The sequence below is a fragment of the Bos indicus x Bos taurus genome, chromosome 8 (genome assembly GCF_003369695.1).
Source record: "Bos indicus x Bos taurus breed Angus x Brahman F1 hybrid chromosome 8, Bos_hybrid_MaternalHap_v2.0, whole genome shotgun sequence".
NCBI classification, from domain to species: Eukaryota; Metazoa; Chordata; class Mammalia; order Artiodactyla; family Bovidae; genus Bos; species Bos indicus x Bos taurus.
Window position 1 is genome coordinate 85,598,365 of NC_040083.1, and position 144,179 is coordinate 85,742,543.

At 40.3% G+C, this 144,179-nt stretch overlaps 1 protein-coding gene across 1 annotated transcript; it reads right to left on the reverse strand.

Moving 5' to 3' along the window:
- Positions 1-43,729: 43,729 nt before the first annotated feature.
- Positions 43,730-96,539, reverse strand: LOC113897870 (serine/threonine-protein kinase MRCK alpha-like). The gene is made up of 11 exons (XM_027550815.1): positions 96,469-96,539; positions 88,613-88,706; positions 88,109-88,239; positions 86,043-86,107; positions 81,364-81,440; positions 68,688-68,798; positions 55,090-55,173; positions 53,645-53,750; positions 51,753-51,889; positions 50,951-51,087; positions 43,730-43,787 (listed from the first exon to the last, which is right to left on the reverse strand). The coding sequence occupies exons 1-11, from the start codon at positions 96,537-96,539 to the stop codon at positions 43,730-43,732; spliced, it is 1,071 nt and encodes a 356-aa protein (XP_027406616.1).
- Between the last annotated feature and the right edge of the window lie 47,640 nt (positions 96,540-144,179).

The following is a 144,179-nucleotide window of genomic DNA, read 5'->3' on the forward strand; positions in this document are numbered from 1 at the left end:
TGAGTTCTTCACTTTCTGCTGAAAGGATGGTGTTCTGCATATCTGAGGTTATTGCTGTTTCTCTCGGCAATCTTGAATCCAAGATGTGCTTCATCTAGCCTGGCATTTTGCAGGAGAGCCTTGACGTACTTCTTTCCCAATTTGGAACCAGTCCATTGTTCCATGTCTGGTTCTGTTGCTTCTTGACCTGCATACAGGTTTTCTCAGGGGGCAAACCACTTCAGCATTCTTAAGAACCCCATGAACATAATGCTTACCAGTAATCTATTCCAAAGATGGGTCTAGTGTGGATTTTCAATGCCTATGTTAATATTTAAATTAATCTCTAATTAAGAATAAACAGTTTGGGGGACTTCCCTGGTGGTCCAGTGATTAAGACTCCCACTTCCACCTGCAGGGGGCACAGTGTCAACCCCTGATTGGGAAATGAAGACCCCTTATGCTGTGTGGTAAAGCTGAAAAAAAAAATAAGAAATGAAAAAATAAATGGTTGGGAATAATGACCTTTTTAACTAAGTCAGTAACACTGCCTTTACATAGAATTAATGATTTATCCTACTACGTGATCTGAAACTAGTAATTCGTCTCCTGTCCAATGTGTCTTAAATCCAGCCTGTCACTTAACATTTTCTAAGAGCATTGTGAAAATCCACGGCTACATATTTTGGTAGCATCTCTAGATGATTTTGGTTTTTATCCTTTTCTGTTGGTCATAAATTATTTGTTATGACTAATTAAATAGTCTTATGTTAAGATTTGCTGTCATGTGTCTTGCTTATATCCTTATTTAGATTGATTAATTTTTTTGATGTTTGCATTTTACATCTATCTTCTACTTTAAAGAGGTCTTCACTAGTGGTGAAGGAGCAAAAAATCCACCTCCCAAAGCAGGAGACCCAAGAGAGGCGTGTTCAGTCACTGGTTCAAGATGATCCGCTGGAGAAGGAAATGGCAACCCACTCCAGTATTCTTGCCTGGAAAATTCCATGGACAGAGGAGCATAGCAGGCTAGTGTCTATGAGTTCACAGAGTTGGATGTAATTGAGCATGTGAGGATCATACTTTCTATATTGTAGCATCATTGATGAACAGGATGCCCGGGACGTGATCTTAGGAAAAAACCAAAGAAGTGGAGTTTTTAAGAAATTCCAGCTTGGTTTTAGAAGCAGGAGTGAGTTTCAATTACATACCAGGAAGGCTCATAGAATTAAAAAAAAAAAAAAAAGAAACTTAAAATCAGTGATAATAAAGTTGCTGAATAATACTAGTTTATATAGATCTAAACCTAAAGAATGCTTTTTCATAAGAGATCAGCTGTGACTTTTTTGGGTGAGGAGGCAGCTATCATAGTTATAAAGGGTGAAAATGTGACTATTCAGGTATAAGTGTACTAAGGAGGTTCAGTCATGTCCGACTCTTTGCGACCCTATAGACTGTTGCCTGCCAGGCTTCTCTGTCCATGGGGTTCTTCAGGAAAGAATACTGGAATGAGCTGCCATGGCCTCCTCCAGGGGATCTTTCTGACTTAGGAACGGAACCCACATCTCTTATGTCTTTTGGATTGGCAGGCGGTTTCTTTACCACTAGTGCCACCTGGAAAGCCTGAGACTATTCACATGAATCTTAAATTCCATTTCCAAATTGAATCAGAAATAACATATTAATTTGTTTTTCTATTCACTCTTCATGAAAAGTAATAGTCCACAGAATCTCCTAAGTTTTTCTATATGTGATTTAAATTTTTGTAAATAGAAGATGGAAATCAAAACCTACTTATATTGTAGAAAATGCCAGGGGCAATGGAGTGATAGAAACTGGATATGTCAGCTATGCTTACGTTGGAGTCCTCTTTGTACTTGGGTGAATTTCCTGAAAGGTCCTCCCAGAGGCTGCTCCAGTCACTCTTAACTGGTGAGACTGACTGATGCCATTTTTAAAAATTGATTTATGATCTGCTTGCAAAGTACTTTTTAAAAAAGAGAATAAATTTTCTCAATGTAATGAAAATATGAAAGCCATTATTTACTATTTACATATGTATTTTCAACAGGCTTTAGCTGATTCCAGTCCATCTATAAAGTGGTATCAATAAAACAGAAAACTGAAGCATCTGTGAATGAAGTTTCTGTTACATTTTGACTTATTTGCAAATTTTCCTTGATTCACAGGCACCCAAAATCCTCTAGTAAGAGATACATGGTATATGTAGAAAAGAAATTTTTGAATGTAAATAGAATAAGGCAAACTCAAAATGCAGCCTATTTCCCATAGCTCTTTAATGTCTAAACAGTCTACTAAGATTGGTTTCCACACATTTTTAGTTACAAATTGTGAATTGTATGTGGCAATATGGGTGTGCTTTAAAGGGTGCCTCTCTCCATTCTGTTTGTTAGTTAGTGAAGCAGTTTGTTTCATTCTTACCACAAACTGAGTGAATCATACCTCAATAATTTGGATGAGAACATGATAATGAGGCTTGCGTGTGTGCTAAGTTGCATCATTCGTGTCCTACTCTTTATGACCCACTGGACCATAGCCCACCAGGCTCCTCTGTCCATGGAATTTCCAGGCAAGAATACAGGAGTGGGTTTCCATGCCTTTCTCCAGGGATCGTCCCTACTAGGGATCGAACCCAGGTCTCTTACATCTCCTGCATTGGCAGGCAGGTTCTTTACCACTAGTTCAGTTCAGTTCAGTTCAGTCACTCAGTAGTGTCCAACTCTGCAACCCCATGAACTGCAGCATGCCAGGCCTCCCTGTCCATCACCAACTCCCGGAGTCCACTGAAACCCATGTCCATCGAGTTGGTGATGCCACTCAACTATCTCATCCTCTGTCGTCCCCTTCTCCTCCTGCCCCCAATCTTTCCCAGCATCAGGGTCTTTTCAAATGAGTCAGCTCTTCGCATCAGGTGGCCAAGGTATTGGAGTTTCAGCTTGAACATCAGTCCTTCCAATGAACACCCAGGACTGATCTTTAGGATGGACTGGTTGGGTCTCCTTGCAGTCCAAGGGACTCTCAAGAGTCTTCTCCAACACCACAGTTCAAAAGCATCAATTCTTTGGCACTCAGCTTTCTTCACAGTCCAACTCTCACATCCATACATGACGACTGGAAAAACCATAGTCTTGACTAGACGGATCTTTGTTGGCAAAGTAAGAGAGTAGACAATAAACACAGCTGGTGAGCACATCAGTGCAGATGTTGTTTGGTTGTTCAGTCATTCAGTCATGTCCAATTCTTTGCAAGCTCAGGACAGGTTTCCCTGTCTTTCACTATCTCTTTGAGTTTGCTCAAACCCATGGCCATCGAGTCGGTGATGCCGTCCAGCCATCTCATCCTCTGTTACCCTCTTATCCTGCTGCCCTCAATGTTTTCCAGCATCAGAAACTTTTCCAGTGAGTCGGCTGTTCACATCAGGTAGCCAAAGTATTGGAGCTTCAGCGTCATCATCCATCCTTCCAATGAATATTCAGGACTGATTTCCTTTAGAATTGACTGGTTGGATCTCTTTGCAGTCCAAGGGGCTCTCAAGAGTCTTCTCCAACACCACAGCTCAAAATATCAATTCTTTGGTGCTCAGCTTTCTTTATAGTCCAACTGTCACATCCATACATGACTACTGGAAAAACCATAGGTTTGACTAGATGGACCTTTGTTGGCAAATTAATGTCTCTGCTTTTTAATATGCTGTCTAAGTTGGTCTTAACTCTTCTTCCAAGGAGCAAGCGTCTTTTAATTTCATGGCAGCAGTCTCCATCTGCAGTGATTTTAGAGCCCAAGAAAGTACATTCTGTCACTGTTTCCATTGTTTCCCCTCTATTTGCCATGAAGTGATGGAACTGGATGCCATTTTGAATGTTATGTTTTAAGCCAACTTTTTCACTTTCCTCTTTCACTTTCATCAAGAGGCTCTTTAGTTCTTCTTCGCTTTCTGCCATAAGGGTGATGTCATCTCAGTATCTGAAGTTATTGGTATTTCTCCTAGCAATCTTAATTCCAGCTTGTGCTTCACCTAGCCTTGTATTTCACATGATGTACTCTACATATAAGTTAAAGAAGCAGGGTGACAGTATACAGCTTTGATGTACCCCTTTTCCAGTTTGGAACCACTCTGTTGTTCTATGTCCAGTTCTGACTGTTGCTTTTTGACCTGCATACAGATATCTCAGGAGGCAGGTAAGGTCATCTGGTATTCCCATCTCTTTTATCCTTGGATGTGGGGAATCTTTTTCTGGTGGGTTCCAACATCCTCCTGTCGATGGTTGTTCAGCAGCTCATTGTGGCAAGATGGTGGAGTAGAAGCACATGTGTGTATGTTTTCCTGCAAGAACACCAAAATTGCAACTAGCTGCCGAACAATCATCGAAAGGAGGATGTTGGAACCCAGTGCAGGTGAGGTGGTATACTACTGGAGAGTAAAAAGAAATGTTTCCGACATCGTCTGGCCCTAAAAGAGTGTTTTAGTGAGATGAGGAGAAATATAAACCTCAGGCGAATTTCATGCCTAAAGCCTCATTCACGTAAGTGTAATCATTAACATTTGGATCGACTTTCATGCAAGGACTGAATTACTTAAAGGAAAAAGTTTTTTATGTTACAGATTATCCAGATATGAGACCAGTTTAATTTTTGTGAACATTTTGCTCATTGTTAAAGGATATGACATTCCTCAGTGTGTGAGTGATGCAGTGTAAAGAGCTACCAAAAATGTCTGTGTAATCTTCCAGAATAAACTTGTTAAGTCAACTTATGCTTGTCCACATACACTCCAGCTATTGTGGCTGCCACCCAATGGACAGGCCACTGGGTTTTTTGACACTGAATGGGGTTTGCTTTCATATCCCACAGAACTGTAGCTGACAAAGGTGCAGTTCTTCATGGGCATAGCAGCAGCGCCTCCTACCACCTCACAACTATACAAGCAGGAAAGGAATAGGCAAAATGTCAACTTTCCATTTTATCCCTGTAAGGAGCTTGACTACATATTTTCCCAGCTTCCATTTAACCCAATTCCAGGTGGGGACTGTGATCCCACCCTTTGGGACACTGATGGGCACTTGAATGTCCTCAATGACTGAGAGGTACCAAGGGCAAAGAGTGTGGCTGGATGTTTTGGGAGGGACCACAGTCCAGCCTCCTCCCCTATTCCTCCCTCCCCACCCTCAGGACCCCTCTCTGACCAGACCACAGCTCTGTGATGGGATCTAGGGCTTTAGCTCCCAGGGCACACCTTTTGCTCAGTTTCCTGAAGGCAGCAGTGTGCGTCAGATGACGGAGAATCCTCTCTGTGCTCTGAAAAGCACTTCTGATACTTGGCTGAAGTTCGATACTTGGCCCCAGTTCCATTTTGGAGGTGATTAATGATTGATCAGGAAGGTAAGGGACCCTTGGTCCAGACTCACAAGCACAAGATGCTCTCTTCTTTACTATTATTATTTCCAAATTTCTGAATCGACTAGAAAGACTCCTGGGACGGTAAAGAACAGGACATCTATTCTCAAGGAAGAATAGAGCATCATCCCTTTAGGTACAAACCAGGATGGGAGGGCATACCGTGAACACTGCGATTTCAATCCAAAGATCTCAAACTAGTTTCCAGGGGTGGTGGAGGCCTCCCAGGCAAGTCCCCAGATACAGGGTCTGAGGACTGGACACTGAGTTCAGCCTTAGCATAGGACAGACTTTGATACCAGTTCTCCAGATGTGAACAGGTGTCTCTGACCAGGACTAATCTGAGGTCACTGCTGAGGTGCCGAGAGCCTCAGAGCAGGGATTGGAGGGGCCCTGGTCTCAGGAAGCAGAGACCTAACTGACAGCGCTCACACTCACCCTTAGGTCTGAGAACGTGTGCATTTCTTAAGCTGAGGAACAGTGATGAAAGAAGTTCAGCGTGAATCTCATGTTGAAAATCCTTCTTTATGTTCTTCACAGAAGGAAAACAAAATATTTGTATCTGCTTTAAAAATGAGTGAAAGGAAAGAAAACCGACAGAGCTCTGTTAAACATAGAAAATCATATTATGAGTGGCCACTGAGTGTCTGATGCTTGTCTAGAGAAGGGAGAGAGAAAATGGATCCCCTGTCCTTTTTTTCTTTTCTCTCAGCATCAAATGGAGCTGAGGGAGAGAAGCAGGAGCAGGAAGAGAAATGAAGCTTTAAAAGGTGAGTTCTCACCTTCGGCCCTGTGTGCTTTAAGCATTATTCTCCACCTCTCTGGCCCTGGAAAAGATCAGTTTTCATTCCAATCCCAAAGAAAGGCATTGCCAAAGTATATTCCAACTACCGCACAATTGCACTCATCTCACACGCTAGCAAAGTGAAAGTTGATCAGTTGTGTCTGACTCTTTGTGACCCCATGAACTACACAGTCCATGGAATGCTCCAGGCCAGAATACAGGAGTTGGTAGCCTTTCCCTTCTCCAGGGGATCTTCCCAACCCATGGATAAAACCCAGGTCTGCATTGCAGGCAAATTCTTTACTGACAGAGCCAGCAAAGTAATGCTCAAAATTCTCCAAGCCAGGCTTCAGCAATATGTGAACCGTGAACTTCCAGATGTTCAAGCTGGTTTTAGAAAAGGCAGAGGAACCAGAGATCAAATTGCCAACATTGATTGATCATCGAAAAAGCGAGAGAGTTCCAGAAAAACATCTGTTTCTGCATTATTGACTATGCCAAAACCTTTGACTGTGGGATTCACAAGAAACTGTGGAAAATTCTGAAAGAGATGGGAATACCAGAGCATCTGACCTGCCTTCTGAGAAATCTATATACAGGTCAAGAAGCAACAGTCAGAAGTGGACATGAAACAACAGGCTGGTACCAAATAGCAAAAGGAGTAAGTCAAGGCTGTATATTGTCACCCTGCTTATTTAACTTATATGCAGAGTACATCATGTGAAATGCCGGGCTGGATGATGCACAAGCTGGAATCAAGATTGCTGCAAGGAATATCAATAACCTTAGATATGCAGATGACAGCACCCTTATGGCAAAAAGTGAAGAAGAACTAAAGAGCCTCTTGATGAAAGTGAAAGAGGAGAGCAAAAAAGTTGGCTTAAAACTCAACATTCAGAAAACTAAGATCATGGCATACAGTCCCATCATTTCATGGCAAATAGATTGGGGAAGAGTGGAAACAGAGACTTTATTTTGGGGGGCTCCAAAATCACTGCAGATCATGAATGCTGCCATGAAATTAAGACGCTTGCTCCTTGGAAAAAAACTATGCCCAACATAGATAGCATATTAAAAAGCAGAGACATTACTTTGCCAACAAAGGTTCGTCTGGTCAAAGCTATGGTTTTTCCATGAGTCATGTATGGATGTGAGAGTTGCACTATAAAGAAAGGTGAGCACTGAAGAATGGATGCTTTTGAAGTGTGGTGTTGGAGAAGACTCTGAGAGACCCGTGGACTGTAAGGAGATCCAACTAGTCAATCCTAATGGAAACCAGTCCTGAATATTCATTGGAAGGACTGATGCTGAAGCTGAAACTCCAATACTTTGGCCACCTTATGCAAAGAACCAGTTCCTTTGAAAAGACCCTGATGCTGGGGAAGATTGAAGGCGGGATGAGAAGGGGACAACAGAGGATGAGACGGTTGGATGGCAGCACCGACGCAATGGACATGAGTTTGAGCAAGCTCTGGGAGTTGGTGATGGACAAGGAGGCCTGGCATGCTGCAGTCCATGGGGTCACAAAAAGTCAGACACAGTTGAGTGACTGAACTGAACTGACTGTGGCCCTGAGGGCCCAGGTCCATGGTCTCTGAGAACACAGGTAGCAGGGCCTGTCACTCAGGAAATAGAACCGCCAGGGATGCTTCTGGGTAGGAGAGCAGAACCCAAATACTTCCCAGATTCCATGTGTAGGATGAAGCTGTGAGGGAGCTGGAAAAGGGTGTGGCCCAGCAGGTGCATGTGGAACGCATTGCACCAGTAACCCTGGTTTGGGAGGTGAGACTGCGGGGTTCGACCAGGACAAGTTGTTCAACTTTGCTCAGATTCGTCTGTGCAGTGCCCCTGGTCCATTCTCCTGCACAGCAGGGGTTGCGAGATCAGCAAGGGGTGAAGGATGAGGAAGCACTTTGTAAATCATACATGCTTTCATGAGTTTCATCATTACTCTTAGGGATCCTGTGGCCTTAGATGCTGGTGCTTGGGTTCCAGTATCCCCCCACTTAAAGGGACAGGGCACTCAGCCTCCTATAAGACCCCTAGGCTGCAGCCTTCACAACCATGCCCCAATCTGCCAATTTCCAGGTTGCCAAAATGGTCTGGAAGAACTGGAATGAGTCCGGGGCCTGATTTCACTTCTGCAAATGTAAAGAATCTTCCCCTTGTCTCCTGGGTTCTTCTTCCCAGAGTTTCCGCTATGAGCACAGGGCTGCCGGGAGCCTGGGGCTGAGCTGGGAGGGGGAGTCTTGGAGGCTGGGTATGGTAAAAGCCCGGGTGTGACGGACAGCAGAAATATTGTGATGGCAGCTTGGGGGCTGTGGAGAGCCATGGGATGCAGGTGCCCACCCCTGCCTGGCCTGCCCGGCTCATCTGGCCCGGACAGCTCCTGGCTACAACTTGTTCCTTATGTCTCCTTCAGCCACCTGGAGAGGATTGCTGATCGTACAGCTTTCATCAGGTGTCCTGTGAAGACATTTGGTTAGATGTGCAAAGCAGTATCTGCTGGAGCCCATCAACAATGCAGGGAAGAGGTTCGTCCAACATGTCCCCAACTCCTCTGGCCAAGCGGCCACTACCTTGGGCTTCTACCATTTCTCCAGGCTCAGTGATTGCATTCTTCCATTCATTCAAATTCATCCCTTAGTGCCTCTCCAACACTAGAGAGTTTCTTCTTCCTGGACAGCTTTCACCATGGTCACTTGCTCTTTCCCCTCCCCACCCCATGTAGGGCCCTGCCCTCCACCTCTGACAGCCTTCTCTGCCTCACCTCCATCAGGTGCCATGCTGAATCTCACTCAGGGTGACCTGGTGGCACTGCCACTGAGCGCCATGCCACACAGGTCATCACTTTCCTCTTGGAGACCAGTCATCTCAGCACATGTCCATTCAAGTTGTCCCTTTTCAACCCTCTCTTGCTGGTAGCCCCGAGTGCCTGGAGCTTCTCCACCTTGACACACTTTGAATTCAGGCAAGAACACCTTCCCCTCCACCCATCAGTTGCTTCATTTGGGGAAGACCCCACAAACAGGCAGGCAGATACCATGTCAACGTGGATGTCCAGAAACTGCTGGAGATACTAATCACAAGAGAGTAAAACTGAAGATTTGGAAAGAGAATGAAAAAGAGGAGGAGTCAGGCTACTACCTGAATACTTTGGAAAAGAAGATTCAGTCACCAGATGACATGAAGGACACCTTGGGTGCCAACACTTCTGGAGCTAAAAGGCAAACCTGAACAGTTGCTTGGTCCTGAGAAGCCCCCATATTCTGACATTTTGGGGGACAATCTACAGAAGACAGGCAGCTAGCTCTTCTGGGGTCTACCTTTTCTGCACAGTTTCTGGTGGCTACTGTCACAGTACCTGGGTCCCCTCTAGAGTTATACCCTATCCTATTTAATGAGTGCTCTAAGGCTGAGCTATTTCAAATTCAAGCTAAATTTACCTTCAAAACTCGTCAATGGTCAAGCCTTTCGTCACCCTGTGGTCCAGGCTCAAACTCAGTCCTTGACTCCAATCACGCCCCATTGCAACCATCACCTCTAGGTCATATGGATACTCAGGGCTGACCCCTACCCTTGCCTCCAACCATGCCCAATGTCAGCCATCATCTGAGGCTTCCATGGAGACCCAGGCCCACCCACACCTCATGGCTCCAACCATGCTTCAGTGTCAACAACCACCAACTTAGGCTCAGATGGAGACTCAGGTTTGACCTGTACCCTTGGCTCCTCACCATGCCCTGATGTCAACCACGACCTCAAGTTCAGTTAGAGAGCACTGCCCATCTCTCACCTGTCTCCCAGTCCAACTATCTTCTTTACAATACCAGATTAGGACCTGTGAAATATCTTGCAGTCCAAAAAAATAAGGCACAATCTTTCATCTCAAATGCAGCTCAAAGCCTGGAATGTCACTTTTTTATAAAAGCAACTAGAGAGTGGAAGAAATTTACCTGATTTGATCAAAAGATTTCAGCTGGCGTTTAGCCAGGTCACTCCCAACCTTTCCCAGGAGAACAGGTCTTCCCAGGCCCACAGTTCTGTCTCCATCCTTCCTGAGGATTTGACTAGCCCTAATTTTTTGGAGGAACTGGAGCACCATCTTTCCAAAAGGTTCATATAGGAACAGAGTGGTGTGCCCTGAAAAGTCCAAGCACCTCAGAAGCTGATACAGCCTCAGGATCAATTCCCAAGACCTTGGCAGGCACAGGGCAAGAAGGAGCCCTCAAGGCCCTCGGCAGGTTCAGGAAAAAGTAGGCAAGACATACAGAAGATGAGGTTGAAGGTGCCCAGCACAGATGCCACCAGGGATAGACTGTGCCATGATGTAGGGCAGAGCATGGGGGAGGATCCTAAGAGATCTGTACATGATCTCAGTCAACTCCCAGTGAAGGATTCAAGAGTGAAACCTGAGTCAGGAAGAGAGTTGAGCCCAGGCACGAGGCATCCAGAAGTCTCAGGAGTCCTTATAGAGAGGATGTCAGAGCAAATCTGTGAGAGTGAGATACCTGTGAATGTCCATTGTTCGAGGCTTGCTGCCAAGCTTGTTTTAGACATTCTTGGAGAGACACATGCTCCCACGGAGACAGAAAATCCCAGACTCCTCCTAGGATGGGGAAGCCTCCATGAACTCCTCCCATGAGTTACTGTTCTCAGTCCTTATGTTCAACAGGAGCTGGAAGCACATAAAATAACGTTTTAGGTGAGGCACAGGCGGGACCTATCCTCCAAGGTCCTCCAGTTCATACTTAGCTGGAAGTTAAAAAAGGCTCAAGGGTCCATGTTGAAGGCCACCTGTGAATCTGGGACCACTCAAAAGCCCAGTTAACTGAGGGCTTGGGGAAATCTGCTCAGCTCCATTCAGGAGAGAAAGTGATAAGAGTGCCCCCACGTCGATTCTGAGAGTCCCCTCTGAGCTCACTCACAGGTGAGTGAGGAAACCCAGGGGCCTCTGGGAGGACCCCCACCTGGTGACATGCGTAAGCACTCAGAGGTCCCTCTAACTGGATGGGAAGACAAGCCACATTCGTAGGCTTCCATATACAACTTTGTGGGCAGAATTTGGTATGTGAATCTGTTGTGGGGACTGACAAAGGCAGCCTGGAGCCCAGTTCAAATCCAGCAAGGGTCAGGAATGAACAACAGGCAGAATCTGAGAGGTGAGCCTCCCCAGAATCTTGCTCTAGTGTGACAGTCATGGGACTTGATGAGTATTCCCATCCTTCCACAGAACAAGAGGTTGTGGAGGGGGACTGTGCTTGGAAAGGTACTTTGGGACCTAGTGTGCTGATCAAATCCCTAATCATTAATATGGATTTGAGGAGATCACGGTCTCCAAGTTCAATACAAAGTCCATGGCCTCAAATCCAGAAGACTTACGCTTTGAGGCAGTGTCGTTCCAAGGGTTCACAGACCAGCAGAAACAGGCTCAAGGCTGTGCCATTGCTGTGCTCCTTCCAGACTGTGCAACTGATACGTTTCTCCAAGACTGTCACTGGAATATGTTCCTTGCCACAAACATCATTCCTCTGTCCTGTTCCCAGACCTTGTCCAGTGGAGATGTGTCCAATTCCCAGAAAGACTAAGATGTTGCATCGAGTGGAGGGAGCAGCCAGGGAAGCAGGTGGCCCTGAGATGGCAGTCCCAAATATAAGAGCCTGAGCAAGAAGTTTGTCCCCACTGATGGGCGAGAGATTTAGAGGAGGCACAAACTAGGACAGCATACAGAAGGACTAGCAGAACGGAGCACCTACCAGACCCATAGGATGAGCCACCCTGGCCAGAAACAGGAATCATCTGAGTCCCTAAGAAGCAAGTTGTGACAGTTAATCCAGAAGAAGGGACAGGTTCTTTCAGAAAGCCACTTAAAAAAATAATTAAGCAGCTTCTGCAGTGGATTTTCTCCAATAAATGCAAAGGATCAGAAGAGCCCCTGCAAAAAGGCAAGCCTGCAGCAGCCACTGCCCAGAGCCAGGAACCAGCAAAAGTAGATTGATTATGGACAGCAGGACTGCTGAGGCTCAGACTCTCCTGACAGCTGTTGGACGAATCCTAAAGAAGACAGTGTTTCACCATGGACCTCACGCCTTGGAGTTGAATTGGTGAAAAGCAGAACTGACTAAGTCCACATTGCTGCCAACATAGGTTGCTCTGCTTCCAGGAGCAAAGGATAGTGAGAAATACAGCCGGTGATCACCAAGCCGGTGATCACCAAGCTACCCTCATTGGCCACATCTGTCCAAAAAGGAATAAGTGGGCCAGTCCCAGGGACAGCAAGTGGCCGTCCCACCCAAAGAGCCAGGTTCCCCCACCAGGCAGAGCCTGCCAGCATGGATCAGAGTGACAAGTCTCCCAAGCTGTCCCCTCCACTCTCCAAGGAAATGTCTCTTTCAGAAATCCACCTCTTCTGGTCAATCAGACATGCTTGTCAAAGTATTCCTGGTAGGAATCTTCTTCTCCAAGAGAAAAAGCATGTCTTGAAGAAAAAAAACATTTTTTTTCCTCTCATGTTAGCCTGCCCTCTGTGTGCTAATGGCTTCTTCCTACCAAAAGTTTTATTCTCTTCTGCAATCAGTGTTTTCCCTCATGAGAAATGGTGGTCTGTAGTGTCCTGCTGGGCGGAAGTGATGAGGAGCCTTTCTTCCCAGGTGCCTGCTGTGATTTCCAGATGGACAGGGCCATGGAGGGAGGTGGGCCTCAGTAGGATGCTCACCCTCACCCCGGTTCTCTCACTGCACCTTCAGTGTCCACAACACCAGCGTTACAGAAACAAGAAACGGCATTCAGGACACGCCAAGGTGAACGAAACCTAAAGACCTCCTCCTCCTCAGGATCCAGCTCAGTCCTCTCCATCTCTCTGTCTACCTTGAACTTGTGTGGCTGTGGGGAAGAGCTTTGCAGAGGCTGAAATTCCCTGCATGCTCAGAAAGTATTAGAGACAAGTTCACATGTTGGAATAAGAAGGGGAGCTTGGGGGTAGTGCTGGCCCGAGTCCAGAGGACAGAGAAATCTTTTTCCCATGTCAAGGTGGGATTACATGACGCTGCCCTCGAAGCCCCTTCTCTCCTAGAAGGAGCTGGGATTGAGATGGGCCAGGAGCGTCACCCTCCCTTTGTCTTTCTCATGCTCTGGAGCAGAGCCGAGGATGAGGACCACAGTCTCAGCTCTGAGGGTATGCAGTGTGGAGCATGGAGGCCCCCGAGGGCCAGTACATCTCTGTCCTGGAGGAGAGGACAGCCCTGCTCACAGCGCCCACCTCCCCTGGGGTAAGAGCAGGGGCATGACTGTGCGCAGTCACCTCATTATCTGAGAGTGGGACGCTGTGCCCCTAGGGTGGGATGCAGGGGAAGGAGGCAGGTGGCATAGATGTCCACAGATGTTGCAGTGACCAAGGAGCCCCTGGCATCCCACCACAACTACAGGCCCAGAGGAAGGAAATTAGGGGCCCGGCGGCTCCTGGTGGCCCCATCCCAGAGTCTCCCCCCTACTCCAGCTCTCAGAGTCCAGATTGTGTGAAGCCACCTGGAGCTCCTCCCCAGAGGGTCAGGCTCCCAGAGGAGTGGAGCCTCCGAGAAGGGAAGCCTCACTTCTCCACAGTGTAAATAATCAGCTTTCACAAAACTGGGAGCTTTGGACTGACTCGTAGTCTGTGACCTCTCCCTACGTGTGTGGCCCAAGGAGGCTCCCAGGGAAAAGGTGAGGCTCGACAGGTCCAGGAACTGTGCAGGGGTCATAGCAAGTCTCGCCTGCCCTCAGCCTTGCTCACTCCAGAGCCCAGGGTAGAAGAGGCTAGCAGATAGTGTCGCCCAGTGGGTGGGAAGTGACCTATCGGTGGAAGGTGCCATCAGCTTTCCTCCCCAGGCCTGCTGACATGGGAAAGTGGGCAGATGGGAGCAATTCCCTAGAGCAATTCAGGGCTCTGTGTCACAGACATTCCCATGGTGGGGAATCCTGCTCCAGGAGGTGCCCCTGGTCCTGGATACAGAAGGACTGGTTCTGCCCTCATGCTCGCCAGGATGCCAACATGTGGGACCAGGACCAGGGTGGGGTGGGGCAGCGGGGATAGGCCTGCTTATGTTGTGGTTTTTCCCTGACTCTGTGTCTAATTCTCCAGGGCAGACACACAGTTGGGCCCCATTTGGGGCCTGTAGAGTGGGGGGATGGAGACCTAGGCCACAGAGTGATTTCCAGAGCTCAGGAGAGGGGGGCACAGAGGAGGAACCTTGAGCCTGGCTGCTGCCCGGTCCTCTCAGAGGCATTGAGAGCTGAGTGCTGAAGTGGGGGGGATCTGGACCCCCTAGACACCTGTCCAGAGAAGTGACACAGAGGGACACCTACAGAGCAGCAAGAAACCAGAAGGAGAAAGTCTCTGAGCCCTTCTCCTGCTTTCATGGGCAGAAAAGTCAGTAATCGGGTATCTCCCACTAGGAGTCCCCACACAGACCCACACTGGCCCCACTTGGGGACCTCCCATACACCCACTCTGAGAAATCTCACCCAGAGACCTTTCAGGGCATCCCACAGAGACCTCTCTCTGGGCCTTCCCACACACACCTCACAGGTGTTCTTTATGATCTGAGTATCCACCCACTGACAGGTCCTTCAAGGTGGGTCTGATGTCACTTAACAAACTGGCAGCACAGGGGAAAGACCAGTGACAGCACTCCGTCCCCACACCCCCAGAATGCCACGGCACCCAGATATTGTCAGCGTTGCCCCAGACTGGGTTCTCTGCTTGTAGAAATGGCCACACTTTTCTGTCCTTTTGTAACCATTGCCTCTGAACAGAATAATCAAAAGGTTTCAGGTCATGTAGACCTGCAAAATCTTTTGCTGCTTAGGCCACTCAGGGCCACGCTTGCATTCTCATCATCCCTTTTAGGACCAAAGTGGAAAGAATATACTTCAAAATGAAAGAGGAACAGGCATTGTGGAGAGACAGCCAATTAGCCAAGGTGGCCTGTTCATGTTTTGTAAATAAGGACCTTGTAACAAAGGTCTGGCTCCCTGGTGGCTCAGACAGTAAAGTGTCTGCCTACAATGCGGAGACCCAGGTTCGATCCCTGGATTGGAAAGATCCCCTGGAGAAGGAAATGGCAACCCACTCCAGTTCTCTCGTCTGGAAAATCCCATGGACGGAGGAGCCTGGTAGGCTACAGTTCATGGGGTCGCAAAGAGTTGGACATGATTGAATGACTTCACACACACGACAAAGGTCCTTCTAGTCAAAGCTATGGTTTTTCCAGTGGTCATGTATGGATGTGAGAGTTGGACTATAAAGAAAGCTGAGCACCAAAGAACTGATGCTTTTGAACTGTGGTGTTGAGAAGACTCTTGAGAGTCCCTTGGACTGCAAGGAGATCCAACCAGTCCATTCTAAAGGAGATCAGCCTTGGGTGTTCATTGAAAGGACTGATGTAGAAGCTGAAACTCCGATACTTTGGCCACCTAATGGGAAGAACTGATTCATTTGAAAAGACCTTGATGCTGGGAAAGATTGAAGGCTGGAGGAGAGGACAGAGGATGAGATGGTTGGATGGCATCACTCAATGGACATGAGTTTGAGTAAACTCCAGGAGTTGGTGAAGGACAGGGAGGCCTGGCGTGCTGCAGTCCATGGGGTCGCAAAGAGTCAGACATGACTGAGCGAGGAACTGAACAGAACTGAACCTTGTAACAGCTGAGATCATTATAGCACTGTGCATGCCCATCAGGAGGCGCTCACTCGGTCTTGGGTTACAGTGTGCAGTACACCTGTATGGATTCCACCCATGTAGTCGTGGGCACTACTGCTGCTGTGACCAGGCTGTGTCTGCTGCGTCTGCCTCCAGAGGCGAGGGGAGAATTGCCTGGAGCCACCACAGGAGATCCCACCCATGACAAGGTCATGTGGAAGAGCCATGACGAGCAAGGTGGATCATGGCCCAAGGGACCCCCTGAATCTGCTTGAGCATCTACCCCCAAACCAGAATCTGTCTGTCTTACTATTTTGTGCCTTTCACCAACTCTTCTGACATTAACAGGGGGCTACCCCCGACCAGCTTTCTCTGGAAAAAGTCAACTTAGGGCTTTAGTTAATAAGTCTCCTGGGCATGAAAGGAATATTTCTATTTTAACCCCTCTGTTGGCATTTTAGCTTGCCTGACAGGTTTATTCATACTCTTGCAATTAACACACATGATTGTTCACAACTCCCTAACCTTGAAAGGCACGGGAAGCCAAAACATTCTAAAAGTCCTAATGAGTATAGAGTCCTTTAAGGGATGAAAAATTATTAGAATAGATAGTATAAAGGTAAAGGGCTGGTAAAGGGCTTCATTACTAGGCCAATGCTTGCTGCCGAGTTCCCATATCCCTTATCCATTGTGCACCTGGGAGTGCATTGGTTAACATAGTTGGAATGTAAGAAAAACAAGTAGCAGCCTTGGAATTAACCACATCAGACCTTTGAGCTGATTGGTTCTTTCTTTGTTGTAACTCACTGCACCTTTGCTCCAGGAGAATGTAACTCTGTTTAGCACTTTCTGAAGCCGACATAGATTAGAAGTATAAAGAAAAAACACTTCAAGGGAAAATAAGTTTTCTGGTTGAGAAACCTTTATCAAAAAAAGGGTCATAAAATGTCCATAGGCCTCCAAGGCCAGAAGATAATGTACACAACATTGTTTATGGGAAAGGTATGCAGAAAAAAATCCTGGTTTTGATAAAGACAAAACAGATGTAATGTTTGCGCTGACTCTGTATGACTTTGCATCTTTCATTTCCCTCTATGTACAAGTCAAGGTATAAAAGTTCCTTTTGAAGATAAAGTTATGGGCCTCGCTCACCGAAGCTTGGTTTCCCCACGTCATTCTTTTTTCCTTTTCTCTCCTTTTCTCTCTCTGTTCTTCTTTCAGGATGACTCCTTGGAACACAGGAGCTTTATTGGCTTTCTGTGTTAATCAAGGAAGATCAAACCTCTGTTCTCTTTGCTTTGCTATCCTTTTGCCTATGCCGTCATCCTGAGGGTACCCCTGGATCCTGCTGGGGCTGGGCCCCAGCAGAGAATATAGCGTGTCTACAGTTGAGGCTGCTGCGTCAGCCAGGAGAGAGGTTGTGTTGTGTTAGGTTATGCCATGACTGTTGCCAGAAGAGAATAAATGTGTCTGGAGTTTCTCTGCCTCCTCGAACCTCCTTTCAGCCTCTTAGCTCGTGCTTTGCTTACCCTGGGTTCAACGAACAGCAAGAGGATTGGCACTGTGAGCAGGATGATACAGGCAGTGAGGTGTGAAGCAGGGCTGAGGTCCTCACTGTGTCAAATGCTGTGATCTGATCCTCTTCCTGGCATTACCTTTTTAGAAACCTCTTTACTGTTTGCGAGAAAATGAAAGATAATAGGCTTGTCATGTGCTTCTGATTATCTAGTGACCAGTCCCCCTAATATCAGGAAGGATAATATTACCAAGATGAGATATTAGCACACACACAAAAAAGAAAGAGCGTGAACCCATAGCAAATATTGAAAACACAAAACTAAACTTTAGGAAGAATGGTGCAGGGAGAAACTGTTTCATTCTCAAGTTTTCTTTCAAAATAAACTTGATTGGCCAACATATCTCTAACTTTTACTACCATTTAGATGCTTTATAAGCATAAACTTCACATTTGTTGTTAGTCACTAAATTATGTTTGACTATTTTGCAGCTCCATCATGTACTGTAGCCTGCCAGGCTCCTCTGTCATGGGATTTTCCAGGCAAGGAGCCATTTCCTTCTCCAGGGGATCTTCCCGGGGATCAAACCCATATCTCCTGGATTGGCAGTTGGATTCTTTTCCACAGAGCTACTGTAGAAACCTCCAAAGTACACACACTATATGTCAAAGACATAAGACACTGAACAGAAGATTAAATGTCTTGTTAGTATATAAGATAACTCGTAAGAATAATATTTGAATATATTGGGTTAAATAAAATGTATTATCAAAATTATATACACATTATCAAAATTAATTTCACTTGTTTATTTTTTAAAAATATGCCCACTAAGAAATTTAGAATTATGTATGTATTCACATTCTAGGCTTGCGCTGTGGTTTTTCTGCACAGCTCTAGTCTAAATGGAGACCCCAAACCCTCCCAGCTCTGCCACCCTATGGTTCTATTGTGCTATTGTGATAAGACGTGTATCAGTCTGCTGAGGCTCCATAACAAAGCATCACAGACAGAGGGGCTTAAATAACAAAATTTCACTGTCTCACAGTTCTGGAGGCCAGAAGTCCAAAGTCAAGGTGTAGACAGAATTGATTCCTTCTAGGGACAGTGACTGGAGAAGGCAATGGCACCCCACTCCAGTACTCTTGGCTGGAAAATCCCATGGACGGAGGAGCCTGGTAGGCTGCAGTCCATGGGGTCGCACGGAGTCGGACATGACTGAAGTGACTTAGCAGCAGCAGCAGCAGCAGGGACAGTGACAGAAGGATGTGTTTCAGGCTTCCCTTCTTGGCTTGTAGATGGCCATCTTCTTCCTGGGTCTTCATATTTTTTTCCCTCTAGGTGTGTGTGCACGTGTCAAGTGTCCAAATTTCCCCTTTTTATAAAGACACCAGTCATATCGGAGTAAGGCCCACTATAATGACTTGAGTTTAACTTGGTAATCTCTGTAAAGAACTTTCTTCCCTATGAGGTCACATTCTGAGTTCCTGGGGGTTATGACTTCAACATATTAATATCAGCAGGGACATAATCCATGTCCATAACAGGATATGACAGGAGAATTCCCTTCTGGATGCTTAGTACAATTTGTCAAGTTAGTAGGAATAACAGGATTCTAGCACATTCCTTATAGGATAGCATCTTCTGCCAAATCTCGTACATTTATAGATCCAGCTGGTTTACACAGCTCTCCAATGACAATGACAGGGAATTCTATTCTGATGTCATTCAAAGGTTCAACTTGTTTCAGATCTTCCTCCAAAGACTCAAAACTTCGCTTTTTCTGAACTATTTTGATTTTTCTGGTAAAGGAAACAGCTATATCAATGCATGACTGATTATTGGTGTCACTGTTGAAGTGTCTAAGCTTAAAATGACACTAAGATTGGAAAAAGATTTTTTAATAATATTTATTTATTCAGCTCTCCCAGGTCTTAATTGTGGGCATGCAAGACATATCCTCCTTGAGTATGTGGGATCTTTTCAGGATGTGAACTCTTAGTTATGGCGGGTGAGATTTGTTATAGTTCCCTGACCAGGGATTGAACTTGGGCAGCCTACATTGGAAGTGTGGAGTCCTAGCCACTGGACCACCAGGGAAGCCCAGCAAAATTCATTTTATTACACCTGCTACAATTTATTTTCATTCCTATCTCAGTTAAAAAAAAGTTTCTGAATTTTAAAACCCAATTTAAACATTTGCATATTTGTCTGTTTGAAAAAATTGGCATCACTGTAAATGTGCAAAAGTAGACCAGTTCAGATTTGGGGGCTTATACAAATGCAAATTGCAGAAGGGCACACATATCTTTTTAAAAATATAAAGAAAGACAAGAAGGGTTAAAAAAGTACTTTAGCAAGACCTGGCTTTTGATGGTTTGCTATGGAGGCAGGATTGAAGGAATTTGTAGTATGGAGATGCTTTTGCAAATAATTACAAGAATTTGCTTTCTGAGTTGATTTGAAGTCACATCTGACCCAAGTCAACCCCATTTAGAGCTGACCTAGGTGTGGGTAACTACAGGAACACTTGAAATCTCAGGAATTCCTAAGGGACTGAAACCGGCTCAAAACTATGGAGCCACAACTAAGCGGCTGAATGTCTGGGTGCCCACACTGAAGCTCCCTGAGAACAGAACTTGCTCACCTTGGCCTCGTGCATCATGTTGGGGACAGTTTCAGCATCACGACTACTGAATGTGTGTTTACAGGTGACTGGGTCCAAAGACGGCAAAAAGCAGCTCCACAGCAGTGGCTTGCAGTGAGATTGGGTTGATTCTTCCTCATCTGAGACACTGAGAAAATAAGAGGGACAGTGCGTGGGACTCACTCCACATGGGGGGTGCACTCAGGGGACATGGCAGGCAGATTCGAGCACAGGTGCATGGATCTTTCAGCACTAAGATCCTGTGATCTTACCACATCTTGTCATGAAATCCCCAAGTGTGGTCTCACCACGTCTTGTCTTGCAATCCCCCAGATTTAACTTTTGGTTATTTTAACCACACTATCTAATAAACAATAACTAGTTTAACTTTGAAATGGCTGACTACCTCTTATTATTAAGACTTAATATTAAGGGGCTATTTAAGTGATTTTTCACAGAGGAAGGTAGAGGAGATGGGTAAAAGTCATCTCTGCCCAGAAATACTTTTCCATTCTTTTTCTGTTTAATACAATGTTCTACCCATATTACTATCCTAACTAATGTTCTTTTGTTTGAGAGCAATGAACATTTACTCACAGTGATTTAATCCAAAAAGGGAGAGATTTTTCTGATGGCATCATTGTAATGGCATGGAAGCTTCCAGAAGAACCAGAACCAGAAGCTGGAAGAGCTCAGGATCTGACCCAGCTGCTCTAAGTAATTCTCCCCTGGGGCCTCTGCCCTATCCTCCCAGGTCCTCTCCCAATGTGGCTTTTCTTTTCTTTATAGACTCAATCTATCCGTTTTTCTATGTATTTGGCCAATATGGCAACTGAGAGGTCCCCAATTTAAATATTCTAAAATAATCTACAAGGACAGACCAGCATCTCCCAATCCCAATTCCCAAGTTCTGGAGAGAGAACGTGGTTGCCCCAGTTAGAGACAGTTCCTCTTTGACCCCACCTCTGGCTGACACAGGATCAAGCCATACAAATGTAGGCAACCTGGAGGTGGGGGTGGAGCAGGCTTCAGAGTTAGAGAATTGGAACAGAGCAGGCTTCCCTAGTGGCTCAAACAGTGAAGAACATGCCTGCAATGAGGAGGACCTGGGTTCGATCCCTGGGTTGGGAAGATCCACTGGAGAGGGGAATGGCTACTCACCCCAGTATTCTGGCCTGAAGAATTCCATGAACAGAGGATCCTGGTGGGCTACAGTACATGGGATCACAAAGAGTCGAACAGGACTAAACCACTTTCACTTTCTTACTTTTAGACACACCAGAAGTATTTACTACAGTTATCTCATTCCACTACAGCCCTTTTTTGGGAGGGAGGGGCTGGTTTGTAGTAAGATCAACTCACTGAAAAATGTAAAAAGCTCATATCTCTTAGACCCAGGGAAGGAAAATTAACCATCGTCTCACGTCTGTGGTCCTCACAGTCCTTCCTTTTAAGTTAATTAAAAAGTTCATCCTTTCATGAACTTTAGAATTAAATAAGTAAATGTGTCTAGGAATAGTGTACAAACAGTTAATGATCCATCTGCCAAAGCAGGGGAGGGAATAAGTGGGCAGGATCACTACCAAGCTAGTCCCTAGACCTCCCCCATCTAGTCAGGGGTCCCAACACACTCGCTTCTTGAAGGTAAAATTTTTCTGCTCTTCCTTTTCCCATCCTCAGTCTTTTCTTTGACTCAGGACCCTCTGTCTCTTCCTCAGTTTGATGGAGAGAGTTAAGACTTAAGGGTTTCCAAAATTAGTGAAAAAGACTCAAATTTAAAGCCTAGATAGAAACCGCATCTTTTGAAATTCAACACTAAATTCACAATCTGCATCAGCCACATGATTTATACCTGAAAAGTGAACCATAATATTATTTCCCTTGAAGGGAAAAATACAAACCATTTCTAAAGAAATGAGAGAGTGTGTGCTGTGAAAGAGAAAACAAAGATTCCTGATAACCACGGATCTTGGGACAAGGTTTGTTCTCTACAGGGCTTTCTGCTCTTATCATCCCTAACCTTGTTGAGTTTTGAATCTCAGACCTAACAATGGAAACAATATGTCAGGAACTCGAGCTTGAAAACGGATACAAAACAGAGATCTGGCATTTTGTGTTCACAAAGGTGAGAGCAGAAGACAGTCATTCTTGTAACACTTTCATGTTAAGACTATGGGACCTCTGATCTTCACCACATTTTCTGAGTTATTAAAAATGGAAGTGGGAAGAAAGCCAGCTGTTGTATGCAGGGTGTTGGCAAACAAATGCAAAAAATGCAAAAAACAAATACAAAAATCTTTTTATTAATGAGTCAGGATTAAGGAATGGCAAAAGTAAAATAGGGGATAATGAAATAAATGCCACAATATCTAGTAACAGAGTTATAGTGGACTGATTTTGTTTGGAGAAAATTATGAAAAGCTGCAGGTCATCATTGATGACAATAGCTTATTAAATGGATAACAAAGTAATTGTGTTTTTCCTTCCTGAAGATTATGTTTGATTCTGCATAAACTAATTCCCTGATTCTATTTAGTTCCTTTATTTCTTGGTGTCACAGATAATTTTCAGAAAAACAATGCCATTGGAATTCAATATTTCTTTTCCTGAAATTGATATATTACAGGCCTGGCAACTGTAGGGATGTTCCTGAATTTCCAAAGAATAGATACATCAGTGAACATGGACTATTTTGAATATGGATGACAGATGCAATTCAAACCTGCTTTAGCAGGAGGGGCATCTCACCTAGGGTAACCGATATGCTCAGTATTTAGCTTCAGGTACAGCTGTATTCAGGGGAAAAACAATAGCTCGTATCAGGTCTTACCTTCTCTATCCCTGCCTTCCTTGAGTTGGGTTCATTTTCATCTTTTTTTTTGCAATGACTCTTATTTTCTTTGTGTTGGTATTTCATAGTACATATTCATTTTGTAGACAAGAACATGGGGAGCACCATGACTGGGAACTAGCATCTCTCTCCTGAGCCCAGGTGAAAATTCCTGGAAGTGAATGTGGATTTGGACAACAGGATCCTAGCTCCAGGTGTTATGTGGAGTTTTCCATTAGAGTGAGGGAAGATGGCCTTCTTTTTTTCCGAGTGTGTAAGCTCTTTGACTTTGCAGATGTCATAAGGTACCTGCAGTTACTTTCCTTTTCCAACCTGAGTCACCTTCTTGCTGCAGCACCCATCTCTCTCCCACTATGCACAGTTAAAAAGTCTTCCCCATCTTCCACTCACCACTCCACCCACTCACAATGCATATATACCCCCTCCACTGAACAGCCCTTATGACGGTGCCCTAGCCTCATATGCCATTCCTAGTAGGTAGATTCCAGGCACCTCGTGCTTGACATCTCAGCAGCAGGAACACTTGTGATGGCTCACTCATTCTTAAGGCAGGAATATTTCACCTCCCACAGACCACGGAGCCTAAGTTCCCTCCAGAGTTCAGTCCTGGGCTCACCCTCCATCCACACCCTTGCTTGGTCCCCTCCTCTGTAAGCAGAAGACACAGAACACACAGGCACTCTGTAAATGTGAGTCGGAGGGACAGCTGGACGAATGGATAAGGAACGGATGACCAAGGTTCTAAGCACACCAGGACTCTGGGCAGCTCTTCCAAGCCTGATGGGCATTGACCTCTGCAGGACCACTCAGGAGACCCCACCCCAGCTCTGCTGGGCATAGCATTGTCCCTCTGGGCCTGGGAAACCAGTTCCCAAAGTTTTTCTGAATCTGCACATCATCGCAGAGTGGTTGGTGAAGAAAAGTTCATTCCCGTCTCGTGTGCTTCCCGGGTACTTGCAGAGAACCATTCTTCCACTGTCGACCCACTGGCAGAGAGAGAATAACTTTGTTTGAGAAATGAAGCCATCTCATTCCTTCCCACATAAGTATTGGAGCTCTCCATGCTGGCCCCAGATGCTATCAGAGCAATGTTATCAGTGGTTGCCACAGCCAGAGAAGGACAGCACCCATCATTCATTCCCTATTCAGGGAAATGGCACCTACGAACCTGATTTTCACTGACTAATAACTGCTCTGAATTCCCACAGACATATCATAGGTAGCATTGTCCTTTAAAATAAACACATAAAAAGTGTTTGATTTGGTGGATTATATTTAAAATAAATATACAAGAAAATAGATACCAATAAAATCTATTGAGAGCAAAGGCTTTTTAAGTCTTGCATGACAAAAGAGTTATATTAAGACAGAACTTTCAAAAGCCATTTTGACTGGCAATTTAATCTTTCTTGACAGTCCAAGTTATCAATTTTGTAATTAGCAACTCTGTAGACAAAATAAATAAGTAAATAAACTTCATTGATACTTTTTTGGTATCTGAGGAAAAGAGAGAAATATGTGTGGAAAAGTCAAGTGCTGTTTTATAACAGAGGTCATTTTTTCCTGCTGGAACTACTACAGTAAAATTTATCTAGTTATGGGTGTATACATATATGTATGTCCTTTGATTCTGGATAGTTATGAAATCTTTTAATATTTTTAATATATTGTACAAATACATGGAATTTAAAACTAAAAATATTAAACATTAACAAAGAACAGTGAATAACTCCTATTGGAGTAATTTATTTTTATTTTATATCTTGAGTGTTTTGATCATATTTACTGCTGCAGAGCTTTAACATGGACATATTCAAAAGTGGTCACTTCCATAGCATCCCAATTTGATTTCAGTGTTACCAGACTCTGGACCAGGTCTGCATTGTATAACACCGCCCCCTAGTGTCTGAATGCTTCATCACACAGCAACCCTAAAAAGCTGTTTAGTAGCTAAGTGGTCCACTGGAGAAGGGAATGGCAAACCACTTGGCATTCTTGCCTTGAGAACCCCACGAACAGTATGAAAAGGCAAAAATATATGACACTGAAAGGTGAACTCCCCAGATTAGTAGGTATCCAATATGCTGCTGGAGAAGAGTGAAGAAAGAGCTCCAGAAGGAATGAAGTTATGAAGAAGCTAAGCCAAAGCAGAAACATGTCGCAGAAAGTAATACAACACTGTAAATCAAATAATTTCCTGATGCTGGGAAAGATTGAGGGCAGGAGGAGAAGAGGATGACAGAGGATGAGATGGTTGGATGGCATCACTGACTTGGTGGACATGAATTTGATTATAAACTCCGGGAGTTGGTGATGGACAGGGAAGCCTGGCATGCTGCGGTTCATGAGGTCGCAGAGTCAGACACGCAACTGAAGTGAACTGAAATCAAATATATACCAGTAAAAATTAATTTTAAGAAATTTTAAAGAAATAACTATATAAAATACATGCCTGGAAACAAAGGCATATTTCAGTCCTTGGGCATGCAAACAGGCTAGGGTGGGGCTGCCCTCCCCAGAGCCTCTTCTCTTTGGTGATGGAAAAGGCAAAGAACAGACGGCAGTCAAATTAGATGAATACTTCATGAATTCCCATGTTTAAATCAGAAGATTTTCAACTTCATTTTGGAAAATCTTACTTTATTAAAAATTATTAATCAACAAAGATGCTACTGCAATCAACTTTAAAAGACAAAGACAAAATTGTATTGATGACTTTTTCATGGGCAGCTGATAAACATGTCCAAATAAAAATTTGGTGAAGAATGAATACTCAGTTATTCTGTGCTTTCTAGATACTCCTTAAACTTAAGTATCTTAAATGTTTTTGGTAGAAATCACATGGCCCTTAACAGCCCCAGACATCAAAGAAGCTCAGCCCTATGATGTATTTTCCATAAAATTCAGTTTAGTTCAGTCACTCAGTCGTGTCTGACTCTTTGCGATCCCATGGACTGCAGCACGCCAGGCTTCCCTGTCCATCACCAATTCCTGGAGCTTGCTCAAACTCATGTCCATTGCGTCGGTGATGCCGTATACTTATAGCTCTTTTAAAAGGATCAGCACTACTCTAGATATATTTTTGTTTGTAATTCAAAGATGATCAGCTTATTTTTCTACTTATTCAGTATAGAAATTACCACCAAAAAATAGCCAAGTAAGGTAGTGAAGATTCTCTTCAAGTCAAAGAAAGGCATCTCCTGCATCAGAGAGTAATCAATCCACATACAGCTCAGTATTATTTATTCCTTTGCAAAACGCCTCAGTGATCCACATTATGATGTGTATACATGTTTGTTCTATATTTAAATGCATTATGTAGAAGCCTTACATACCGATTTTCAATTATTCCACCTTCACAGAGAAACGTATCGATGTATTACATGTCTATTCATACTCATTACATGAAGGTATTCTTTAAAGTTGCATACAGGAGGAAGGTGGTGGGAAGGTATAAACTTCCAGTTATAAGTCCTTGGGTTGTAATGTACAACTTTATGAAATAGTTAACACTGCTGTATGGTATATATGAAAGTTGTTAAAAGAGTAAATCTAAGAGTTCTCACAAAGAAAAAATGTTTTCTCTTTATTGTATATATATATATGAGATGATGGAGGCTAATTCAACTATTTGTAGTAATCATTTCACAATAAATGTTTAAACCATTATGCTATACACCTTGAAGTTACACATTGTTACATGTCAATTATATTTCAATAAAACTGGGGAAAATTTTCAAAATAAAGTTGCACAGAAAAATAAGCATAACACCACTGCAAACAGATGTCTCTGCCCGAGTTTCACAGATTTATTTCCTTTTCTTCCAAACCACATCAAATATCACATGGTCCTTGAGTAGTCTCTCTGCACCATGTGTGAAGAGATGGTCGTCACAGCCCCTTTGGTAGCACTGCTTTTGCTCTGGGAACCCTGAAGGAATAACGCCGCTTGCTGCTAAGGTGCTGAACCATTTGCTTCTCTTGATTATCTGGTGCTTCAGAAGATACCAGCTCCTCTCCATCTACACATATTTTAAAACAAAACAACATCATTTTTTAAAATGTTAAGAGATCCCATCCATTAATGTCACATTTCCTCTTGTTAATTTCACAACTGTTAATGAACTGCACAAATATCATATTGCTCTGATTTCTTAAAGTTCATAGTGGATGAACATGGCAAATTTCTCAAGAATAGTAACAGAGCATTAACGAAGAGAATTTAATGTTCAATGTAAGCAATACTTAAAAAGAGATCTATTGTGACTTTTATCTACAAAATGACATCATTTCACTGGAAGGAGAGGGCAATCATATTGGTGTCTTTTCACTTTGCTGTTTTTCTCCTACCAGATTTCTGTGGCTAAAGGGTATCAAAATAGTTGTTTATGTTGAAAACAATTCTAATGATTGTAACTGAGCAAAGCATATCTGAGGCTCCCTGCAGGAGGAAAAGGTACTGAGGTGGAGTAAGGGGACCCCACGTCCCTTCTCCTGGAGGTGAGAGTCAATCTCTACTTGCTGCTGCTTCTGATCTTTGGGGAAGGATGCATCCTAAGAATCTAGGACTTAACTCTGTTTCAGCTTTTCATATCTAGCAGTCAATAAACTGTCACCCAGAAACCCTCAAAACTGTCTTATTAGACTCCAAAAAGAAAATATGAGTTCTTCTATGGATTAAATGGTGTCCCCCTAGAAGATGTTATCCTAACCACCCCCCTACCCTTTGCAGATGATTAAGTTAAGATGAAATCATTGGGGTGGGCCCTAATCTGATTGTGTCCTTATAAAAAGAGGATATTTGGACACAGACAAGCACAGGGAGTACACCACATGAAGGTGAAGGCCCATATCAAGGGTGATGTATCTGAAAATCAAGGAACACAGATTTCCAGCAAGTCACCAGAAGTTAGCAGAGAGACAGGGAAAAGGTTTTTTCTCACAGCCCTGAAAAGGAGCCAGCCCTGCTGACACCCTGATCTCCGATTCTGGTCGCCAGGACTGAGACAATACATTTCTGTGGTTTAAGCCACCCAGTGTATGGAAGTCACAACAAACTAATTCTCTGCTGTGCTAGATATTCCATCCTATAAATTAAACAAGAAAAAAAAGAGAGAGAAATGAATCCCTATGACTTGTCTCACACTTCATATCTGCTACTGTTTATAACGTGGGCGGAAGAAGTTGGAGCAGGGTGATGCAGCGGACTACCTCTGCTTCCCACCTGTGCACTAAAGCTTGACGCACGTCTGGTCGCAGAGCCTGCTGGGAAATGAATGGCTTTTCACAGTGAGCGTTCAAATGGTTGATTAGTGTTTCCAGGTGTTTATGTCCAACCAGCAGTCCTGCTTTAAAAATAGCTGGAGTGTGCCACAAGTAAATGTTTTTATCTCTACTGCTATGTGAGGATGAAAGAGAAATACTTTGTCAGGAGCACATCCCAAGACTGTGTGTAAAGGGCACAGACATTCACGTCAGACCCTCTCCACTCACTGGCTCTGCGACTTGGGGCATTCAGCTAGAGACATGGTTTCTTAGAAAAAGTTTTAGTAAGAAGAAGTTATTTCTTACTTGTCTTCTTATTTTTGAAATATATTAATCTAATTGTCTCCAAAAGAAAAATATTTAGGGATCCTTCACTATTCAAGGGTCGAACCTAAAATAATAATAAAAAAAGATTACCATTTCAATGAATGCTTTTAAAAATTAAGTTACATATAAAGAATTAAGAATAAATATATTCTATTTAAATTGCCCCCTTAGAGTAACATAGTCTCAAAAAAAAAACCAATTACAGGAAATAAATGGTGTTACAAACTCATATTGATAAAATTTCAGAAACATGAATATTACAGATTTAAAAAATCTGAATATTACTAACTTAAATAGATATATATATTTCATTCTTCTATTAACTTTTTGACAGTTATTAGTAACTAAAAGATTTTCCTGAGAAGATACATCTGTCTTGTGGATTCATTTTATCAAACTAAGTGTGACTTGTTCACATTCAGAATGCTGGAAAAGTATATTTTATGTAGTGGAACAGTACTTAAAAAAGTTTTTGTGTTGCTGCTGATATTGTTTAAAGTGGGGCAAAATCTCACATATAATTGTGAATATTTCCTTCATCCTTTCCTATATAAAATTCCTTTTTGATGGCTCAAGCTATGTATACTCCACATATGTAAGAATTAATTGTTCTTAAATCTTCAAGCATGGGCTTCTCTTAACAAAATAGCAGTATTTTCACTTTAAAATTTTAATGTATATTTCAAATTATTTACAGTATAGATACAAAATTTTTATTTTATTATGAATCTGAAATTCTAATTGAAAATCAGAGCTGAAGCACAGCTTTGGTTATATACTGTTCCTTTTTTTGCCACTAAAATTTTCCTTCACAGGATGAAAAATTATACTAAGTGAAAATTAGTGATAAATACAAGTGACTAAAATGAAAGTGGGAAGTTAATATCTGTATGTATGATATAAATATGCATGTGTGTGCTCAGTCGCTTCAGTTGTGTTTGACTCTTTGCAACCCTATGAACAGTTGCCCACCAGGCTTCTCTGTCCATGGGATTCTCCAGGCAAGAATACTGGAGTGGGCTGCTGTGCCCTTCTCCAGAGGATCTTTTGGACCTGGGGATCGAACTTGCATCTGCCTGCATCTCCTGTACGGCACGTGGATTCTTTACCCACTGAGTCACCTGGGAAGCCCCCAATATGCATATTTTATCTATATAAATAAACAGCACACATTTATATCATGAAAATCCTACTTTATATAATGCAACTAAATATCACAAGAGAGTTCTTGTAGCGAAATTAACCAATTTGGTGTCTGTTGGTTATTTTTAGTCTTAGCTAAGCCTCTAAATTACCAAGTACACATTAGAAAGTCTAGCAAATGCACAACTGAGTTTCCATATTCAGTCAGTAATCCATCAGTCACATGATCTCAGTGTCGAGTCACCTTCTTGAGGGGGATGGTCTGGATCCAGTCCATGGTGTTCACATCAAAGATGTCCACTGCATTTTCACTGTACACTGAGAGATATGGGGCATTGTAACCTGGGAGAAGGGGAGGAGGTAACAGCAAGTGTGGGCTTCAGGATTCATTATTCAATTAGAATTTGTTATTAGGATAATTATAAATTCACATGCAATTGTAATTAACACAGAAAGATCTCTTGCACATTCTGCCCAGTTTTCCCCAATGTAACATTTTGCAGAACTAGCATATTGACATTGATAGAGCTGGCCTATCCATCTTAAGCAGATTTCCCATTTTACTAACACTCGTGCACATGTGTGTGTGTGTCAAGGTCTATACAATTGTGCCACTTGTATAGGTTTATGTGTCCACCACCAAAGATACGGAATAGTTCCAAAGATCTCCCCTGATGCCCTTTTATAATCCCACTCACTTCCTCTCCATCTTCCTCTCCTTCCTTAATCTCTTACTCCATTTCTAAAATTTTGTCATTTCAAAAACGTTATGTAAATGGAATCATACCGTATTCATGATTAATTATATCTGCTAAGCCCAAATACATTTTAAGAAAAACTTCAGATTGGAAACCAAAGAGAATCCCTCAATAATATTTTAATTATTATATAGTAGCTGCCTTAAAATCTTTTTTAATAAACATGATTAACAAATTAAAATGGCAAATAAATGATGCACATGTGTCAAATTGTAGATTAAAACACATATGTAAAATCTGACCATGATCTTTCTAATGCTATTAGATAATAGCAGCATCATTAAGTAATTTCATAACTTTTCAAAATCTATGAATCCTAAACCATGTCAGCTCACTGAAAGAGTATGGCATAAGATTAGAAAAGTATATGTGGGGAGTGAAATCAATGAATAATAAAAACAGTTGATTTCTCATCAGAAATGATGGATGTTAGAAAGCAGTAGAATGACATTTTTAAAGTGTTGAAAGAAAAAAAATGACTCAGTTTTTTAGCTGACCTTCCCAGACTCACTAGTTTACATTAAGCTTTCCTCCTTCATGCTCCTATAGAATACTATACTCCCTGTCACAGCACTTGCTTAATTATTGATCTCATACCATGATTATAATCTCCATAAGGATTCACTCTGTCTGTTTTACCAGGTTTAATATTGTGCCCTTAACCTTTAGCATAGCAAGCTGGTCATATTAAGTGCTCAATTAGTATGCTCTAAGTGAATAAAAAAGAGCTGTATTAAAATTATAAAATGATAGCCTGCATCAATAAAATATCAAATAAGCTAAAATCATTTTATTTTAATTTAAATAATTTAAAATTATTTAATATAAAATTATTTGAACATTCTATGTAGACTTTACATAGGGTGAAGGCAATGGCACCCCACTCCAGTACTCTTGGCTGGAAAATCCCATGGACGGAGGAGCCTGGTAGGCTGCAGTCCATGGGTTTGCTAAGAGTCGGACACGACTGAGCGACTTCACTTTCACTTTTCACTTTCATGCATTGGAGAAGGAAATGGCAACCCACTCCAGTGTTCTTGCCTGGAGAATCCCAGGGACGGCGGGGTTAGACTTTACATAAGCTAAACCCAAAAGGCAAAAAGTAATTTATTTAGTAACTATTTCTTACAGTTAATGCTTATGTGATTTTCAGTGATCTTGAAGACATCTATTTAGGATCTTACAAAAAGCAACAACTTGGGTTAAGAATATATTCAAGGTAAGTTATCTAATGAATATAGTAAACATTAAAGGCTAAGTTATTTCACATGTTTGACTTAAATATAACTTCTTTAGAGCTCTTCTACTTGAAGAGACATAGACAACTCAGGAAAAATCTTCAGTGATGCTTTCAAAAATTAAAGCTGTCATGAACAATATTTAGTCGTAGGATATAAAACTGTAACAACAAGGACAGAAAGGTACAGAAAGACAAGAAAATAAATTGTAAGATAGCCTTACAGCAATAAGTTGGAGGTGCTGGCCACATTAGTTCAACTGGCCTAGATCTGAGGCCCCTGCTGTCAGTGTAAATTCCAATGCTCTTGAAACACAACAGATACTCAATACTAGAGATCTCAACTGCACAGAGAGCATCCACTGGTTGATGAGTGATAAATGACAGTGTAGGGTCATGGAAGTGCAGCATCCTGTATGGAACTCCTTCTCTCTTCAAGGGGTATCTGAGGAATCCCGACTGAAATCCTACACAGAGCTGTTCACTGAAGATGCCCATCCACTGGACAGTGGTTGGGATTTGGAGTTGTTTAAATTTTTTGTGAGAAATTGTATTGCTCTGAAACAGCTCGTAACAGAAGACTTGGCTTTTCCTAGCCACACAGAGGCATGTATGGGCCCCTTGGCACACTGTTCCAGAAGTCATGGTGTGGCACCCTTTGGTTTCTGCCAGCCTGTGACTATCAGTCTTTTCTCCATCCAAAACTGACATGGGAAATAGCTGCACGTGGTGACTCCGCCCTGAGATCACTGCAACCATCTGGCCGTGGGGGATAAGCTCAATCTGGTGAATCTTCTTTATGTCACCAACGCGAATAATTTCTACACATTTAAACATATTTGTAAGTCATTTTCAAATTCAAAATAATTTGTATTTACTTATTTCAAAAGTCTCCAAATTTCCCCCCAAACAATTAAGAAAGGTCCTAATAAAAATGATCTAATAAATCTTCTTAATGTCATTAACTTGACTATTTTCTATACAAATAAAATGTCAAGTCTCCTTCAAATTAGAAATGTTTTCTTATTTTTAAAAATCTCTTTATTGAGGTATAATGGATATATAACAATATATTAGTTTCAGGTGTACAACATAATGATTCAATATTTGTATGTATTGAGAAATGGTCACCAAAATAAATCTAGTCAGTAGCCAACACCATATATAATTATAATTTTTTTCTTGTAATAAAAACTTTTGCAGTCTACAAACAATAAATACTGAAGAGGGTGTGGAGAAAAGGGAACCCTCTTACACTGTTGGTGGGAATGCAAACTAGTACAGCCACTGTGGAGAACAGTGTGGAGATTCCTTAAAAACTAGAAAAACCATATGACCCAGCAATCCCGTTGCTGGGCATATACACCGAGGAAACCAGAATTGAAAGAGATACGTGTACTCCAGTGTACATTGCAGCACTGTTTACAATAGCTAGGACATGGAAGCAACCTAGATGTCTATCGGCAGATGAGTGGATAAGAAAACTGGTACGTATACACAATGGAATATTACTCAGGTATTAAAAAGAACACAGTTAAATCAGTTCTAATGAGGTGGATGAAACTGGAGCCTATTACACAGAGTGAAGTAAGTCAGAAAGAAAAACATCAATATTAATGCATATATATGGAATTTAGAAAGAACAGTAATGATGACCCTATATGTGAGACAGCAAAAGAGACACAGATATAAAGAACAGGAGGCGAGGGTGGGATGATTTGAGAGAATAGCATTGAAACATGTATATTACCATATGTGAAATAGATCACCGGTCCAAGTTTGATGTATGAAGCAGGGCACTCAAAGCCGGTGCACTGGGACAACCCAGAGGGATGAGATGGGGAAGGAGGTGGGAGGGGAGTTCAGAACAGGGGGAGACTTGTACACCTGTGGCTGATTCATGTCAATGTATGGCAAAACCCACCACAATATTGTAAAGTAATTAGCCTCCAATTAAAATAAATAAACTAATTAAAAAACTTTTTGCAATAAACTTTGTTAGCAATTCTCAAATATGCTTATTATTAACCATACCACTTGCCTGTACATGACATACCCAAGACTTACTGATGATGGGCAGTTTACACCTTTAAACCCCCTTCATCCATTTTGCCCATTATCCCCACCTTCAACAACCTCAGTTGTTCTCCATATCTGTGAATGTGTTTGTGTTTGGATTCCACATAAGTGAGACCATACGCTATTTATCTTTCTTTGACATTTTTCACTTCGAGTAACACCCTCGAGGGTCATTCATACTGTTGAAAATAGGAAGAGTTCTTTCTTTCTTATGGCTGAATTCAGATCAGAGATCAGATCAGTCGCTCAGTCGTGTCCTACTCTTTGAGACCCCATGAATCACAGCACGCCAGGCCTCCCCGTCCATCACCAACTCCCGAAGTTCACTCAGACTCACGTCCATCGAGTCAGTGATGCCATCCAGCCATCTCATCCTCTGTCATCCCCTTCTCCTCCTGTCCCCAATTCCTCCCAGCATCAGAGTCTTTTCCAATGAGTCAGCTCTTCGCATGAGGTGGCCAAAGTACTGGAGTTTCAGCTTTAGCATCATTCCTTCCAAAGAAATCCCAGGGCTGATCTCCTTCAGAATGGACTGGATGGATCTCCTTGCAGTCCAAGGGACTCTCAAGAGTCTTCTCCAACACCACAGTTCAAAAGCATCAATTCTTCGGCGCTCAGCCTTCTTCACAGTCTAACTCTCACATCCATACATGACCACAGGAAAAATCATAGCCTTGACTAGACGGACCTTTGTTGGCAAAGTAATGGCTCTGCTTTCGAATGTGCTATCTAGGTTGGTCATAACTTTCCTTCCAAGGAGTAAGCATCTTTTAATTTCATGGCTGCAGTCACCATCTGCAGTGATTTTGGAGCCCAGAAAAATAAAGTCTGACACTGTTCCCACTGTTTCCCCATCTATTTCCCATGAAGTGGTGGGACCGGATGCCACGATCTTCATTTTCTGAATGTTGAGCTTTAAGCCAACTTTTTCACTCTCCTCTTTCACTTTCATCAAGAGGCTTTTGAGTTCCTCTTCACTTTCTGCCATAAGGGTGTTATCATCTGCATATCTGAGGTTATTGATATTTCTCCTGGCAATCTTGATTCCAGCTTGTGTTTCTTCCAGTCCAGTGTTTCTCATGATGTACTCTGCATATAAGTTAAATAAGCAGGGTGACAATATACAGCCTTGACATACTTCTTTTCCTATTTGGAACCAGTCTGTTGTTCCATGTCCAGTTCTAACTGTTGCCTCCTGACCTGCATACAAATTTCTCAAGAGGCAGATCAGGTAGGTGTTCTGATATTCCCATCTCTTTCAGAATTGTCCATAGTTTATTGTGATCCACTCAAAGGCTTTGGCATAGTCAATAAAGCAGAAATAGATGTTTTTCTGGAACTCTCTTGCTTTTTCCATGATCCAGCGAATGTTGGCAATTTGATCTCTGGTTCCTCTGCCTTTTCTAAAACCAGCTTGAACATCAGGAAGTTCATGGTTCACATATTACTGAAGCCTGGCTTGGAGAATTTTGAGCATTACTTTACTAGCGTGTGAGATGAGTGCAATTGTGCAGTAGTTTGAGCATTCTTTGGCATTGCCTTTCTTTGGGATTGGAATGAAAACTGACCTTTTCCAGTCCTGTGGCCACTGCTGACTCTTCCAAATTTTCTGGCATATTGAGTAAAGCACTTTCACAGCATCATCTTTTAGGATTTGGAATAGCTCAACTGGAATTCCATCACCTCCACTAGCTTTGTTCGTAGTGATGCTTTCTAAGGCCCACTTGACTTCACATTCCAGGATGTCTGGCTCTAGGTGAGTGATTACACCATCATGATTATCTGGGTCGTGAAGATCTTTTTTGTACAGTACTTCTGTGTATTCTTGCCACCTCTTCTTAATATCTTCTGCTTCTGTTAGGTCCATACCATTTCTGTCCTTTATCGAGCTCATCTTTGTATGAAATGTTCCTTTGGTATTTCTGATTTTCTTGAAGAGATCCCTAGTCTTTCCCATTGTGTTGTTTTCCTCTATTTCTTTGCATTGATCGCTGAAGAAGGCTTTCTTATCTCTTCTTGCTATTCTTTGGAACTTTGCATTCAGATGTTTGTATCTTTCCTTTTCTCCTTTGCTTTTCGCTTCTCTTCTTTTCACAGCTATTTGTAAGGCCTCCCCAGACAGCCATTTTGCTTTTTTGCATTTCTTTTCCATGGGGATGGTCTTGATCCCTGTCTCCTGTACAATGTCATGAACCTCAGTCCATAGTTCATCAGGCACTCTATCTATCAGATCTAGGCCCTTAAATCTATTTCTCACTTCCACTGTATAATCATAAGGGATTTGATTTAGGTCATACCTGAATGGTCTAGTGGTTTTCCCCACTTTCTTCAATTTAAGTCTGAATTTGGCAATAAGGAGTTCATGGTCTGAGCCACAGTCAGCTCCTGGTCTTGTTTTTGCTGACTGTATAGAGCTTCTCCATCTTTGGCTGCAAAGAATATAATCAATCTGATTTCGGTGTTGACCATCTGGTGATGTCCATGTATACAGTCTTCTCTTGTGTTGTTGGAAGAGGGTGTTTGTTATGACCAGTGCATTTTCTTGGCAAAACTCTATTAGTCTTTGCCCTGTTTCATTCCGTATTCCAAGGCCAAATTTGCCTGTTAAATATATATAACTGTTATTGTTCAGTTGCTCAGTCATGTCCAACGCTTTGTGATCCCATGGACTTCAGCACACCAGGCTTCCCTGTCCTTCACCAACTCCCAGACCTTGCTCAAACTCATGTCCATTGAGTTGGTGATGCCATCCAACCATCTCGTCCTCTGTCATCCCCTTCTCCTCCTGCCTTCTATCTTTCCCAGCATCAGAGTCTTTTCTAGTGAGTCAGCTCTTTGCATCAGGTGCCCAAAGTACTGGAGCTTCAGCTTCAGCATCAGTCCTTCCAATGAATATTCAGGACTGATTTCCTTTAGGATTCACTGATTTAATCTCCTTGCAGTCCAAAGGATTCTCAAGAGTCTTCTTCAACACCACAGTTCAAAAGCATCAATTCTTCAGTGCTCAGCTTTCTTCACAGTCCAACTCTCACATCCATACATGACTACTGGAAAAACCATAGCTTATACAGATTTTGTTGGCAAAATAATGTCTTTGCTTTTTAATATGCTGTCTAGGTTGGTCATAGCTTTTCTTCCAAGGAGCAAATGTCTTTTCATTTCAAGGCTGCAGTCACCCTCTGCAGTGATCTTGGGCCCAAGAAAATAAAGTCTGTCACTGTTCCATTGTTTTCCCATCTATTTGCCATGAAGTGATGGGACTACATGCCATGACCTTTGTTTTTTGAATGTTGAGTTTTAAGCCAGATTTTTCAGTCTACTCTTTCACCTTCATCAACAGGCTCTTTAGTTTCTCTTCACTTTCTGCCATAAGGGTGGTGTCATCTGCATATGTGAAGTTATTGATATTTATCTCAGCAATCTTGATTCCAGCTTGTGCTTCATCCAGTCCAGCATTTTTCATGATGTACTCTGCATATAAGTTAAATAAGCAGGCTGACAATATACAGCCTTGATGTACTCCCTTTCCAATATGGAACCAGTCCATTGTTTCATGTCCGGTTATAACTGCTGCTTCTTGACCTGGATACAGACTTCTCAGGAGGCAGGTAAGGTGGCCTGGTATTCCCATCTCTTTAAGAATTTTCCACATTATGTTGTGATCCACACAGTCAAAAGCTTTAGTGTAGCCAATGAAGCAGTTTTTTTTTTTTTCTGGAATTCTGTTGCTTTTTCTACGATCCAACAGATGTCGACAATTTGTCCTCTAGTTCCTCTGTGTTTTCTAAAACCAACTTGAATATCTGGGAGTCCATGGTTCACCTACTGTTGAAGCCTGGCTTGGAGAATTTTGAGCATTACTTTACTAGCGTGTGAAATGAGTGCAATTGTGGGGTAGTTTGAGCATTCTTTGGCATTACCTTTCTTTGGAATGAAAGCTGACCTTTTCCAGTCCTGTGGCCACTGCTGACTTTTCCAAATTTTCTGGCATATTGAGTGAAGCACTTTCACAGCATCATCTTTTAGGATTTGAAATAGCTCCACTGGAATGCCATCACCTCCACTAGCTTTGTTCATAGTGATGCTTCCTAAAGCCCACTTAACTTCGCACTCCAGGATGTCCGGCTCTAAGTGAGTGACCACACCATCATGGTTATCTGGGTCGTGAAGACCTTTTTTGTACAGTTCTTCTGTGTATTCTTGCTACCTCTTCTTAATATCTTCTGCTTCTGTTAGGTCCATACCATTTCTGTCCTTTATTGTGCCCATCTTTGCATGAAATCTACCCTTGGTATCTCTAATTTTCTTGAAGAGATCTCTAGTCTTTCCCATTCTATTGTTTTCCTCTATTTCTTTGAATTGATCACTGAGGCTTTCTTATCTCTCCTTGCTATGTTTTGGAACTCAGCATTCAGATAGGTATATCTTTCCTTTTCTCCTTTGCCTTTCCCTTCTCTTCTTTTCGCAGCTATTTGTAAGGCCTCCTCAGACAGCCATTTTGCCTTTTTGCTTTTCATTTTCTTGGGGATGGTTTGATCATCGCCTCCTGTACAATGTTTCAAACCTCTGTCCATAGTTCTTCAGGGCTGTCTATCAGATTTAATCCCTTGAATCTATTTATATGTATATCTATCTCACATCTTGATTTGTTTATCTGTTGGTAAACATTAGGTTGTTTTTATATCTTGACTGGTACAAATAAAGCTGCAGTGAACATGGAGGTACAGATACATTTTTGAGTTAGTACTTTTGTTTTCTTTGATAAAATATCCAGAAGTGAAGCTATTGGATCATACAGTGGTTTTATTTTTAATTTTTGAGGAACTTCAATACTGTTTTCTATGTGCCTGTAGCAATATACATTCCCAAGAACAGAGTACAAAGTTTCTCTTTTCTCCACATCCTCACCAATATTTATTATTTCTTGGCTTTTGAATAATAGCCGTGTTAACAGGTGTGGGGTGATATCTTACTGTGGCTCTGATTTGCATTCTCCTAGTGATCTTGAGCACCTTTCTTGTACCTGTTGGCCATCTGTATGTCTTCTTTGGGAAAATGTCTATTCAGATCTTCTGCCCATTTTTAAATCAGATTGCTTAGCTTTTTTTGCTATTGAGTTGCACAAGTTCTTTATGTATTTTGGATATTAACCCCTTATAAGCTATGATCTGCAAATATTTTCTCCCATTGTTAGGCTGCTTTTACCTTTTATTGATGGTTTCCTTTGCTGTGAAAAAGAATGTTTTTGTATTTTTAAATTCTTTCTAATTATTACTCCATTGGGTTTAAGTCATTTTCTAATAAAATCACAGACATAAACTTAGAGGATAGATTTCATGGCAAAAAAGGATAAGAAGAGAAGAGATCAACAATTATATGTTAAAAACAGATAATTATTCCAGAGATAATGTAATTACCTTAATCATAAAATTAGCATAAATAAAGCACTCAACTTAATCCTGATATTTCAGATGGCAACACAAACATCCCTCAGTGTCTGACGAATAGAAAGAAATATGCTGCTTTTCTTTCTTTCTTTTTTTTTGCCTTGCTGCGAGGCTTGAGGGATCTAGATATCACCAGGGATAGAACTTAGGGTCTTGGCAATGAAAGCGCCAAGTCCTAACCACTGGACAGCCAGGGGAAAAAAAGAAAAACAAAACTGTCCTCTTTTTTCCTGGCACTAATTTTATTCCTTTATTGCACAAATATTTGTCGAGTGGCCACTACGTGCCAGGCACTTTTAAGTGCATGGGATACAGTGCTGAACAAAAAGACACAAGGCCCTGCTCTCATGCTGGCACCTGCTGACCTTTCCTGGGTCTCCTCACCAGGACTGGGAAGCCTTTCCTGGAGAATAGCTAATGGCCTTCAAATAGAGATTCTCGTTTATCTAACTTATTTGAATGCAAGACATTCACTGGAACAGCTGTATGAGAACGGCTCTTCTTCACATCAGCTATTCACCCACTTCTCCCTCAAGCAACTGAGAACCAAACAAAACAAACAGAGAATTCTGCTGTCTTATTTGGGAAAGATTAAATTTATGTGATTACTCTTCATGGTGCCAATGTACTAGTGAGGGCAGGGGCATTCAAGCAGAAGTGTTCTCCTCCATGCATCAACTGGAAGATGATACATTAAGTTCTTACAGCACACTTACTAGGTAAAATCCCTTGTGAATATATATGGACACCCTACTACATATAAAATAATTAACAAGGGCCTACTGTATAGCACAGGGAACTCTATTCAGTATTCTGTAATAATTACATGGGTAAATAATCTGGAAAAGAATGAATAGGTATAATTGAATCACTTCACAGTACCCCTGAAACTAACACAACATTGTAAGTCAGTTATACTCCAATAAGAAATTTTTTAAAAACATGTTTGAACTCTGGAGGATTATGGATCTCTGAAAGTAGGCAAGTCATCCTGTGACTTGAAAACACATCAAACCAGATGTGGACAAAAGAGAACAAATTTGATAATATTATTATTAAACTTTAAAGTTATTTCAGAACATTAAAGACTCTCCTTACCATCTATGATAACGTGGACAACAAATAACCCTTCTTCATTTCCCAGAGCAATTCTTTTGTGATCTATATTTGACACATAAATAAAAACATCAAGGAATTTGGGGGCAAGCTAAGTGAACCAATTTATTAATGTTGAAAAATTTTAGAAGTCAAATTAAATATATAATTAGAAATATTCAATGAAAAGAAACATAATAAGAACTAATAATTTATACTATGATCCAGATTACACAAGTAAGCACAATAAAACATGGTTTTTCTCAATAGAAATTTCATTTTATAAGGTAATCTTTATGAATACTTGAAGAAAGCATAATAGTCAAGTAATGATATGCTTTCAGATTTGCTGTAAGTGATGTTTCACAAATGAAAAAATTTTATAAAATAATTTGTCAGTGACCATAATTTGAGCTACAACAGCATGGGGGTGTGTGTCAGAACACAGTGAGAACTAAAAAATGCAGATAACACATTAAGTGAAGGCTTTGAATACAGAGCACAGAACTTAACATATACAAGTTCATTTAATCCTCTCCATAACTGAAAAGCTGGAATTATCTTCATGTACACATAAAAGCTTAGTAACTAGCTCCATGTCACCAAGGAGGCAATAGCTAAGTGGCTCTTATTGTCACCATTATCTAATGCAGAAATATACTGTTTAAGAAAGGCAAGTATTCTTGTTTACTGATAAAACTTTCAGTATCAATCTTGGCAATTCATTCATTGATTCCTTTGCCTTTCACTTATTTATTGAGTATTGGGTGTTGGGATTTGAAGGACAGTCCCTGCCCTCAAGATAAGTAGTTCACAGTTACACACAGGGTAACACTCCTTGTGTGTTTGTGGCCAGATGTGTTTGGAAACTAAGAATCTTTCAGGCTTGAAAAGGTATAGCTGTAGATTAAAGAAACACCGCTTTAGGCAGAGAACCATAATATAATCAAATATATTTTTGCAGAGAATCTGATGAATAGCCATGGGATGGAGGAAGAAGGACCTTTTCCCTCACTCCCACCCCCTGCCACCCATAGAGCCTCATTCAATCAGGTTTTGCTGACAAATGAGTTGTGGATAAAGTTAACGTTTTCAGATTTCGACACTGGGACTGTGGTGAGGGGTGTGAACCTAGCAGGATAATGTTGTAAATCCATACCTATGATTGCAGCTGTCTGGGTGGTTTTGATCAGGGGTAGATCGCTGTCATAAGCCTCTTTCAGAACATAGATTGACCGGTCTCTGGAATGACTTTTTCTCAGTATCTTGTGCAATTCACTCAGCACGCCCACCCACTCACTCTTCTTATTCTCGCTATCTGCTAAGATTGGGATTGAATATCTATTACTAGGTGCTGAGAGCTGGGAAGCTGTGACCTAGAACAATGTAAGGAATATCTAGGTTATAAGAAAGCAGACATTCTCTATGCCAGCCTGTCTAACATTTTTCCATTACACTCACAACTGGTAAATGACACTTCTAATAATATTACCCTCTTCCTAGTAGTAAAATAGGTGATGTGAGCCCTCAGAGCCAGGCCAGAAGGAAAGTGTCAGAATCACTTCTATTTCGATCCTCATAAAACCACCAGTGTTATCTGACTACCTAAGATCTTTTACTTCATCAAATGAAAATAACTACTATTTATTCCCTGGTGGCTCAGACTGTGAAGAATCTGCCTGCAATGCAGGAGACGTGGGTTCGATTCCTGGGTCGGGAAGATTCCCTGCAGGAGGAAATGGCAACCCACTCTGATATTCTTGCCTGGAGAATTCCACGCACTGGCTACAGGCCATGGGGTCATGGCAAAAAGTCAAGCATGCCTGAGTGACTAACATCTTCACTTTCATTGTATGCTGTCGCTGTACCAGGAACTGCTCTAAGAAATTTACATGTGCTAATTGAATGAATCCTCACAGAAAACTCGGTGGGTAGTTAGGACTCTTCTCTCCATTTTGTGGGTGTGAGAACAAGAGCACAGCTGGGTAGAATGCAGGCAATCTGATGCTAGACCCTCCACTCTGAGTCTCTATTCCTTCAGTTCTAAGACACACCTTTGCACTGTAGATTATCTCTGCAATGGCAATGCTTTGTGTAATTGCAATCATCACAATCAATTGTGATGCTACAGAATGCTCAGTAGTTTTTGTTGTTACATTAGAAGTGTTCAGAAACACTCATGCTTTCCTGTCTGCTACATGTCTATAATTTATATTATTACTAGTAAATGGCAAATCAAATTTAAATTTTAAGATGTATAATTAATCTTTAAGTCTACATTTCTATATAAAACTTTCTTTTGTGATCATCAAGTAAGCATCAGTGATATAATAAGCTACCACTCTAAGTCAGTTCCAAATAGCCAGAACTTTGTAGGGGCTCTTGGCAGTTGCTGCTGCTGCTGCTGCTAAGTCACTTCAGTCGTGTTCAACTCTATGTGACCCCATAAACGGCAGCCCACCAGGCTCCCCCGTCCCTGGGATTGCCATTTCCTTCTCCAATGCATGAAAGTGAAAAGTGAAAGTGAAGTCACTCAGTCGTGTCCGACTGTTCAAGAGCCCATGGACTGCAGCCTACCAGACTCTTCCGTCCATGGGATTTTCCAGGCAAGAGTACTGGAGTGGGTTGCCATTGCCTTCTCTGCTTGGGAATTGAGTAATATCTAAATAAATGTCTATCTTTGGGTTAAGGAACTAAGAATACTCCTGTGTGGCCTTTCTTAAGGCCAAGATTTCTAGGCTGACTAACCACAAGGGTCTCAAGGGGATAACAAACCTTTGCTCTTTCTGTCACCTTATACCCATTCCAGAATCACTTTAATTTTTACATGAGTTTTGAAGAGCAAAGTGTCTATTTTTTAGATTGCAAAATAACATCTTCCCCCAATTTTTCCATTTTGTACTCTTGGTTTGAACCTGAATTATGGCTTCAATATGTTGCCTCAGAGAAGACTTATTTTACAAAGTGACTATAGTTTTAGAAGCTGCATACTCAAGTTACTGCAGGTCCATGAACTGACCTCCCTGTACATCTGACCTGGAAGAATATTATCACTCTTCCTCTGTCATCGTTTCCCCCTCTTCTTTCACATCTTCTGCCCCAGCACTGTTCTGTTTTGTAAGCTTTCCCTGTTTTCAGCTATGAATCATATCTGTCTGATTACCTTAGTGTGGAGTGAATGGACACCCTACGGAATATTTGTATTTTAAATCTTAAGTTTAACTGTAGGATGAAAGACAGTGATACTTGCAAAAACCTATTTATAGTATGTTTGAATAAGAATAAGGGGGCTAGATTTCTTGTGGCAAGTGGGATGGAGCGGGGAACAATTCCACAGCCCTTCTAAAATCTTAACCTTTAGGTACGAATACCTTTACCAGCCCAAGGAGGCTTGACCCCTATGACCATACAAGAAAGGGATGAAGCAAAATGTATAAGGGATCCAACAGCAGCACGGATACTTACCTTAAACATACGAGGCATTTCCTTTCTCTTCGCAGGAACAAAATCAGAGGGCCAGACTGAACTGACAGAAAACGCTCCATCCCTGAAGGAAAAGCAAGACTCTGGGAGTGAGTAGAATCACCTGAAAGTGAGTAAAATGATACATAAACATAATCCTCAAACTTAATTTCCCTAACTTTTAACATTCTTTTTTGTAGGAACTGACAGTGATCAAAATATTATAACAGCAGTTCTCAGCCAGTTACATATTATCAGAAAACCCAAGTTAACTCTGGGCTGTTCATGGAGGAGTCAACCCCCTGTGACTCCCTGTTCACAGGGAACTAAGAAAGGAGCACGTGTCTGACTGCAAAGCCACTGGCCCTAGAGTAAGGGCCATATGCCCACAGATCAGCTTGCTTGTGTATTTTGTCAGTGTTACTGAGATACACTTGGCATGTAATCAACTGCACATATTTAAAGTGGACAGTTAGATAAGTTTTGATTTATGTGAGACCATCACCACAGTGGAGATAATGAATGTGCCCATCACCCGCAAGTTTCTTGGAACAGCTGTGTAACCCTTACCCCTCTCCCTCCTTAGAACTCTTCCTCACTCCCCCACTGATCTGCTTCCTGTCACTCTAGATTAATTTGCATTTTCTAGCACCTTATAGAAATGGAAAGGTACACTATATATTCTTTTTGTCTGACTTTTTCTTAGCATAATAATTTTGAGATGCATTAGTGTTGCTGCATGGATGAATACTTCATTTCTATTTATTGATGAATAATATTTCATTGTATGGATATGCCACAGTGTATCCATTCACCCATTAATGAACATTTGGCTTATTTCAAGTTTGGGGTGTTTTAAATAAAGGTGTTATGAATGTTCATGTCTGTCTTTGTGGACATATGTGTTCTCTTAGGGAAATACCTAGGAGTAGAATGACTAGATTATATATTCAGTTCAGTTTAGTCACTCATGTGTCCAATTCTTTGCGACCCCATGGACTGCAGCACGCCAGGCCTCCTGTCCATCACCAACTCCCAGAGTTTATTCGAACTCATGTTGATTGAGTCAATGATGCCATCCAACCATCTCATCCTCTGTCATTCCCTTCTCCTCTCGCCTTCAATCTTTCCTAGTATCAGGGTCTTTTCAAATGAGTCAGTTCTTTGCATTAGGTTGCCAAAGTATCAGAGTTTCAGCTTCAACATCAGTCCTTTCAATGAATATTCAGGACTGATTTCCTTTAGGATGGACTGGTTGGGTTTTCTTGCAGTCCGAGGGACTCTCAAGGGTCTTCTCCAACACCACAGTTCAAAAGCATCAATTCTTTGGCGCTCAGCTTTCTTTATAGTCCAACTCTCACATCCATACATGACTACTGGAAAAACCATAGCCTTGATTAGACGGACCTTTGTTGGCAAAGTAACGTTTCTGCTTTTTAATATGCTGTCTAGGTTGGTCATAATTTTTCTTCCAAGGAGTAGGTGTCTTTTTATTTCATAGCTGAAGTCACCATCTGCAGTGATTTTGGAGCCCCCCAAAATAAAGTCTGTCACTGTTTTCAGTATTTCTCCATCTATTTGCCATGAAGTGATGGGACCAGACGCCATGATCTTTGTTTTCTAAATGTTAAGCCTTAAGCCAACTTTTTCACTCTCCTCTTTTATATATTAAGTGTGCGTTTAACTTTTTAAATATTTTTCAAAGTGATTATATGATTTACAAAGCAATGTATGAGAGATTTAGGTCTTCCACATCTAGGTCCTCCAATACTTGAAATAGTCTTTAATTTTAGCTTTTCTTATGGATGTAGAGTGATATCTCATGGTTGTTTTATCTGAATTCCCACTGGAAAAGACCCTAATGCTGGGAAGGATTGGGGGCAGGAGGAGAAGAGGATGACAGAGGATGAGATGGCTGAATGGCATCACTGACTTGATGCACATGAGTTTGGGTGAACTCTGGGAGGTGGTGATGGACAGGGAGGCCTGGTATGCTGTGATTCATGGGGTCACGAAGAGTTGGACACAACTGAGCAACTAAACTGAACTGAACTGAATAATTAACGACATTGAACATCTGTTAATGTGCTTATTTGACATATGTATCATCTTCTCTATTGAAGTATCTTTCCGAATTCTTTGCCCTTTTTTTAAATTGAGCTATTTTCTTATTATTGAGTTTAAAGAACATTTTTATATATTTGGTATGTAAGTTCTTTTTCAGATATTTGATTTGCCACCAGTCCACAGTTTCTATTAATTCTCTTAACAGAGTATTTCAAAGAGCAGAAGTTCTAAATTTTGATGAAGTTCAATTTATCAATTTTTAAATTGTACCTATTGTGCTTTGATGTTATATCTAAAAATTATTTGTCTTATACAAGATCAGGCTTTCTCCTAAGTTTACTTCTAGGTACATTACAGCTTTAGGTTTTACATTTAGTTCTATGGTATATTTTGAGTTAATTTTTATACATTGCAAAAAGTATAGATCAAAGTTGATTTTTAAATATACGGATATCTAAAGTTCCAGTACCTCATGAGAAATGCTGGACTGGAAGAAACACAAGCTGGAATCAAGATTGCCGGGAGAAATATCAATAACCTCAGATATGCAGATGACAACACCCTTATGGCAGAAAGTGAAGAGGAACTCAAAAGCCTCTTGATGAAAGTGAAAGTGGAGAGTGAAAAAGTTGGCTTAAAGCTCAAAATTCAGAAAACGAAGATCATGGCATCCGGTCTCATCACTTCATGGGAAATAGATGAGGAAACAGTGGAAACAGTGTCAAAGTTTATTTTTTTGGCCTCCAAAATCACTGCAGATGGTGACTGCAGCAATGAACTAAAAAGACACTTACTCCTAGGAAGGAAAGTTATGACCAACCTTGACACCATATTAAAAAGCAGAAACATTACTTTGCCAACAAAGGTCCATCTAGTCAAGGCTATTGTTTTTCCAGTAGTCATGTATGGATGTGAGAGTTGGACTGTGAAGAAGGCTGAACCCTGAAAACTGATGCTTTTGAACTGTGGTATTGGAGAAGACTCTTGAGAGTGCCTTGGACTGCAAGGAGATCCAACCAGTCCATTCTGAAGGAGATCAGCCTGGGATTTCTTTGGAAGGAATGATGCTAAGGCTGAAACTCCAGTACTTTGGCCACCTCATGCGAAGAGTTGACTCACTGGAAAAGACTCTGATGCTGGGAGGGGTTGGGGGCAGGAGGAGAAGGGGACGACAGAGGATGAGATGGCTGGATGGCATCACTGACTTGATGGACGTGAGTCTGAGTGAACTCCAGGAGTTGGTGATGGACAGGGAGGCCTGGTGTGCTGCAATTCATGGGGTCTCAAAGAGTCGGACATGACTGAGCAACTGAACTGAACTGAACTGAAAGTTCCATACCATTTGTTGGTAGCTATTGTAAGATGTTGAAAATACTGTACATATTAAAGTAGCAGAATAGAAAATATAGAAATATATTTACATATATTTGAAGAAAGTAGGGAAAACCACTAGACCATTCAGGTATGACCTAATCAAATCCCTTATGATTATACCCTGGAAGTGGCAAATAGATTTAAGGGACTAGATCTGATAGATAGAGTGCCTGATGATCTATGGACTGAGGTTCGTGACATTGTACAGGAGACAGGGATCAAGACCATCCCCATGGAAAAGAAATGCAAAAAAGCAAAATGGCTGTCTGGGGAGGCCTTACAAATAGCTGTGAAAAGAAGAGAAGTGAAAAGCAAAGGAGAAAAGGAAAGATACAAGCATCTGAATGCAGAGTTCCAAGAATAGCAAGGAGAGATAAGAAAGACTTCCTTAGCAATTAATGCAAAGAAATAGAGGAGAACAACAGAATGGGAAAGACTAGAGATCTCTTTAAGAAAGTTAGAGATACCAGGGGAACATTTCATGCAAAGATGGGCTCAATAAAGGACAGAAATGGTATGGACCTAACAGAAGCAGAAGATATTAAGAAGAGATGGCAAGAATACACAGAAGAACTGTACAAAAAAGATCTTCACGACCAAGATAATCATGATGGTGTGATCACTGACCTAGAGCCAGACATCCTGGAATGTGAAGTCGAGTGGGCCTTAGAAAGCATTACTATGAACAAAGCTAGTGGAGGTGATGCAATTCCAGTTGAGCTCTTTCAAATCCTGAAAGATGATGCTGTGAAAGTGCTGCACTCAATATGCCAACACATTTGGAAAAGTCAGCAGTGGCTACAGGACTGGAAAAGGTCAGTTTTCATTCCAATCCCAAAGAAAGGCAATGCCAAAGAATGCTCAAACTACCGCACAGTTGCACTCATTTCACACGCTAGTAAAGTAATGCTCAAAATTCTCCAAGCCAGGCTTCAGCAATACGTGAACCATGAACTTCCTGATGTTCAAGCTGGTTTTAGAAAAAGCAGAGGAACCAGGGATCAAATTGCCAACATCTGCTGGATCATCGAGAAAGCAAGAGAGTTCCAGAAAAACATCTATTTCTGCTTTATTGACTATGCCAAAGCCTTTGACTGTGTGGATCACAATAAACTGTGGAAAATTCTGAAAGAGATGGGAATACCAGACCACCTGACATGCCTCTTGAGAAACCTGTATGCAGGTCAGGAAGCAACAGTTAGAACTGGACATGGAACAACAGACTAGTTCCAAATAGGAGAAGGAGTACATCAAGGCTGTATTTTGTCATCCTTCTTATTTAACTTATATGCAGAGTACATCATGAGAAATGCTGGGCTGGATGAAGCACAAGCTGGATCAAGATTGCCGGGAGAAATATCAATAACCTCAGATATGCAGATGAAACCACCCTTATGGCAGAAAGTGAAGAGGAACTAAAAAGCCTCTTGATGAGAGTGAAAGAGGAGAGTGAGAAAGCTGGCTTAAAGCTCAACATTCAGAAAATGAAGATCATGGCATCTGGTCCCATCACTTCATGGTGATGGGAAACAGTGGAAACAGTATCAGACTTTATTTTTGGGGGCTTCAAAATCACTGCAGATGGTGACTGCAGCCATGAAATTAAAAGACGCTTACTCCTTGGAAGGAAAGTTATGACCAACCTAGATAGCATATTCAAAAGCAGAGACATTACTTTGCCAACAAAGGTCCATCTAGTCAAGGCTATTGTTTTTCCAGTAGTCATGTATGGATGTGAGAGTTGGACTGTGAAGAAGGCTGAGTGCCGAAGAATTGATGCTTTTGAACTGTGATGTTGGAGTAGACTCTTGAGAGTGCCTTGGACTGCAAGGAGATCCAACCAGTCCATTCTGAAGGAGATCAGCCTGGGATTTCTTTGGAAGGAATGATGCTAAAGCTGAAACTCCAGTACTTTGGCCACCTCATGTGAAAAGTTGACTCACTGGAAAAGACTCTGATGCTGGGAGGGATTGGGGGCAGGAGGAGAAGGGGATGACAGAGGATGAGATGGCTGGATGGCATCACTGACTTGATGGACGTGAGTCTGAGTGAACTCCAGGAGTTGGTGATGGACAGGGAGGCTTGGCGTGCTGTGATTCATGGGGTCGCAAAGAGTCGGACATGACTGAGTGACTGAACTGAACTAATAGAGACACGCTGGGCTGGAAGAAGCTCACGCTGGAATCAAGATTGCTGAGAGAAATATCAATAACATCAGATACGCAGATGACACCACCCTTATGGCAGAAAGTGAAGAAGAACTAAAAAGCCTCTTGATGAAAGTGAAAGAGGAGAGTGAAAATGTTGGCTTAAAGCTCAATATTCAGAAAACTAAGATCATTGCATCTGGTCTCATCACTTCATGAGTTTGGGTGAACGCCGGGAGTTGGTGATGGACAGGGAGGCCTGGCGTGCTGTAATTCATGGGGTCTCAAAGAGTCGGACATGACTGAGCCACTGAGCTGAACTGAACTGAATGGAGACACAGGTGTAGAAAATGGACTTGTGGACACAGTGGGGACAGAGTGGGATGAATGGAGAAGTAGTGTCAACATATGTACACTATTGTGTGTAACATAGGTAACCGGTGAGAAGTTGCTATGTAACACAGGAAGCCCAGTCTGGAGCTCTATGACAACCTAGAGGGGTGGGATTGGCGGGGGCAGGGAAGAAGGAGGCTCAAGAAGGAAGGTATATATGTATAATTATGGTTGATTTATGTCGTCATACAGCAACACAACTTTGTTAAGTAATTTTCCTCCAATTAAAAAATAAATAAAAAAATAATGTAATAAATCATGGGAGTTAAGGGAAAAACAACAGTGATCTCAAGAGACCCAAAAAACCATCTGCCAATATCCAGCAACACCTTTCCAGATAAAAAGACTCAACAAACCAGGAAGAGAAGACCAGTTTCTCGATCTGACAAAGGGCATCAGCCATGAAAAATGAAGTACTGATACATGCTCCATGGGTGAGTCTTGAAAAATTATGCTTAGTGAAAGAAGCCAGTTACAAAATTCCACATATTTTATGATTTCATCTATATAAAAATTTAAAATAGGCAAATCCATAGAGACAGAAACAGGTTAATGGTTGTCAGGGGCTGGGGGCAGTGGTGAATGTAGAGTGACTGCTAATTAATAAGGGTTTTTTTTTTTTTTGATGTGATGAAAATCTGAAATTAGGTTATGGTGATGGTTTTACAAGCTTGTGATATACTAAAAACCAGTGGATTCCACATTTTTAAATAGTGAATTTTATAATACATAAATAATATCTCAATGTAAAGAACTTTTGGTTTTGAGGTTGTTATTTCCTTTCCTGCTATACACATGTGCTGTTCTGTGTTAAATCACTTCAGTCATGTCTGACTCTTTGTGACCCCGTAGACTATAGCCCACCAGGCTCCTCTGTTCATGGGATTCCCCAGGTAAGAATACTGGAGTGGGTTGCCATGCCCTCCTCCAGGGGATCTTCCTGACCCAGGGATCGAACTTGCAGCTCCTGCATTGCAGGCAGATTCTTTACTACCGAGCTAACAGGGAAGCCCCGCTATAAACACATGCAAACATAATAAGAAAATAAACTTCTGACTAAAAAAAAAAAACCCAAAAAACTCTTACAAATATTACACAGTTATAATCCACATCTAAGAGGTAATGATGCAAACTTTAGGAAATATCGTTTTTAAAGTCCTCATGGAAATGGTGAAAATTGGGAACTTAAGTAAAGTTGTGACAACACTACTTAAAAGAATATCAGAAACCATTTTTATTCCAGATCTTGTTTTGATAAAAAAAACATTCTCCCTTTCAAAGCTTACCTCATGTCAATTACTTGACTCACTACAACATTGGGTTTTGAGTCTTCTTCATTCATATCAAATAGGAAGAGTTTGAAGTCACAAACTATGGCCAAGGCCCTCTGCCATCCTTTTTTCATGCCTGCTTTCTTTGGAATCTTTAGGTTTTATTTTTCAAGAAACAAATAAAAGCAATCCAAGCTGAAACATCAAACACTACACAATTATTACATATAAAATTAAAACAATACAAATGTGTTATAAACCTATCATGTTTCTTGTTAAAAGATTGGAACCCAATGACATAACATGATTGAGATTTAAAAGCAAGGCAATTCTTTTAATTACTGAATAATTCATACATGTGAAAAATATATTAATACTATTTCAATTAGCACAAGCAATTCATTCAAATAACAGTCACAGCTTTGCCTCTAAGGTAACATTAAATTCAAATTTGGTAACTCCAAAATCACCTCAGATTTTAAATATTTCTCAGGAAGATTTTTTTCACTTTTAATCTCATAAGTTATTATTGCTGACTGGAAGTCAAAGTTACATCATCAGGACAGATTTTAGCATTTGTTCATTGCAAGGTAATGTCTAAACAGAAAACTTTGGGAAATTTGAAAATACTGTATTGGGGGCAGCTACACTTAGTTTTGAAACCATATTCTTAAGATGCAAAAAATATTTTCAATTTAATATAATTAATATTGTATAACATATCGTAAATACTTCTGACAAATACTGTACATGCATTTTGAAAAGTGATTAATAAACTCTTTAAGAGTTCATGGGAACCCAGAACATTGCCACTTACCCAGACATGGCCTTCATAGACTGTTCCCAAGCCTTTCTGTGGGTCTAGACAGAAGGCACCTTTCTTCTGATGAAAAGGCACGGGACAAGCTCTTGGAGCTTTTTCTACACAGGCTGTGTGACATGAGAACCCACATGCTTTTTGAAGGAAATAGAGAGATGTGATTGTAGGGGGTAAAATGGGTTGACTCCCTCAACCCCCACTGCAATTCTGCCTACTCTATCCTAGAGATCAAAATGCTAAAAACTACCTGTCCCAGACTCCCTTGGAACTAAGTTTTGGACCTGACGTAAATTCTGCGGGTAAGATAACCTTCTGTGAGACTCTGAATTGAGTCAAGCTAGGAGAGCTGCAAAACGCAGCACATCAATTAACTGGCTTGGATAGTGACAGGGAGTGACAGCTGCAGGAATGGCTTCTGATTTGGTGGAAGCTCTCTTAAGTCCGCAGCAGCAGGGTGTTTCTTGCTACTGGCAGAAGTTGCAGGTTTTAAGGGCTGCAGCAGTAGTGGCAGCTTCCAGACTCAGCATCTTCTTATGACACTGGTGGGAGCTGTTCCAGGCTCAGCAGAGACTGAGTGGTGCTGGTAGCAGGAATGCTCTGGGAGCTCAGCTCAGAAGCTGCCTCTGCTGCCCCAGGAGGATTGCATGGGCACATAATTCCCCCTGTAAAGTCCTACTTTGTTTAATATGCTGGGATGTATTTATGGTTAAGGCATCTCTGATTGTCATAGTGCTGAGGACAAGAAAGCTGTCCTACTCCACACCATGTGTTCCTGAGTGGGCACTCGAGAGACTGGCTATTAATACAGAGTCTGTTCCCTAGGATGAGGTATGAAGTGTCTGTGCGGCATTGTGATATGCTGCTGCTGCTGCTGCTGCTAAGTCGCTTCAGTCGTGTCCAACTCTATGCGACCCCATAGACGGCAGCCCACCAGGCTCCCCTGTCCCTGCGATTCTCCAGGCAAGAACACTGGAGTGGGTTGCCATTTCCTTCTCCAATGCAAGAAAGTAAAAAGTGAAAGTGAAGTCGCTCAGTCATGTCTGACTCTTAGCGACCCCATGGACTGCAGCCTACCAGGCTCCTCAATCCATGGGATTTTTCCACTGTGATATACTGTTTGATATTTCCAAAACTATATTTCTTTCTTTCAATGATGTCATAATAAATTCAATGAGTAAAATAAAAGGATTACAACTCAAGGCTAGCATTCTATTTTTCTGTCACATAAGCTGGTGAATGTGGTCCTCACACTCTACTATTGCTATAAAGAACAAAATTTATCTAAACACATTTTCCTAATAACTGTGGCCCTGTCTGAAGACTACATAGCACACCTCCCTGGGGTGCTTTCACGTGGGCTGTGAGGGTATGAGGCTCTTTGGAGCTGCACAGTGCAGATGTCTCTTCAGAAGCCCCCATATGAAATAGATTCAGAGGGATTTTTAGTAAAGCGATCAGTTCACTGTCATGCTTCCACAATTCAAAGAGAACGAAATTTCTGATTGAATGCTTGCATTCCTTCATAAATGATATATCAAAATCGTAATCCCCTCGTGATGGTATTTGGAGATGGGGTCCGTGAGAGGACATGGGAGTGGAGCCCTGGAGAATGGGATCAGCGCCGTTACAAAAGAGACCGCACAGAGCTCCTTGGCTCCTCCACCCGCTGAAGACACAGCAAGCAGGCAGCTGTCTGCAGCCTGCAAGAAGGCCTCCTCAGAACTGGGGCATACTGACATTCTGATTTGAGACCTCCAGCCAGTGAGGAACGTATGACTGTGTTTGGAAGTCACCCAGTCTCTGTACTTTGTTATGGCGCTGAGTTGGCTAAAACACTTAGATACAAGTATTATGAGTCTGACTCCATGTATCCCTTCCTCAGATCTCACCGTCACAGGTGCAGCCTTGTCTTACCAAACCCACCATCAGAGACGTGCACTGGTGACATTTGGTGGGAGCAGTAAAGGATGTGAGGAAAAACCGGTGGGCCTTATGCTGTAAAACAAAGAGAGCAAATGCACACTGATGGTTAAATAACTTTGAATAGGTGATTCTGGTGATTCCTTCAACCCCTCCTGCCCCAAAGAAAAGCAGCTTTCCCTTTTTCACCAGCATTTAAGATTCTTGTCCCTAAGTACTTCATAATTGGAAAATTCTGATTTAAAAAAATACCAAGAAGAGAAAGGGGATGTGGAGGAGGAGGAGAAGAAGAAAGAGCACTGTTTAAGTGGTGACCAAATGTACATTGTTACTACTTGGAAGTAGTAGCAATAAAGCCTGACTTTTATTTGAGCTTATATGCTCTGAACATTTAAAAAATTCTAGATTGACAAATTCTTCAAATCATTCCTTTATAACAAATGGAGTCAAATTGCCTATGTACACATATTTTTATCAGGGAGGGGTAGCAAAAATAATATGGTTTTTAAAACCTTCTTTAGAAGAAAGAATAATTTCAAAATTTTATCTCTACAGCAAATTATGTGTTTCATTTTCTACTATCAATAAAAAAGAATGTGCTCCAGGAAATGGAACACTTATATTAAGTTAAGCAAGACCTATTATACCTTCAAGACAGAAGGCACCCTGAAATTTCTCACTGAAACCTCAATACCTAAAACTGTAGATGTTTTCACAGAATTATCAAGTTGACAACCCACTATAGATTTTCCATTTCTGTATCATATCTTTTTGACCTGAGATTATTGTCATAAAATAGCAATATGTATAACAAGATTATAACAAAAGCTGGCCTTGCTGAACACTAGTGGGCCATTTTTCTCACCTTCCTTGTGTATATTTCCCAATCTGTGAGGGGACAGACTTGCACTCCCTACCATGTGCCATGGGTAGTGTGTGTACAGGGGCTACTTGCTCTTTCTCAGATGATGAATTTATTCCTCTCTTCAGCACTGCAAGTCACCCCTGCTTCCTGAAGAATCTGGTATCTCTAGTTCCTGAATCCTTCTAGGTGTGCAAAATCTTAATTATCTTGTGACTTAGTAAGACCTTTCTAAACCCTTGACATTCAGATTTTTCAGCCATCCTAACCTCTCACTCAGGTTCTTCCATCTTCCAAAATTACATTGGCTTATTTTTCTACTTTTTCTCTCTCTTTGGTTGGGTTAGTAAGTTTCATTAGAAAGCAAAAAAAGAAAAAGAAAAGAAAAGAAAAGTATGCATTTTTAAATCTGCTATGTTTAACCAGAAGTTTCCAAGGAAAATAAGAAGGAAGGAAGGAAGGGAAAAGAAGGTAAGGTAAGGGGTAGGTTAGAGACCAAAACCAACTTGTCATTTTTCAAAGACTTGCTAAATTTATAACTAAATCAAGTACCTTAGTTGGAAAGAAGATTCTGCTATGACATTCCTTTCTCTTTATTGTTGGTGTGTGGACGGGAAGGTGAGCAGAATCTGTGATCTGAAACAAAGAGACAAAAATAAAGATAGGTAAGTCACCCATATCACTGAAATTATAAGAATTAAATTATTTCTCAAGTAAAGTAAAAGAATTGTATTTGCTATACAAAAAGACAGTAAAAATAAAATTCTCACAGGGCAATATATATATTTTAAGTAATTTAAATCTATGCTTTTAGTTTCTATAAAAATATACTTATTTCATATACTTTATTTCAATTTGGCTATTTTAAAATGTGTGTCATAACATGTAGACTATACTAAAGAAGAATTTTATTTTTTGGCTGAGCCCTGCAGCATGTGGAACTCCCTCTAGCAGGTACTGAACATATGACAACTGCAGTGGAAGCACAGAGTCTTAACCACTGGGCCATCTGGGAAGTCCAAAAGAAAAATAGTAATCCTAAAAATATTTGAAAGATAATTTTAGCAAGTAGATATATGATCAGAATCTTCAAAAGATTTTTGAACTACTAATTTTTTAAATGTAGAAGTAATTTATTATTTAAATTCTGTAGAAATATACTAAAACAATTATAGAGGGTTCAGCAAGATTATGTGAATACTAATAATCTAAAAATAGGTTCAGATAATTTAGATTACGTATCTTAAACAGACTTCAAAGTCATATAAAATACAGCTATCTATGTGATTGGAAAAGGTAAGTTTTCATTCCAATCCCAAAGAAAGGTAAAGCCAAGGAATGCTCAAACTACTGCACAATTGCACTCATCTCAAACACTAGTAAAGTAATGCTCAAAATTCTACAAGCCAGGCTTCAGCAATACGTGAACTGTGAACTTCCAGATGTTCAAGCTGGTTTTAGAAAAGGAAGAGGAACCAGATATCAAATTGCCAACATCCTCTGGATCATTGAAAAAGCAAGAGAGTTCCAGAAAAACATCTATTTCTGCTTTATTGACTATGCCAAAGCCTTTGACTGTGTGGATCACAATAAACTGTGGAAAGTTCTGAAAGAGATGCGAATACCAGACCACCTGATCTTCCTCCTGAGAAACCTGTATGCAGGTCAGGAAGCCATAGTTAGAACTGGACATGGAACAACAGGCTGGTTCCAAATAGGAAAAGGAGTACGTCAAGGCTGTATATTGTCGCCTTGCTTATTTAACTTATATGCAGAGTACATCATGAGAAACGCTGGGCTGGAGGAAGCACAAGCTGGAATCAAGATTGCTGGGAGAAATATCAATAACCTCAGATATGCAGATGACACCACCCTTATGGCAGAAAGTGTAGAGGAACTAAAGAGCCTCTTGATGAAAGTGAAAGAGGAGAGTGCACAAGTTGGCTTAAAGCTCAACATTCAGAAAACTAAGATCATGGCATCTGGTCCCATCACTTCATGGCAAATAGATGGGGAAACAGTGGAAAAAGTGAGAGACTTTTTTGGCCTCCAAAATCACTGCAGATGGTGACTGCAGCGATGAACTAAAAAGACACTTACTCCTTGGAAGGAAAGTTATGACCAACCTTGACACCATATTAAAAAGCAGAAACATTACTTTGCCAACAAAGGTCCATCTAGTCAAGGCTATTGTTTTTCCAGTAGTCATGTATGGATGTGAGAGTTGGACTGTGAAGAAAGCTGAGCACCGAAGAACTGATGCTTTGCAACTGTGGTGTTGGAGAAGACTCTTAAGAGTCTCTTGGACAGCAAGGAGATCCAACCAGTCCATCCTAAAGGAAATCAGTCCTGAATATTCATTGGAAGGACTGAGGCTGAAGCTGAAATTTCAATACTTTGGCCACCTGATATGAAGAGCTGACTCATTGGAAAAGACTCTGATGCTCAGAGGGATTGGGGGCAAAAGGAAAAGGGGACGACAGAGGATGAAATGCCTGGATGGCATCACTGCCTCGACGGATGTGAGTTAGAGTGAACTCCGGGAGATGGTGATGGACAGGGAGGCCTGGCGTGCTGGGATTCATGGGCTTGCAAAGAGTCGGACACAACTGAGCGACTGAACTGAACTGAATGTTCCATTGTCTTCATGTACCACAGTTTATTTATCCAGACACCGACATGAACCAGATAATCATGATGGTGTGATCACCAACCTAGAGCCAGACATCCTGGAATGCAAAGTCAAGTGGGCCTTAGGAAGCATCACTATGAACAAAGCTAATGGAGGTGATGGAATTCCAGCTGAGCTATTTCAAATCCTAAAAGATGATGCTGTGAAAGTGCTACACTCAATATGCCAGCAAATTTGGAAAACTCAGCAGTGGTCACAGGACTGGAAAATGTCAGTTTTCATTCCAATTCCAAAGAAAAGTAATGCCAAAAAATGCACAACTACCACACAATTGCACTCATCTCACACGCTAGCATGGAGAAGGCAATGGCACCCCACACCAGTACCCTTGCCTGGAAAATCCCATGGACAGAAGAGCCTGGTGGGCTACAGTCAGTGGGGTTGCTAAGAGTCAGACACGACTGAGACTTCACTTTCACTTTTCACTTTCATGCATTGGAGAAGGAAATGGCAGCCACTCCAGTGTTCTTGCCTGGAGAATCCCAGGGACGGGGGAGCCTGGTGGGCTGCCATCTACAGGGTCGCAAAGAGTCAGACACGACTGAAGAGACTTAGCAGCTGCAGCAGCAGCACATGCTAGCAAAGTAATGCTCAAAATTTCCAAGCCAGGCTTCAACAGTACATGAACCATAAACTTCCAGATGTTCGAGCTGGTTTTAGAAAAGGCAGAGGAACCAGAGATCAAATTGCCAACATCCGTTGTACTATAAAAAAAACAACAACAACAAGAGAGTTCTAGAAAAATATCTACTTCTGCATTATTGACTATGCCACAGCCTTTGACTGTGTGGGTCACAACAAACTGTGGAAAATTCTTAAGGAGATGGGAAAACCAGACCACCTGATCTGCCTCTTGAGAAATCTATATGCTGGTCAGGAAGCAACAGTTTGAACTGGACATGGACAGCGATTAGTTCCAAATAGGGAAAGGAGTATATCAAGGCTGTATATTGTCACCCTTCTTATTTAACTTATATGCAGAGTACATCATGAGAAATGCTGGGCTGGATGAAGCACAAGCTGGAATCAAGATTGCCGGGAAAAATATCAATAACCTCAGATATGCAGAAGACACCACTCTTATGGGAGAAAGTGAAGCTGAACTGAAGAACTTCTTGATGAAGGTGAAAGAGGAGAGTGAAAAAATTGGCTTAAAACTCAACATTCAGAAAACTAAGATCATGGCATCTGGTGCTGTCAGTTCAGTTCAGTCGCTCAGTCATGTCTGACTCTTTGCGACCCCATGAATCACAGCACGCCAGACCTCCCTGTCCATCACCAACTCCCGGAGTTCACTCAGACTCACATCCATCGAGTCAGTGATGCCATCCAGCCATCTCATCCTCTGTTGTCTGCTTCTCCTCCTGCCCCCAATCCCTCCCAGCATCAGGGTGTTTTCCAATGAGTCAACTCTTTGCATGAGGTGGCCAAAGTACTGGAGTTTCAGCTTCAGCATCAGTCCTTCCAATGAACACCCAGGACTGATCTCCTTTAGGATGGACTAGTTGCATTTCCTTGCAGTTCAAGGGACTCTCAAGTCTACTCCAACACCACAGTTCAAAAGCATCAATTCTTCAGTGCTCAGCTTTCTTCACAGTCCAACTCTCACATCCATATATGACTACTGGAAAAACCATAGCCTTGACTAGACAGACCTTTTGTTGGCAAATTAATGTCTCTGCTTTTTAATATGCTATCTAGGTTGGTCATAACTTTCCTTCCAAGGAGTAAGCATCTTTTAATTTCATGGCTGCAATCACCATCTGCAGTGATTTTGGAGCTCAAAAAAATAAAGTCTGACACTGTTCCCACAGTTTCCCCATCTATTTGCCATGAAGTGATGGGACCAGATGCCATGATCTTCATTTTCTGAATGTTGAGCTTTAAGCCAACTTGTGCACTCTCCTCTTTCACTTTCATCAAGAGGCTTTTTAATTCCTCTTCACTTTCTGCCATAAGGGTGGTGTCATCTGCATATCTGAGGTTATTGATATTTCTCCCAGCAATCTTGATTCCAGCTTGAGCTTCTTCCAGTCCAGCGTTTCTCATGATGTACTCTGCATATAAGTTAAATAAGCAGGATGACAATATACAGCCTTGACATACTCCTTTTCTTATTTGGAACCAACCTTTTGTTCCATGTCCAGTTCTAACTGTTGCTTTCTAACCTGCATATAGGTTTCTCAAGAGGCAGGTCAGGTGGTCTGGTATTTGCATCTCTTTCAGAATTTTCCACAGTTTATTGTGATCCACACAGTCAAAGGCTTTGACATAGTCAATAATGCAGAAATAGATGTTTTTCTGGAATTCTCTTGCTTTTTCGATGATCCAGAGGATGTTGGCAATTTGATCTCTGATTCCTCTGCCTTTTCTAAAACCAGCTTGAACATCTGGAAGTTCATGGTTCACGTATTGATGAGGCCTGGCTTGGAGAATTTTGAGCATTACTTTACTAGCATGTGAGATGAGTGCAATTGTGTGATAGTTTGAATATTCTTTGAGATTGCCTTTCTTTGGGATTGGAATGAAAACTGACCTTTTCCAGTCCTGTGGCCACTGCTGACTTTTCCAAATTTGGTGGCATATTGAGTGCAGCACTTTTACAGCATCACCTTCCAGGATTTGAAATAGCTCAACTGGAATTCCACCACCTCCACTAGATTTGTTCATAGTGATGCTTTCTAAGACTCACTTGACTTCACATTCCAGGAGGTCTGGCTCTAGGTGAGTGACCACACCATCGTGATTATCTTGGTTGTGAAGATCTTTTTTGTACAGTTCTTCTGTGTATTCTTGCCACTTTTTCTTAATATCTTCTGCTTCTGTTAGGTCCATACCATTTCTGTCCTTTATCGAGCCCATCTTTGTATGAAATGTTCCCTTGGTATCTCTAATTTTCTTGAAGAGATCTCTTGTCTTTCCCTTTCTGTTGTTTTCCTCTATTTCTTTGCATTGATCACTGAGGAAGGCTTTATTATCTCTCCTTGCTATTCTTTGGAACTCTGCATTCAGATGCTTATATCTTCCCTTTTCTTCTTTGCTTTTTGCTTCTCTTTTATTCACAGCTATTTGTAAGGCTTCACCAGACAGCCATTTTGCTTTTTTCATTTCTTTTCCATGGGGATGGTCTTGATCCCTGTCTCCTGTACAATGTCACAAACCTCTGTCCATAGTTCATCAGGCACTCTATCTATCAGATCTAGTCCCTTAAATCTATTTCTCATTTCCACTGTATAATCATAAGGGCCATCATGGTCAAGAAAAGAGTCCGAAATGCAGTACTTGGATGCAATCTCAAAAACGACAGAATGATATCTGTTCATTTCCAAGGCAAACCACTCAATATCACAGTAATCCAAGCCTATGCCTCAACCAGTAACGCTGAAGAAGCTGAAGCTGAACGGTTCTATGAAGACCTACAAGACCTTTCAGAACTAATACCCCCAAAAGATGTCCTTTTCATTATAGGGGACTGGAATGCAAAAGTAGGAAGTCAAGAAACACCTGGATAACAGGCAAATTTGGCCATGGAGTACGGCATGAAGAAGAGCAAAGGCTAATAGAATTTTGCTAAGAGAACACACTGGTCATAGCAAACACCCTCTTCCAACAACACAAGAGAAGACTCTACACATGGACATCACCAGATGGTCAATGTGTAGAATGAATGAATCATATGAACGAACGAATGAATGAATGAATCAATGAAATCATATTGATTATATTCTTTGCAGCCAAAGATGGAGAAGCTCTATACAGTCAGCAAAAACAAGACCAGGAGCTGACTGTGGCTCAGATCATGAACTCCTTATTGCCAAATTCAGACTTAAATTGAAGAAAGTGGGGAAAACCACTAGACCATTCAGGTATGATCTAAATCAAATCCCTTAAGATTATACAGAGGAAGTGGGAAATAGATTAAGGGACTAGATCTGATAGATAGAGTGCCTGATGAACTGGTCCTGTCACTTCACGGCAAATAGATGGGGAAACAGTGGAAACAGTTGCTGACTTTATTTTGGGGGGCTCCAAAATCACTGCAGATGGTGACTGCAGCAATGAAATTAAAAGACGCTTGCTCCTTGGAAGAAAAGTTATGACCAAACTTGACACCATATTAAAAAGCAGAGACATTACTTTGCCAACAGAGGTCCCTCTAGTCAAAGCTATGATTTTCCAGTAGTCATGTATGGATGTGAGAGTTGGACCATAAAGGCTGAGCATTGAAGAATTGATGCTTTTGAACTGTGGTGTTGGAGAAGACTCTTAAGAGTCTCTTTACTGCAAGGAAATCCAACCAGTCCATCCTAAAAGAAATCAGTCCTGAATATTCACTGGAAGGACTGATGCTGAAGCTGAAACTCCAATACTTTGGCCACCTAATATGAAGAGCTGACTCGTTTGAAAGGACCCTGATGCTAGGGAAAGACTGAGGGCAGGAGGAGAAGCGGACAACAGAGGATGAGATGGTTGGATGGCATTACCAACTCAATGGACATGAGTTTGAGTAAACTCCAGGAGTTGGCGATGGACCGGGAGGCCTGGCGTGCTGCAAGTCCATGGGGTCGCAGAGTCGGACAAGACTGAGCGACTGATCTGAACTGAACTGAAGAAGGTTGCTTCCAAGCTTGGGCAGTTATAAATAAAGTTTCTAAATATATCCATGTACAGCATTTTGTGTGGAGATAAGTTTTCATTTCATTTGAATAATATCAAGGTACATGATTCCAGGACTGTATTGAAAGTGTTTAATTTTGTAAGAAATGGCTAAACTGTCTTCCAAAGTAGCTGAACCATTTTGCATTTGCACCAGCAATGAGTGAGAGTTCCTATTGCTCTACATTTTGCCAGCACTTGATGTTGTCCGTGTCCCAGATTTTGATGTGTAGAGGTATTGCATCGTTTTAACTTGCATTTTCTGATGACATATATATGGACATCTTTTCCTGTACTTATTTGCAATCTATGTATCTTCTTTTTATTGAGGTCTCTGTTTAGTCTTTGACCCATTTTTAATCAAGTTTTTTGTTTTCTTATGAGTTTTTTCTTGAGTTTTAGCAGTTTTTGTATATTTTGGATGACAGGTGTTTTTTTTTTTATCATATTTATCTTTTGCAAATATTTTCTCCCTGTCTGTGGCTAGTCTTCTTAGTCTCTTTTACAGAGCAAAAGTTTTTAATTTTAATGAAGTGCAACTTATCAAAAATTTATTTTGTGGCTCTTGCTTTTGATTTTATATTTAAGAAGTCATTATCTAACGCAAGGTTGCTGAGACTTTCACCTATGTTGTAGTTTTGCATTTTAAATGTAGGCTTATGATCCATTTTGAATTAATTTTTTGAAGAGTGTGAGGTCTGTGTCTAAGGTTTATATTTTTTGCATGTGAAAGTTCAGTTCTTCAAGCAGCATTTGTTGAAGAGACTATCTTTGTTCCTCTGTATGGTTCTGGGGATTTTATTATATTTCATTGGTCTATTTGTCCATTCTTTTGCCTTAAAAACAATTGAAATTCTGACACACACTATAACATGGATGAAATATGAAGATACTATGCCAAGTGAAATTAGCCAGACAAAAAGGGGAAAATATTATATGACTCTACTTATATAAAATATATAGAATAGGAAAATTCATTGAGATGCAAAGTAGATGAGAGTTTACCAGGGATGGAGGGGAAAGGAAATGTCAAGTTATGGTTTAATGAAGATAAAACTTCTGTTTGTGGAGATGGAAAATTTTGAGAAATAAATAATGTAATAGTTACATTTGCAGAACACTGTGAAAGTAATTTATTCCACTGAACTCTACACTTAAAAATGAATAAATGGAATATTTTATGTTATGCCAATTTTGTTGTTGTTGCTCACTAAGTTGTGTCCAACTCATTTGTGACCCCATGGACTGTAGCCTGCCAAGCTCCTCTATCCATGGGACTTCCCAGGCAAAAATACCAGAGCGGGTTACCATTTCCTTCTCCAGGAGATCTTTTAGACCCAGAGATTGAACTCATGTCTCCTGAATTGGCAGGCAAATTCTTTACCACTGAGCCACCTGGGAAGCCCTTATGTATATTTTCAGTTCAGTTGCTCGGTCGTGTCCAACTCTGCAACCCCATGGACTGCAGCCCGCCAGGCTTCCCTGTCCATCACCAACTCCCAGAGCTTGCTCAAGCTCATGTCCATTGAGTCAGTGATGCCATCCAACCATCTCATCATCTGTAGCCCCTTTCTCTTCCTGCCTTCAATCTTTCCCAGCATCAGATTCTTTTCCAATGAGTCAGGTCTTTGCATCAGGTGGCCAAAGTACTGGAGCTTCAGCTTCAGCATCAGTCCTTCCAATGAATATTCAGGACTGATTTACTTTAAGCTTGACTGGTTTGATCTCCTTGCAGTTTAAGGGACTTGCAAGAGTCTTCTTGAACACCACAGTTCAAAAGCATGTGTATTTTACAACCAAATAAGTAAGTAAATAACTAAATAAAGCTGATAAGTGATAGAAGTGACATTACAAATTATTAGGAGTTGATAGATTAGTCAATGAATTCGGCCTGGGACAAGTAACTATCATGGTATCATGGTGGCAAAAGTCAGATTCCTACTTCAGAACAAACAAAGATATAATTTCCTGTTGATTTAAGGACCTAAATGCAAAAAGCAAAACTTTAAATCTTTTTGGCACTTTGAGGACAGAAGAATACGGTAGAAATGGAATTCTTAGAAAACCATTAAAAACCTCAAGCAGTAAAAGGAGATATATTTTACTAATAGAATGAAAAACCTCTACATGACAAAATGAAAGCAATATTAGATATCACTTCATACCCATCAGAATTACAAAATTTCAACGGTCTAGTATTGGCAAGTGTCAACATAGGTATAAGGAAATGGGAACTCTTATGTGCTGCTAAGTGAGAGTAGAAATTGGTTTTTAAAAACTCTATTCCCAGCAAGGTGAGATGAGTGTGCACAAGGAGGGCAATCTAAGATAGCGACACAGAGTCCATCCCGTGTGAGAAGTGATGAGGTAGCTGCGGAGATGGCAGACTGCTCACAGAGAACAGAGGTGACAGAATAGCTTCCCTGGTGGCTCAGACGGTAAAGTGTCTGCCTGCAATGTGGGAGACCCGGGTTCGATTCCTGGGTCGGGAAGATCCCCTGGAGAAGGAAATGGCAATGCACTCCAGCACTCTTGCCTGGAAAATCCCATGGATGGAGGAGGCTGACAGGCTACAGTCCATGAAGTCACAAAGAGTTGGACATGACTGAGCGACTTCACTTCACTGAGAGTATAAAGAGGCAAGTTTCTCACTGTCACAGAAGGAAGTTACCAACATAGAAAAGGAGAAAACTAGAATGAAACCTATAATGTTGGTTTGGAATTAGTGGTATAAATGTGTGTATGAACTCATAGTTTTTACAGGTAAGTAGTTAGATAAGTAGGTAGGTGAGTAGGAGAGTAGAGATGATAGATGAACAGATAGATGACAGATACACAGATACATAGATTTCTGCCTAGAGACTGATATATAAATATATTTTTCTCTATCTCTATCCAACAAGCATTCTGGAATAGTGGCATCCCATAGCAATGAGCATACCTAACACCCAGATCTTGTCTTCTAAATACCATTTTCCACTGAAAGCAATCAGTACTGCTTGGAGAGATGGCTAAATCCATGGCTGGCAAAATACAAGATGAGCTATACAATCATTTGAATACTAGAATAAATTATGACTATAATGGATTGTAAACAATGAAGTAAAATGAAAAACTATATGTCCATACAGATACAAGTAAATTGCAAACTGTTAAGAAATGTGGTACTTACTGCTTCAAAGTACCTCTATACAAAATACTTATTAATTACAAAGGGAAAAAAGTAATTTCACAGTGGACAGGCCTGGAAATTCCCACCTTAGTGCAGAGGTCAAGTAAGCATGATCAGCAATGGAAAACATTAAAGTCATGAACCACCTGATAGCATGTAAGGAGAAGACCACAGCATCACTTCTGTGATATTTTTGACAAACATGCATAACTTGAATCAAGTCACGAGAAAGCATTTGTAAAATGAGGGATATTCTATTCTAAACCAGCATGATTTTTGAGAGTATCAGGGAAATGAAGTTAAAGAAAGACTTTAGCAAGAGACTAATATGGCAAGAGACTTCCATATGGCAAGAGACTTCCATATGGCAAGAAACTATTGAGAGACGACAACCAAGAGCAAAGTACAATTTTAAACTGGTTTTTTTTTTTTTTGCAATAATGGACACGAGGGGGCAGTTGGTGACACCTGAAGGGGTCTGACGATTAGATGGTAGTGATGCATCAATGTTAGTGATGATGGTACTGTATATGTATAAGATGTAGGAGAACATTCTTATTTGTAAGAAGTACAAGATTAAGTATTCAAGGTGATGGAAAATTAAATGACAACTTTAAAATAGTCTAGGAAAAATTAATATATACTGCACTTATAGTATTTCTGTAAAGTGTGTGACTGTTTCAAAAAATTAAAACAGTTGGCAAAATTATGCATTGGAAATATGCATTTCTACTAGCTCAGATCAGATCAGATCAGATCAGTCGCTCAGTCGTGTCCGACTCTTTGCGACCCCATGAATCGCAGCACGCCAGGCCTCCCTGTCCATCACCAACTCCCGGAGTTCACTCAGACTCACGTCCATTGAGTCAGTGATGCCGTCCAGCCATCTCATCCTCTGTCATCCCCTTCTCCTGCCCTCAATCCCTCCCAGCATCAGAGTCTTTTCCAATGAGTCAACTCTTCACATGAGGTGGCCAAAGTACTGGACTTTCAGCTTTAGCATCATTCCTTCCAAAGAAATCCCAGGGCTGATCTCCTTCAGAATGGACTGGTTGGATCTCCTTGCAGTCCAAGGGACTCTCAAGAGTCTTCTCCAACACCACAGTTCAAAAGCATCAATTCTTCGGCGCTCAGCCTTCTTCACAGTCCAACTCTCACATCCATACATGACCACAGGAAAAACCATAGCCTTGACTAGACGGACCTTTGTTGGCAAAGTAATGTCTCTGCTTTTCAATATGCTATCTAGGTTGGTCATAACTTTCCTTCCAAGGAGTAAGCGGCTTTTAATTTCATGGCTGCATTCACCATCTGTAGTGATTTTGGAGCCCAGAAAAATAAAGTCTGACCCTGTTTCCACTGTTTCCCCATCTATTTCCCATGAAGTGGTGGGACTGGATGCCATGATCTTCATTTTCTGAATGTTGAGCTTTAAGCCAACTTTTTCACTCTCCACTTTCACTTTCATCAAGAGGCTTTTGAGTTCCTCTTCACTTTCTGCCATAAGGGTGGTGTCATCTGCATATCTGAGGTGACTGATATTTATCCCAGCAATCTTGATTCCAGCTTGTGTTTCTTCCAGTCCAGCGTTTCTCATGATGTACTCTGCATATAAGTTAAATAAACAGGGTGACAATATACAGCCTTGACGAACTCCTTTTCCTATTTGGAACCAGTCTGTTGTTCCATGTCCAGTTCTAACTGTTGCTTCCTGACCTGCATACAAATTTCTCAAGAGGCAGATCAGGTGTTCCACTAGCTAGTAACTAACAAATTCTCCCATATGTATATAGCCAAACAGGTCCCAACAGGCTCTTTGTAACAGAGAAATTGTAATAAGGAAAAAAGCCATCAATACATAAAAAGTAACATAATTATATATCATGGTTATGTATAAATAAGTATATTTATTATCTGGAATACTACACAGTTAAAGATGTTTAACTACACAGTTAAAGCAGTTAAAGATGTTTAACTACACAGTTAAAGCAGTTAAAGATGAACTGTCTTAACATGAATAAATACTGTGAAAATAGTAGATTATTTTCACAATAGGGATATTATTTGTGTATTTTGAGCAGACCAACCAATCCTTTGAAATTGAAGAGCACATGCCTAGGATATAACATATAAGAGGGTGGACAGAAGAATGCAAACCATTTCAAAATATCTGATCACCTCCCAGGACAAAAGAATGCAGTTAGATGGGCTCAACTGTTCAGTATCATCCCAATTTTTCTTTTTATCTGAACAAAAATGGCAAACTGTTTTTTAATTTGTGGGTAATAGGTATATGGGCTTGTGATAGATTATTCCTTGTACCTTCTTCCTCCATGAGAGAGATATTATTAAAATTTTAAAACAGTAAAATAAAATAGTTATCAAAAATTTAAATGTTCTGAGCAGAATTTGAAGACAATGTCTGACCTGGCTATAAACCACACTGAAAATTTTCCAAACTAAGCCAGGGATCTCCGGGAGAACTCACCACCTAGTCCCCAGGATTCCAGAGTGGGTAGCAAGAAACCCTACCCAGATTAATCAGAGTGAGTGGAATGCAGAGGAGGGAAATAGCATTTCTGAAGATGGAAAATATGAGCTGGGAGACACCAAACCCTTTGATTTCGGGAGGAAACATTTGCAGAGAGTCATGTTCTCTGATTATCATAAAGGGCCACAAAGAGCTATTTTGTGTACCATTATGTGAGACATAAAATTATCCTACATTTTAGTAAGAACAGTAGCAAAGTATTTTTTGTCTTGTTTTGTTTGTGGGGTTTTTTTGTTGTTGTTGCATGATGGATGGCCTCAGGAGGACTATTTGCAGTTTTGTTTTAATTTAATGTTAGAACATAGTGATTTATGGGCTTCCCTGTAACTTAGCTGATGTAGAATCTGCCTGCAGTGCAGGAGACCCCAGCTTGACTCCCGGGTTGGGAAGATCCCCTGGAGAAGGGATAGGCTACCCACTCCAGTATTTTGGGGCTTCCATGGTGCCTCAGATGTTAAAGAATCTGCCTGAAATGCAGGAGACCTGGGTTGGATCCCCGGGCTGGGAAGATCCCCTAGAGGAGGGCATGGCAACCCACTCCAATATTCCTGCCTGGAGAATCCCCATGGACAGAGGAGCCTAGTGGGCTACAGTTCATGTCATTCCAAAGGGTCGGACAAAACTGAGCGACTAAGCACAGCACAGCACATGTATTGTTAATCCCAAACTCCTAGTTTATCCTTCTCTGCCCTGCCCAAGTTTCCCCTTTGGTAACCATAAGTTTGTTTTCAAAGTTTGTGAGTCTGCTCAGCAAATGTATTTTTATGCCTTACCTAATACCAGACTTTATGTTGTGGTAAGATTATGTAAAATATTCCTGTTACAGCTTAATTCCTTGATGTTAATTAAAGCAATAAAAATAATGAGAGCTCTCTCCCTGCCAGACCATGTCCCCTCATGGACATGGTTATCAGTTAAACTTAATATTAACTATCACCTGATAATATTCTCTATAGACTGTTCCTATCTAAGCAATGCTTCTGATTAGAAAGAAAGGGCACTGTTTCTGAACAGGATTCAGTCTCCTTTTGTTTGGTACAAGTGAAAAGTTCTGAAGCAAATCCACCCCAGAGAGGTACCTTCACTGTGTCTGCTTCGTCTTCGCTATATGAAGATGGAGATGTGGACCTGGAACTGATGTAAAACTTGATCTTTAGATTCTGTTCGAATATATTGTCAACTGGATCGCCCTAGAAAAACAAGTTAGGGAAAACAAAAATTCAAGAGATCACTGTATAGAATTCAGCAGTCTTAACATAAGTCATGAACATAACACTACTTTCCAATAATGGGTGATAAAACTGTAACTTCAGTATTTTTGTAAGAATTATGTCAAGACACAAAACTGCAGCCATAATCCTTCAGTGGTGGACACAGCTGTTCCCACCTGCACCTCTGAGCACTTCTCTTCAGAATGTGCTGTTTCACATCCATCATTCCATTCCATGTGGAAGTACCATGACATAAAAAAAAAAAAAAGAGCAGGTGGACTCCATTCACAGTGGGTTATAGAGAAATGAATCAGAAACTACAGATAAGAACTCTGTCACTGAGGGCACCTGGTGAAGAGGTTCAGAATATGTCACCCCCAGGTATGTCACTTTGGCATATTGATTACTTGAATTAAAGTACTTGAGAAACAGCCATGCAAGTATATCTGGCCCTCCTTTGTTCTCCTGAAGGAAGAAGGATACAAATCTTCTCTGCGAAAATCACCCTCCCTGTGCCAGGAGGAGGGAAAAACTTTATCACCAGAAACACGGAATTCAAGACTAGGAAGGCTGCATAAACAAAGATATGATTGTTAAACTACCCATATTTTCCTTGTTACTTCACCATTTGTGACTCAACCGAAACCTCTTTGTTTTATCGTTTCTTCACAAATATATTGTACCTTTGCCTAAAAAAGTATAAAATCTTCCTTACTCTGGTCACTTAAGGTCTTCTCTTGGGAAGGCTCCCATGTACGTGTAAAAATTTAATAAAATGTATATGCTTTTCTCCTGTTATTCTGTCTTATGAGCAATAGAAGGAAGACAAGAATTTTTCCCACCCACAGTGAATTAGACATTAAATGAAAGTAAATGAAACTGATCATGGTTGTATGACTAATGGCACCAATGTAAACCCCTGCTTATTTAATAGCATAGAAATACTGGCACCTAAAGGTCAACATCTATTATTGTCAGAATTTTTGTGACTTTACTTTGGAAGATCATGTAGTGCATAATTTAGTGATTTCCAAAGTTATCAAGTTTCTTAAAATGCAGAGGCAGCTCCAGGATTTTTATATAAGTGAGGTGCAATCAGAAGATGAGGTGAAGCTATAGGTCAGCCTTCCTGGGGTTGCATACACACAGTGAGTGTTTCACATGGTACTAGAGAGCGTTTTGCTGTTTTCTCTACACATAATGTTTAATATGCATGAGATGATGGTGGTGGTGGTTGTGATGGTGATAGCAGCAGTAACTGGGGTTTAGGGGTAGGGGAGCTGGTAGAGATTATTGAAAGGCCAACCTGCCTGAGCACCCCCCTTAGTCTCAAGAGCCACAATTGTCAAAATGTCCTGTGCATTTGTATGAGCACGTTTTGGGGCTAACAGAACAAACTCTTTTCAGAAAATAAAGCCAAATAATAAAGAGCAGAAATAATTGACAATGTGCAAAGCAAAGAGCTTTACTTAGTAAATTATATCTTAAGCTTGTTTTCAGTTCAAGGCAAATTCAGACACGTGGCTTAAATCCCCAAATGCCCTGTTCATTTTCTCAGGTTGGATACAGTATCTTCCATTGTTAATTCATGTGACCACTGCTGTGAAATATGACTTATTGTTTGTATATTTTATTGATTTTTTTTTTTTTTTTTTTGGTGTGGAGAATTTAAAAGTCTGTCTTTTGGATTGATTCTAGGTACAATTTTCTATGTGGCACAGTGGTAAAGAATCCACTTGTCAGTGCAGAAGACCCAAGAGATGTGAGTTTGATCCCTGGATCAGGAAGATGCCCTGGATTAGGAAATGGCAACCTACTCCAGTATTCTTGCCTGCAAAATTCCATGTACAGAGGAGCCTGTCAGTTACAGACCATGGGGTCACAAAGAGTTGGCCATGATTGAGCAACAGAGCATGCACACACAGTTTTCTATGTGGTTAATATTTTAGAGATCAACAAGGCTCCCAACAAAATACTTGAGCCTAACACTCTAAGTGTTAGTCGCTCACTCCTGTCCAACTCTTTGCAACCCCATGGACTGTAGCTCACCAGGCAACTCTGTCCATGGGATTCTCCAGGCAAGAATACTGGAGTGGGCAGCCATTCCTGTCTCCAGGGGATCTTCCTGACCTGGGGATCAAACCTCAGGTATCCTGCACTGCAGGCAGATTCTTTACCATCTGAGGCACCAGGCTGGAAATTTAAAACCGGCAAGATTGGCTGTCACTTATTGCTAATAATATAATCAAGGCTATGGTCTTCCCAGTGGTCACATATGGTTGTGAGAGTTGGACCATAAAGAAGGCAGAGTGCTAGAGAATTGACACCTTCGAACTGCGGTGCTGGAGAAGACTCCTGAGAGTCCTTTGGACAGCAGGGACCTCAAACCAGTCAATCTTAAAGGAAATCAATCCTGAATACTCATTGGAAGGACTTTTGCTGAAGCGGAAGTTCCAGTATTTTGGTCATCTGATGTGAAGAGTTGGCTCATTGGAAGAGTCCCTGATGCTGGGAAAGATTGAAGGCAGAAAGAGAAGAGGGCATCAGAGGATGAGATGGCTGGATGGCATCACCGACACAATGGGTGTGAACTTGGGCAAACTTTGGGAGATGGTGAGGGGCAGGGAAGCCTGGTGTGCTACAGTCCATTGGGTCGCAAAGAGTTGGATATGACTGTGTGACTGAACAACATGGCTAATAGACCTGTTCCCTGGAGGGCCATGACCATTACGGTGGGCATAAGCAAGCTAGCTATACGACACAGCTATCAGCAAAACAAGTAGATAAGGAGTTAATTTACTCCTACCAATGAAGATTCCCTTCAGAAAGTTCTCAGTAACCTAGGTAACTGCCTACTGGAGAGACCCATCTGTCCTCTCCCATCCCCTGAATCTCACTTTTAAGCTTTAAATTAGGCAACATAGAGTGAAACCTTGAAACTCAAGACACCCCACCCTCTATGCCAGTAAAATCAGAGCTCTCAGTCTCCTTTCTCTCCCATTCTCTCGATCTGCCACCTTGTTGTGTGGCCCTTGGGTGTGCCATGTACCCTCCAGGGCCTGTGAGTGATCAATCCTGTTCCTCAGATTTCCCTTATAGTTTTTACTTAAGTGCATCGTGCTATCATAATAAGAATCACTAGGCTCGGGCCAGACACACAGTGGTCCCTGTGGTGACGGAGAAGATTGTGTGTGGCACTCACTACCAGTACTATGGCTCAGGTGAATGTTCTGGGCATTCCTATCCAAGAGCATCACTACCAACCAGCTGAGACTACAAAACACAGAGTTTAATTTTGCTCATAGTGTGTTGTCTTTTGTGCTTGACTTTTTCACTCAACATTATGCTAATGAGATTCATTCATGGTGTTGTGTATAGCTGTAATTTATTCATTGTTATTGATATAGTGTATTTCATTACATTAATATAGCCTAATTTCTTTATTCATTCATTTTGATGGACATTTGTGTTTTAGCTATTACAATCATTCTTCTACATACCTCCCGGCATAAAATATGTAAGCATTCCTACAGGATATATTTCTAGAAATGGAATTATACAATATGCAGATTCATATTTCTTCAAATACTCACCAACACTTGCTTTTGTAATCATTCTGTGTTAGCTATTTATTTTCTCTAGTGGCATCTCATGAGGTTTAGAACTTTTAATATGTTCATTGTCTATTTGGATTTCCTCTTTTATGAATAGCCTGTTAAATTTCTTGCCACTTTCCCATCAGGTTCACTGTCTTTTTATTATTGCCTTATAAATTCCTTGTATATTCTAGATATGAGCTTTTGTTATTTGTAGTGTTGTAAACATCTATTTCTACTCTAAGGCTTGTGTTTGGATGATCATTTTTCACTGTTCTATAGTCCCAGTTTTATAATAAATTAAGCATTTCTAATACAAATTTTTCTGGGCACTGTCATACACCACTGGTCTATGTATCTATGTTTTTGCAAATACCATACTGTTTTAATTTACAGATTGTAGTTTTATAATAAATCCTGAATTTCTGGGACTTCTCTGGCAGTCCAGTGGTTAAGACTTCACCTTCTAGTGCAAGACGTGCCTATTCCATCTCTGGCTGAGCAGCTAAGATCCCACAAGGCTTGTGGCCAAAACACCAAAAACATAAAACAGAAGCAATATTGTAACAAATTCAATAAAGACTTTAAAAATGGTCCACATCAAAAACATCAGAGAACAACATGGAGATTCCTTAACAAACTAGAAATAAAACTACCATATCACCCAGCAATCCCACTATGGGCATATACCCTGAGAAAATCACAATTCAAAAAGACACATGTACCCCAGTGTTTACTGCAACACTTCATACTAGCCAGGACATGGAAGCAACCTAGATGTCCATTGACAGATGAATGGATAAAGAACATGTGATACATATACATATATGCATACATATATATATTATATATATATATAATGGACTATTACTCAGCCATAAAAAGGAACAAATTTTTATGTTTGTACAACTACACCTCAGTTGTAGTGAGGTGGATGAACCCAGAGCTTGTTATACAGTGTGAAGTAAGTCAGAAAGAGAAAAACAAATATAGTATGTTAATGCATATATATGGAATCTAGAAAAACAGTACTGATGAACCTATTTGCAGGGAAGGAATGGACATGCAGACGTAGAGAAGAGATGTGTGACCACATTGCAAATTTCATGAAGAGAATAGAATTTAATCAGGATTATATTTAATCTTGATATTTTATATTAGATCTTTAATCTTGATGGAATCTTGACTGAATTGATGTATTATCAGTAAACTCAAACAGGGGCTCTGTATCAACCTAGATGGGTGGGGTGGGGAGGGAGATGGGAGGGAGGTTCAAAAGGGAGGGGGATATATGTATATCTATGGCTGATTCATGTTGAGGCTTGACAGAAAACAACAAAATTCTGTAAAGCAATTATCCTTCAATTAAAAAATAAATTAATAAAAAAATGAATTAATATCTTTATAATATTGTGTCTTTCAATCTAGTGTTATAGACTATTTAACTTAGGCCTTTTCAAATATCCCTCTTTAAATTTTATAATATTTCTTCCTAGAAGCCTTCTAGCTATTGTTAGATTTGCTTCTAAATATTTGATTCCTTATGCTATTGTAAATGGGGTATGTTTCAAAAGATAATTATTTAATATTCTAATATAATTACTTCATATTATTTAATATTCATATAGAGAGATGCATTTGATTTGAGTATATTGATGTGACATATATTTGTTTCTGTATATTGACATTGCAGTCAACATATTCTGTACATATAATATACTCTGTATATTGATTTTTATATACTGATATGGTAGTCAATCACCTTGCTAAACTATTAATAATTCTAATAATTTATTGAAAAGATCCTCAATTTCATAATGAATTTTATGTTCATAAACATAAATTTTTTTATTTTTTCATTTTTATACTTTTTTGCACTTCATACTTTTCATTTTTATACTTTGTTCATAAATATAAAAATAGAAAAGCTTCAGTATTTTGCCATTATACAGTTATATACATCAGATCAGATCAGTTGCTCAGTCGTGTCCGACTCTTTGCGACCCCATGAATCTCAGCACGCCAGGCCTCCCTGTCCATCACCAACTCCCGGAGTTCACTCAGACTCAGGTCCATCGAGTCAGTGATGCCATCCAGCCATCTCATCCTCTGTCGTCCCCTTCTCCTCCTGCCCCCAAGCCCTTCCAGCATCAGAATCTTTTCCAATGAGTCAACTCTTCGCATGACGTGGCCAAAGTACTGGAGTATATAATTATTATTATATATAATGGTGGCACTACTGGTAAAGAGGGCTTCCCAGGTGGTGCTAGTGGTAAAGAACCTAACTGCCAATGCAGGAGAAGGTACGAGACATGGGTTTGATCCCTGGGTTGGGAAAAGCCCCTGGAGGAGGGCATGGCAACCCACTTCAGTATTCTTGCCTGGAGAATCCCATGGACAGAGGAGCCTGGTGGACTTTGGTCCATAGGGTTGCAGAGTCAGACATGACTGAAGTGACTTAGGATGGAGGATAATAATATTATACAACATATAATGATAATTATATAATATTAAATATTATTATTATATATGACTTTTGTTGCTGGTGCTGATATCTTTGATCAGATAAAGAAAGTTGTTTTCTATTTCTAGATTGGGAAGAAGGGTTTTGCTTTTCTATCATAGAAGGCTGTTGAAATTTTTCAGATGTTCTTATGCTTTTATTGAAATAATATGATTTATATTTTTAATCCATGAAAATCAAGATGGTGGAGTAGAGGGATGTATGCTCATCTTCTCTTGCAAGAACACCGAAATTGCAACTAGCTGCTGAACAACCATCAACAGGATAATGTTGGATCCCACAAAAGAAAGATACCCCATGTCCAAGGGCAAAGAAGTCCCAACAAGATGGTATGAGTGGTGTAATCACATTTAGAATCAAATCTCATAACTGCTAGAGATGCTCAGAGGGTACAAACAAAACCTCATGCTCACCAGGACCCAGGGAAAGGTGCAGTGACCCCCACAAGACACTGAACCAGACCTGCCTTTGAGTGTTTGAGGGTCTCCTGTGGAGGCACAGGTCAGCAATGGCCTGCTGTGGGGACAGGGGTTCTGGGTGCCGCAGACCTGGGAGGCACAGTTGTGTGGCATAAGTCGTCTTGGAGGAGGTTGCCATTAGCCCCACCATAGAGCCACTGAGCCTACAAACTGGAGAACAATTATACCAAAGAAGTTCTTGCTGCTACTGCTAAGTCACTTCAGTCGTGTCCGACTCTGCATGACCCCATAGATGGCAGCCCACCAGGCTCCCCCGTCCCTGGGATTCTCCAGGCAAGAACACTGGAGTGGATTGCCATTTCCTTCTCCAATGCATGCAAGTGAAAAGTGAAAGTGAAGTCGCTCAGTCGTGTCCGACTCTTAGCGATCCCGTGGACTGCAGCCTACCAGGCTCCTCCATCCATGGGATTTTCCAGGCAAGAGTACTGGAGTGGGGTGCCATTGCCTTCTTGCACTGTTGCAAAAGTTCTAGGGCCCAAAACAGAGTTTCCAACCTGGGGATCTGAGAACCCTCTGAGAATTTGACTTTGAAGGGCAGTGGGATTTGATTACAGAACTTCCATAGGACTGGGGAAACAGAGTCTTGGAGGGCCAAACAATACCTTGTGCGCACCAGGACCCAGGAGAAACGAGCAGTGACCCCACAAGAGACTGAGCCAGACTTTTAATATTTTTAATCTGTTACTGTGTTATATTTTTAATGTGTTACTGTGTTATGTTGATTCATTTTCCAGAAGGAAAAGGGGATGACAGAGGATGAGATGGCTGGATTGCCGGGAGCCGGCATATTGCATATTGAGTGCATATTGCATATTGAGTGCAGCACTTTCCACAGCATCATCTTTCAGGATCTGGAATAGCTCAACTGGAATTCTATCACTGCCGGGAGCCAGCGTGAGGAACTCCGCCCATGGCAAAGGTCATGAGGAAGGAGGTTCGGCATACGCAAAGGCGGGATGGAGCCCCAGGAGTCCCTCTGGAAATTCTCGAGCATCTACCCCCAAAACCAGAGTCTGCCTACTTTCTGCTTTGTGCTCTCACCTACACCTCTGACTTTACGGGGGGCTGTCCCCCATTACCTCTCTCTGAAAAAAGTTAACTTACAGCTCCAGTTAATAATTCCTGGGTGTGACAGTGTTTCAACCTACAAACTCCTTTGGAAGTCCTCTAGCCTGCCTGAATAGGTTTTTCCGGCCACATGTGATTGTTCAGAGCCTTCCAACTGTGAGAGGCATGAGATGTTCTAAACTGTCTGAATACAGATTCCTTTGAGCAGTTAAAAGATTGATTAGAAATTGTATTGGTGAAGGGATTTTCACTTGTTGGGACAACGTTTGCTGCTAAGTTTCCATATCCCTTACCTGCTGTGTCCCTGGCAGTGTATTGATTAATATAATTGGTGTAAGTAGTAGCTTTAATTTTTGAAATCTTGTAACCTTGAATTAATTCTTTTTCTTGTTACAGCCCACCACACCTTTGCCCTATAGGAATGCAACTTTAATGCTTTTGGAGGGTGGCGCCTGACTAGTCACCTTTAGAGAAAAATAAGTTTTCTGAAGAAAGGGTCTTAAAATGTTAACAGGCCTCTGGGCCAGAAGATGATGCAAATCACCTAAACTTTTGCATATGATAAGTTTGCAGGAAGAAAGCCTGGCTTACTGCATGACTCTATCCCTTCCCCCATTATCCTCTATGCATAACTTAAGGTATAAAAACTACTTTGGAAAATAAAGTGTGGGCCTTGTTCACAGAAACTTGGTCTCCCCATGTCGTTCTTTCTCTCACCTTCTGGCTGAATTATTCAGCCTCTTTTCTCCCCTGAATTTCCTCACTGAGCTATCCTTATTTCAGCCTCTTTTCTCCACTGAATTTCCTCATTGAGCTATCCTTATTCTATTACTCTTTATATCCTTAATTAACATTTAATTAAGCAGTTGTTTCCTGATCCTCACCGACGCTGTCCCCGCTTCGAATTCCCTGGATCCACCGGGGCTGGACCCCGGTACTGGATGGCATCACCGACTCGATGGACATGAGTTTGAGTGAACTCTGGGAGTTGGTGATGGACAGGGAGGCCTGGTGTGCTGCAATTCATGGGGTCACGAAGAGTCGGACACAACTGAACGACTGGACTGAACTGAACTGAACTGAAAGTGAAATTTTGTGTATCTATTCAGTTCAGTTCAGTCACTCTGTTGTGTCTGACTCTTTGCAACCCCATGGACTGCAGCCTGCCAGGCTTCCCTGTCCAACATCCACTCCCGGAGATAGCTCAAACTCATGTCCGAGTTGGTGATGCCATCCAACTGTCTCATCCTTTGTCGTCCCCTTCTCCTCCTGCCTTCAATCTTTTCCAGCGTCAGGGTCTTATACCAAATTGGTCATGCTGAGTTATTCTTTTTATTCTGTTTAGCAACTTTTTTTAAAGACTTAAAAATTTTTTCAACAATTGCAGGATTTCATGAGAATTCCCACTGTACAGCTAAGAGTATACAAAAGGTCAGATTTGCTATGTGTATGGTGCAGATGTTTTACCACTGGGCAATAGTGATGAAGTATAATGAAAACAGTGTATATAATCTTTGAACTGTTCCAAGGACATGGCAATCAGCACAGCTGAAGCCATGGATGTTCTTGTTAAATTTCAAACTAAAGTTCAAAGAATGCTTCTGTAACTTCAGCCAAAATAGTGGATTGTATACCTTTGTCTTTAACGAACACATGAGCATCATTATCTTAGCCTTACCCTCGATAATCTTTTAATGAGTGGCTAAAATTTAAAGCTGTGTGTTCAGTTAAGACAAAACCTATATTTTTCATAACAGGTATAGAACCAACAAAATACTCATTAATGTCAGAAGTAGAATTCTGTATGTTCACCAGTAAGATTAGACTTCTTCCTTCTAAAATATTCCTTATCAGGTTTAGGTATCAGGTTACACTAACCACATAAAATAATTTGAGGGGTGTCTTAGTCAACTACAGCTGCCAAAACAAAATACATGGATTAGGTGACTAAACAGCAGGCATATATTTCTCATAGTTCTAGAGGCTGGATGTTTTAGATCAAGGTGCCAGTGTGGTTGGCTTCTGGTAAGAATTTTCTTTCTAGCTTGCAGACAGCCAGCTCCTCACTGTGCCCTCATATGGAAGAGGCCACCAATACTATCAGACAAGGGTCTCACTCTTACAATCTCATTTAACTGTTTAGTCGCTAGTCATGTTCAATTCTTTCTGACCCTATGGACTATAGCCTGCCAGGCTCCTCTGTCTATGGGATTGTCCTGGCAAGAATACTGGAGTGGGTTGCCATGCCCTCCTCCAGGGGATCTTTGTGACCCAGGGATTGAACCCTCATCTCTTAATGGTTCCTGCATTGATGAGTGGGTTCTTTACCACTAGCATCAACTGGGAAGCCCATAAGTATACATAAGGATAGATAAAAAGATACAGACATTATAAGAAATTGTCTCACATAAATAGATCATAAATAATTTCCTTAAATAAATAAAAGATTAAAACATATACACACACATATATATATATAAACATAAGGACATATAAAAAGATACAGATATAAGGAATTGGCTCACATGATTATGGAATATAACCAGAAGGAGATATTGATACACAAATAGATAGTGATATAAATTCCTGTTGGTTTTGTTCCTCTGGAGAACCTTAAACCAGATTTTGGTGCTGAGAAGAGACTGGTTCCAAATTGGGAAAGGATTATGTCAAGGCTGTATATTGTTACCCTGCTTATTTAACTTATATGCAGAGTACATTATGCGAAATGCTCGTCTGGATGAAGCACAAGCTGGAATCAAGATTGCCAGGAGAAATATCAATAACCTCAGATATGCAGATGACACCACCCTTATGGCAGAAAGTGAAGAGGAACTAAAGAGCTTCTTGATGAAAGTGAAAGAGGAGAGTGAAAAAACTGGCTTAAAACTCAACATTCAAAAAACTAAGATCATGGCATCCAGACCCATCACTTCATGGCAAATAGATGGGGAAACAATGGAAACAGTGAGAGATTTTATTTTGGGGGGCTCCAAAATCACTGCAGATGGTGACTGCAGCCATGAAATTAAAAGCCAATTGCTCTTTGGAAGGAAAGCTATGACAAACCTAGACAACATATTAAAAAGCAGAGACATTGCCAACAATGGTCTGTATAGTCAAAGCTATAGTTTTTCCAGTAGTCATGTATAGATGTGAGAGTTGGACCATAAAGAAGGCTGAGCACCAAAGAATTGATGCTTTTGAACTGTGGACTTGGAGAAGACTCTTGGGAGGCCCGTGGACTGCAAGGAGATCAAACCAGTCAATTCTAAAGGAAACAAATCCTGGACCTTCATAGTCCGTGGGGTCACAAAGAGTCAGACATGACTGAGTGACTAACACTTCCACTTTCACATGAATGAACCCATAGGACATTATGGTAAGTGAAATAAGCCAGTTACAGAAGACAAATACTACATGATTCCACTTATGGGAAAATTCTAAAGTCAAACTCATAGAAGTAGAGAGTGGAATGCTGGTTGCCAATAACTAGAGGAGAGGAAAAGTGGGGAAACGTCTGTCAACGAGTACAAAGTTTCACTTATGCAAGATGAATAAATTCTGGAGATCTGCTGTACAAAGTTGTGCCAATAGCTAGCCGTATTGCATTGTGTACTTGAAAACTTGTTAAGAGGGTTTATGTTAAGTGTTCTTACAGGAATGGCAGTAAGAGACCATATTTCTGCCAGGGATGGCAGTCCAGTAGTTAGGACTCCCTGCTTCCACTGCTGAGGGCCTCGGTTCAATCCCTGGTCAGAGAACTAAGATCCAGCAAGCAATGTGGGGACAAAAGTGTTTAACAATAAAAAGAAGCACAAGGGAATTTTTTGAGGTAATGGATGTATGTATTACTTTGATTGTGGTGATAGTTTCATGAGTGTATGAGTATCTACAAAGTCATCAAATTGTACATACATTAAATATGTACATCACTTATACATCAATTTCACCTAAATAAAGTTTTTAAAAATAAATAGATAAAGTGAAACATCTCTATTAACTGTTACAGTTCTTAGTTTCCTGACTGGAACCAGACACATATCCAAGGATTCCCCAAAAACAGAATGGGTAAATAAACTACTGTATATTCACATAATGGATGATCACATATATTGAAATACAGTTGAACATATTATTACTACACATAAATGAGACTCACCCACTCAAAGCTGTGATACGAAAGAATCTGTACAGGGTGATTCTACTTATATACTAAAATTAAATCCTCTTGTTTAGGGATGCATACATTCACTGAGTGTAAAAACATTACAAAATGCAAGGTGAGTGGCAGAGTAGCAATTGCCCCCAGCAGAAAGAGAGGGCTTGCTGTTTCTGAGGACGGACACACTTGTGGGGCATCAGTCATGTTTCCGATTTTCACCTGAGAGCAGGTAACAGAGGTACGTACTTTTCTCTATGTGTGTCAGAATTCACGATGTAAAATATTTTATTTTAATTCTAATATAGATGACTTTACAGCCTACATAACCTTGCAGCCTTATTTCCATGAAAACTGTTTCTTTGTTATGTGCTTATGTCAAGCCTCCAGTTCTCTCCCACGGAATATTAAAAGAGTTTTCGATGCATGATACTGGATGCTTGGGGCTGGTGCACTGGGACAACCCAGAGGGATGGTACGGGGAGGGAGGAGGGAGGGGGGTTCAGGATGGGGAACACGTGTATACCTGTGGTGGATTCATGCTGAAGTATGGCAAAACCAGTACAATATTGTAAAGTAATTAACCTCCAATTAAAATAAATAAATTTATAGTAAAAAAAAAAAAAGAGTTTTATTGCAAACGGAAGTGCTACTCTGAAAGCACCAGTGACTTCTGAAGTGGCGGCAGCACATACCCAAGAATTTTAGTACTTACTTCACACTGAGCCACAGCATTAGAAGTTGTATTAAAAAGTGCCAAGGAAGACGAACTTGGGTCTTGTAGCACTAAACCTGGAAGACAACAGCAAGCAGTTTATAAATGAGAAAACTGAAACCAGCATTCATGCCTTTTTCAACCTTAATCTCTTTAAAATTGTTTTCAGACCATATTTTTGGAGATAACCTGATTTATGTGAGTGTGTGCGTGCTAAGTTGCTTCAGTTGTGTCTGACTCTGTGCAACCCTATGAGCTGTAGCCCACAAGGTTTCCCTGTCTGAGGAATTCTCCAGGCAAGAATACTGGAGTGGGTTGCCATGCCCTGGAAACCACGTCTCTTATGTCTCCTGCATTGGCAGGCAGGTTCTTTAAAACTAGTGCCACCTGGGAAGTCCTTGTGTACATATTTAAATCAAAATAGGTTTATATTTATTTTTATATATTAAATATATCTGAGAATTATGCATCTCAAATGAAATAATTTTAGCAAATTTATGCAAACTTATAATGAAATTATATAAATAAATTATGTAAGTTTTCATGAATTAACTCCTGCGTGTCAAGTCATTGCTTTCTTTTCCTTAATAGTATTACATTTAAATAAATTTTGAAACATTTTTAGAAGCCTCAAGGGGATTTCAGCAATATAGTCATGCCAATGATAGATGCTTTTTCTATGTTAGCTTCTCCCCACAGCAGGAATCAATTTCCTAACCTCCTAACCCAGGTACCTAGTACAATTATCTGTTAGTATCCATAGGATATGGCTTCCAGTACCCCTTGCAGATACCAAAGTCCTCCGATGCTCGAGTTCTTTACATGAAGTAATGTAGTATTTGCATGTAATAACCTACCCACATCCTCCTCTATGCTTTAAATCATCTCTAGGTTACTTATAGTACTGAATAAAATGTAAATGCTATGTTAATAGTTGCTGGAAGCTGGCAAATTCAATATAAATTCTATGTAAATAGAATGGTGCACAGCAAAGTCAAGTTTTCCTTTTTGGAACTTTCCATAAATCTTTTGTTTTGTATTTTTTATCTGAGTTTGGGCAAATCCACAGACATGGAACTCACAGATATGGAGGGTCAAATGTATGCATTTCTTAGCTTAAGTTATCTATAAGAAGAACACAGGCAGATATAAAACAAATATTAATTATACTTAAAACTTTTATGATAGTATCAAGGCTTTATTTATTTAGACAAAATAAAATAGCCAACTACAAGTTTATTTTTTCCCTTAAAGGAATTTTAAAGAAATTCCATACATTGTCATTTAGCAATTGTATGAACTTTAAATATACTAAAAAATAAAACCTTATGGTATGAGTATAACTTTATTTAAATACAAGAGAAGAAAAAGTAGGAATTTAGACGTTCTCCAATAAGCATACATTTAACAACTGATATTGCCATGAGTGTGAATTTTCCAGCTCTAAATTGCCAACACAATTTCTTAATAGTCAAGTAAGGAAATGTGTCCAGAAATGTCACATAATACTGCATAAGGATTGTACTGCTCTACAGCATTCAGGGAAAAAATAATGGTAAAAATAAAACTGTGACAAATAAAAATGAAACAATGACAGACTTCATTTTTTTGGGCTTCAAAATCACTGCAGGTGGTGACTGCAGCCATGAAATTAAAAGACGCTTGCTCCTTGGAAGAAAAGTTATAACAAAGCTAGACAGCATATTGAAAAGCAGAGACGTTACTTTGCCAACAAAGGTCTGCCTAGTCAAGGCTATGGTTTTTCCAGTAGTTATGTACGGATGTGAGAGTTGGACTGTGAAGAAAGCTGAGTGCTGAAGAATTGATGCTTTTGAACTGTGGTGTTGAAGAAGACTCTTGAGAGTCCCTGGGACTGCAAGAAGATCCAACCAGTCCATCCTAAAAGAAATCAGTCCTGAATATTCATTAGAAGGACGGATGTTGAAGCTGAAACCAATACTTTGGCCACCTGATACAAAGAACTGATTCATTGGGAAAGACTCTGATGCTGGGAAAGATTGAAGGTGGGAGGAGAAGGGGACGACAGAGGATGAGATGGTTGGATGGCATCACTGACTCAATGGACATGAGTTTGAGTAAACTCTGGGAGTTGATGATGGACAGGGAGGCCTGGTGTGCTGCAGTCCATGGGGTTGCAAAGAGTCGGACACGACTGAGTGACTGAACTGAGAAATAAAACTTCATGTGTAAAGCTTAAAATGTTAACTTGATAAAGTATTGTGATAATATATAGTCTTTGTTTTTAGGTTCCTTCAAAAAAATGTCAAGCTTAGCACTACTCCCACTTATCAAGGTTTTGGGGTCCTGAAGGATCCCATCTACTGGTTCTCTGTAGTGAGCAATACCCTTGCCTTGATTCCTTTGCTGGAGCATCTGCCCTGAGGCCACTACCATCTGAACTTGCTATATCACTTATTCTGTATTCAGTGCATCACTTATTCTACCTCTCTCTTGAATTAGGACCTATCTTGGTTCTTGTCTTTATAAGGATACTCAAGTTCTTTTTAATTGTTTCTTCTACTGTCCATAAAAAGTCAACCCACAAATATTTATTAGACAAATATTTACTTCCAGAGTTTGCCTATCTTGAATTCCTGATTCACCTATTCCTTCCCCTCCAGAATGTTGATCAGCTCTTGCAGGTTCATCTCACTCTGATACAATCCAATGTGAACCAAAAAACTGTGGAATGAAAGGAATGGTGAACTCAGACAGGCGGAAGCTCCACTAACATATTTGCATAAGAAGCAGCTTCTATTGAGAAAATGAAATATCCCTTCAAAGGATTAAAGGTAACACCCACAGTGTATTTTTTTTTAATACATTCTATATAAAATGGAGTATTACTCAGCCATAAAAAAGAATGAAATTGGGTCATTTGTAGTGATGTGGATGAATCCAGAGTCTGTCATACAGAGTGAAGTAAGTCAGAAATAGAAAAGCAAATATATATTCATGCATATATATGGAATCTAGAAAAATGGTACTGATGAATCTAGTTTCAGGGCAGGAATAGAGATGTAGACATAGAGAATAGACTTGATGACACAGTGGGGGAAGAAGAGGATGGGATGAACTAAGAGAGTAGCATTGACATATATACACTTCTATGTATAAAAAAGGTAGCTAGTAGGAAGTCGCTGTATAACACAGGAGCTCAACCTGATGGTCTGTAACAACCTAGAGGGGTGGGGAGTGGGAGGAAGGTTTTAGAGGGAAGCCCCTTATGTATCAGTTCAGTTCAGTTCAGTCGTTCAGTCGTGTCCGACTCTTTGCAACCCCATGAACCGCAGTATGCCAGACCTCCCTGTCCATCACCAACTCCCAGAGTTTACCCAAACTCATGGCCATTGAGTTGGTGATGCCATCTATCATTCATCTCATCCTCTGTTGTCCCCTTCTCCTCCTGCCCTCAATCTTTCCCAGCACCAGGGTCTTTTCAAATGAGTCAGCTCTTCACATCAGGTGGCCAAAATATTGGAGTTTAGCTTCAACATCAGTCCTTCTAATGAACACCCAGGACTGATTTTCTTTAGGATGGACTGGTTGGATCTCCTTACAGTCCAAGGGACTCTCAAGAATCTTCTCCAAGACCACAGATCAAAAGCATCAATTCTTCTGTGCTCACGTAGAGCCAGACATCCTCAATGTGAAGTCAAGTGGGCCTTAGGAAGTATCACTACGAACAAAGCTAGTGGAGGTGATGGAATTCCAGTTGAGCTATTTCAAATCCTAAAAGATGATGCTGTGAAAGTGCTGCACTCAATATGCCACCAAATTTGGAAAACTCAGCAGTGGCCACAGGACTGGAAAAGTTCAGTTTTCATTTCAATCCCAAAGAAAGGCAATGCCAAAGAATGCTCAAACTACCGCACAATTGCACTCATCTCACATGCTAGCAAAGTAATGCTCAAAATTCTCCAAGCCAGGCTTCAGCAACACGTGAACTGTGAACTTCCAGATGTTCAAGCTGGTTTTAGAAAAGGCAGAGGAACCAGAGATACTTATGGCTGATTTACATTGTTGTATGGCAGAAACCAACATAACATTATAATGCAATTATCCTCCAATTAAAAGATTTTTAAAAATGCACCATGGGAAAAAAGTGGAGGAGGATCAGGAGCATCCTGATGCAAATCTGAGGCATCTCCCATGATGATGTCTTCTCAGCTGCACTTCGCCATCTCCCCACTTTGATTCCTACAGCTCTAAACACACAGACATGCGCTGCCTTGACTCTGTTTAATTTGAATAGCAGATTTTCCCATTGCCAGAGTGGCTTTGCCTTATGCTGTGACACATGGGAGCTTCCCAAAACTGGGATGTGACTGGAACAAAATGAAAAAAATTGTATTACAAAAGGTCTTTATAAAAGGTAATTCCACTTAAAATAAAATACTTTGCTTCCACTGTGATAGAAAAATCTCTTAAGTTGTATAAAATAAAACCAAACAAAATGACTCTTTGAACATTTTATCAAACAAGAGTAGACACACACACAAACCTTAACCTTGGCTCCAAGCTGGCTTATGAGAGCTAATCTTCCACTTGCATAGTAAACTGGTTGCCTAGTTAACTGGACTCATGGACATGGAGTGCAATAGGTACTGATTTAGGCAAAAGTTAGCCCCATACCCTTTTAGATCTGAGTGTCTCACCTTTATTCGGGTGTTCAATTTCTAACCACATATCAGACTGGTACTTCTCTCTGGCTTTCATTTTACTAAAAGAGGCAGAGAAAAGGGAAGACACCATTAAATGCAAAGTGCAGGAGACTGACCTATAAGTGGATCTATCTCACTTAACTGGAATGTAGGGCTAATGCAATTAGAGACTTCAGTCAAGCTGAATTTATTACTTATAACATTCCAGATAAAATGTATCTGGATTTATTTCATAGGGAATTGAAATAGTGGAGCAAATAAATGTATATACATATACTATTTTCTGTCTGATTTACATGCCTACTTTTAAGCAAATGTGTGAACTGAGATGCTCTGTGCATAAGATGAAATAATGTGTTTTTTTCTGGAAGATTATACAGATAGCTGTTTACATTGTATCATCCACATACTGAGGAATGTCTTTTTCATTTTTAAATGAAGTATACTGTATAACTGGATCATTTGTAACATATGAAGCTTTTGACTTTAAGTATTTCAACTTTTACATTGAAGCTGATTCAAATGTTAATAACTACAGTTAAATGAATTAGTCTTTAAGCCCTCAGAGGCCCTCAGAGGCTTATATTTCTTCTTGACTCATTAAAATGACTCTTTTTGAGCACACTGATGTAGGAAACTGCTGTCATGTTTATATTTTCACACTGGTTTTGAATTTTCTTGCTTTTTTTCCTTTTACTCTCTGATACTGCTGCTGCTGCTGCTAAGTTGCTTCAGTCGTGTCCGACTCTGTGCGACCCTAGAGACGGCAGCCCACCAGGCTCCCCCATCACTGGGATTCTCCAGGCAAGAACACTGGAGCGGGCTGCCATTTTCTTCTCCAATGCAGGAAAGTGAAAAGTGAAAGTGAAGTCACTCAGTCGTGCCCGACTCTTAGTGATCCCACGGACTACAGCCTACCAGGCTCCTCCATCCATGGGATTTTCCAGGCAAGAGTACTGGAGTGGGGTGCCATTGCCTTCTCCACTCTCTGATACTATACCACCTCAAATACACTGATGTATTTATTAGCTATGCTTACTGTCTATTTGTATGATTATCATATTGTCATACACATTGTTCTTGCCTGGAGAATCCCAGGGACGGGGGAGCCTGGTGGGCTACCATCTATGGAGTCGCAGAGAGTCAGACACGACTGAAGTGACTTAGCAGCAGCAGCAGCATACACATTGTTGGAGTTTAATTTGCTCTATGTTTGTGGTAAGAATAAAACAAACTGCTTTACTGACCAGCAAACAGAATGGAGAGAGGCAGCCTTTAAAAAATACACATATTGCCATGTGCAAGTTACAGCTATAATTAAAAATATATGGAAACTAACCTCAGTAGAAGTTAAAGGTCATTTAATAGTTAAAGGTCCATGGGAAATATGCCTCATTTTGAGTTTACCTCATTCTATTACTATTCAAAAGATTTTTTTCTACGTATACAAGGTATTTCTTACTAGAGGATTTGGGGAACCTGTGAATCAAGGAAATTTTGCAAATAAGGAGAGAACAACAGAAATTTCATTCACAGATGATTTAGTTTTTAGTATTATTGATATCATTTTGTAGAGATACTGGAATCAATTAAAGCCTGTTGAAAGTACATATGTTAAAAGTAACTAATTGGTTTCAAACTTTCATCATTTTTCATAGAAATAAATCTATTCTTTAAAAAAAACCCATACTTTATGTCTTACTACTACTACTACTAAGTCGCCTCAGTCGTGTCCGACTCTGTGCGACCCCATAGACGGCAGCCCACGAGGCTCCCCCGTCCCTGGGATTCTCCAGGCAAGAACACGGAGTGGGGTGCCACTGCCTTCTCCAATGCAGGAAAGTGAAAAGTGAAAGTGAAGTCGCTCAGTCGTGTCCGACCCTTAGCGACCCCGTGGACTGCAGCCTACCAGGCTCCTCCCTCCATGGGATTTTCCAGGCAAGAGTACTGGAGTGGGGTGCCATTGCCTTCTCCGACTTGTCTTAGGAAGAAACTAAACACAACACTTTGCAACCAGATTATAAAACAATCATTTAAAAAATGGTATCAGTTGGTCTCACCAGTTTAGAGTGACTGGCACAGCCTCTGGGAGGATCTTTCTGGAAATTTTCTCTCTGTCCAAAGCTGACTCCAACATAATCATAGCTGACATATCCAGTTTATCACATCGCTCCATTGCCCCTGGCATTTTCTACAAAATCAGGTAAGTAGGTTTGAGTTCCATCTTAAGTTTACAAAATTTTAAATCACCTCTAGAAAAAGTTCGGAGGTGCTGGGGACTATTAGTTTTCTTGAATAGTAAACAGAAAACTGACTGTTAAAATGTATTATTTTTCAATAAATTTGGGGATAGTATTAAAAATTCATGTGAACAGTCTCATTTTTATTCTTATAATTCTGGTAACTGCCTCCCTTTCCAAAAAAAGTAGGACTGATCTCATATGAAAAGGCATATTTCAGGTTGAAATCCAATGAACTGAGATTATTCAGCAAGTTTATTATCATCATTTTAGCTTTCCTTTTTTCCATTTTATGAGCCTTTCTGGGCTGTGATTGACACTCACTCTTGCTCCTAAAACCAAGCTGGAATTTCTTAAAGACTCCTCTTCTTCGGTTTTTTCTAACACCAAGTCCTGAGCCTCTTTTTCATCCTTGATGCTATAATATAGAAAGTAAAAGACAGATAATGGCAAACATGGAAAAAAATTAACCAACCTAATGAGAATAAAGAAAGATACAGGACAGTGAATCTTAGCACAAAGTATTTAAGGAGTCATAACAAATAATTTCTGACCAACAGAAAAGGGTAAAAATCTAGAGATACCTCTAAAATATATGTTATCCTGGATTTTTATAATGCTCATTAAAAAATGTGAAATGGTTGACCAGATTTAGGGCACACTGGACAACAGTAGACTTCTTCCAGGTTCAGATCATGTTGTTGGAGAAACAATTAATTCAAGGCAAAGATAGTTTTCAGTCAGTTCAGTTCAGTCGCTCAGTCGTGTCTGACTCTTTGTGACCCCATGGACTGCAGCATGCCAAGGCTCCCTGTCCATCACCAACTCCCAGAGTTTTCTCAAACTCATGTCGATTGAGTCGGTGATGCCATCCAACCATCTCATCCTCTGTCGTCCCCTTCTCCTCCCACCTTCAATCTTTCCCAGCATCAGGGTCTTTTCAAATGAATCAGTTCTTTGCCAAAGTGACCAAAGTATTGGAGTTTCAGCTTTAGCATCAGTCCTTCCAGTGAATATTCAGGACTGATTTCTTTTAGGATGGACTGGTTTGTTCTCTTTGCAGTCCCACAGACTTTCAAGAGTCTTCAACACCACAGTTCAAAAGCATCAGTTCTTTGGTGCTCAGCTTATAGTTTTACTGACTTAGTTAAGGAAGGTCACTATTTCAAACTGTTTCTTCTTAGAGACTAATTAAAATATTAATGTAATCATTGAAAATCCACACTACGCCCATATGTAAAATAGCTTACTGGTAAGCATAGTGTATGAGTCCCTTGGTGGCTAAGCTGGTAAAGAACCTGCCAGCTAATGCAGGAGACACAAAAAACAGATTTGATCCCTGGGTCAAAAAGATAACTTGGAGAAAGAAATGGCAACCTGCTCCAGTATTCTTGACTGGAAAATTCCAAAGAGTCAGACACGACTGAACATGCACACACACACACAAGCATTACATACAGTCTACACTACTTTATTAATATAACAGCATTAAACCTCCATTCCCAGAGGATCACTCAGTTAATGGGATAGTTAGTCCTATCACTCTCTAGGAAATGCTGAGGCTGGCAAATAAAAAATGCAAGTATAAAAGCAAATGAAAGAAAATTTTGGACATACAAAGAGGTAGGAAGTGTACAACACAGACTTTTCTGAAAGAAGTCTTCCAGGATGTTCTCTAGTGCAAGACAAACACTAAATTCAAGAGAGAGGTAGGGACCAAAAGAAAGCAGGAGTAGCAATACTCATATCAGATAAAATAGACTTTAAAACAAAGGCTGTGAAAAGAGACAAAGAAGGTCACTACATAATGATCAAAGGATCAATCCAAGAAGAAGACATAACAATTATAAATATATATGCACCCAACACGGGAGCACCGCAGTATGTAAGACAAATGCTAACAAGTATGAAAGGAGAAATTAACAATAACACAATAATAGTGGGAGACTTTAATACCCCACTCACACCTATGGATAGATCAACTAAACAGAAAATTAACAAGGAAACACAAACTTTAAACGATACAATAGACCAGTTAGACCTAATTGATATCTATAGGACATTTCATCCCAAAACAATGAATTTCACCTTTTTCTCAAGCGCACATGGAACCTTCTCCAGGATAGATCACATCCTGGGCCATAAAGCTAGCCTTGGTAAATTCAAAAAAATAGAAATCATTCCAAGCATCTTTTCTGACCACAATGCAGTAAGATTAGATCTCAATTACAGGAGAAAAACTATTAAAAATTCCAACATATGGAGGCTGAACAACACCCTGCTGAATAACCAACAAATCACAGAAGAAATCAAAAAAGAAATCAAAATTTGCATAGAAACAAATGAAAATGAAAACACAACAACCCAAAACCTGTGGGACACGGTAAAAGCAGTCCTAAGGGGAAAGTTCATAGCAATACAGGCACACCTCAAGAAACAAGAAAAAAGTCAAATAAATAACCTAACTCTACACCTAAATCAACTAGAAAAGGAAGAAATGAAGAACCCCAGGGTTAGTAGAAGGAAAGAAATCTTAAAAATTAGAGCAGAAATAAATGCAAAAGAAACAAAAGAGACCATAGCAAAAATCAACAAAGCCAAAAGCTGGTTCTTTGAAAGGATAAATAAAATTGATAAACCATTAGCCAGACTCATCAAGAAACAAAGGGAGAAAAATCAAATCAATAAAATTAGAAATGAAAATGGAGAGATCACAACAGACAACACAGGAATACAAAGGATCATAAGAGACTATTATCAACAATTATATGCCAATAAAACGGACAACGAGGAAGAAATGGACAAATTCTTAGAAAAGTACAACTTTCCAAAACTCGACCAGGAAGAAATAGAAAACCTTAACAGACCCATCACAAGCACGGAAATTGAAACTGTAATCAAAAATCTTCCAGCAAACAAAAGCCCAGGTCCAGACGGCTTCACAGCTGAATTCTACCGAAAATTTAGAGAAGAGCTAACACCTATCCTGCTCAAACTCTTCCAGAAAATTGCAGAGGAAGGTAAACTTCCAAACTCATTCTATGAGGCCACCATCACCCTAATACCAAAACCTGACAAAGATCCCACAAAAAAAGAAAACTACAGGCCAATATCACTGATGAATATAGATGCAAAAATCCTAAACAAAATTCTAGCAATCAGAATCCAACAACACATTAAAAAGATCATACAGCATGACCAAGTGGGCTTTATCCCAGGGATGCAAGGATTCTTCAATATCCGCAAATCAATCAATGTAATACACCACATTAACAAATTGAAAAACAAAAACCATATGATTATCTCAATAGATGCAGAGAAAGCCTTTGACAAAATTCAATACCCATTTATGATAAAAACTCTCCAGAAAGCAGGAATAGAAGGAACATACCTCAACATAATAAAAGCTATATATGACAAACCCACAGCAAACATTATCCTCAATGGTGAAAAATTGAAAGCATTTCCCCTAAAGTCAGGAACAAGACAAGGGTGCCCACTTTCACCATTACTATTCAACATAGTTTTGGAAGTTTTGGCCACAGCAATCAGAGCAGAAAAAGAAATAAAAGGAATCCAAATTGGAAAAGAAGTAAAACTCTCACTGTTTGCAGATGACATGATCCTCTACATAGAAAACCCTAAAGACTCCACCAGAAAATTACTAGAACTAATCAATGATTATAGTAAAGTTGCAGGATATAAAATCAACACACAGAAATCCCTTGCATTCCTATACACTAATAATGAGAAAACAGAAAGAGAAATTAAGGAAACAATTCCATTCACCATTGCAATGAAAAGAATAAAATACTTAGGAATATATCTACCTAAAGAAACTAAAGACCTATATATAGAAAACTATAAAACACTGGTGAAAGAAATCAAAGAGGACACTAATAGATGGAGAAATATACCATGTCCATGGATTGGAAGAATCAATATAGTGAAAATGAGTATACTACCCAAAGCAATTTATAGATTCAGTGCAATCCCTATCAAGCTACCAACAGTATTCTTCACAGAGCTAGAACAAATAATTTCACAATTTGTATGGAAATACAAAAAACCTCGAATAGCCAAAGCGATCTTGAGAAAGAAAAATGGAACTGGAGGAATCAACCTACCTGACTTTAGGCTCTACTACAAAGCCACAGTTATCAAGACAGTATGGTACTGGCACAAAGACAGAAATATAGATCAATGGAACAAAATAGAAAGCCCAGAGATAAATCCACGCACATATGGACACCTTATCTTTGACAAAGGAGGCAAGAATATACAATGGATTAAAGACAATCTCTTTAACAAGTGGTGCTGGGAAATCTGGTTAACCACTTGTAAAAGAATGAAACTAGAACACTTTCTAACACCATATACAAAAATAAACTCAAAATGGATTAAAGATCTCAACGTAAGACCAGAAACTATAAAACTCCTAGAGGAGAACATAGGCAAAACACTCTCTGACATACATCACAGCAGGATCCTCTATGACCCACCTCCCAGAATATTGGAAATAAAAGCAAAAATAAACAAATGGGACCTAATTAAAATTAAAAGCTTCTACACATCAAAGGAAACTATTAGCAAGGTGAAAAGACAGCCTTCAGAATGGGAGAAAATAATAGCAAATGAAGCAACCGACAAACAACTAATCTCAAAAATATACAAGCAACTCCTACAGCTCAACTCCAGAAAAATAAATGACCCAATCAAAAAATGGGCCAAAGATCTAAATAGACATTTCTCCAAAGAAGACATACAGATGGCTAACAAACACATGAAAAGATGCTCAACGTCACTCATTATCAGAGAAATGCAAATCAAAACCACTATGAGATACCATTTCACACCAGTCAGAATGGCTGCGATCCAAAAGTCTACAAATAATAAATGCTGGAGAGGGTGTGGAGAAAAGGGAACCCTCTTACACTGTTGGTGGGAATGCAAACTAGTACAGCCACTATGGAGAACAGTGTGGAGATTCCTTAAAAAACTGGAAATAGAACTGCCTTATGATCCAGCAATCCCACTGCTGGGCATACACACTGAGGAAACCAGAAGGGAAAGAGACACGTGTACCCCAATGTTCATCGCAGCACTGTTTATAATAGCCAGGACATGGAAGCAACCTAGATGTCCATCAGCAGATGAATGGATAAGAAAGCAGTGGTACATATACACAATGGAGTATTACTCAGCCATTAAAAAGAATACATTTGAATCAGTTCTAATGAGGTGGATGAAACTGGAGCCTATTATACAGAGTGAAGTAAGCCAGAAGGAAAAACACCAATACAGTATACTAATGCATATATATGGAATTTAGAAAGATGGTAACGATAACCCTGTATACGAGACAGCAAAAGAGACACTGATGTATAGAACAGGCTTATGGACTCTGTGGGAGAGGGAGAGGGTGGGAAGATTTGGGAGAAAAGAAGTTTAAATTAATGAAAAAAAAATAAAAAAAAAATAAAAAAGAGAGAGGGAAGACAGGAAACACAAGAACACGGAAACATAATTAGTAACTTATGATTACATCTAAAGTATTGTCAGTAAATAATAAACTGGATCTAAACTCCCATATGATGCCAGAGTTAGAACTGGAGTGGAACTATCAGAATTCTTTTTAAAAAATTAATTTATTTATTTTAATTGGAGGCTAATTACTTTACAATATTATGGTGGGTTTTGCCATACATTGACATGAATCAGCCATAGGTGTACATGGTTGTCCCCCATCCTGAACCCTCCTCCCCGCTCTCTCCTCATCCCATCCCTCAGGGTTGTCCCAGTGCACTGGCTTTCAGTGCCCTGTTCCATGCATCAAACTTGGACTGGTGACCTATTTCACTTATGGTAATATACATGTTTCACTTCTATTCTCTCAAATCATCCCACCTTCGCCTTCTCCCATAGAGTCCAAAAGTCTGTTTTTTCTATCTGTGTTTCTTTTGCTGTCTCACATATAGGGTCATCATTACCATTTTTTCTAAATTCCATATATATGCATTAATATACTGTATTGGTGTTTTTCTTTCTGACTTACTTATAGTGGAACTTTTTGAAACAAGCATACATCTCATATATACTTACATGTGATGCATGATATATATGAAGGGCTTTTAAGAGAAAAAAAATTTTTTCTAGTGTGGCTTTCCTGCATGTTAATAATCAAAGAAGCAAACAGGATGCAATGTTTGAACAAATTCTTAGGGAAATTAAAAGGAAATAATTGCCAACGAACAAATCATAATGAAAAGAGTTTAGACAGAACACACAAACCAAAATACGTGCAAGGAAGAAACATAACAGTGAGACTAGTGTAGGCACTGGTTACATATTCCTGGGAACCAATTAGGTTCTACCTCCTAGGACTAATGTGAGTCTAAATGTATTAAACGCATCTGAGAATTAAGACACAAATGGAAAATGATTATTTATTTAGCTGGCTGAGGAGTTAGAAGCATCTGAAATATATACATTCAAAAAATCATGACAAATAAATGGGGGGAAAGTGGAAACAGTAACAGGTTTTATTTTCTTGGGCTCCAAAATCACTGAGAACAGTGACTGTAGCCACGAAATGAAAAGACATTTGCTCCTTGGAAGAAAAGCTACGACAAACTCAGATAGCATATTAAAAAACATATTATTTTGCCAATAGTGAAGTGCCTCAGTCGTGTCCGACTCTTTTCGACCCCATGGACTGTAGCCTACCAGGCTCCTCTGTCCATGGGATTTTTCCAGGCAGTAGTACTGGAGTAGATTGCCATTTCCTTCTCCAGGGGATCTTCCCAACCCAGGGATTGAACCCGGGTCTCCCGCATTGTAGACAGACACTTTATCGTCTGAGCTATGGCTTTTGCCAGTAGTGATGAATGGATGTGAGAGCTGGATCATAAAGAAGGCCGAGTGCCAAATTGATGCTTTCAAATTGTGGTGCTGGAGAAGACTCTTGAGAGTCCCTTGGACAGCAAGGAGATCAAACCAGTCAATCCTATGGGAAATCAACCCTGAATATTCACTGGAAGGACTGATGCTGAAACTAAAACACCAATACTTTGGCCACCTGATGTGAAGAGCCGACTCATTAGAAAAGACCCTGATGCTGGGAAAGATTAAGGGCAAGAAGAGAAGGGGAAGACAGGGATGAGATGGTTGGATGGCATCAGTGACTCAATAGACATGAATTTAAGCAAACTCCAGGAGATAGTAAAGGACAGGGAAGCCTGGCATGCTGCAGTTCATGGAGTTGCAAAGAGTCAGACATGACTTGGCAACTGAACAATATACCCAAACCTCAAAAGATATATAGATACATATATACATGTGTGTGTGTGTGTGTGTATATATATATATATATATAAAATTTTGCCTCATTTACTTTGTCTATCACTCACTCTCCATATTTTTTTCTAAATTATTAAGTTGCAGACACAAGGATTTATTACCCTTAAATACTTAAATATAAGAACAGTTCTCATATAATCACAGTACAAAAATAAAAAACTAGAAATTCAACATTGACACACTATTAACTAAAATATAGACTATATTCAAATTTTAAAAAATTGCCCTAAAATATATTTACGTATGTTTGTATATACACACATATGTATGTATGTTTGTGTATACATATTTATATTTGTGTATTGTGGACACACAACTTTTTTGTTGTTATTTTTAAACATACACCAAAAAAGAGTTCACAGAAAGTGTCATAATTCTAAGTCTCATTCAAAACCTTAAACTTGATAAATCAAGAAAATAAATTGAAGGATGTTTGATAAACACAGTTAGTTTCCTAGTTCATTAATTTCATGATGTATTTAAAAATAGTGTGACCTGTATTTCTAAGCACCATTTCTTGTTATAATTAGTGAGAAAAGAAATTAGAAATTTAGCTTAAAAAACATTTTGAAAGCAGAAGTCCAGAGATCCAGCTCTAAGTATAAATGCTATATAGTGTATATTTTTAAAAAGTATAATTGAGTTATTACTGGTAAATTTGGAGAAGGAAATGGCAACCCACTCCAGTATTCTTGCCTTGATAACCCCATGGAGTCTGGCGTGCTACTATCCACGTGGTTGCAAAGAGTTGGACACGACTTAGTGATTCAGCAACAACTGGTAAATTAACAGGAAAAAAACTGTAGATGGGCCTGACATACCTTCCTGATGCGTTCTTTAAAGGCTTATAATCATTCAACCTGTAGAATAAGGACGTTCTGTCTTTGCTCATAGTGACATGAAAAGTCCCAGGGTTTCCCCTCCTGGAGATCTTGATGGAGAAGAAAGGCCGGAAAGTCTAGCTCTAAGTCATCCACTTGTCCAAAGGATCTGCCGGTGTGAGGCCAACTGCTGCTCCCTGGGGCTGGAAGGGTCCTGCCCCAGGGTTCCAAGGTCAGTTCTGACTTCAGTGGCAGTTAAGTGAGAAGACTCAACTGTGCAGGCTTGATGGGCATCCATGTGTAATGGTCCAGCCTGTGAGAAAGGAGGAAATCATTCCCTGGAACACAGAATGAGAGTCATCCAGGAGGGTATTCTGGTGATGACACTGTGATATTAGATCATTAGACATTATCTATGACTTGAACTTTCATATATAACACACATATATGAAATAGATATGAATTTATATTGTTGTTGTTCAGTCACTAAGTTGTGTCTGATTCTTTGTGACCTCATGGACTGCAACACTCCAGGCTGCCCTGTCCTTCACTATCTCCCAGAGTTTGCTCAAACTCATGTCCATTGAATCAGTGATGTTATCCAACCATTTCATACTCTGTTGCCCCGTTCTCCTCCTGCCCTTATATATATATGAATATATATATGTATGCGTGCTAAGTCACTTCAGTTGTGTCCAACTCTGTGTGACCCTATGGACTGTAGCCCACCAGGCTGCTCTGTCCATAGGATTCTCCAGGCAAGAATACTGGAGCGGGTTGCCATGCCCTTCCTCCAGGGGATCTTCCCGACCCAGGGGTCAAACACGCGTCTCATGTCTCCTGCATTGGCAGGTGAGTTCTTTACCACTAGCGCTACCTGGGAAGCCCACAAATATATATATATATATAATAAGAAGGAATTGTTATAAGTTGTTTTACAATTTTTTATTCTGTTTTGTTTTGTTGAGATACTTCCTTTTGGTAACTGTCAATTTTGATAAAATTTGAAACTTGTAGAAAATCATAAGACTAGACAAAGAGGTCCTGTAAATTGTTTATCAAATTTAACATTTTAAACATTTTGTCCCACATACTTTATCTCTCTTTCACTCTCTTTTTCTCCATTTTTTTTTCCTGAATCATCTGAAAATAAGTCAAAGACACTAGACTTTATTAAAAGATGCTTCCTCCTTGGAAGGAAAGTTATGACCAACCTAGACAGCATATTGAAAAGCAGAGATATTACTTTGTCAACAAAGGTCCATCTAGTCAAGGGTATGGTTTTTCCAGTGGTCATTGAGAGTTGGACTATAAAGAAAGCTGAGCACCAAAGAATTGATGCTTTTGAACTGTGGTGTTAGAGAAGACTCTTGAGAGTCCCTTGGACTGCAAGGAGATCCAACCAGTCCATTCTAAAGGAGATCAGTCCTAGATATTCATTGGAAGGACTGATCCTAAAGCTGAAACTCCAATACTTTGGCCACCTCATGCAAAGAGTTGACTCATTGGAAAAGACTCTGATGCTGGGAGGGATTAGGGGCAGGAGAAGGGGACGACAGAGGATAAGATGGTTGGATGGCATCACCAACTCAATGGACATGGGTTTGGGTGGACTCTGGGAGTTGATGATGGACAGGGAGGCCTGGTGTGCTGCAATCCATGGGGTTGCAAAGAGTCGGACACAACTGAGCGACTGAACTGAACTGAAACACTTAAGAATACACTTATTACATAACCACAGAACTAAAAACCTGGACATTCATCATCATCACAACACTTTTAACTAAAACATATCCTATATTCAAATTTTGTTATTTGTCCTAATAATGTCCTTCATAATTATGTTTCTCTAGGTTCAGGATAGAATCTGGGACTGCTCATTTCATTTAAGTCATATATATTTAGTCTGGAGACTTTCCTCAGTCTGTCTTTGTCTTTCATGACCTGGAAACTTTGAAAAAGATGAACCGATTATTTTTAGTTTGGTTTCCACATGATTAGATACATGTTAGCAGCTTGGGGAGGAATTCCATAAAACTGATGTTATGTCCTATAGTACCCTGTAGGATGGCACATACTCCAACACCAAGAACCCCAGGGACACTTAATGGCCATTTGCCTCATTGTTGGTGATATTAACATTGTTTGGGTAAGCAGATTGTTTCTTGAGTATAAATTTTCTTGTCTCCATTTCTAACTAATAAGCTGTTTGGTAGGGAAAATATTTCAAAACTAAGCAGTTATCCTGTTCTTCATAAAACTTTCACTCATTGGTCATCCTTAATATGCTCTGAAGTAAGTGTACATGCTAAGTTGCTTCAGTTGTGTCTGACTCTGTGAGATGCTATGGGCTGTAGCCCGCCAGGCTCCTCTGTCCAAGGGATTCTCCAGGTAAGGATACTGGAGTGGGTTTCCACGCTCTCCTCCAGGGGATCTTTCTGACCCAAGGATCGAACTTGAGTCTCTTAGAACTTCTGCATTTGCAGGAAGGTTCTTTACCACTAGCGCCACCTGGGAAGCCCAATGCTCTGAATACACATCTCCAATGCCATCATTTCTTCTACATTTGTTAATTAGCATTCACTGTAAGAAACAGCTTTTCCTTTTCTCTCATTTATTATGTATTCATTAATTTATTTACATCAGTATATACTCATGGGCTCCTATTTAATTTTATTCCTTACTTATTTTGAAGCTTAGTTGTCTCCTTTATTAGTCAGTGCAGGGTACTATAACAAAACACCATAGGTTGGTTGACTTGGATGACACAAATGTATTTCTCACAGTTCTGGAAGTTACAAGTTCAGGAACAAGGCATTGTAAAGGCAGGTTTCATCCTGGGGATTCTCTGGGCTTGTAGGTTACTGCTGTCTCACTGTGTGCTCATATGGGCTCTTCTTAATGTGCACTTGGAAAAAGGAGGGGTGTTTCAATGTTTCTTGCAAGTGTTTCACCCTCACGATCTCATCAAACCTAGTTACCTCTCAAAAGCCCCACCTCAAAGCCCATCTCATTGGTGGTTAGAATTTCCTCATATGAATTTAGGAGGGGATAAAATGTTCATTCCATCTAGACAATCATCTCCTGTTGGCCAAAGCGAAAGACTTCAAAACAACTCTTAAGTCCTTTTCACAAGCTCCAGTATTATTTGAAGACTTTTTTGCTTTCTGGCATAAGACATCCCAAGGTCATCTTGTTCTTTCACTGTCTGAAACATGGAATCAAGAATTTTCCAAGGACCTTTGTTTTTATTTTATGGGGAGTGGTATTTAGAAAACAGCATGCTACTGTGTGCTCGTTACTACTGGCTAATAAGTGCTTCTAGGACCTCTTGGCAGAAAGAACTAAATGACCATACAGACACATACATACATATACACATACATACATACATATACACATCCATATACCACACAAATACACATATACTTCACACACATGCCTATAAACATACTACACATGAACACACACATACATCCACAGACACAGAGGCACAAACGTATATACATGTATACAAGCTTTGTAAAAATAATAAAATACACAAAATAGACATTTTTAATATTCTTGTGCCTGACACCATCACAGAACCTTACCTCTTAGGAAATGGAATAAGAGTCAAGGAACATGGCCCACAAAGCTCTTAAAATCAGGAGTTACAGTCCGTTACATACCTGTTCACCTGAGAAACAGCCATGGGGCATGCTACACTGAGTGACTGCTGTATCTCTGAGTAATAGCTTGAGTCCTAAATGTGCTGTGTTCAAAATCTCTATTCCTAAAGTCACAAAGGTCATACACATTTACTCTAATGTTGGAATAAATATAAATAAATATAATAACAATTCTTAGTTTGTAAAACAGAGATGAATACCTGCTTTCCATGAGGACTTTGCTATTCAGGGCCCTCATTTTTTTTTTTTCCACTATGTTTTAATTTATTAAGTGAAGGATAATTGCTTTACAGAATTTTGTTGTTTTCTGTCAAACCTCAACATGAATCAGCCATAGGTATACATACATCCCCTCCCTTTTGAACCTCCCTCCCATCTCCCTCCCCACCCCATCCCTTTAGATTGGTACAGAGCCCCTGTTTGAGTTTCCTGAGCCATACAGCAAATTCCCGCTGGCTATCTATTATACATATGGCAATGTAAGTTTCCCTGTTACTCTTCCCATACATCTCACCCTCTCCCCTCTCTTCATGCCAATAAGTCTATTCTCTAGGTCTGTTTCTCCATTGCTGCCCTGTAAATAAATTCTTCAGTACCATTTTTCTAGATTCTGTATATATGTGTTAGAATACAATATTTATCTTTCTGACTTACTTCACTCTGTATAATAGGTTCTAGGTTCATCCACTTCATTAGAACTGACTCAAATGTGTTCCTTTTTATGGCTGAGAAATATTCCATTGTGTATATGTACCACAACTTCTTTATCCATTCATCTGTCGATGGACATCTAGGTTGCTTTCATGTTCCAGCTGTTGTAAATAGTGCCAATGAACAATGGGATACATGTGTCTTTTTCAATTTTGGTTTCCTTGGGATATGTGCCTATGAGTGGGACTGCTGGGTCATATGGTGATTTTATTCTGATTTTTTAAAGGAATTTTTTAAAGGAATCTTACATAGTGCCTGTATCAGTTTACATTCCCATCAATATTGCAAGGGTGTTCCCTTTTCTCCACACCCTCTCCAGCATTTATTGTTTATAGACATTTTGATGATGGCCATTCTGACTGGTGTGAAGTGATATCTCATTGTAGTTTTGATTTGCATTTCTCTACTAATGAGCAATGTTGAGCATCTTTTCATGTGTTTGTTAGCAATCTGTATGTCTTCTTTGGAGAAATGTCTGTTTAGGTCTTTTGCTCACTTTTTGATTGGGTTGTTTGTTTTTCTGGTATTGAGTTGTATGAGCTGCTTGTATATTTTGGAAATTAATCCTTTGTCAGTTGTTTCATTTGCTAAAATTTTCTTCCATTCTGAGGGTTGTCTTTTCACCTTGTTTATAGTTTCCTTTTCTGTGCAAAAGTTTTTAAGTTTAATCAGATCCCACATGTTTACTTTCACTTTTATTTCCATTACTCTAGGAGGTGGGTCATAGAGGATCTTGCTTTGATTTATGTCATCGAGTGTTCTGTCTATGTTTTCCTCTAAGAGTTTTATAGTTTCTGGTCTTACATTTAGGGTCTTTAATCCATTTTGAGTTATCTTTGTGTATGATATTAGGAAGTGTTCTAATTTCATTCTTTTACATGTAGCTGTCCAGTGTTCCCAGCACCATTCATTAAAGAGGCTGCAGGGCCCTCATTTTGTTGGGCTCATACTGAACAATCACCAACTCAATGGACATGAGTTTGAGCAAACTCTGGGAGATAGAGAAGAACAGGGAAGGCTGGCATGCTGCAGCCCATGGGGTGGCAAATGGTCAGACACTACAGCTACTAAACAACAACATACAGAACAATGTAGAAAAAAGCAAGTAGGGGGCAAAGGGGAGGCAAGGCTCCACAAGGCACAAACAAGTCTCTTAATCTCAACTCTGGACCATGTAGAAATTCTCAGCTATATGAAAATTATATCAGTTCATTCAATTCTTCTAGCTATATTAAATTAATAGGAAGTATTCTATATTATAACTCTTTTTACAATGTAACCTTTGAGAGCAGGATAGATACACTCATAAATTTTTATTGGATTTCCTGAAATATGCCAAGAGAAGACTAGAAGGCAGTTTGGCAGAATACTGTATCAAGGCTTGCTGAATGATGGATGTCATCAATGGGGTCATCCAATGTGGGCACTGGATGATCAGGGACATTTCAGATGATGTTTTCCAGGACAAGGGTAAATAAGGATCAGTTAATTTGAAAGTGTAATTGGAAAATATTCTATACACACCAAACTGTTTTAGGAAAGTTTACTTTAATTCAAGGAAGATAACTGATTGTGTATCTCCATGTGAACTTTTGTTATTAATGAAGGATCATACACACATACACACACACATACAAAATACTATTGAAAAAAATTTAAAAATCCTTATTTTCAGAATCCTGTCTTCACTAACACATCTGGATAAGAGGACCTGTATAGAAATCCTATACAAATTCCTTTAAACTCTTCCAACAAGCTCAAGCTTCTTCCCATCTTAAACCAAAAAGAAAAATGATAAGACTTCAGTTATCAGGTAAGTTTACCCAGAACGACTATAAAATAAGACTAAAATAACCTAAAACAAAAACCTACGTCTTTGACAGTCAACCAAGGCCACCAAGATGCCAGAGTAAAGGGAAATACATAGAGTGGGGCTTATGTTCACCGCAACATTTCCCTTCAGAGAATTTGTTAGTTTGCCATGCTGGACACACACAGAACAAAAAGTTAGCAGCCCAGAGCTTATAGCAATCTCACTGGACTGAAGGAGATGATGGCCAAAATTTGAGAAGAAAGGCAGCCAAAAAGGACCTGACATTCTGCATTGCAACTTCCTTCTTCATAGTTAGTTAGCTAGTTAGTTTAGTAGCTAAGTTGTGTCCAACTCTTTAGACCCCATGGACTGTAGCCCACCAGGCTCCTCTGTCCATGGGATTTCCCAGGGTAGAATACTGGAGTGGGTTGCAATTTCCTTCTCCAGGAGATCTTCCCAACCCAGGAATTGAACCCAGGTCTCCTACATTGCAGGCAGATTCTTTACCAACTGAGGTACAAGGGCACTTGTTAATTCCTAAGCTGGATGCCTTTTCTAAACCCAGGTTGAGTATCTGGAAGTTCTTGGTTCACGTAATGCTGAAGCCTAGCTTGGAGGATTTTGAGCATAACCTTACTAGCATGGGAGATGAGTGCAATTGTCCAGTAGTTTGAACATTCTTTAGTATTGCCCTTCTTGGGAATTAGGAAAAGTCAGAGGAACCAGAGATCAAATTGCCAACATTTGCTGGATCATAAAGAAAGCAAGGGAATTCCAGAATAACATCTACCTCTCTTTCATTGACTGCGCTAAAGCCTTTGACTGTGTGGATCATAACAAACTGTGGAAACCTCTTAAAGAGATGGGAATACCAGAGCATCTTATCTGTCTCCAGAGAAACCTATATGCGGGTCAAGAAGCAAGAGTTAGAATCCTGTATGGAACAACTGACTGGTTCAGAATTGAGAAAGGAGTACAACAAGGCTGTTACTGTCACTGTGTTTAACTTATACGCAGAGCACATCATGTGAAATTCCAGGCTGGATGAGTTACAAACTGGAATCAAGATTGCCAGGAGAAGTATCAACAACTTCAGATATGTGAATGATACCACCCTAATGGGAGAAGGTGAAGAGGAACTAAAGAGCCTCCTGATGAGGGTGAAAGAGGAGAGTGAAAAAGCTGGCTTAAAACTAAATATTAAAAATACTAAGATCATGGCATCTGGTCCCATCACTTCATGGCAAATAGAAGGGGAAAAGATAGAACCAGTGACCCATTTCCTCTTCTTGGACTCTAAAATCACTGCAGATGGTGACTGCAGCCATGAAATTAGAAGATGATTGCTCTTGGCAGGACAGCTATAATAAATCTGAAAGTGAAAGTCACTGAGTCATGTTCGACTCTTTGTGACCCCATGGACTGTAGCCCGCCAGACTCCTCTGTCCACAGACTTCCCTAGGCAAGAATGCTAGAGTAGGTTACCGAATCTTCTCCAGGAGATCTTTCCGACCCAGGGATTGAACCCAGGTCTCCTGCATTGCAGGCATACTCTTTACCATCTGAGCAACAATAGTGTGTTAAAAAGCAAAGATATCACTTTGCCAACAAAGGTTCATATAGCCAAGGTTACTGTCTCTCCAGTAGTCATGTATGATGTGAAAACTGGACAATAAAGAAGGCAGAAGCTGAATAATTAATGCTTTTGGACTGTGGTGCTGGAAAAGACTCTTGAGAGTCCCTTGGAAAGCAAGAAGATCAAACCAGTCAATCTTAAAGAAATCAACCCTGAATACTCTTTGGAAAGTCTGATGCTGAAGCTCCAATACTTTGTCCACCTGATGTGAAGAGCCAACTCATTGGAAAAGACCCTGACGCTGTGAAAGATTGAAGGCAGAAGGAGAATAGGGCAACAGAGTATGAGATGACTGGATAGCATCACTGATTCAACAGACATGAACTTGGGCAAACTCCGGTAGATGGTGAGGGATAGGGAAGCCTAGCGTGCTGCAGTCCATGAGGTCACTAAGAGTTGGCAACTGAACAAAAACAGGCTGGATGCATACATATGAAAAGATAAGCAGAAAAGCAGGTTTCTTTCTTTCTTTCTTTCTTTTAGAATAAATTTATTTATTTTAATTGGAGGCTAATTACTTTACAATATTGTATTGGTTTTGCCATACATTGACATGAATCCACCATGGGTGTACATGCGTTCCCCATCCTGAAGCCCCCTCCTGCCTCCCTCCCCATACCATCCCTCTGGGTCATCCCAGTGCACCAACCCTGAGCATCCTGTATCATGCATCGAACCTGGACTGGCAATTTGTTTCACATATAATAATATACATGTTTCAATGCCATTCTCCCAAATCATCCCACCCTCACCCTCTCCCACAGAGTCCAAAAGACTGTTTTATACACCTGTGTCTCTTTTGCTGTCTCGCATAAGACAAGCAGAAAAGCACTTTTAAGAGATTAATAAAACAAAAGCAGAGTTTCAGCTATCTAATATTGCTGGAGTAATAGAAGCTGGAGTTCAGAGCCTATCAAAGAGCAGAAATCCTGGTTAACATTCTAAGCTTTCATTTGAGACTTCAGAAAGTCTTCACCATGGAACTCAGAACAAACCAGAAAGACCAGTTTTAACAATGTGGAAATACTATCTGAACAAGATTCAGGGGAATTACTCACTCTCTATCTGCCTACCAGTAGAGAAACCTATCTAAAGAAAAACAACTTCATCCTGAGCCTATATAACTGCTTATCAAATGTTCTGCCATTTAATGAAAATTTAGTAAACTAAAAATTGAGGAAACATGGTCAGGTAATCGAAAATACAAAAGTAAAAACAGACAAGAGCAAAAACCCACAGGTAAACCATACCCTGTCATGCCCTGGATCTCCCAGAAGCCAACTGTGAGTCAGAGTTTACTCAGATGCACTTGTGAGCAATACTTATGGAAGGAAGGGTACAGAGACAGGACTGGGAAGAGAGAGAGGCTGAGTCAGCAAGAATCCCTGATGATAGTCTAAACTGACAACATGAAGAACTCTAGAGCAAGAATGAGCTTTCCAACGTATGTCACCTTGGGCAAAGAAGGGTAGGCTTTTATGCTCTTCATCAGTCAATAGATGTGGGCTACCTTAAAAGGGCCGAGACCTTGACAAAGTGACTTTCTGGAGCTGAGGTAATCCCTGGAGTTGCTGAGAGCTGAATGTTGTCTGCTGACAGAATTCCCAGCAGTGGAGCCAACAAACCTTTCAGTGAACAGGGAATCTGGGTACACATCACATGCTCAAGAAGATATATAAAATATGAAAGGTAGATAAAAGTAAACTGGGATTTTAAAAAGATTTAGTGTTACTGTGGCCTACTAAAAAAATAGAAGCCAAGACAAATTAAATGTGCAAGACACTAAGCCAAAGACCCATCTAAATTGTGTCCAGATTCCTCTGACTCACATGACCTCTGAGATAATAAATGTACGTCGTGTTTTAGCCCCTAAACTTAAGGCCATTGGTTGTGCAGAAGTAGAAAACTGAACATAGTGGAATGAAGTGCACTGTACAACAGAGAAAAAATAGATTTGAAAACAAAAAAGGAACAGAGTATCAGACTTACTGGATACATCAAAACCTTTAATGTTAAATGTTTGTGTCACTTTATTCATAGAAGAGACTATGTGAGGAAAAAAATTTTAAATACTAAAACCTTCCCAACATTGGCAAAAACATAAACTTCCACATTCAAGAATCTCAGTGAATCCAAATAAATCCATGCCCCAATACATCATAAGCAAAATGCCAAAAAAAAAAAAAAAAAAAAGCAGGCATTACATGGAGAGGAATAGTGATTTGAATCAGGATCAGGAGATGCTTTTCATCAAAAACCATGGAGGTCAGAAGACGGTGGAACATATGTTAAACTGGGAGAAAAGAAATCTATGTGCATTTAAAATGTTATTCAGGAATAAAGGCAACATAGACATATTCGGAGATGAAGGAAAACTAAGAGAATCCATTCTAGCAAATTGCTCTAAAATAAATGCTAAAAGAAATTTTTACGAAAGAATAACTGACAAAAAAGGTAGAATTTCAGGAATACAAAAAGAGAAAAAGAAATAGTATCTATTTAAATATTTTTACATTTTCTCTCAAGTTCTTTTAAATATGTGTGACAACTCTAATCAGAAATTATAACATTGTCTTAAAGAATTTTGATGATGTCAGTAATATAAAGAGGAAGAGTTAATGGGCTTATATGGTGGTAAAGAGTTTCTATATTCAATTTGAAGTGTTGAAATATTAAAGTTTTAGCATAATATGAAAAGGTAAATATGTGTATCATAATACTGGAGTGAGTAGCCATTCCCTTCTCCAGGGGATCTTCCCAACCCAGGGATCGAACCCAGGTCTCCTGTATTGTAGGCAGATTCTTTACCATGTGGGCCACTAGGGAAGCCCATCATGATACCTAGAGCAACCAATTTAAGTATTTTTTAAATCAATAAATAATTAAAAATGGAAATCTAAAAACAATTCAAATACTCCAAAAGAAGTTAAGAAAGAGTAAGCAGGAACAGAAAACAGAGTGAATAAACAGAAAACAAGTAATAGGATTGTAGGCCTAAATACACACTTATCAATATTATGTTAAATGTTAATAGTATAAACACACATATTAAAAGACAGATAGTCAGAATGGATTTTCAAATGACTTTATGCTGCTAGTGAGAAGTGCACTTTAAATGAATGATACACACAGGTTAAATAGAAAAGGATGGAAAAACATAAGCCTTGCCAACACTGGTGAAAGCAGAAGTCATTACACTGACATCAGACAAATTAAATCTCTGAGCAATAAAAAATAGTGTGGATAGAGAAGAACATTACACAATGATGAAAGTGTCAAATAACAAGGATACATTACAGTTCTAAATGTATATGCACCAAACAACAGAGATTCAAACTACATGAAGTGAAACTGAAAGAATGGGCAGATCTACAGTTATAGATGAAAACCTCAATATTCTGTTCTCAATACTCAATACAATGGGCAGGTAGAAAATCAGTATGAATACAAAAGAACTGAACAACATCATCTACCAACTTCATCTAGTATTTATAGAACACTTCATTCAAGAGAAGCAGAATTCATAGTTTTCAAATACACATGGAATAATTTGTCAAGAGAGATCATATCCTAGGTCATAAAACAAGCCTTGACAAATTAAAAAAAAAAAAATTAAAACAGAATGTGTTCTCTGACCATAGTGAAAGTAAACTAGAAATCACTTACAAAAAGATAAATTAAAAATTCTTAAATACTTAGAAACAAAAGCCATACTTTTAAATAGATATGTGCCAAAAAGGAAGTCTCAAGGGAAATTAGAAAATATTTTGAACTGAATGAAGATGAAAATATAGCTCATCAATATTTGTGATCTAAAGCAGTAGAGAGAAATTTATAGATTTAACTGCTTATATAAGAAAAGAAGTAAAATCTCAAATTAATAACTTCATAAAACCTCTAGCCAGAAAAACAAATATATAAATTACCAATATCAGAAATGGAAAAAAAAAGATATCACCCCAGACCTCACAGACATTAAAAGGATAATAAGAGAACTATAACCATTCTAGGCACATAAATTAGACTTAGATAAAATGGACCACTTCCCTGAAAGCCATAAACTATACCAAAGATCACCCAAGAAAAAATAAACAAGTCAAAGAGTACTATATCTAGCAAGGAAATTAAAAGTATACTTTAAGAATATTTAAATATTTAAAATTTAATCCAAAAGAAAACTGCAGGTCCCAATAATTTCACTGGAAGATTCTATCAAATCGTTAATGAAGAAATAAATCTTTATAAATGGTTCCAGAGCAATTCCTTATCTGTATGCAAAAGAAAAAAGACTCAAACTAAACTTCACACCTTATACAAAATTAACTCAAAAATGCATCACAGATTTAACTGTAAGGTATAAAACTATAAAACATACAGAAGAAAACAGGAGAAAATTTAATTACCTTGGTTGAGCAAAGTATACTTGGCATGTTTCAAAAGAAAAATAATAAACTGGACTTCATCAAAATTAAAACCTGTTAAAGACACTATTAAGAGAATGAAGAAACAAGGTACAGGCTGGGATAAACATTTGCAAAACACTTATCTGACAATGAACTTGTATCCAGAATTCCCAAATCTCAACAATAAGAAAACAAAGGAACTTGTTAAAATGGAAAAACATTTGAACAGACATTTCATCAAAGAAGATGTATTGTTGTCAAATAAGCTCATGAAAACATGCTCAATGCATTAGCCATTAGCTATTTGGGAAATGCAAATTAAAACCATGCTGCTGCTGCTGCTAAGTCTCTTCAGTCGTGTCCAACTCTGTGTGACCCCATAGATGGCAGCCCACTAGGCTCCTCTGTCCCCAGGATTCTCCAGGCAAGAATACTGGAGTGGGTTGCCATTTCCTTCTCCAATGCATGAGAGTGAAACGTGAAAGCGAAGTTGCTCAGTCGTGCCCAACTCTTAGTGACCCCATGGACTGCAGCCTACCAGGCTCCTCTAATGAGATACAATTTCACACATTATAATAGCTTAAATATTTTTAATAGTCAATACCTTGTCTGGCAAGAACACTGAGTAACTGGAACTCTCATGCATTAGTAAGAATGAAAAATAATGCAACCACAGTGGAAAATCGCTGGGCAAGTTCATGAAATTAAATATACACACACTATATGATCTGATAATCCTACTCCTATGTATTCGCTTTTGATAAATAAATTCATGTTGACAGAAAATCTACACACAATTGTCTATAACAGGACTCTTTATAAATCATCAAAAGCTGTCAACTAGTCAAATATCCTTTAATGGGTTATTCAGTAAATTCTGGTACATTCATATAATATAATATTGCATAGCAATAAGAAAACAAGCTACAAAATATAGAATTTTGATAGAGGCGGTCCTAAGATAGCAGAGGAATAGGACAGGGAGACCACTTTCTCCCCCACAAATTCATCAAAAGAACATTTGAATGCTGAGTAAATTCCACAAAACAACTTCTGAATGCCAGCACAGAACATTAGGCACCCAGAAAAGCAGCCCATTGTCTTCAAAAGGAGGTAGGAAAAAATATAAAAGATAAAAAGAGAGACAAAAGAGATAGGGACGGAGCTCTGTCCCAGGAAGGGAGTCTTACAAAAGAGAGATGTTTCCAAACACCAGGAAACACTCTCACTGCTGAGTCTGTGATGAGCCTTGGAACCACAGAGGGTAACTGGGAGGAAAAATAAATAAATAATTAAAACCCACAGATTATGTGCCCAACAGTAACTCCCCTAGCGGAGGAGCAGCACAGATGCCTGCATCCACCACTAGCAAGCGGGGCTGGGCAGGCAGGTGTGGGCTGCATTGCTTAGAGTAAGGATGGGCCTAAATGCCCCGAGGGCAATCTGAGGGAACTAACTTGGGATAGCAAACCAGACTGTGGGATAGCTACCACGTAAAAAGCGTTGACCTAAGACACCGCCAGGCCTGCTCACAGAACAAAGGATTGAGCAGAGGTAGACGGAGAAGGCAATGGCACCCCACTCCAGTACTTTTGCCTAGAAAATCCCAAGGATGGAGGAGCTTGGTAGGATGCAGTCCATGGGGTTGCTAGAGTCGGACACGACTGAGAGACTTCACTTTCACTTTTCACTTTCATGCATTGGAGAAGGAAATGGCAACCCACTCGTGTTCTTGCCTGGAGAATCCCAGGGATGGGGAAGCCTGGTGGGCTGCCATCTATGGGGTCGCACAGAGTTGGACACGACTGAAGCGACTTAGCAAGTAAGCAAGCAAGATGGCTACAGGCCGGCCCATCCCCCTCCAGTGACAGGCAGGCGAGGGCAGCCAGAGCCAGAAGGGGGCAATCACGGCCCCAGAGAGGCATTATTTACCAAACTGCAGGCAGGCTTCATTGCTAACAAAGACTTCTTGGGATTCTGGACAGTCAACATCCACCTGAGAAGGTGCGCCGGTTGTACACTCAGAAAACCGAGCAGCAGGGACCGGGGACACGATAAGTCGCAGCGACCGCGCTCGCCAAACACCTGGTCACCTGAGCTGCTCGGACCTGGGAAGGGCACAAAACGCAGGTCCAACCAAGTCTGCGCCCTTGAGGAGTACCTGAGTACCTGAACCTGAGCAGCTTAGACCTGGGAAGTGCATACAACTCAGGGCCGGCCTCAGACAGTTCCCGGCAAAGCAGTGTAGACAGGAAAAGCACACATGCCGTGAGCAGGGGCAAACCCAGTGTGGCCGAGACACTGCGAGCACACGCCAGTGTTATTTGTTTGCTGTGTCCCTCCCTCCCCATAACACGACTGAACAAGTGAGCCTGAAAAAGTGTCCACCACCTCCCCCTTGTGTCAGGACAGAAATTAGAAGAGACCAGCAAACAGAAGCAGCTAAAACAGAGGGAACCGCCTTGGAAGTGACAGGTGCAATAGATTAAAACCCTGTAGTTAGTGCTGACTACATAGGAAGGGGCCTATAGATCTTGAGAAATATAAGCCGGATCAAGGAACTATCTGAAAATGAACTGACCCCACACTGTCCACAACACCACCAGAGAAAGTCCTAGATATATTTTTACTATTTTTACTATCATTCTTTTTTTTAAATCTTTAAAAAAAAATTTAAGTCCTCTATTACTCCTTTAATTTTCATTTTTATAACCTACTATTACTTTGCAAAAAAAAAAAAAAGAGAGAGAGACACCCTATTTTTTAAAGCAAACTTCATATGTATATTTTTTTTCTAATTTTGTGACTTTTTTTCTTTAATATTGAATTTTTGAAAATCCAACCTCCACTCTAGATTTTCAATCTTTGCTTTTCGGTATTTGTTATCAATTTTGTACCTTTAAGAACCCAATCTTCAGTACCCACTTTTACTTGGGAGCGAGATTACTGGCCTGATTGCTTTCTTCCTCTTTGGACTCTCCTTTTTCTCCACCAGGTCGCCTCTATCTCCTCCCTCCCCCTTCTCTTCTCTACCCAACTCTGTGAAGCTCTTTGTGTGTACCATATGATGGAGAATACTTAGGGAACTGATTACTGGCTGGATCTGTCTCTCTCCTTTTGATTCCCCACTTTATCCTCCTGGCCACCTCAGTTTCCTTCCTCCCTCTTCTCTTCTCTGTGAACATCTCTGAGTGGTCGAGACTGTGGAGTGCACATAAGGAAGTGATAACTGGCTAGCTTGCTCTCTCCTCTTTTGATTCCACCTCGTCTCATCCTGGTCACATCTATCTCCCTCCTCCCTCTTCTCATCTCCATGTAACTCTGTGAACCTCTCTGGGTGTCCCTCACTGTGGAGAAACTTTTCATCTTTAACCTAGATGTTTTATCAATGGTGCTGTATAGATGGAGAAGTCTTCAGACTACTGTAAAAATAAGACTGAAAACCAGAAGCAGGAGGCTTAAGTTCAAATCCTGAGAACACCAGAGAACTCCTGACTCCAGGGAACATTAACTGAGAGGAGCTCACCAAAAGCCTCCATACCTACACTGAAACCAAGCACCACCCAAGGGCCAACAAGTTCCAGAGCAAGACATACCATGAAAATTCTCCAGCAACACAGGAACACAGCCCTGAACTTCAATATACAGGCTGCCCAAAGTCACTCCAAACCCATTGACACCTCATAACTCATTACTGGACACTTAATTGCATTCCAGAGAGAAGAAATCCAGATCCACCCACCAGAACACCAACACAAGCTTCCCTAACCAGGAAGCCTTGACAAGCCACCCGTACAACTCCACCTACAGCAAGGAAACTCCACAATAAAGAGAACTCCACAAACTGCCAGAATACAGAAAGGCCACCCCAAACACAGCAATATAAACAAGATGAAGAGACAGAGGAATACCCAGCAGGTAAAGGAACAGGATAAATGCCCACCAAACCAATGAAAAGAAGAGACAGGGAATCTACCTGATAAAGAATTCTGAATAATGATAGTGAAAATGATCCCAAATCTTGAAAACAAAATGGAACCACAGATTAAATAGCCTGGAGACAAGGATTTTAAGATGCAAGAAAGGTTTAACAAAGACCTAGAAGAAATAAAAAAAGAGTCAATATATAATGAATAATGCAATAAATGAGATCAAAAACACTCTGGAGGGAACAAATAGTAGAATAATGGAGGCAGAAGATAAGATTAGTGAGGTAGAAGACAGAATAGTAGAAATAAATGAAGCAGAGAGAGAGAAAAAAAAAAAAAACAAATAAAAGAAATGAGGACAATTTCAGAGACCTCTGGAACAATGTTAAATGCCCCAACATCAGAATCATAGGAGTCCCAGAAGAAGAAGACAAAAAGAAAGACTATGAGAAAAGACTTAAGGAAATAATAGTTGAAAACTTCCCTAAAATGGGGAAGGAAATAATCACCCAAGTCCAAGAAACCCAGAGAGTCCCAAACAGGATCAACCCAAGACAAAACACCCCAAGACACATATTAATCAAATTAACAAAGCAAACACAAAGAACAAATATTAAAGGCACTAAGGGAAAAACAACAAATAACACACAAGGGGATTCCCATAAGGATAACAGCTGATCTTTCAATATAAATTCTTCAGGCCAGGAGGGAATGGCAGGACATACTTAAAGTGATGAAAGAAAATAACCTACAGCCAAGATTACTGTACCCAGCAAGGATCACATTCAAATATGAAGGAGAAATCAAAGCTTTACAGACAAGCAAAAGCTGAGAGAATTCAGCACCACCAAACCAGCTCTCAAACAAATGCTAAAGGATCTTCTCTAGACAGGAAATACAAAAGGGAAGTATAAACTTGAATCCAAAATAATAAAGTACATGGCAATGGGATCATACTTATAAATAATTACCTTAAACATAAATGGGTTGAATGCCCCAACCAAAAGACAAAGACTGGATGAATGGATACAAAAACAAGACCCCTATATATGTTGTCTACAAGAGACCCACATCAAAACAAGGGACACATACAGACTGAAAGTGAAGGGCTGGGAAAAGATTCCATGCAAATAGAGACCAAAAGAAAGCAGGGGTAGCAATACTAATATCAGATAAAATAGACTTTAAAACAAAGGCTGTGAAAAGAGAAAAAGAAGGACACTACATAATGATCAAAGGATCAATCCAAGAAGATATAACAATTATAAATATATATGCACCCAACATAAGAGCACTGCAATATGTAAGACAAATGCTAATAAGTACAAAAGGGGAAATTTACAATAACACAATAATAGTGGGAGACTTTAATACCCCACTCACATTTATGGATAGATCAACTAAACAAAAAATTAACAAGGAAACACAAACTTTAAATGATACAACAGACCAGTTAGACCTAATTGATATCTATAGAACATTTCACCCCAAAACAATGAATTTCACCTTTTTCTCAAGCGCACACGGAACCTTCTCCAGGATAGATCACATCCTGGGCCATAAATCTAGCCTTAGTAAATTCAAAAAAATAGAAATCATTCCAAGCATCTTTTCTGACCACAATGCAGTAAGATTAGATCTCAATTACAGGAGAAAAACTATTAAAAATTCCAACATATGGAGGCTGAACAACACGCTGCTGAATAACCAACAAATCACAGAAGAATGGGAAAATTGGTCAACCACTTGTAAAAGAATGAAACTAGAACACTTTCTAACACCATACACAAAAATAAACTCAAAATGGATTAAAGATCTAAACGTAAGGCCAGAAACTATAAAACTCCTAGAGGAGAACATAGGCAAAACACTCTCTGACATACATCACAGCAGGATCCTCTATGACCCACCTCCCAGAATATTGGAAATAAAAGCAAAAATAAACAAATGGGACCTAATTAAAATTAAAAGCTTCTGCACAACAAAGGAAACTATAAGCAAGGTGAAAAGACAGCCTTCAAAATGGGAGAAAATAATAGCAAATGAAGCAACTGACAACAACTAATCTCAAAAATATACAAGCAACTCCTGCAGCTCAATTCCAGAAAAATAAATGACCCAATCAAAAAATGGGCCAAAGAACTAAACAGATATTTCTCCAAAGAAGACATACAGATGGCTAACAAACACATGAAAAGATGCTCAACATCACTCATTATCAGAAAAATGCAAATCAAAACCACTCTGAGGTTTCATTTCACGCCAGTCAGAATGGCTGCAATCCATAAGTCTACAAACAATAAATGCTGGAGAGGGTGTGGAGAAAAGGGAACTCTCTTACACTGTTGGTGGGAATGCAAACTAGTAGAGCCACTATGGACAACAGTGTGGAGATTCCTTAAAAATCTGGAAATAGAACTGTCACACAACCCAGCAATCCCACTGCTGGGCATACACACCGAGGAAACCAGAATTGAAAGAGACACATGTACCCCAATGTTCATCGCAGCACTGTTTATAATAGCCAGGACATGGAAGCAACCTAGATGCCCATCAGCAGATGAATGGATAAGAAAGCTGTGGTACATATACACAATGAGTATTACTCAGCCATTAAAAAGAATACATTTGAATCAGTTCTAATGAGGTGGATGAAACTGAAACCTATTATACGGAGTGAAGTAAGCCAGAAAGAAAAACACCAATACAGTATACTAACGCATATATATGGAATTTAGAAAGATGGTAACAATAACCCTGTGTACGAGACAGCAAAAGAGACACTGATGTATAGATCAGTCTTATGGACTCTGTGGGAGAGGGAGAGGGTGGGGAGATTTGGGAGAATGGCATTGAAACATGTACAATATCATGTATGAAACGAGTCACCAGTCCAGGTTCGATGCACGATACTGGATGCTTGGGGCTGGTTTACTGGGACGACCCAGAGGGAGGGTATGGGGAGGGAGGAGGGAGGAGGGTTCAGGATGAGGAACACAGGTTTACCTGTGGCGGATTCATTTTGATATTTGGCAAAACTAATACAATATTGTAAAGTTTAAAAATAAAATAAAATTTAAAAAAAAGAAATCAAAATATGCATAGAAATGAAAATGAAAACACAACAACACCAAACCTGTGGGACACTGTAAAAGCAGTGCTAAGGGGAAGGTTCATAGCAATACAGGCATACCTCAAGAAACAAGAAAAAAGTCAAATAAATAACCTAACTCTACACCTAAAGCAACTAGAAAAGGAAGAAATGAAGAACCCCAGGGTTAGTAGAAGGAAAGAAATCTTAAAAATTAGGGCAGAAATAAATGCAAAAGAAACAAAAGAGACCATAGCAAAAATCAACAAAGCCAAAAGCTGGTTCTTTGAGAGGATAAATAAAATTGACAAACCATTAGCCAGACTCATCAAGAAACAAAGGGAGAAAAATCAAATCAATAAAATTAGAAATGAAAATGGAGAGATCACAACAGACAACACAGAAATACAAAGGATCATAAGAGACTATTATCAGCAATTATATGCCAGTAAAATGGACAACTTGGAAGAAATGGACAAATTCTTAGAAAAGTACAACTTTCCAAAACTGAACCAGGAAGAAATAGACAATCTTAACAGACCCATCACAAGCACGGAAATTGACACTGTAATCAGACCTGGGGAAACAAAAGCCCAGGTCCAGACGGCTTCACAGCTAAATTCTACCAAAAATTTATAGAAGAGCTAACACCTATGCTACTCAAACTCTTCCAGAAAATTGCAGAGGAAAGTAAACTTCCAAACCCATTCTATGAGGCCACCATCACCCTAATACCAAAACCTGACAAAGATCCCACAAAAAAAGAAAACTACAGGCCAATATCACTGATGAACATAGATGCAAAAATCCTAAACAAAATTCTAGCAATCAGAATCCAACAACATATTAAAAAGATCATACACCATGACCAAGTGGGCTTTATCCCAGGGATGCAAGGATTCTTCAATATCCTCAAATCAATCAATGTAATACACCACATTAACAAATTGAAAAATAAAAGCCACATGGTTATCTTAATAGATGCAGAGAAAGCCTTTGACAAAATTCAACATCCATTTATGATAAAAACTCTCCAGAAAGCAGGAATAGAAGGAACATACCTCAACATAATAAAAGCTATATATGACAAACCCACAGCAAACATTATCCTCAATGGTGAAAAATTGAAAGCATTTCCCCTAAAGTCAGGAACAAGACAAGGGTGCCCACTTTCACCACTACTATTCAACATAGTTTTGGAAGTTTTGGCCACAGCAATCAGAGCAGAAAAAGAAATAAAAGGAATCCAAATTGGAAAAGAAGAAGTAAAACTCTCACTGTTTGCAGATGACATGGTCCTCTAGAAAACCCTAAAGACTCCACCAGAAAATTACTAGAGCTAATCAATGACTATAGTAAAGTTGCAGGATATAAAATCAACACACAGAAATCCCTTGCATTCCTATACACTAATAATGAGAAAATAGAGAAATTAAGGAAACAATTCCATTCACCATTGCAATGAAAAGAATAAAATACTTAGAAATATATCTACCTAAAGAAACAAAAGACCTATATATAGGAAACTATAAAACACTGGTGAAAGAAATCAAAGAGGACACTAATAGATGGAGGGAGACGGCAATGGCACCCCACTCCAGTACTTTTGCCTGGAAAATCCCATGGACGGAGGAGCCTGGTAGGCTGCAGTCCATGGGGTCCCAAACAGATGGGAAAATATACCGTGTTCATGGATTGGAAGAATCAATATAGTGAAAATGAGTATACTACCCAAGCAATCTATAGATTCAATGGAATCCCTATCAAGCTACCAACGGTATTTTTCACAGAGCTAGAACAAATAATTTCACAATTTGTATGGAAATACAAAAGACCTCAAATAGCCAAAGCAATCTTGAGAAAGAAGAATGGAACTGGAGGAATCAACCTGCCTGACTTCAGGCTCTACTACAAAGCCACAGTCATCAAGACAGTATGGTACTGGCACAAAGACAGAAATATAAATCAATGGAACAAAATAGAAAGCCCAGAGATAAACCCGTGCACCTATGAACACCTTATCTTTGACAAAGGAGGCAAGAATATACAATGGAGAAAAGACAATCTCTTTAACCGGGAAAACTGGTCAACCACTTGTAAAGGAATGAAACTAGAATACTTTCTAACACCATACACAAAAATAAACTCAAAATGGATTAAAGATTTAAATGTAAGACCAGAAACTATAAAACTCCTAGAGGAGAACATAGGCAAAACACTCTCTGACATAAATCACAGCAGGATCCTCTATGACCCACCTCCCAGAATATTGGAAATAAAAGCAAAAATAAACAAATGGGACCTAATTAAAATTAAAAGCTTCTGCACAACAAAGGAAACTATAAGCAAGGTGAAAAGACAGCCTTCAGAATGGGAGAAAATAATAGCAAATGAAGCAACTGACAAACAACTAATCTCAAAAATATACAAGCAACTCCTGCAGCTCAATTCCAGAAAAATAAATGACCCAATCAAAAAATGGGCCAAAGAACTAAACAGATATTTCTCCAAAGAAGACATACAGATGGCTAACAAACACATGAAAAGATGCTCAACATCACTCATTATCAGAGAAATGCAAATCAAAACCACTCTGAGGTACAATTTCACACCAGTCAGAATGGCTGCTATCCAAAAGTCTACAAGCAATAAATGCTGGAGAGGGTGTGGAAAAAAAGGAACCCTCTTACACTGTTGGTGGGAATGCAAACTAGTAGAGCCACTATGGACAACAGTGTGGAGATTCCTTAAAAATCTGGAAATAGAACTGTCACACAACCCAGCAATCCCACTGCTGGGCATACACACCGAGGAAACCAGAATTGAAAGAGACACATGTACCCCAATGTTCATCGCAGCACTGTTTATAATAGCCAGGACATGGAAGCAACCTAGATGTCCATCAGCAGACGAATGGATAAGAAAGCTGTGGTACATATACACAATGGAGTATTACTCAGCTATTAAAAAGAATACATTTGAATCAGTTCTAATGAGGTGGATGAAACTGAAACCTATTATACGGAGTGAAGTAAGCCAGAAAGAAAAACACCAATACATTATACTAACGCATATATATGGAATTTAGAAAGATGGTAACAATAACCCTGTATGCGAGACAGCAAAAGAGACATAGATATATAGAACAGTCTTATGGACTCTGTGGGAGAGGGCGAGGGTGGGATGATTGGGAGAATGGCATTGAAACATGTATATTATCATATGTGAAATGAATCGCCAGTCCAGATTCAATGCATGATACAGGATGCTCGGGGCTGGTGCACTGGGATGACCCAGAGGGATGGTATGGGGAGGGAGGTGGGAGGGTGGTTCAGGATGGGGAACACGTGTACACCCGTGGTGGATTCATGTCAATGTATGGCAAAAGCAATACAATATTGTAAAGTAATTAGCCTCTAATTAAAATAAATAAATTTATATTAAAAAAAGAACTTTGATAAAGCATAAGGACGTTACACTGAGTGCAAAAATCCAACCTCAAAAAATCACTATATGATTCCATTTTTACAGTACTCTACAAGTATTCAAACTCATACAACTGTACACAAAAGAAAGTTAACTTACTATATGTAAAATTTTAAAATAGCATAAATTAAAATAAATAATGCAAATGCAGTTGTAGCCAAGAAGTAAAAGGATTCTTTGAAGACTTTTCAATTGATAGTGTGTGTTTTGTCCTGGTCCTTCTCTGAATTCTTTAAAAAAAAAATTCCCTACATTTGGGAGTAAACTAGGAATCATTCTCCTTTTGGCTCATTTCTCGTTCAGTGAACCAATCTCATAATTGACCACTAGAAAATGGAAATTCTCATTGGACTTTCCTTTTCACCTTGTCCAATGTCTTACATTTTTACTGTGCTAAAAGAAAACTAAATACAAGAAAGGAGAAAAGAGAAACATACTAACCTGTGCACCCACCATATTTTACACACTAACATCAACTTATAGAAGGGCCAGTCCCACAGCTAAGGTGCTAAGGTCTCTCAGAGCCTTTTGCTGCAGCCCAACGGTACCAGAAGGTTTGAGATCAACTGACTATATGTAAGAGAGGTTCATTTCTCCTGGTAAGGTAAGGAGTGAAAGATGAAGTACAGCAAAGGACAGGCAGTGTCACAAGAATTTTTCAGGAAAACTTTCTTTAATTTTCAACTCAACATTAGTAATCATCAGATAGTCTATTGGTGATATTTCCTCCCTTGAATGGTTTATGGTAAAAGTCACTACTCACCTATCCTGAGACAGGCAAAGAGGCAGACTGTGTTGACACAACTCTGTAAGCATGATGAGGAGACCAGGCTCCTGCCTCACTCATTCATGTCTGAGATGACAAACAGTAATGACATCTGATTCTAACTCCTTTCTCATTTGGCACTCAGGGAAGTGGGCCATCTATTAAAGAAATATCACCAAGTAGGAAGCATCACCAGATGGTCAATACTAAAATCAGATTGATTATATTCTTTCCAGCTAAAGATGGAGAAGCTCTATACAGTCAGCAAAAACAAGATTGGGAGCTGACTGGGGCTCAGATCATGAATTCCTTATTATCAAATTCAGACTTAAATTGAAGAAAGTAGGGAAAGCCACTTGACCATTCAGGTATGACCTAAACCAAATCCCTTACGATTATACAGTGGAAGTGACAAATAGACTCAAGAGATTAGATCTGATAGACAGAGTGCCTGAAGAACTATGGATGGAGGTTCGTGACATTGCACAGGAGGCAGAGATCAAGACCATCCCCAAGAAAAAGAATGCAAAAAGGCAAAATGGTTGTCTGAGGAGGCCTTACAAATAGCTGAGAAAAGAAGAGAAGTGAAAGGCAAAGGAGAAAAGGAAAGATAAATCCATTTGAGTGCAGAGTTCCAAAGAATAGAAAGGAGAGATAAGAAAGCCTTCCTCGGTGATCAGTGCAAAGAAATAGAGGAAAACAACAGAATGGGAAAGACTAGAGATCTCTTCAAGAAAGTTAGAGATACCAAGGGTACATTTCATGCAGAAAAGAGCACAATAAAAGACAGAAATGGTATGGGCCTAACAGAAGCAGAAGATATTAAGAAGAGGTGGCAAGAATACACAGAAGAACTATACAAAAAAGATCTTCATGACCCAACCAGCCCATCCTAAAGGAAATCAGTCCTGAATATTCATTGGAAGGACTGATGCTGAAGCTGAAACTCCAATATTTTGGCCACCTGATGTGAAGAACAGACTCATTGGAAAAGACCCTGATGCTGAGAAAAATTGAAGGCTGGAGGAGAAGTGGATGACAGAGGATGAGATGGTTGGATGGCATCACCGACGCTATGGACATGAGTTTGAGTAAGCTCTGTGTTTTGGTGATTAACAGGGAAGCCTGGTGTGCTGCAGTCCATTGGATTGCAAAGAGTCAGACATGGCTGAGTGACTGAAGTGAACTGAACTGAATGAAGCATATAAAAGTTTACAGAGCATAGAACAGATATATGGATTTCATCAGGCCTCTTATGGTTTTATTCCCTCTTATAACTCATGTAAATTCCCTTTGGGGAAAACAATGGTCCAGCCTCATGGAATTCTCAAGTGACAGCTTAGCAGAGCTATCTTTTCAGTAATAAAAGAATTGTTACATCACAAATGGCCAAAAATCTTGTCCTGTAAAGAGTTATTTTCCAAGGAACTGAACACAGAGCAGGTTTGAGTTTCCTTAATAAAATCCCAAACCATTGCCAGTGTAGCTACAGCCAAGGCTTCTGTCCTCATAGTCCCCCAGCTGGCACCCCATACACTCACATCTGGCCAGTGATTCCCACTTTTGTGGCCTTTCCCAGCCCACATATTTGCTTTGTCTTTCTCCTTACTTCATATTTGTGGGAGTGGGTTCATACTATGTTTGAACCCACTATTCATACTAGGTTTCCTCCAACCTTCTTCCTACCCAGTCTCTAGCACTTCTCCCTATTTCCCCTACTCAATTTTTTCAGAATTTTCACTCAAGCCTTTTTCTTCTCAACAGTTCTTTTCTGTTTCTTTAGTTCCCTCCCGTCACTTGGTCATTGATCAAAAGACACTTGTTGAGAGAGATAATAACAAGTGTTGGCAAGGATGTGAAGAAACTGGAACCTTCATACATTGCCAGTGGGAATATGCAATGGTGCAGCTGGAGAAAAAATTCTGGCAGGAGGGATTTCAGGGAACACAGAGAATTAGGATGTGCCAGGAATCTGTCTCTCTATCTAGACAAAAATTGCACTGACAGAATCTGTCTGATGTAACTATTTTGGAAATCTGGAGCCTATTGAAGGCTTGCAACTTCCACGGAAAGTCTTGGACAGTAAATTGCAGTCAATTTGGGCCAATTTCAGCTCTTAACACAGTAGCAGTTACCCATCCCCCCAACTCCAGCCATGTGGCAGGCAGCTGTGCAGGTATTCTTTGAGCAACCTGAACACAACTTGTGGGATATGGGATGTGCAAAAAGGTTTATATTCTCCAATTACAGGATAATTTGTGCTTTGATTATTAATTGCTGCTTCTGATCACATAGGCACAGATGAATAGGTACAAGTCATCATTGTTGTACCTCTTCCCATTGTTGCAAAACCCTCCTTTGACTAATGTGATTTCCGGGAGATTTCAAAGGCAGGTGCCATTTTACTACCCCTACATATTTTGCTTTTCTTCATTCAGAAGTCAGACATTAAAGACTAAAACATTCAAAAACTAGTGTACATACAGGAAACTAAAGGAAAATGTGGAGAGAGTCAAGAAAACAAAGTATGAACAAAATAAAAATAGTAATAAAGAGAAAACCTAAAAGAAACCAAAAAGAAATTCTGGAAATGAACAGTACAAAAATTAAAATTTAAAAATTTACTAGAAGGATTCAAAGACAGTTTTGAGCAGGCAGAAAAAAGAATCTGTAAACTTAAAAACAGGACAATGGAAATTATCAAGACTGAGGAGAAAAAGAAAAAAAGATTAAACAGAGCCTGGGAGAAATAGGAACATCATCAAAATAACAAACATTAACATCAGGGAAGTCTTAGAGGAAGAAGTAGAATAGAGAGAAATGAACAGAGAAATAATGATTGAGATCTCAAATTTGAAGAAAGGCAAGAATATGCTATACTACAACTAATATGAACACAAAGAAACCCGCACCAAGATATATTATAATCAAACTTTCAAGAGCTAAAAATAAAAAGCAAATCTTGAAAGCAGTGAGAGAAATGAAGCATCAGTTCCAAGTGATCCTCAATAAGTTTATAAGCAGATTTCCCATCAGAAACTCTGGAGGCCAGAAGAAAGTGGGTTAAAAGGGGGGAAAAAAAAACCCCCAAAATCTCTCAAGCACAGTGTTCTTCATAAACGAGGTGAAAATCAAGACCTTCCCAGAGAAAGTAAAGCTTAGCAAGTTTGTGACCACAGGACCTGCCCTGCAAGAAATGGTCAAGGGAGTCCTGTGAGGTAAAATGAAAGGACAAAGACCATAACACAAAGCTGTATGAATAAATATAAAATACAAGGACAAATATAAAAGCTAGTATTATTGTAACATTGGTTTGTAACTTTACTTTTTGTTTTCTATACATTTAGAGACTAATGCAAGAGGATGAAGTTAGAAATCAATAACAAAGTTGGAAAATTCACAAAACTGTGGAAATTAAACAACAATCTTTTAAACAATCAGTGGATAAAATAAGAAATCACAAGGGATATTCAAAAATAATTAGAGGTAGATGAAAACAGAAACATAACATACTAAAACTTATAGTTCCCAACAAAAGTGGTATTAAGGGGGAAATGTATAGCTATAAGTTCTTACATTAAAAAACAAGAAAGATCTATGATCAACAGAACAAGCTAAAATTAAAGCTAACAGAAGGAAGGAAATAATAAAGATTAGGTGAGATAAATGAAATACAGTACATATAAACAATGGAGAAAATTAATAAAACCAAAAGTTGATTCTTTGACAAGAGCAACAAAATTGGCAAGATCTAACTAGATGGGCCACTAAAAAAGAGAAAAAACTCAAATTACTAAAATCAGAAGTGAAAGTATAGACATCACTACCAATTCTATAGAAATAAAAAAGATTGTATTGTGAATGATTATACCCCAAAATACTAAATAACCTAAAATAAAAATTCCTAGAAACACAAAATCTACCAAGACTGAATCACAAAGTAATAGAAATAGATTAGACCTGTAACTAGTAAGGAGACTGCATCAAAAATCTCCCAATAAATAAAAGCCCTGGATCTTACGGCTCCACTGTGAATTCTGCCAAACATTTAAGAAAGCACTAATACCAATCCTTCTCAAATTTATCAGAATATTAAAGAGGAGGGAACAGTTCCTAACTCATTCTATGAGGACAACATAACTTTGACACAAAAGCAAGACAAGCATACTACCAGAAGAGAAAACTATAGATCAATATCCCTTATGAAACTTGATGCAAAATCATCAACAAAATACTACCAAACACAATTCAGCAGCACACTAAATGGATTATACACCTTAACCAGGCAAAATTTATCCTTGGAATACAAGGATGGCTCAGGGCTTCCCTGGTGGTTCAGAGGGTAAAGCGTCTGCCCGCAATGCGGGAGACCTCGGTTCGATTCTTGGGTCGGGAAGATCCCCTGGAGAAGGAAAAGGCAACCCACTCTGGTACTCTCACCTGGAAAATCCCATGGACAGAGAAGCCTTGTAGGCTACAGTCCATGGGGTCGCAAAGAGTCAGACACGACTGAGCAACTTCACTTCACTCACACAAGGATGGCTCAAAATGTGAAAATCAATGTAATATGTCACATTACAAAATGAAGGAAAAAACATGATCATTTAATTTGATGCAGAAAATTTATTTGGAAGTAATTGAACATTCTTTTGTGATAAATAACCTTCAACAAAATAAGGAAACTACCTCCACATGATAAAAGCCACATATGAAAAACTCACAGCAAACATGTGGTTAAAGACTGAAAGCTTTCTCTCCAAGATCAGAAACAAGACAAAGACACCCCCTTTCACCACTTCTATTCAACAGAGTACTAGAAGTTCTAGCTAGAGCAGATAGACAAGAAAAAGAAGGAAAAAACATCTAAATTGGAATGGGAAAATTAAAATTATCTCTGTTTGCAGATGATATGATCTTATGTAGAAAATCCTAAAGATTCTCCCAAAAAGCTGTTAGAATAAATGAATTCAATAAAGTGATACAAAGTCAACACACAAAATTAACTGCATCTCTACATACAAATAAGGAATAATATGAAAAGGAAATTACAAAGGCAAATTTATACTGACATCAAAAAGTATTAAATACTTAGGAACTATCTTCACCAAGGAAGTGAAAAACTTATATAAGAAAAACTGCAAAATATTGCAAATAGAAATGAAGATGACAAAAATAAATGGAAACACATTCTATGTTCATGGATTAGAAGACTTAATATTTTTAAAATGTCAGTATTCCCCAAATTCAATGCAATCCCTATTTAAATCCCAAAGATATTGTTTGTAGAATTAGATAAACTCACCCTAAAATTCATATTGAGTTTCAACAGAGCCCAAATAACCAAAAACAATATTGAAAACAACAACAAAACTAGAGAACTCACATGTCCTAATTTCAATACTTACGACAAAGCCGTGGTAATCAAACAGTGTGTCACAGGGATAAACACAGACACACAGGTCAGTGTAACAGAATAACGATCCAGAAATAAGCTCTTCTATATTTGGCCAAATGATTTTTGACCATGGTGCCAATCATTCAATAAAGAAAAGTCTTTTCAACTAAAAGTCCTGGGAAAACTGGATATCCATGTGCAAAAGAATAAAGTTGGAAAGTTGGATCCTTACTCAACACCATATATAAAAATTAGCTCCAAATGGATCAAACATTTAATATAAGACCCAAAACAATGAAACTCTGAAAAAATATACAGAATAAAATCTTCACAATGTTATATTTGTCAATGATTTCTTGGATATGACACCAAAGGCACAGGCAACAAAAGTTAATAACAGACAACTGGGATTTATGAAAATGTTAAATTATTTTTATTTGTATATCAAGAGACACTATTCACAGAGTAAAAAGTCAGCCTACAGATTCAGAAAAAATATTTGCAAATTATATATCTGATAAGGGATAATTATCCAGAATACATCTATAACTCCTAAAACTCAACAACTAAAAACAAACAACGTGCTTTAAAAATGGGCAAAGGACTTTAACAGGTATTTCTCTGAAAAAAAACTATACAAAAGGTCAATCAGCATCTGAAAAGGTGATCAGTTTCACTAATCATTCAGGAAACGCAAATAAAAACTGCAACGAGATGCCACCCCACACTCATTAACATGGCTACATTCTAAAACAACAATGACAACGTTTTCGTGGTGAAGTAGACAAATTACAGCAGATCTGATACATAGAGTGCCTGATGAACTATGGACTGAGGTTCGTGACACTGTACAGGAGACAGGGATCAAGACCATCCCCATGGAAAAGAAATGCAAAAAAGGAAAATGGCTGTCTGGGGAGACCTTACAAATAGCTGTGAAAAGAAGAGAAACGAAAAGCAAAGGAGAAAAGGAAAGATATAAGCATCTGAATGCAGAATTCCAAAGAATAGCAAGGAGAGATAAGAAAGCCTTCCTCAGCGATCAATGCAAAGAAATAGAGGAAAACAACAGAATGGGAAAGAGCAGAGATCTCTTCAAGAAAATTAGAGCTACCAAGGGAACATTTCATGCAAAGATGGGCTCAAAAAAGGACAGAAATGGTATGGACCTAACAGAAGCAGAAGATATTAAGAAGAGGTGGCAATAATACACAGAAGAACTGTACAAAAAAGATCTTCACGACCCAGATAATCACGATGATGTGATCACTCACCTGGAGCCAGACATCCTGGAATGTGAAGTCAAGTGGGCCTTAGGAAGCATCACTACGAACAAAGCTAGTGGAGGTGATGGAATTCCAGTTGAGCTATTTCAAATCCTGAAAGACGATGCTGTGACAGTGCTACACTCAATATGCCAGCACATTTGTAAACCTCAGCAGTGGCCACAGGACTGGAAAAGGTCAGTTTTTATTCCAATCCCAAAGAAAGGCAATGCCAAAAAATGCTCAAACTACCATACAATTGCACTCATCTCACACGCTAGTAAAGTCATGCTCAAAATTCTCCAAGCCAGGCTTCAGCAATACGTGAACCATGAACTTCCAGATGTTCAAGCTGGTTTTAGAAAAGTCAGAGGAACCAGAGATCAAATTGCCAATATCCGTTGGATCATGGAAAAAGCAAGAGAGTTCCAGAAAAACATTTATTTCTGCCTTATTGACTATGCCAAAGCCTTTGACTGTGTGGATCACAATAAACTGTGGACAATTCTGAAAGAGATGGGAATACCAGACCACCTGACCTGCCTCTTGAGAAACCTGTATGCAGGTCAGGAAGCAACAGTTAGAACTGGACATGGAACAACAGACTGGTTCCAAATACGAAAAGGAGTACATCAAGGCTGTATATTGTCACCCTGTTTATTTAACTTATGTGCAGAGTACATCATGAGAAATGCTGGGCTGGAAGAAGCACAAGCTGGAATCAAGATTGCTGGGAGAAATATCAATCACCTCAGATATGCAGATGACACCACCCTTATGGCAGAAAGTGAAGAGGAACTCAAAAGCCTCTTGATGAAGGTGAAAGAGGAGAGTGAAAAAGTTGGCTTAAAACTCAACATTCAGAAAATGAAGATCATGGCATCTGGTCCCATCACTTCATGGGAAATAGATGGGGAAAGAGTGGAAACAGTGTCAGACTTTATTTTTTTGGGCTCCAAAATCACTGCAGATGGTGACTGCAGCCATGAAATTAAAAGACGCTTACTCCTTGGAAGAAAAGTTATGATCAACCTAGATAGCATATTGAAAAGCAGAGACATCACTTTGCCAACAAAGGTCCGTCTAGTCAAGGCTATCGTTTTTCCTGTGGTCATGTATGGATGTGAGAGTTGGACTGTGAAGAAAGCTGAGCGCCAAAGAATTGATGCTTTGAACTGTGGTATTGGAGAAGACTCTTGAGAGTCCCTTGGACTGCAAGGAGATCCAACCAGTCCATTCTGAAGGAGATCAGCCGTGGGATTTCTTTGGAAGGAGTGATGCTAAAGCTGAAACTCCAGTACTTTGGCCACCTCATGCGAAGAGTTGACTCATTGGAAAAGACTCTGATGTTGGGAGGGATTGGGGGCAGGAGGAGAAGGGGATGACAGAGGATGAGATGGCTGGATGGCATCACTGACTCGATGGACGTGAATCTGGGTGAATTCTGGGAGTTGGTGATGGACATGGAGGCCTGGTGTGCTGCGATTTATGGGGTTGCAAAGAGTTGGACACGACTGAGCAACTGAACTGAACGGCGGTGTTGCTGGGAGGGCAAAATGGGAAAGTTACTGAGGAAAACACTATGGGGGTACTTCAAAAAATGAAAAATAGAATTAGCATATGATCTGGTAGTATCACATTTGGGTATATACCCAAAAGAAATGAAAGCAGAGTCTCAAAGGAATATTTTTACATCCATGTACACAACAGCACCATTCACAATAGCTAAAATATGGAAGAAATTCAAATGTCCATTACCAATGAATGGATAAGCAAAATGTGGTATATACATGCAGTGAAATATTTTTCAGCCTTAAAAAGGAAGGAACTTCTGCAATATGCTACAACATGGATGAGCGTTAAGGATATTATGCTAAGTAAAATAAGCCAGTCACAAAAAAATAAACATAGGATCCCACCTATATAAGGTACTTGTTGTTATTTAGTCACTAAAGTCAGGTCCAACTCTTTTGCAACCCCATGGACTGCAGCCCACCAGGCTCCCCTGTCCATGGGATTTCCCACGCAAGAATACCGGAGCGGGTTGCCATTGCCTTCTCCAGGGGATCTTCCTGACCTAGGGATGCAAAGGCACAGGCAACAAAAGTAATAGCAGACAACTGGGATTTATGAAAATCCCAGTCTGGGTCTCCTGCATTGGCAGGTGGATTCTTTACTGCTGAGCTACCAGGGAAGCCCATATGAAGTACTTAAAAGTTGCCAAAATCATGGAGAAAGTAGAATAGCAGTTGGCAGGGGCTAGAGGGAAGGGAAAAGAGGGAGCTGTTATTTAGTAGGCACAGAGTTTCAGATTTGTAAGATTTGTGGGAATGGATGATGTGGTGGTTACACATCAGTGTGAACGTGATTTAATACCACTTCACTGTACACTTAAAAGTAGTCAAGATGGTAAATCTTACATCACAAGTATTTTAACACATTTTTTTCACATCAGTAACTGAAAATAGTGGGGACAGAGCTGTAAAGGAGCAGAGTTATTTTATGCTATTGAATTAAAGCTGACATAAATTCAAATTAAGCCTTCCTGGGTGGTGCTAATGGTAAAGAACCATTTGATCCCTGAGTGGAGAAGATCCCCTGGAGGAGGGCATGGCAACCTACTCCAGTCTTCTTGGAGAATACTATAGACAGAGGAGCCTGGTGGGCTAAGGTCCACAGAGTCACAAAGAGTTGGACACAACTGAAGCGACTTGGCAGGCACACAGGCAAATTCAAATTAGAGTGATTTAATGTGAGGGTTTTAAATGTAATCACCATGGTAATCACAAAGAAAACAGAACATGAAAGAAACACGACTGTGATCACTGAAAGATGAATGGATAAACAAAACACGGTGTATGCATACAATGGAATTCTTCAGCCTTAAAAAGGAAGTATTGACACAGGCTCCAACATAGATGAACCTAGAGGACATTATTCTAAGTGAAATAAGCCAGCCACAGAAAGACAAATTCTGTGTGATTCTACTCATGAAGTATCTAGAGCAGTCAAATTCACAAAAACAGAAAGTAGAATGGGGTTCCTGGGGGCCTGAGAGAAAGGAGGAATGAGGACTTATTGTTTAGTAGGTACAGAGTTTTGATTTTGCAAGATGAAAAGAGTTTTGGACTACGGTACACTTCAAAAATGGCTGAGATGGCAAAAATTATATAATGTGTATTTTACCATAATAAAAAAGGGGCAGGGGAGTAGCTGAGTTTCTGAAAATAGGTGTGTGGGTGATGGGACTGCTCAAGCCTTCAGAGCTCAGAAGTATGCACTCTGGAGTGTAGTCTTCTGTGTGCTTGCATGTGGATGATTTTGCTTGGACCTCACAGTCACTCTGTGAAGAAGGTAGATCCTTAATTCTCCATTTTAAACATTAGGAACCTGAAAAAAAAAAAAACAAAAAACAAACAAACCTGGGACTTCCACTGTGATTTTTCAAACTGAAGCCAAAATGGACGAAAGAATGTTCTGTACCCACTGGCCTAACCGGTTTATGGCACTGTTAGCATTTTCAGCCTTTCCTTACAGAGTGCATGTAACAGAAACTGAAGCAAACCTTTGTTAGGACAAGAACAGATCAGGGTCCAGGCCAAGCATTGGCTAGAGCACTGCGAACATCTCAGAAGCCCTGGGCTAAGAGGTGAGTATTATTGAGCATGTATCATGCACCAGGAAACACTTTACAAGGCTAGTTTTGTTCTATCCCCACAGCTACCCTGGGTAGTAGAACATACAGACTCCCCAGTTCTTCTAAGGGACACAGGGTTAATTAGCTCACCACATCTGTTCAACTAGAAAGAGATGGAATCAGGACTTGAACTTACACAGGCAACTCGGGAAACTGCATCCATAGTCTTGAGAGGGTAACAGGCAGGAAGGCCAGGGGTCTCCAAATGAAGGAAATAGCCTGCAAGTGTCAGACATTTTTATCTCTCTTAAGCGGCAGGAGGAAACAAACTAGCAATATTTTTTCCTTCTCTATACAAATTTAAAGGGAGGTTTCTCTTAAAATACTGTGTTGCCATAATGACACCTGGTTTCGAGGAGAGATAACCAATGCCTTTTTCTTATGGAAATGTTCATCTTAAGCTATGCTAATATACTATGCCTTTACCCCAAACTCTGTCTCCAAGTCGGTTCTGCCTCTTGGCCCAGAACCTACTTGACAAACCAGTATGGATATTGTTCCCCTAATCTATGTAAATGAAACTATTTGTATAGTAGTCTGCTCTTCTTCAAGATTCAAGTTAATCATTTTATGGCCCAGGATAAACCATTTGGTGCCAAGATTATCCCAAAATGCATCTTATGGGTGAGGGGCCTGGTGCCATTCTGAATTTTAAGACATTCCTTTCTTTTATTAACAGACTACTAGTGACTATATAACATCCAGCTGAAGACTAGCAGGCGGGTACTCTTTCTACCCCCTTCTGATGCCTATGTCAGAAGCTTACTCTATCTCCTTTATACTTTAATAAAAATAAAACTTTATTACACAAAAGCTCTGAGCGATCAAGCCTCGTCTCTGGCCCTGGATTGAATTCTTCTCCCCCGGGGGCCAAGAATCCCGGTGTATTCGCGTGATTCAACAACAACCTTTCAGTCTCCCCCCACACTGCGTTTGCCCAGAGTTGGCAACATGGGGGAGACCAGAACCCCAATTTTGCCATGCATAACATGGCAGGATGGGCTGGAGGACTAGATCCCTGGAGCCCTAAAGTGTTAGTGTGAGCTGCCATGTAAAGCAGATCCAAGGAGCCAAGGAGGAGGGATGGTGAAACAACACACCCACAGGCTCCCAAAGTGAAAGTGCAAGTCGCTCAGTTGTGTCTGACTCTTTTGTGACCCCATGAATTGTAGCCCGCCAGGCTCTTCTGTCCATGGAATTCTCCAGGCAAGAATACTGGAGTGGGTAGCCATTCCCTTCTCCAGGGGATCTTCCTGACCCAGGGACGAAAACTGGGCCTCCTGCATTGCAGGCAGATTCTTTACCATCCAAGCCACCAGGGAAGCCCTCAGGCTCCTAAGTCAGAACTAAAGCAATTATGCTGTGTGCCAAGCTGCATGTTTGGAATATGTGTCTGAGACATGGGCATTAAGGGTCAGAGCAGCAGAGTAGGCTGATCATCAAAAAGACCATGAAATAAGAAAAAGGATATATGTTTCCCTTTTTATCTTTTCTTTAGCCCTTGAAAAATTAAAAGTTTATTTATGTGGAAATACATAATATACATAAATGCAAATGTATATAATATACAAATCCATAACTTATATAAAATATGTTTTATATGAATAAATTTATGAAAGTGAAAGTCACTCAGTCGTGTCTGACTCTGCGACCCCATGGACTATACAGTCCATGGAATTCTCCAGGCCAGAATACTAGAGTGGGTAGCCTTTCCCTTCTCCAGGGGATCTTCCCAACCTAGGAATTGAACCAGGGTCTCCTGCATTGCAGGCAGATTCTTTACCAGCTGAGCCAACAAGGGAAATCCAAGAATACTGGAGTGGGTAGCCTATCCCTTCTCTAGCGGATCTTCCTGACCCAGGAATTGAACCGGGGTCTCCTGCATTGCAGGCGGATTCTTTACCAACTGAGCTATCAATGAAGCCACAAATACATGTATATTATATACTATATATAAATGTACAATAGTTTGTAGCCCATATAAATATAATATGGTATATAAGTGAAGTGAAGTGAAGTCGCTCAGTCGTACCCGACTCTTTGCGACCACATGAATAGTAGCCTGCACCAAGCTCCTCCGTCCATGGGATTTTCAAGGCAAGAAGTACTGGAGTGGGTTGCCATTTCCTTCTCCAATATGGTATATAAATGCACAACTGAGCTACACACACACACGTTTTATATAATATATATATTTATATTTTATATTAATATGATATATAAATGCATATTAATACAAAAAATAAATATATGTATTATATAAAATGTGTGTGTGTGTAGCTCAGTTGTGTCCAACTCTTTGTGATCCCATGGACTGTAGCCCACTAGGCTCCTCTGTCCCTGGAATTTTCCAGGCAAGAATATTGGAGTGGATTGCCATTTTCTTCTCCAGGAGATCTTCCCGACCCAGGGATCGAACCTGTGTCTCTTGTGTCTCCTCATTGGCATGTGGATTCTTTACCACTGTACCACCAGGAAGCCCTATATAAAACATATATTTATAGAAATAAATATATATATAAATGTAAATTTCAGTTCACAGCATGGTGTTTACATTTCATTCCTGATAGCTTAACTCCTGTTTCTTTCTATAACGTGTTTAGTATAAGTGTTTGGTTATATGCTGCTACTGCTGCTGCTAAGTCGCTTCAGTTGTGTCCGACTCTGTGCGACCCCATAGACGGCAGCCCACCAGGCTCCCCCATCCCTGGAATTCTCCAGGCAAGAACACTGGAGTGGGTTGCCATTTCCTTCTCCAACGCATGAAAGTGAAAAGTGAAAGTGAAGTTGCTCAGTCATGTCCGACTCTTTGCAGTTGGTTATATATGTAGTCTCAAAAAGTATATCCTGTTTTTTAGTTTTATTTGTAAGATTTTTTTTGTTTATACAAATGGCATGTGCTTTAAAAGTTTGTTTTATGTCCTACTTTTATCATCTAGTACTTAATTTTAAAGTTATATCCATGTTGAGTGTGTGTGGAGGGGGGATATTTTAGCAACCAAGTGAGATTCTAGTATGCATCTGTCTTATTGAAGATCCCTGCAAGGAAGACCCTGAGATGTGAGTGCATCTCAGAATGAGGGTTCAAGTGGCTGATTTAGGAGATGACCCCTATAAACCCCTGATCGCAGTGGGGAAGTGGGCAAGAGAGAGAAGGAAGTTGGTGAAGGGCATGTTGCCAAATCAGCTCCTTCCGTGGCACTTCTGGCCTGCCCTGAAAACAGGCAAAGCAAACCAGATGAAGTCCCACAGGCGCTGGCGGAGAAATGGTAAGTGCGGGGTGTTGTGGAGTGGGGGGGGGAGGTACAAACAGCCTCTGCTACAGCATCATTCACAATCATTCCCCTTTAGACAGACCTTAGCTTTTTCCTACCACATATCATCTCAGTTCAGTTCAGCCTCTCAGTTGTGTCCGATTCTCTGCGACCCAATGGACTGCAGCATGCCAGGTCTCCCTGTCCATCACCAACTCCCAGAGTTTACTCAAACTCATGTCCATCGAGTCAGTAATGCCATCCAACCATCTCATCCTATGTCGTCCACTTCTCCTCGCACCTTCAATCTTTCCCAGCATCAGGGTCTTTTCCAATGAGTCACGTCTTCACATCAAGTGGCCAAAGTATTGGAGTTTCAACTTCAACATCAGTCCTTCCAATGAACACTCAGGACTGATTTCCTTTAGGATGGACTGGTTGGATCTCCTTGCAGTCCAAGGGACTCTCAAGAGTCTTCTCCAACACCACAGTTCAAAAGCATCAATTCTTCGGTGCTCAGCTTTCTTTGTAGTCCAACTCTCACATTCATATATGGCTACTGGGAAAACTATAGCCTTGACAACAAGGACCTTTGTTGGCAAAGTAATGTCTCTGCTTTTTAATATCCTGTCTAGGTTGGTCGTAGCTTTTCTTCCAAGGAGTAAGCATCTTTTAATTTCATGGCTGAAGTCACCCTCTGCAGTGAATTTGGAGCCCAAAAAAATAAAGTCTGACACTGTTTCCACTGTTTCCCCATTTATTTGCCATAAAGTGATGGGACCAGATGCCAAGATCTTAGTTTTCTGAATGTTGAGCTTGAAGCCAACTTTTTCACTCTCCTCTTTCACTTTCATCAAGAGGCTCTTTAGTTCTTCTTTTCTTTCTGCCATAAGGGTGGTGTCATCTGCATATCTGAGGTTATTGACATTTCTCCCAGCAATCTTGATTCCAGCTTGAGCTTCATCCAGCCCAGCATTTCCATGATGTACTCTGCATATAAGTTAAATAAACAGGGTGACAATATACAGCTTTGATGTACTCCTTTCCCTATTTGGAACCAGTTTGTTGTTCCATGTCCAGTTCTAACTGTTGCTTCCTGACCTGCATATAGGTTTCTCAAGAGGCAGGTCAGGTGGTCTGGTATTCGCATCTCTTTCAGAATTTTCCACAGTTTATGTGATCCACACAGTCAAAGGCTTTGGCATAATCAATAAAGCAGAAATAAATGTTTTTCTGGAACTCTCTTGCTTTTTCCATGATCCAGCGGATGTTGGCAATTTGATCTCTGGTTCCTGTGCCTTTTCTAAAACCAGCTTGAACATCTGGAATTTCACAGTTCACGTATAGCTGAAGCCTGGCTTGGAGAATTTTGAGCATTACTTTACTAGCGTATGAGATGAGTGCAATTGTGCAGTAGTTTGAGCATTCTTTGGCATTGCCTTTCTTTGGGATTGGAATGAAAACTGACCTTTTCCAGTCCTGTGGCCACTGCTGAGTTTTCCAAATTTGCTGGCATATTGAGTGCAGCACTTTCACAGCATCATCTTTCAGGATTTGAAATAGCTCAACTGGAATTCCATCGCCTCCACTAGCTTTGTTCGTAGTGATGCTTTCTAAGGCCATCATTCATAATTGCCAAAACTTGGAAGCAATCAAGACATCCTCAAGAAGGAGAACAGATTAATAAACTGTGATACATCCAGATAATGGAATATTATTCAGCACTAAAGGTAAATGACCTATGAAGCTATGAAAAGATGTTGAGGAACCCTAAATGCATAACACTGAATGAAAGGAGGCAATCTGAAAAGGCCACAAACCCTACGATTCCAACTTTATGACATTCTGGAAATGCAAAACTATGGAGCTGAAACTCCAATACTTTGGCCACTTGATGCAAAGAGCTGACTCATTTGAAAAGACCCTGATGCTGGGAAAGATTGAGGGCAGGGGGAGAAGGGGACAACAAAGGATGAGATGGTTGGATGGCATCACCGACTCAATGGACATGGGTTTGGGTGGACTCTGGGAGTTGGTGATGGACAGGGAAGCCTGGCGTGCTGCAGTTCATGGGGTCACAAAGAGTCAGACATGACTGAGCAAATGAACTGGAACTGCCCAAGTTTAGAAAAGAGCAATGGATGAACAGTTTCGAGCACAAGAGACTTTTAGAGTAGTAAAGCTATTCTATATGATACTATAATGCTGTATACATGTTATTATAAATTCATCAAAACCCATAGAATCTACATCAAAAATGAACTCTAATATAGCCTGTTGGCTTTGTGTGATAATGATGTATCCATGTAGGTTCATCAATTGCAACAAACATACCTATCTGGTGGTGGGTGTTAATAACTGATTTTTACAGTGGAGTAGACTGTGCCTTGTATGAACAGAGAGTAAATGTGAAATTTCTGTACTTTCTGCTCAGTTTTGCTGTGAACCTAAAACTACTCTAAAAAATAGCATATTCCTTGAAAAAACAAACAAAAACAACCACAAGTAGCAAAGACATGAACAACAGTGTTCTGCTGTTATCTGTATGGTGATTACATTGCTGATTTTCCTTATAGAGTGTGAAGACGCGTTTTAGATATGTTAATAAATTTCTAACCGCCTGCTCATTCCCTTGGGATTTTATAACTCATTGGGAAACCTACTTACTCTTCATCAAAATACAGTTTTAGGACTTAAATCCACATTTAATCACAGAAATAAAAAGGAACACAGCATTAAAGTGGGTAGCCTGGTAAACCTCTGATATGCTATTGTGCAAGCCTATCATTGAGAAATCCAGCTAAGAGAAATCCAGCAAAGGAGATCAACATGTTGTCAAACTTGTCCTACTTCTTGTGGATCCTGAATGCTTGACTCCAGAAACCTGGCACTTAATTTTAATCAAGATTTTCAAGAAGATACAGAACATGCCTACTTTCCTTGGCTCTGTCACCATTTTCCACCAAAACAAGATGCACTCTGGGCTCAGGACTAGCATTACCACACACCTAAACTCTTCCATGTTTAAAATAAAGAAAGAGTGGTTATTAATGATCTCCAGTCTGTGACATTAAAAAACAAACAAACTCAGTTTGAGAGCTTGAGGTTGCAGACAAAAAGCAAAGTAGGATTTCATCTTAAGAATCTAACTAAACCTAACTTGGTCCAGAATTTGGGTGAAGGAAGGGTTTCGTGGTTCCACCGAGGAGGCCCTGGACTGTGCATTTGGAGGGCACTTTGTACAAGGTGGAGAACAAGCTGACTTTCAAATCAAGTAATGATGAGAAGTGAGGAGAATAGGGACTCTAAGGAGTTTAGCACCCCCGTTGGCCTCCACTTGGCACTGCCCTGATTCCACCACCTTTGTGAGCTCCTCTCTGAGTCCCTAGCACTTGGACCAATGGCAGCTCATAATGGGCTCTCCCTTCCCAGACGCTGAGGTCATACTGACTCACTGTGCATGTGCCAGCCTTTTTTGAAACCTTGAAGAAATATACCCCCATCATGCCTGATGTTTTGTTCTGACAAAATATAAAACTGTCCTGAAAACTACGTTTCCCTGGAGGATTTGCTCAGAGCAATTTGAGAAGATGTCTTCTGAGCTATTGTCCCCAGTTTGAGTAGAATAAAAGTCTCCTCTATTCTTATCATAAATGTGTTTATTTACTATTTCCAATGACCCCAGCAATCATAGTAAGCACCTTGTCAAACCCTTTTGCATACATATCAGGAAACTGAGGTCAGGAAAGGCCGAATGACTCACCTGAGGACATCAACTGAATAAGTAACAAGTACAGAAGGGAGTGTTGTTGGAAAAGGTGTTGTAGAAGACTCTTGAGAGTCCCTTGGACTGCAAGGAGATCCAACCAGTCCATCCTAAAGGAAATCAGTCCTGAGTATTCATTGGAAGGACTGATGTTGAAGCTGAAACTCCAATACTTTGGCCACCTGATGCAAAGAACTGACTCATTGGAAAAGACCCTATGCTGGGAAAGATTGAAGGCAGGAGGAGAAGGGGACGACAGAGGATGAGATGGTTGGAGGGCATCACTGACTTTGATGGACATGAGTTTGAGCAAGCTTCAGGAGCTGGTGATGGACAGGGAAGCCTGGCGTGCTGCAGTCCACGGAGTCACAGAGTAGGACACGACTGAGTGACTGAACTGAACTGAACAGAAGGGAGGTCAGTCACCAATAGGTCACCCTTGTTCACTGTGCCAAGATGAATTGCGTCAGTTCTCTAACTCCTTCCTTTCACTTTGGTGGTTGACGTGGGAGGAAGAAAGGAGGTGAAATCATAAGTATGGCTTGGAGAGTCTTTTTGCCTTATGCCCTGATTATATTTTTGTTCAGGGTACATATGAATGCTTTTTTCACCCTAGATGACCCAGATGAAGCTATAGGTATATGTGTTTGGTCCATCTCAGCTGGGAATCCTGGCGAGTCATCTCGTCACCCTCTACATTGCCTCTGAATGCAGACTTCAACTTCCTGGTAAAGGGTCCCTGCCCTTTGTCCCCACTGAAACTGGAACTTCCCCAATGATGATAGCAAATGTCAGTTATTACTGTCTATTACTATGCTAGATGCTTCATATTTATGAAATCATCTTATCTTCATGACAATCTAAGAGGAAATTACTATTCCCATGGTACAGATAAGAAAACTAAGAAAGCAGAGGGATTCGTTTTAATGTGCTGAGAGTGTGAAAGCTAAGACAGGAGACCAGATCCATTCAACTGGGCTTGGACTACAGTCATTCCCCCATTCTGTGGACTGTCACTTCCTGCCCCCATTCCCGTTCTCAGACATGTGCCTGCAGCCCTCCCAAAGAATCAAACTTAAATCTTTTTTTATTCCATGAATGCATCACACATGGAACCCAAGCTGGATTCACAGCCTAGGGATCCTTGACTGTCTAATAGAGAGGACTGATATGATTACTTGGTTCCAAGTCTTCATCTAATAAAAGAATGTAATAGATGAAAAACAGAAGAAAGGAGAAGTGAGGAAGGGAGAGAAAAAAAGAAACTATACTGCTTATCTCACTACCCTGGGGGTATTCAAAATAATGCAAAGTAGTGTATAGATATATACATGTATACACACACACATACACACAAATGCATGTATATATGCAAGAGTGTGCAGACATAAATATATAGGTAATGTATATATGTGACTCTAATGTATAAAACTGATAAGGATTGGTTGTACATGATTGTGAGTCACTGAAACTAAATGCATGTGAAAAGATGCTTCCTGAATGACAAATGCAAGTCATCCATCTCAACCAGTAGAACTGGAAGAGAGGATGCTTGTGCATCCTGTGACTACCTGGTGGGATCTGAGTAGCTCTGACTTCTCTTCTTTCCTGTCATCAAGGAATGTCTCTAACTGTGCTGGGTGGGAAGTGCCCTATCCCTGCCCCTGTGCCGCTGCCCATGATGTTCCCATTTCCTGAAAACCTCATCACCAACTGCCTACTCAACCCCTCAGTTCATTCTCTTTCTCCTTAAGTGGCCCAGCTTAAGTCTTCCTACTCCAGGAATATTTTCCCTGATCAACACAAGCTCACAATTTTTCTCTTGTCTGAAACTCTATACAATAAGCTCTTCTCTACTGTTACTATGTTGAGGTTGCTATGAGGAGTTTGGAGGTAAGCTCCCAGCACTAAGTCTAAAACATGACAGGTACTCAAAAACAGGGTCTAAGTGAATTTAGGTTATGTGCCAGGCACAGTTCTGAGCACTTAGCATGTTCTGTCTTGTTCTGTCCAGTTATTATTCCACAGTCACCCATGGAAATGATTTCCACCATCATCCCAGCTTGACAGATAGGGAAATGAGGCACACAGCTAGGAAGGGTGTATGTGGGGCTTAACTCATCCTCCTAACCACCCTGCACCCTCTTTATCTCCCCAACACTAAGCATAGATCTTAAAAGGTCAGAAGCCTCACTTGCAAAATAGCCTTTTCTTTTTAAAAACATTTTTACAAATTTTGTTGATTTACAGTGTTGGGTAAACTTCCTTTTCCCCCCAAACTTTAATTTCTGCTGTACAGCAAAGTGACTCAGTTATACATATAAATATTATTTTTCATATTCTTTTCCATTATAGTTTATCATAGGACAGTAACTATACTGGGTTGGCCAAAAAGTTTGTTCGGATTTTCCTGTAACATAGAAAACTCAGACGAACTTTTCTGGTCAACCCATTCCCTGTGCTAAAAGTAGGATCTTGTTGTTTATCCATCCTAGATATAATAAGTTCAGTTCAGTTCAGTTGCTCAGTCGCGTCCGACTCTTTGCGATCCCATGAATCACAACATACCAGGCCTCCCTGTCCATCACCAACTCCCGGAGTTCACGCAAACTCACATCCATCGAGTTGGTGATGGCATCCAGCCATCTCATCCTCTGTCGTCCCCTTCTCCTCCTGCCCCCAATTCCTCCCAGCATCAGAGTCTTTTCCAATGAGTCAACTCTTTGCATGAGGTGGCCAAAGTACTGGAGTTTCAGCTTTAGCATCATTTCTTCCAATGAACACCCAGAGCTGATCTCCCTTAGAATGGACTGGTTGGATCTCCTTGCAGTCCAAGGGACTCTCAAGAGTCTTCTCCAACAACACAGTTCAAAAGCATCAATTCTTCAACGCTCAGCTTTCTTCACAGTCCAACTCTCGCATCCATACATGACCAGTGGAAAAACCATAGCCTTGACTAGACGGACCTTTGTTGGCAAAGTAATGTCTCTGCTTTTCAATATGCTATCTAGGTTGGTCATAACTTTCCTTCCAAGGAGTAAGCGTCTTTTCATTTCATGGCTGTAGTCACCATAGTTTGCATCTAAAATAGAACTTCCTTTTGTCTAAGCCCAAGGCCCCTGGTGGTTTTAAGCTCAGGGTTCTGTTTTTATGAGCAGCAGAGCTGAGAAGTGCAGTGTTCCTGGGACTTCTCTCTAAACAACACACTTCCCACCACCTAACACAAAGACACAACACCAGAGTGCAACAAATACTATCAACAGGGTTTTTTCTCTTGAGCATATTCATTTTAGTGGTTCATATTCATTTTCAAGTTTCCTACCAGCAGCTTCTTTGTTAAATTTGACTCCTCAGACCTCACATGAACTCTTCACTCTTTTTTTCTTCCCTATTAAATTAGATTTGCTAGATGGAGGTTCGTGACATTATACAGAAGACAGGGATCAAGACCATCCCCATGGAAAACAAATGGAAAAAAGCAAAATGGCTGTCTGAGGAAGCCTTACAAATAGCTGTGAAAAGAAGAGAAGTGAAAAGCAAAGGAGAAAAGGAAAGATATAAGCATCTGAATGCAGAGTTCCAAAGAATAGCAAGGAGAGATAAAAAAGCCTTCCTCAGCGATCAATGCAAAGAAATAGAGGAAAACAACAGAATGGGAAAGACTAGAGATCTCTTCAAGAAAATTAGAGATACCAAGGGAACATTTCATGCAAAGATGGGCTCGATAAAGGACAGAAATGGTATGGACCTAACAGAAGCAGAAGATATTAAGAAGAGATGGCAAGAATACACAGAAGAACTGTACAAAAAAGATCTTCATGATCCAGATAATCACAATGGTGTGATCACTCACCTAGAGCCAGACATCTTGGAATGTGAAGTCAAGTGGGCCTTAGAAAGCATTGCTACGAACAAAGCTAGTGGAGGTGATGGAATTCCAGTTGAGCTATTTCAAATCCTGGAAGATGATGCTGTGGAAGTGCTGCACTCAATATGCCAGCAAATTTGGAAAACTCAGCAGTGGCCACAGGACTGGAAAAGGTCAGTTTTCATTCCAATCACAAAGAAAGGCAATGCCAAAGAATGCTCAAACTACTGCACAATTGCACTCATCTCACACACTAGTAAAGTAGTGCTCAAAATTCTCCAAGCCAGGCTTTAGCAATACGTGAACCACGAACTTCCAGATGTTCAAGCTGGTTTTAGAAAAGGCAGAGGAACCAGAGATCAAATTGCCAACGTCCTATGGATCATTGAAAAAGCAAGAGAGTTCCAGCAAAACATTTATTTCTGCCTTATTGACTATGCCAAAGCCTTTGACTGTGTGGATCACAATAAACTGTGGAAAATTCTGAAAGGGATGGGAATACTAGACCACCTGACCTGCCTCTTGAGAAACCTATATGCAGGTCAGGAAGCAACAGTTAGAACTGGACATGGAACAACAGACTGGTTCCAAATAGGAAAGGAGTACGTCAAGGCTGTATATTGTCACCCTGCTTTGTTTAACTTATATGCAGAATACATCATGGAAACGCTGGGCTGGAAGAAGTACAAGCAGGAATCAAGATTGCCGGGAGAAATATCAATAACCTCAGATATGCAGATGACACCACCCTTATGGCAGAAAGTGAAGAGGAACTCAAAAGCCTCTTGATGAAAGTGAAAGAGGAGAGTGAAAAAGTTGGCCTAAAGCTCAACATCCAGAAAACTAAGATCATGGCATCTGGTCCCATCACTTCATGGCAAATAGAGTGGGGAAACAGTGGAAACAGTGTCAGATTTTATTTTCGGGGGGGCTCCAAAATCACTGCAGATGGTGACTGCAGCCATGAAATTAAAAGCCGCTTACTCCTTGGAAGGAAAGTTATGATCAACCTAGATAGCATATTAAAAAGTAGAGACATTACTTTGCCAACAAAGGCCCGTCTAGTCAAGGCTATGGTTTTTCCTGTGGTCATGTATGGATGTGAGAGTTGGACTGTAAAGAAACCCTAGCACTGAAGAATTGATGCTTTTGAACTGTGGTGTTGGAGAAGACTCTTGAGAGTGCCTTGGACTGCAAGGAGATCCAACCACTCCATTATAAGGGAGATCAGTCCTGGGTGTTCATTGGGAGGAATTATGCTAAAGCTGAATCTCCAATACTTTGGCCACCTCATGTGAAGAGTTGACTCATTGGAAAAGACCCTGATGCTGGGAGGGATTGGGGGCAGGAGGAGAAGGGGACAACAGAGGATGAGATGGCTGGATGGCATCACTGACTCAATGGACATGAGTTTGAGTAAACTCCAGGAGTTGGTGATGTACAGGGAGGCCTGGCGTGCTGAGATTCATTGGGTCGCAGAGTTGGACACGACCGAGCGACTGAACTGATGTTCTATTTTGTTTTGTTCTGGAAATAGGTTTTTGGTTAAATTTTGTTTCCTGTGAAAGAATAAACACTTTCTTTTATTTTTTCCTTTTTTCCCCAAGCTTTAAACTTTTTATTTTGTATTGGGATATAGCCTATTAATGGGGCTTCTCTGGTAGCTCAGCTGGTCAAGAAGTCGCCTGCAATGCAGAGGTCCCCAGTTTGATTCCTGAGTCACAAAGATCCCCTGGAAAAGGGCTAGGCTACCCACTCAACTATTCTTTGGCTTCCCTGGTGGCTCAGACGGTAAAGAATCTGCCTGCAATGTGGGAGACCTGGCTTTGATCCCTGGGTTGGGAAGATCCCCTGGAGGAGGGCATGACAACCCACTCCAGTATTCTGGCCTGGAGAATCCCCATAGAGGAGCCTGGCAAGCTACAGCCCATGGGGTCGCAAAGAGTCAGACACGACTGAGTGACCAAGCATAGCACAGCACATACCTATTAACAATGTTGTGGTAGTTTCAGGTGAACAGTGAAGGGATTCAGCCACACATATACTTGTATCCATTCTCTCCCAAACCACTTTTAAGTGGGTAAAATTCTATTCTTCAGAGGAAGTGGACAAAAGTTCATCAGTAGAAGCCAGCATAGATCTGGGCTAATTCTAGGTTGGCACTGGGTCACCCTTGGTGCCTGATACAGGGACAAATACGCTGAGCAACTGTCTGTCTGAGAGATGAAAATCCCACAACTGCTGCTGGGGTGAGTCTCCCCTGATGGCCCAGATGCATGTCTGGCCCAATGTTCACTCCTGGCAGCTCCACACACTGCCCTGCAATGGGTGCTGGAGCTGCTTCCAGTTCAGACACAGCAAGCTCACTCAGGAGTCACTGAGGGGCCACTCAGGGCTCTCCCATTTGGCTCAATGAACCTTCAAGAAATTAGGCCAATAGGATCACTTTCTGCCTTCCGGATATTTATCTGATATGACCTTTGAGAGGTACATAGTGGTAGTATTAAAGATCACCCATTAAGATAAGACCTTACATGTGTGTGTGTGTGTACAGGGGTGCTCAGTCATGTCTGATTCTTTGTGATCCCATGGACTGTAGCCCACCAGGGTCCTCTGTCCATGGGATTTTCCAGGCAAGAATACTGGAGTGGATTGCCATTCCTTTCTCTAGGGGATCTTACTGACCCAGGAATCAAACTGGCACCTCTTACATCTCCTGCTTTAGCAAACGATTCTTTACCACTGGGGCCACCTGGGAAGCCCAAGAGAAGGCTGATTCTCATTAAAAACTAATACAGTCATTTGAAAAAATGTTTCTGTTTTGCTCATTATAGGGAACAGAGATAGAATTTAACTCTTGACCCTGGGCCCTTACACTGGCCTCCGAACCAGGACAGCCTCTCCCCAGGGTTCCCCAGACTAGCTTTAATCCATCGACTCCACCTATTCAGAAGACCTGT

What these genes read in the sequence shown, in the direction of transcription:
- LOC113897870 (XM_027550815.1), bottom strand. Translation starts at nt 96,539, where the DNA reads ATGAGCAAAGACAGAACGTCCTTATTCTACAGGTTGAATGATTATAAG. An exon ending in TTAAAGAACGCATCAGGAAG is followed by an intron (nt 88,707 to 96,468) that starts GTATGTCAGGCC and finishes TCTATATTATAG; the next exon opens with CATCAAGGATGAAAAAGAGG. An exon ending in ACGAAGCAGACACAGTGAAG is followed by an intron (nt 55,174 to 68,687) that starts GTACCTCTCTGG and finishes TCTTTGTTTCAG; the next exon opens with ATCACAGATTCTGCTCACCT.